This window comes from Carcharhinus amblyrhynchos, chromosome 3 (genome assembly GCF_965287045.1).
Source record: "Carcharhinus amblyrhynchos chromosome 3, sCarAmb.v2.hapA, whole genome shotgun sequence".
Taxonomy (NCBI): domain Eukaryota; kingdom Metazoa; phylum Chordata; class Chondrichthyes; order Carcharhiniformes; family Carcharhinidae; genus Carcharhinus; species Carcharhinus amblyrhynchos.
This window is the reverse complement of record NC_137326.1, coordinates 76468521-76572135: the sequence shown is the minus strand read 5'-3', so window position 1 is coordinate 76572135 and position 103615 is coordinate 76468521. Positions and strand designations below refer to the sequence as shown.

Sequence of the window (103615 nt, the reverse complement as noted above, 5' to 3'; positions counted from 1 at the left end):
TCAACACTGTCATCAACACTTCCATCAACACTACCATCAACACTTCCATCAACACTACCATCAACACTACCGTCAACACTTCCATCAACACTGTCATCAACACTTCCATCAACACTGTCATCAACACTGTCATCAACACTACCATCAACACTTCCATCAACACTGTCATCAACACTTCCATCAAGACTACCATCAACACTACCATCAACACTTCCATCAACACTGTCATCAACACTACCATCAACACTGTCATGAAACACTTCCGTCAACACTGTCATCAACACTTCCATTAACACTATAAGCAACAGTTCCATCAACACTGTCATCAACACTACCATCAACACTTCCATTAACACTGTCATCAACACTTCCATCAACACTACCATCAACACTACCATCAACACTTACATCAACAGTGTCATCAACACTTCCATCATCACTACCATCAACACTTCCATCAACACTTCCATCAACACTGTCATCAACACTGCCATCAACACTACCATCAACATTACCATCAACACTTCCATCAACACATCCATCAACACTGTCATCAACACTACCATCAACACTACCATGAACACTCCCATCAACACTACCATCAACACTACCATCAACACTTCCATCAACACTTCCAACAACACTTCCATCATCACTGTCATCAACACTGTCATCAACACTACCATCAACACTGTCATTAACACTTTCATCAACACTGTCATCAACACTTCCATCAACCCTACCATCAACACTTCCATCAACACTTCCATCAACACTTCCATCAGCACTACCATCAACACTTCCATCGACACTGTCATCAACACTGTCATCAACACTAACATCAACACTACCATCAACACTTCCATCAACACTTCCATCAATACTGTCATCAACACTTCCATCAACACTACCATCAACACTGTCATCAACACTTCCATCAACACTGTCATAAACACTTCCATCAACACTGCCAACAACACTGTCATCCACACTTCCATCAACACTGTCATCAACACTGTCATTAACACTACCATCAACACTTCCATCAACACTTCCATCAACACTGTCATCAACACTTCCATCAACACTGTCATCACCACTTCCATCAACACTACCATCAACAGTACCGTCAACACTGCCAACAACACTGTCATCAACACTTCCATCAACACTGTCATCAACACTGTCATCAACATTACCATCAACACTTCCATCAACACTTCCATCAACACTTCCATCAACTCTTCCATCAACACTTCCATCAACACTTCCATCAATACTGTCATCAACACTTCCATCAACACTGTCATCAACACTGTCATAACACTACCATCAACACTTCCATCAACACTTCCATCAACACTTCCATCATCACTGTCATCAACACTGTCATCAACACTACCATCAACACTGTCATTAACACTTTCATCAACACTGTCATCAACACTTCCATCAACACTACCATCAACACTGTCATAACACTACCATCAACACTTCCATCAACACTTCCATCAACACTGTCATCAACACTTCCATCAACACTGTCATCACCACTTCCATCAACACTACCATCAACACTACCGTCAACACTGCCAACAACACTGTCATCAACACTTCCATCAACACTGTCATCAACACTGTCATTAACACTGTCATCACCGCTTCCATCAACACTTCCATCAACACTTCCATCAACTCTTCCATCAACACTTCCATCAACACTTCCATCAACAATTCCATCAACACTTCCATCAACACTTCCATCAACTCTTCCATCAACACTTCCATCAACACTTCCATCAACACTTCCATCAACTCTTCCATCAACACTTCCATCAACACTTCCATCAACACTGTCATTAACACTACCATCAACACTTCCATCAACACTTCCATCAACACTGTCATCAACACTGTCATTAACACTACCATCAACACTTCCACCAACACTTCAATCAACACTTCCATCAACTCTTCCATCAACACTTCCATCAACACTTCCATCAACACTGTCATCAACACTTCCATCAACACTACCATCAACACTTCCATCAACACTATCATCAACACTGTCATTAACACTACCATCAACACTTCCATCAACACTACCATCAACACTGTCATCAACACTTCCATCAACACTACCATCAACACTACCGTCAACAATTCCATCAACACTTCCATCAACACTGTCATCAACACTTCCATCAACACTGTCATCAACACTTCCATCAACACTACCATCAACACTACCGTCAACAATTCCATCAACACTTCCATCAACACTGTCAACAACACTTCCATCAACACTGTCATCAACACTTCCATCAACATTGCCAACAACACTGTCATCAACACTTCCATCAACACTGTCATCACCACTTCCATCAGCACTACCATCAACACTACCATCAACACTTCCATCAACACTTCCATCAACACTTCCATCAACACTGTCATCAACACTGTCATCAACACTTCCATCAACACTACCGTCAACACTACCGTCAACAATTCCATCAACACTGTCATCAACACTTCCATCAACACTGTCATCAACACTTCCATCAACACTGCCAACAACACTTCCATCAACACTACCATCAACACTGTCATTAACACTACCATCAACACTTCCATCAACACTTCCATCAACACTGTCATTGACACTAACATCAACACTTCCATCAACACTTCCATCAACACTTCCATCAACCTGTCATCAACACTGTCATTAACACTACCATCAACACTTCCATCAACACTTCCATCAACACTACCATCAACACTTCCATCAACACTTCCATCAACACTGTCATCAACACTTCCATCAACACTGCCATCAACACTTCCATCAACACTACCATCAACACTACCGTCAACAATTCCATCAACACTTCCATCAACACTTCCATCAACACTGTCATCAACACTTCCATCAACACTGTCATCAACACTTCCATCAACACTACCATCAACACTACCGTCATCAATTCCATCAACACTTTCATCAACACTGTCATCAACACTTCCATCAACACTGTCATCACCACTTCCATCAGCACTACCATCAACACTACCGTCAACAATTCCATCAACACTTCCATCAACACTGTCATCAACACTTCCATCAACACTGTCATCAACACTGTTATCAACACTTCCATCAACACTGTCATCAACACTGTCCTTAACACTACCATCAACATTTCCATCAACACTTCCATCAACTCTTCCATCAACACTTCCATCAACACTTCCACCAACACTGTCATCAACACTTCCATCAACACTTCCATCAACACTATCATCAACACTGTCATTAACACTACCATCAACACTTCCATCAACGCTTCCATCGACACTTCCATCAACACTGTCATCAACACTTCCATCAACACTGTCATCAACCTTCCATCAACACTACCATCAACACTACCGTCAACACTTCCATCAACACTGTCATCAACACTTCCATCAAGACTACCATCAACACTACCATCAACACTTCCATCAACACTGTCATCAACACTACCATCAACACTGTCATCAACACTTCCGTCAACACTGTCATCAACACTTCCATTAACACTATAAGCAACAGTTCCATCAACACTGTCATCAACACTACCATCAACACTTCCATTAACACTGTCATCAACACTTCCATCAACACTACCATCAACACTACCATCAACACTTCCATCAACACTGTCATCAACACTTCCATCATCACTACCATCAACACTTCCATCAACACTTCCATCAACACTGTCATCAACACTGCCATCAACACTACCATCAACATTAGCATCAACACTTCCATCAACACATCCATCAACACTGTCATCAACACTACCATCAACACTACCATGAACACTTCCATCAACACTACCATCAACACTACCATCAACACTTCCATCAACACTTCCAACAACACTTCCATCATTGCCAACAACACTGTCATCAACACTTCCATCAACACTGTCATCACCCCTGTCAGCAACACTACCATCAACACTATCATCAACACTTCCATCAATACTACCATCAACACTTCCATCAAAACTACCATCAACACTACCATCAACATTATCATCAACACTTCCATCAACACTACCATCAACACTTCCATCAACACTGTCATGAACACTTTCATCAACACTCCCATCAACACTTCCATCAAGACTGTCATCAACACTACCATCAACACTATCATCAACTCTTCCATCAACACTACCATCAACACTATCATCAACACTGTCATCAACACTACCATCAACACTGTCATCAACACTTCCATCAACACTATCATCAACACTTCCATCAACACTGTCATCAACACTTCCATCAACACTGTCATCAACACTATCATCAACACTACCATCAACACTTCCATCAACACTTCCAACAACACTGTCATCAATACTTCCATCAACACTTCCATCAACACTGTCAAGAACACTTCCATCAACACTCCCATCAACACTTCCATCAACACTGTCATCAACACTTCCATCAACACTCCCATCAACACTTCCATCAACACTTCCATCAACACTGTCATCAACACTTCCATCAACACTTCCATCAACACTGTCATCAGCACTTCCATCAACACTTCCATCAACATTTCCATCAACACTGTCATCAACACTTCCATCAACAGAGTCATCAACACTTCCATCAACACTTCTATCAACACTACCATGAACACTGTCATCAGCACTGCCATCAACATTACGATCAACACTGTCATCAACACTGTCATCAACACTGACATCAACACTGACATCAACACTGTCATCAACACTACCATCAACACTGTCATCAACACTTCCATCAACGCTGATATCAACGCTACCATCAACACTACCATCAACACTGACATCAACACTTACATCAACCCTACCGTCAACCCTACCATCAACACTGTCATAAGAACATAAGAAATAGGAGCAGGAGTAGGCAATCTAGCCGCTCGAGCCTGCCCCGCCATTCAATAAGATCATGGCTGATCTGAAGTGGCTCAGTTCCACTTTCCCGCTTTCTCCCCAAAACCCTTAATCCCCTTCCCTACTAAAAACCTATCTACTCGCGTCTTAAATATATTTAGCGAGGTACCCTCCACGACTTCAATGGGCAGGGAATTCCAAAGATTCACCACCCTTTGAGTGAAGAAGTTCCTCCTCAACTCCATTCTAAACTGCCTCCCACATTATCTTGAGGCTGTGCCCTCTAGTCCTGCTGTCCTATCTGAGCGGGAAGGACCTCTCCACCTCTACCCTATCCATTCCCTTCATCACCTTATACATCTCAATAAGATACCCCCTCATCCTTCTAAACTCCAACGAGTACAAGCCCAGTCTATTCAGCCTCTCTTCATAGTTCAACCCCCTCATCTCCGGTATCAGCCTAGTGAACCTCCTCTGCACTCCCTCCAGGGCCAAAATATCCTTGCGCAAGTTCGGTGACCAAAACTGCACACAGTACTCCAGCTGCGGCCTCACCAGTGCCCTGGACAGTTGCAGCAAGACCTCCCTACTTTTATATTCTATCCCCCTCGCTATGAAGGCCAGCATCCCATTTGCCTTCCTGATCACCTGCTGCACCTGTAGGCTGGGTTTTTGCGACTCATGCACAAGGACCCCCAGGTCCCTCTGCACCGTAGCATGCTGCAGCTTTTCGCCCTTTAAATAGCAGTCCCTCCTACTATTATTCCTGCCAAAGTGGATAACCTCACACTTGCCAACATTGTATTCCATCTGCCAGGTCCTCCCCACTCGCTCAGCCTATCCAGATCCCGCTGCAGACTTTCTACACCCTCTGCACAATTTGCTTTTCCACTTATCTTTGTGTCATCAGCAAATTTCAATGCCCTACACTCGGCTCCCTCCTCCAGATCATCTACGTAAATGGTAAATAGCTGAGGCCCGAGCACCAATCCCTGGGGCACTCCACTAGTCACCAACCACCAATCCGAATAGCACCCATTGACACCGACTCTTTGCCTTCTATTTGACAGCCAATCCTCTATCCACGCTAACACCTTACCCCCATTTCCATGCCCCTAACCTTCTGTGTCATCAACACTACCATCAACACTGTCATCAACACTACCATCAACACTGTCGTCAACACTACCATCAACACTACCATCAACACTGTCATCAACACTACCATCAACACTGTCGTCAACACTACCATCAACACTACAATCAACACTTCCATCAACACTGTCATCAACACTTCCACCAACACTGTCATCAACACTACCATCAACACTACGATCAACACTACTATCAACACTGTCATCAACACTTCCATCAACACTGTCATCAACACTTCCATCAACGCTACCATCAACACTACCATCAACACTGTCATCAACACTTCCATCAACACTTCCATCAACACTGTCATCAACACTTCCATCAACACTTCCATCAACACTTCCATCAACACTGTCATCAACACTTCCATCAACACTGTCATCAACACTTCCATCAACACTTCCATCAACACTGTCATCAACACTACTATCAACACTTCCATCAACACTTCCTTCAACACTACCATCAACAATTCCATCAACACTTCCATCAACACTACCATCAACACTTCCAGCAACACTTCCATCAACACTTCCATCAACACTGTCATCAACACTTCCATCAACACTGTCATCAACACTTCCATCAACACTTCCATCAACACTGTCATCAACACTACTATCAACACTTCCATCAACACTGTCATCAACACTTCCATCAACACTTCCATCAACACTGTCATCAACACTACTATCAACACTTCCATCAACACTTCCTTCAATACTACCATCAACAATTCCATCAACACTTCCATCAACACTTCCATCAACTCTTCCATCAACACTTCCATCAACACTTCCTTCAACACTACCATCAACACTTCCATCAACACTTCCATCAACACTGTCATCAACACTATCATCAACACTTCCATCAACACTGTCATCAACACTACTGTCAACACTTCCATCAACACTTCCTTCAACACTACCATCAACAATTCCATCAACACTTCCATCAACACTTCCATCAACACTACCATCAACACTAACATCAACACTTCCATCAACACTGTCATCAACACTTCCATCAACACTGTCATCAACACTTCCATCAACACTTCCATCAACACTTCCATCAACACTTCCATCAACACTGTCATCAACACTTCCATCAACACTGTCATCAACACTTCCATCAACACTTCCATCAACACTGTCATCAACACTACTATCAACGCTTCCATCAACACTTCCTTCAACACTGCCATCAACAATTCCATCAACACTTCCATCAACACTACCATCAACACTTCCAGCAACACTTCCATCAACACTTCCATCAACACTGTCATCAACACTTCCATCAACACTGTCATCAACACTTCCATCAACACTTCCATCAACACTGTCATCAACACTACTATCAACACTTCCATCAACACTGTCATCAACACTTCCATCAACACTGTCATCAACACTACTATCAACACTTCCATCAACACTTCCTTCAACACTACCATCAACAATTCCATCAACACTTCCATCAACACTTCCATCAACTCTTCCATCAACACTTCCATCAACACTTCCTTCAACACTACCATCAACACTTCCATCAACACTTCCATCAACACTGTCATCAACACTATGATCAACACTTCCATCAACACTGTCATCAACACTTCCATCAACACTGTCATCAACACTTCCATCAACACTGTCATCAACACTACTATCAACACTTCCATCAACACTTCCTTCAACACTACCATCAACAATTCCATCAACACTTCCATCAACACTTCCATCAACACTGTCATCAACACTTCCATCAACACTGTCATCAACACTTCCATCAACACTTCCATCAACACTGTCATCAACACTACTATCAACACTTCCATCAACACTTCCTTCAACACTACCATCAACCATTCCATCAACACTTCCATCAACACTTCCATCAACACTACCATCAACACTACCATCAACACTGTCATCAACACTTCCATCAACACTGTCATCAACACTTCCATCAACACCACCATCAACACTGTCATCAACACTTCCATCAACACTTCCATCAACACTGTCATCAACACTTCCATCAACACTATCATCAACACTTCCATCAACACTGTCATCAACACTACCATCAACACTTCCATCAACACTTCCATCAACACTTCCATCAACACTGTCATCAACACTTCCATCAACACTGTCATCAACACTTCCATCAACACTTCCATCAACACTGTCATCAACACTACGATCAACACTTCCATCAACACTGTCATCAACACTTCCATCAACACTGTCATCAACACTACTATCAACACTTCCGTCAACACTTCCTTCAACACTACCATCAACAATTCCATCAACACTTCCATCAACACTTCCATCAACACTGTCATCAACACTGTCAACAACACTTCCATCAACACTGTCAACAACACTTCCATCAACACTGTCAACAACACTGCCAACAACACTTCCATCAACACTGTCAACAACACTTCCAACAACACTTCCATCAACACTGTCAACAACACTTCCATCAACACTGTCAACAACAATGTCAACAACACTTCCATCAACCCTGTCAACAACACTTCCATCAAGACTGTCATCAACACTGTCAACAACACTTCCATCAACACTGTCAACAACACTTCCATCAACAGTGTCATCAACACTGTCAACAACACTTCCATCAACCCTGTCAACAACACTTCCATCAACACTGTCATCAACACTGCTAACAACACTGCCATCAACACTGTCAACAACACTGCCAACAACACTTCCATCAACACTGTCAACAACACTTCCATCAACACTGACATCAACACTGTCAACAACACTTCCATCAACACTGTCAACAACACTTCCATCAACACTGTCATCAACACTGCTAACAACACTGCCATCAACACTGTCAACAACACTGCCAACAACACTTCCATCAACACTGTCAACAACACTTCCATCAACACTGTCAACAACACTTCCATCAACACTGTCATCAACACTGTCAACAACACTTCCATCAACACTGTCAACAACACTTCCATCAACACTGTCATCAACACTTCCATCAACACTGTCATCAACACTGTCAACAACACTTCCATCAACCCTGTCAACAACACTTCCATCAACACTGTCATCAACACTGTCAACAACACTTCCATCAACACTGTCAACAACACTTCCATCAACACTGTCATCAACACTGCTAACAACACTGCCATCAACACTATCAACAACACTGCCAACAACACTTCCATCAACACTGTCAACAACACTTCCATCAACACTGTCATCAACACTGTCAACAACACTTCCATCAACACTGTCAACAACACTTCCATCAACCCTGTCAACAACACTTCCATCAACACTGTCATCAACACTGTCAACAACACTTCCATCAACACTGTCAACAACACTTCCATCAACACTGTCAACAACAATGTCAACAACACTTCCATCAACCCTGTCAACAACACTTCCATCAACACTGTCATCAACACTGTCAACAACACTTCCATCAACACTGTCAACAACACTTCCATCAACACTGTCATCAACACTGTCAACAACACTTCCATCAACACTGTCAACAACACTTCCATCAACACTGTCATCAACACTTCCATCAACACTGTCAACAACACTGTCAACAACACTTCCATCAACCCTGTCAACAACACTTCCATCAACACTGTCATCAACACTGTCAACAACACTTCCATCAACACTGTCATCAACACTGCTAACAACACTGCCATCAACACTGTCAACAACACTGCCAACAACACTTCCATCAACACTGTCAACAACACTTCCATCAACACTGTCATCAACACTGTCAACAACACTTCCATCAACACTGTCAACAACACTTCCATCAACCCTGTCAACAACACTTCCATCAACACTGTCATCAACACTGTCAACAACACTTCCATCACACTGTCAACAACACTTCCATCAACACTGTCATCAACACTGTCAACAACACTTCCATCAACACTGTCAACAACACTTCCATCAACCCTGTCAACAACACTTCCATCAACCCTGTCATCAACACTGCCAACAACACTGCCATCAACACTGTCAACAACACTGCCAACAACACTTCCATCAACACTTCCATCAACACTGTCATCAACACTTCCATCAACACTGTCAACAACACTTCCATCAGCACTGTCATCAACACTTCCATCAACACTTCCAGCAACACTGTCGACAACACTGTCGACAACACTTCCATCAACACTTCCATCAACACTGCCAACAACACTTCCATCAACACTGTCAACAACACTTCCATCAACACTGTCATCAACACTACCATCAACACTGACATCAACACTGTCAACAACACTGCCATCATCATTGACATCAATACTGCCATGAACACTCCCAGCAACACCGCCATCAACACGTCAAACAACTCTGCCAACAACATTTCCATCAACACTGCCATCAACACATTATCAACACTGCCAATAACATTGCCCTCAATACTGCCAACAACACTGTCAGCAACACTGACATCAACACTGCCAGCAACATTGCCACCCACACTGTCACCCACCCTGCCATCAACACTGCCAGAAACACTGTCATCAACACTGCCAGAAACACTGCCAGCAACAATGCCAACAACACTGCCAGCAACAGTGCCAACAACACTGCTGTCAACACTGCCGTCAACATTGCCACCCACACTGCCACTAACACTGCCATCGACATTGCCATCAACTCTGCCATCAACGCTGCCATCAACACTGCCTTCAAGTCTGCCATGAACACTGCTAACAGTGCTGCCATCGAAACTGCCATCAATACTGCTGGCAACACTGCCATTGACACTGCCATCAACACAACCATTAGGACGCCACCCACCATGACATTTCTCAAACGGTGCACTTAGTACCCAGGGACAACATCACTCCTGCCTATTTGCCTTAAGTGAGTTTATTACTGAATGAGAAATAGCTGCTAAATTCCTAAGAAATTGATTCCATTAAGTTATGTGATGTTTTACATTTTGTTACTGTCTTCAGTTATACCGAATGTACATTCTTTTTGTCTTGCATTGGCTTTTATATTCTCATGCTTGTTATTTGTACCTCCAATGTCAATATGGGAGCTGTTGTCCAGGCTTTGTCCACGGAGCCAGCAACCGACCCAATTCACTCAAATGGTGGAAGCATTTGTGGCATGGGTGGGATGATGGTTTAGCACTGCTGCTTCACAGCGCCAGGGACCCAGGTTCAAATACTGTTTGTGGAGTTTGCAATTTTCCCTGTGTCTGCATGGCTTTCCTCCAGGTGTTCCAGTTTCCTCTCGTAGTCTGAAAGATGTGCTGGTTAGGTGCATTGACCCAAACAGGTGCTGGAGAGTGGTGACTAGGGGAATTTCACAGTAACTTCATTGAAGTGTTAATGTAAGCCTTATTTGTGACTAATAAATAAACTTCAAAGGCTGGGATGTAATTGGTACAGGATGGTGCAGGCAGGTGAGTTTATTTAGTGTTTGGTGGGTTTGGGATGGTGAGGGCAGGTTAGTTCATTTTGTGTTTGGTGGGTACAGGATGGTGAGGGCAGGTTAGTTTATTCAGTTTGTGGTGGGTACAGGATGGTGAGGACATGTGAGTTTCTTTAGTGGGTACAGGATGGTAAAGGCAGGTGAGAAAGACTGAGCATGGGATCAATATTGGGTACAACCTACAGGTACCAGAAACCTACAGATGACAGTGGTAATTATTGTTTGTGTAGACTTGATGAGCCAAAGCACCTTTTCTCCACTCTGCAACTCTATGATTCTATGACCAGATCTCTATCTAGAAGTGAATTCATGGCGTGTTTCAGATGGCAACAAGCATCTGCCCCCATGGAAGGCCACAGGAGCCATAAGGAATCAAGGTCAGTTTACCTTGCTGGAACTTGTGAGGGTCCGACTTTAATTGGGAATTAACCAATGGATCTCACCACGGTCACTATTGAGACCATTACAAAACCTAACTGGCTTGTTAATGTTCTTTAATCTGCTCTCCTTACTAGGTCTGACCTCTATTTGATTGCAGTCCCATTCCAACATGGTTCATCTTAATGCCCTCAGAAGTAGCCTGGTAACCATTCAGTTTCAGGACAACTATGGATGGGCAATGTCTTTGTCAGTGATGACCACAGCCCTTGGATGAAAAGATATTGAATTAGGTTCAGTCACATTTCTTTTGACTTTTATGGGAAAGTAAGGGGCAAATGTTCACAGGTCTACATCCACTCACATTCAGTTCTCAACAAACCATACCAAGTTGGCAAAGTTCCCAGCCAGTGGAAATATGCTATCATCACCATTGTGCCAAAGTCAAACCAGCCAATGCTGGGAATGTGCATCCCATTTCACATCAATCATTTTGCCAAATTAGCCAAAAGCTTCATTGTGAACTGGGTGATGAACAGTATGACAAAACATTTAGGCCATCTGCAGTCTGAGATATTTTAAGCCCGTTTCCCACACTTCTGTTTTACTTCTGTTTCATTACATTTCTGCCATTTAATCTCTCAATCCTATCTCAGATCTTCCTTTTCATTCTTCCCCATATGCCCCCTTTCAACACCATTAAACCCCATCATACTTCCTTCATCCTTCAGACCTGAAGAAGAGTCCAATTCAACTCAAAATGTTAGCTGTTTCTCTGTCTCTGTGCTGAGGTAAAGTTGGAAGGGTAGGATCAGTAGGTGGTCCTTGGAGTCGTTTATCCCACATAAGCTGTCCACAGATGGAAACATTTGAGAACCACCAATGCATAATAGCTCACTGTGTTTCACAAAGTGACTCTGTGGAGTGTTCCTGGACAGCAGTTTCTATTCGTCCCTTTGTTTCCCATCCTGGCTGCTTTTTTATACATTGAACAATTGCCGTCATTCGCATTGGGATTCAAGCCCTCCCTCTCCTTTCACTGTTCCTGCTCTGCCTGCAGCACACTTCATGTTGAAATACTCATACCAAAGTTCTGCCCAACCTCCTCCTGTGCATTTTGTCAGTCATTCTGCTAATGCAGTGCCCTCATGGAAGCATTGTCAGTGCTCAGGAACTATTCCACCTTGGTCCTTCTCAAACATTGGTGACAGTAGCTAATCGATTAAAGGTTTGTATCTCCTCTGTGTGATGGAGAAATCACACAGTCCATGATTTCCTTATATATGAATTCACGGTAATTGGCTGCAGTCACGATTTTGATGAATGCTTCCAGCAGCTAAGGGTCTACGTTAGGAGAGTGCAGTCGGAAGATTTATATTTCAGTGTCAATCCCAGTGATCAATAATGGGAGGAATTAACAAAGATAACGGCCTCTTCCCATATTGTCCATGGTCGGATTCAGGATAAAACTGACTGTGCAAAGCACAGGAGCTAATATTGAGACATATATTAAACCAATAGTGCTAGACAGAGCTGAATCATTCCTTTTAACTTAGGTGCATTGTGTACATTCAGGAGCTGAAATCGAATTGCATTCAGGCGATCGGATGGGAATGAAGTGTGTGTGAAAGATGACAAGAAATGGTATTGCTGAGCAGTGTGGCTCTTACAGAGTTAAGTCCTGTAACTTGAAGTAGGTGTGGAATGAGAAGCAGCCTGTTGTTGTCTGGCAGGGCTGAGGCGGGAACCGGAGCATCAGCTTGACAGAAGGTCAGATATTTACACAGGGCAACGCCACAAGAGGCAGAGAGAGAGAGAGAGAGAGAGACAGAGAGAAGCAGAGAGAAACTCTTTACATGTTCAATCCAAGGAGATGGGAGGCAGAATATGCCAGGACAGCACTGTCACCTGAGGCTAAGAGAGCAGGCAATCATCAACAGGACTCGTCATTGCCTCAGAGAGAAGGCTGATTCTCAAAGCAAGGCTCTCTCCAGGTTTCATTGTTAAGAATGATGTGGAAAGTGTACATTTGCCTGAACTGAGTTTGCAACAAGAGTGCCTTTCCAAAGCTCTTCTTTAAGGCAGTGGGACATCAGTTCTCTTTGAATTTTTATCTAAAGACACAATCAAACCCAAGCCCACGATTTGTGATTCGAGACACATGTGAATGTTGCTTCTAGGAAAATAGGAACATCAAAGAAAGATCCTTTTCCTTGGAAGTTTTTTATGAGCTTATTCAAGGACGTAGCTTATGGATTGAAAATAACAACATGTAGAGGAAAATCTTCAAAAGTGAGGTTCAACTGAAAGTGAGTCTTGGGCTGCTCTGTGAACCTGTAAATCCCAGTGTAAAACCAATCTAAAATCTTCGATTCAGAAGCAGCGAAGCAAATCAAACCCATTCTCTTGAGAAAGGAAAAAGCATAAACTCATAATATTTTATTTATGTATATTGTTGTCTTGCTGCAGTCAATAGAGTCAAATGGCGGCCTCACTCGCAGTGCTCCTGACCGTTACCTTGTGTGTCGACTTTGTCTTGTTTAAGTTGGTGCAGTCTGATCGCAGTCTTGTGAAAACCACGGGAAGAAAAGCTCTGCCGGTGGAAAAGGGATTGGAACAAATAATAAATGTGCCAGACAGTCAACAGGTAAGTGAACCCTCAGGTAAGCTAGCCAGCAAGTGAGCCTACAGACAGGTGGGCAAGTGTTCATGTGAATGAATGTACAGGGGGTGAGCGTGTAAGTGGGCGAGCCACAGCAGAGACAGCATGCAGGTCCTGATGTTCTGAAACAGGCTCAATTTTACCTTGCTGCTTTCTTAAAGAATTTGGATTTCTATTTGAATCTTAATATCATCAGAGAATTGCGTTCCCAAGGATTGAGTTACTGACAGCGATGCAACTGAGGTATTCAGGTTGTTTATAGCTGCAATAACAGACACCCTGGGAGTTAAGTTACAGGTTAGAAATAAACAGAGTTTTTATGGTTTCTATATAGATTAACATTTAGAAAGAGTGAGGTACAGGATGGAATCAAATCGAGGACTTCAGATGGTTTATATATAAAATAACAGGCAGCTTGAAAATGAGTTACAGGCTGGAATTTAATCAAGGGACTCGTATGGTTTATATATAAAATAACAGACACCCAGGGAGTCAACTTCAAAGAATATAATCAAATGCTTCATATGGTTTGTATATAAAATAATCGACACCCTTTGAATGAATGACAGGTTGAACTTAAACCAAAAGGTTTATCTGCTTCACTTATGGAATAATGGATATTCAGGAGTAGGTTACCTATCGGAATTAAATCAAGGGGTTTGGTTTATATATAGAATAATGGATATTTGAGAGCAACACATCAAAAAATTCATTTCTGTTGAAACACTTACGTGCACTGGCCCCCAGATTGTTTTGTGTGGTTGCACATTTGTGTGATTTAAAGGGGATGACTTTTGCATAGGATGTGTAGGAGATTCCAGCTTTCTGCACAGCTCTGAAGCCTACTGGAGCTTGTTCAGGAGTGAGTTATAGGCTGGAATCTAATCACGGGATCTGGGATGGTTTATATTTAGAATAATGGATACCCGGGAGTGAGTTACAGAGTGGAATCTAATTGAAGGGTTTGGGTGGTTTATATATAGAATACTGAATACCCAGGGTATTGAATGGAATCTAATTGGGGACTTGAGACAGTTCATGCATAGAATAATGAAAAGCTGGGAGTGAGTTACAAACTGGAATCTAATCAAGGGATTTGAGTTGTTTATATATAGAATACTGAATATCCCGGAGTGAGTTACAAACTGGATGCTAGTCAAAATCTTCCTGAGCTGTTAATTGAGCCCTGCCTTTCTATTTCTCTTGCACTTTTCACTTTTGCTATTGGTCCCACGCTTCTGTTTTCCTCTAGCTCATTTCTTCATTCTACCCTCTCTTTCTACATGTCTGTCTTAATCTCTATCTCTCCTCTCATTTGCAGATCTTGCACTCCTCTTTTAATACTTACACTCCACCAATAATCCTTATGATCCCCCATAGTTTTCTCCTTGACTTTGCTCAGTACCATTTGTCATCTTTGGAAAAAATCCGCAAATGTAGGAAAATGGCATGGGGTGGGGGGGCGTGGGGTGTGATGTTGAGGTGATACTGTGGGATGTGGGGAGAGGGATGATGTTAGGATGGGAGGGATGGTGCTGAAATGGGAGCTGGGAAAAGAGAGGAATTTCAATGGCCAGAACTGAAGGGACTGAAGCAAAGGAAGTTGGCAAAATGAAAGTTACAAGGCAGCAGGAGGAAACAAAAAGATGGGAAGTACTTTCTGATTGAATGTAAGGGATCTTTTAAAAGGAGAATGGAAAGAATGAGTGGAAACTCAATTTGTGAGGGACCATAGTTATCAATGTAATGACCAATGGGGGACCTGTGGCTGAGGTCATGGGGAGGATGAGGCCCCATACTGAGGCTCCGACAGACTGGAGGTAGAAGAAAATGAGACTCTTTGAAACCTACGTGTATAACAATGAACACCCAGCATTGACTCATAGGCTCTAAATGAAGGGATTTGAGTGGTTTAGGTTGAGAATACTTGGCAGTGAGGTTCAGACAGGAAACTAATCATGAAAGAGACAATGAAGATGTGGAGACTGAGACACAAAATCATTGATGTTTGTAAACTGATGAGCTGTTTTGTCTAGTTACTTCACAGAAACCTGCTAGGAATCTTAGCCCACGCTGTTAGAGATGGGATTGTCCAGCCCTTGGTGTTTGTGATAGCTTTGCATGCCAAGAAAGCTTAGTGATGATGAACGTGATACCAAGCTTTGGTCTGATATCACTTGATTGCCAGAGCACGCGATACATTCCAGAATATTCAGAGCACATCATTGCCTGCAGAGATGGAAATACTTCTGGACAGAAGTTAAGGAGATAGATCGAAGAACAAAGAAGAAAAATATAGAAGGGAAGATGGCATTCTCAAGAGTTGTATAGACTGGGAAAGGTGTTTCTATGGAAACATGAGAAGTAATAGTCTGGGAGCCGGGAGCAATACTAAACATAAAGGGACACAAGTTTATAAACTTATTGAAGACTTTGCTTCATCTGGGTGAAATGAAATGTGTAGAAGGTAGACTGTAGGGGGAATACAGCAGCCAATCTACAGGCAGACAACTCCCACTGACAGCAAAATGAAAAAGACCAGGGACAGGATTCCCCCCACCCCAAAGGTATTTTTTTTGGTAGAGGAGATGGTCCATTATGGATGTCAAAGGATTTTCTCTTTGTTCTCACCTTCCGCTCCTGGGAAACTGGGGCAGAGGGTGGGCAGGGGTTGACATTGGCAGGACAGGAAGATCCCACTAACCGGAACAGCCAGAAAACTTCGACCCAGATTTTCTGTTTTTTGCGATGTTGATTGACAGGTAAATATTGGCCAGAACAGTGGGGATAATTCCCCTGGTCTTCTTTGAAAAAATGCCATGGAATCTTTACATCCACCCAAACAGGTAGATGCGACTTAATTTTAATGTTTAATCTGAAAGACTGCAATTGCAGCAATGCTTCACCTACTCAATACCTCACTTGGGTGTCAGCCTAAATTAAGGCCTGGAGTGGGACGTCAACCCAGAACCTTGTGACTCAAAGCTAAGAGTGCTACCTGCTGATAAATAATGGACTAGTTATAGGGAGATACATAAAATGAGTAAGATGGAAACTAAATTCATTCTTAGAGAATATAAATGTTGGAGCAAAAATGAGTTCTAAAAATGTGATAAATCTACAGGGGATAATATAGAAGAAAATTAGAGATTTAAAAGACAGCAAAAGAAAAGAGATTGTAGATAAAGTGTGAGTTCATTACATCAGAGAACACTTTAACCACACCTTGATAAGATAGGCCCTGACTGACTAATTTAATTTCACCTTTTAAGAAAGTCCAAGGCCATGGATCAAAAGGAATATGGTGGATGTTGTAAATATGGATATTTGTCAGTCATGTGATATAAAGGACTTGTTACAAAACCTGGTATTGAAGTGAATGTGGTCATATAGATAGGCAGATGACAGAAGGAGATCAGGCTCCATTATATTCTCTTATCTGTTTAATTTAATAATGGTAACTAAGTCCTCCACCATCAAGATCATCCCGCCATTGACCTGAAACGTAAGTGGACCAGACACACTGAAATCACTTTGAGAGGTAAGGATGCTCCACAGAAAGTGGCTCCATTAAATCATCCCACCACCAAGATGTACATGAGGAGCATGATGGAACGCTCATCACTTCAGTTGTCTCTGATATGAAGAAGCTATCTGGGTGGAACATAGAAATGTAAAGGATTAACAAAGACCAATCTGGCCAACCAGTCAGTCATTGATGCCTTCTTTATTCCACCCACGCTTTAAACAATATTTGGAACATTCCCAGTTTAGTGATGAACCCAACACTGCTATACATTCTGCCTCTTTGGCTTTGTATGAAAAGAGATAAGTATATACCTAAAACAAAGACAGAATTGAAGAAAGTAATTTGTCTTTTATAGATGCCTGGCAGTGAAGTAGTTTACATTATTTTGTGAAAGACTATGGCAATGTGTTTGTACTTAATGACTCCCTTCAATTAAGTCTCCATTAATAAGATTTGATGGACAGAATGTTCTTGAGATGGATGCAGACCGCTTTGCCTTAGATAGGTGAAGTTCATGTTAAGAATGATTGAAGAAGCATAGCAATAATGTCTATGTAAAAACCATTTACAACCATAAAGCATGAGATGGGTGAAGATTATTCAGCTCTTCAAGCCAGTTAATTCCACAGATCTGGTATAACCTGCTATAACCTGCATGGACTCAATTCAATACTTTTAAATCCTTGAGGAAAGATTATGTAAAATTTGCTTTCCTAAATGAATTCACTGTCAGATCAAGTATAAAATTTGAAAATCTGCTTAAGAGAAAGAGTGAGATGCCTTTGCAGATCAGGCACAATATGGGATTAGATATAGAGAAACATTTCTTCTAAAATGTCCCATCAACCACTCCCATGCATATACAACATGGGTGAGGTACAGACAAAAGTTCCCTCTGTAATATACCATCAAATACTTCCATGTCAGGTACAGCACGGGTTAAGTAGAGAGTAAAGCTACTTCTACACTGTCCCAAACAGACACTCCCAGGACAGGTATAGCATAGGATTCGATACAGAGTAAAGCACCCTCTACATTGTCCCATCAAACACTATGTGGAGATGCGGCGTTGGACTGTGGGAAACACAGTATGAAGTCTCTCAACACCAGGTTAAAGTCCAACAGGTTTATTTGTAGCAAACACCACTAGCTTTTGGAACTGACTGTTCTGAAAGCTGTTCCAAAATCTCACTAACTTTCCTGTCTGGAAACAATACACATTTTTTTAACCTGTGCTTAATGCTCTCTCCACTCACATTGTCTGGACCTTTAAGACTTGATTAGCTGTAAAGACACATTCCAAACATTATTCATGTAAATTGAGCTTGTGTCTTTACATGCCCTGTTTGTGATCAGAACTCCTATCCACCTGACGAAGGAATAGCCAGTTCCGAAAGCTAGTGGCGATTGCTACAAATAAACGTGTTGGACTTTAACCTGGTGATGTGAGACATCTAACTGTCAGACACTTCCAGATCAGGTACGGCATAGGTTAGATGCAGAGTAAAGCTCCCTCAACACTGTCCCATCAAACACTCCCAGGGCTGGTACAATATAATTTGTAACAAACAAAGTATTTTAGTTGGTTCAAATTTTGCTTCCAACACACGTCTTGGGAAGTAACACAGCTGGGGAAAAAAAATGTCAACAAGCAGTTAGTTCAGCAATTTGAAATTTGTGGCCTTTCACTGTCAGAAGTGTGCGTTTTAAATACCCACACTAGCTAGAATGTTGTTGACATGTCTCCATTTCTGACATTTAAACCCTGCCCTGATGAACTACTAAAGCATAAAGAAATTGATGGCCGGAGAACATGTGTCACTCTGTCACCTGCCAGTAGAGGGCACACTTCTTTCTACTATAGATTGTGGGGCAGAAGTTGAATCCTCACCAACCTTCCCTAACATCCTGAGCGAGGACTCCTGTTAAAAGTCAAATATATATGTGTACTGAATGGGCTTGAGCAAGCTGCTACCTAATATTACATTCTAATTCATCCAGAAACCTTTCTTGCAAAGTCAGCATATGTTGGGAGGGTGTTAATTACAGAATGGTGCCTCTTAAAGAAGTCTTTGCATTCTTCAGTAGGTCCTTATTAACTACTTGTGACTACCTACATAGAGTAAAGGTACAAGCAAGGAATAATTTCCATGTCTAGGTCATCACACATCCCTGCTCAACACACATTGACCCTGGGTCTGGATCATGTGCCTTCTTACATCACTGTGCGGACAGTCCTACATTAACCTTATATGTGCTAGACCTTTATGCTACACCTCACCCAAAGTCTTTATCCAATGTATATGAAATTCACTGGTTCATTTCCTCCAGCCAGAGTGAATGGGTGAGGTATTAAATGAGCACTTTGCGTCAGTATTCACCAAAGGGAAGGACTGGTAGATAATGAGTCTGGGAAAGGGTGCGTAGATAGTTCGAGTCATGTTGAGATCAAAAAGGAGGTATTGACGTACTTGAGAAACATTAAGGTAGACAAGTCCTCAGGACTGATGGGATATACTCCAGAATATTGAAAGAAGCAAGGGAGGAAATTGCTGGGACCTTGAGAGAAATATTTGTACCCTGACTGGCTGTAGGGGAGGTCCCAGAGAATTGGAGAAAAGCCAATGTTGTTCCTTTGTTTATGAAGGGTAGCAAAGATAATCCAGGTAATTACATGCCGGTAAGCCTGACATCAGTGGCAGGGAAATTATTAGAGAGGATTCTTTGAAACAAGATTTACTCCCACTTGGAAATAACTGGACAAATTAGTGAGAGGCAACATGGTTTTATGAAGGAAAATTCATGCCTCACTAACTTGATTGAGTTTTTCAAGGATGTAATGACGATGATTGATGAGGGTAAGGTAGTGGATGTTGTCTACATGGATTTTAGTAAGGCCTTTGACAAGGTACTTCATGGCAGACTGGTGTAGAAGGTGAAGTCAAATGGGGTCAGAGGTGAGCTGGCAAGATGGACACAGAACTGGCTCGGTCACAGAAGACAGAGGGTAGCAGTGGAAAGGTACATTTCTGAATGGAGAGCTGTGACAAGTGACATTCCTCAGGGATTAGTGCTGGGACCTTTGCTGTTTTTAATATATATAAATGATTTGGAGGAAAATATAATTCTTTGATTAGTAAGTTAGCGGACCACACAAAGGTTGGTGGATTTGTGGATAGCGATGAGGACCATCAAAGGATACAGCAGGATATAGATCAGTTGGAGACTTAGGCGGAGAGATGGCAGGTGGAGTTTAATCTGGACAAACGTGAGGAAGTGCATTTTCGAAGGTCTAACACAGATAGGCTATATACAGTAAATTGCAGAACCCTTAAGAGTACTGATATGCAGAGGGATCTGGGCGTACAGGTACCCATGTCACTGAAAATGGCAACGCAAGTGAAGAAGGTTGTCAAGTAGGCATATGGCATGCTTGTCTTCATCAGCCGGGGTATTGAGTTTAAAAATTGGCATGTCATGTTGCAGCTTTATAGAACCTGAGTTAGGCTGTACTTGGAATATAGTGTTCATTTCTGGTCGCCAGACTATCAGAAAGATGTGGAGGCTTTGGAGAGAGTATAGAAAAGATTCACCAGGATGTTGCCTGGTATGGAGGGCATTAGCTGTGAGGAGAGATTGGAGAAACTTAGTTTGTTCTCACTGGAATGATGGAAATTGAGGGGCGACCTGATATAAGTCTACAAGATTATGAGGGGCGTGGACAGAGTGGATAGTCAAAAGCTTTTCCCCAGGATGGATGAGTCAATTACTAGGCAGCATAGGTCTAAGGTTTGAGGGGCAAGGTTTAAAGGAGATGTACAAGCGCAAGTTTTTTACACAGAGGATGGTAGGTGCCTGGAACTTGCTGCTGGGAGATGTAGTGGAAGCAGGTACAATAATGACTTCTAAGGGGCATCTTGACAAATAGATAAATAGGATGGGAATAGAGGGATTATGGTCCCTGGAAGGGTAGGGGGTTTTAATTCAATTGGGCAGCATGGTTGGTGCAGGCTTGGAGGGCCAAAAGACCAGTTTCTGTGCTGTAATTTTCTTTGTTCTTTTCTGCTTGACATTGTCAGCAGTTTCGTGCTGTTACATTGCTGTTACCACATTATTGTGATTACTGTATTCACGCTATTACAACATCTGCACTGCACCCATCTCCCCACTTCCAGTCCTTGAATTTATGGGTTCAGGCGGTCTACAGGTATTTATAACCCTTCCATATCTCATTTGCCATCTTACTAGAGAGATGGTTTTTTTTAGTTTTAGTTCTTTCTGTCAGCTTGGAGTTTGGACTGGTATTTTGGATATGTTTTAATTCTCTTCTTCCGTTGCTTCATGTTGAACTGCAGTTGGTCTGTTTGGTGGTTGTATTGATCAGTGGTTGCTGCCATTGTAAATCATTTCTTGCAAGGTGAATGAACATTGAATTTGTCTCCTTGGTGCTTCTTTCTCTTTGTCGTTCAACATGTAGGTCATCTCAATGAGGAAGAGTGTTCCATTGGCGAGAAGAAGGTTTAGTGGTACACTTATTTCTGTTAGTTGTTGTTAATGTGGGAGACTGCTACCAGGTTCCAGCATCCCTTGCAGTTATGGCATTCGAGCTGGTAGCTGCTGTGTGTGCAAGTGGTTGTTGCATTGACTAACTGTACAATTATCATGATTAGAGGTAGAGGCTTCTCAGACTGCTGGTCACTCTGTTGTACCATTTCCACTTGAGGCGTTGTTATCTCATGGATAGTAGGCTGGTTTGATAACTATGGGTTTCTGGGACCTGCAATGAGAATAGAACAATCAGTTCTGCAAAATGAGAAGATTTGAAAACTGAAGTCCAAATCTGGCTTAAAGTCAGGAATTGGGATTTAGCAATAGGTTTAGTTCAAATGGTGCTTCTGACACTGGGCTAATGAAGAAATTCTCAGGATTTGCTGCAGCCTAGAACTTTAATTCACCCCTGTAGAATCTATGGACTCTCTGTCCTGAAGCTTGACTTACATGGGACATTCAATAGAACCCTTGCTGCAGCAAATATCTCCGTCTTCTGCTCTCGGGCTCTTTGGAATGTTTTCAGGTGGACTTCTCTCAGCATCTTTAGCTTCTGTTGGAACCTTCTCTTGGGTCAGAATTTTTGTGAAAGTTTTTTTTATTTTTCTTAGCCTTTCAGTATTTCAGTGAGGTTAAGAGCTTCGATCCTAAGCTGCCACTATGCTGGGCGAGTGTCAGTTACAGTATAGTGTCTCTTAAAGAAGCTTTTATTATCTTCTGTATGTTAACAGCACATCTTTATCAACTACCTGTAACTATCTAGATATAGACAGTAAAAGTAGAGGCAAGGATCCCCACATTCAGGTTTTCACACATTTCTGCTCAGTGCAACTAACCCTCGGTCTGGGTCATGTGTCTTTTTGCATCATTCGGTGGGCAGTACCGTCCCCAGTCCCACATTAACCTGCATGTCCCAGACCCTTATACTACATAGATATTGTCCATCTAAAATTCCCTGAGAAGGTGGGAAGAAGTGCCTTTTTCATCCATTGGCATTCCTGTGGTTACGGAGCTGTTAGGAAGGCCATTCCAAAATTTGACCCAGTGACGGTGAAAGATGGGTGGCAATTGTCCAGTTCGAGACAATAAGCGATTTAGATGAGTACCTGGTAGTGGTACATGTATCCTTCTGGGCATTAGTGATCGCATTTATTTGTTTAATTATACAAAGTAGACAGAACAAGTTACTGGCACAACAGACAATAAAAATAGAATCAACCCAAAAGAGCCTAAAATATCTTCAGGACATGTTCTTTGTAGAGTCTGAGAAATTTAGGAAGGAACTGATCTATTGGTGTATTTGTTAGTTATTCAATGCAGCCATCATCAGCAAGGTCAGCATTTGTTATCTATCCTGAAATTTCTCTTAAGGAGATGGTAATTTGCCAATTTTGAACTGCCACCATCCATATAATGAAGATACAGCCAGAGCACTGTTAGGGAGGGAGTTCCATGACTTTGACCCAATGCTAGTGCAGGAAAGGTCATCCAGGATGGTGTATTCCATCACACTTCTTACTTGTGCCTTGTGAATGATGGAAATGCTTTATGAAGTTATCAGATTTGCCACTCTCCATAGGATTCCCAGCTTTTGTAGCCATTATATTTAAGTGACAGGTCTAGTTAGGTTTCTCATCAGTGGTAAGTCCTAGGATGTTGATAGTTTGAGATTGAGTGATGACCATGCAGTTGAACATCAAGCAGAGATGGTTAGATTCTCACTTGTTAGAGATGATCATTGCCTGGTACTTGTGTGGCACAACTGTTACTTTCAAATTGTCAGCCCAGACCTGAATATTGTACAGGTTTTGCCACATTTGGGCAAAGACTGCTTCAGTACCTGAGGAACCATGAATGGTGCTGAACACTATGGAATCATCAGCAAACATCCCCACTTCTGACCATATGATGGAGGGAAGGCCATTGATGTTACAGCTGAAAATGGTTGAGCCATCACTCTTTAATTTTACACCCTAAATTCATCTCTTTAGTCCATGCTTTATCCAAGGCTGAAATAACATCTGGAGTCAAGTGACCCTGGCAGAATCAAAACTGAGCATTGATGAGCAGATTATTGCTGACTAAGTGCCATTTGATGACAATGTCAACAACACCTTCCAACACTTTGCTGATGTTTAGAAGTAAAGTAATGGGATGGTAATTGGCTGGGTTTCATTTGTCTTGTTTCTTGTGTACAGGATGTACCTGAGCAGTTTTTCACATTCTCGGGTGGGTGCCAGTGTCGTAACTGTACTGGAACAGCTTAGGGGCACAGTTAGCTATCTTCAATACTATTGCTGGAAAGTTGTCAGGGTTCATAGCCTTTGTTATATCCTGTGCCTTCAACTGTTTCTTGATATCAGGTGAAGTGAATCGAATTTCCTGCAGACTGTGTTGGGGTTTCAAGTGGCTGCCACAATGAATCATCCACTTGCCACATTGGGCTGAAAATGGTTGCAAACACTTCAGCCTTGTCTTCTGCATTGATGTGCTGGGTTCCCCAATCACTGAGGATGGACATGTTTGTGGAGACACCTCCTCTGGTCAATTGTTTTATTGTCCACTACAGTTTATGACTGGACATGGCAGGACTGCAGAGCTTTGATCTATTTGCTTCTTTTGGGATTGCTTTGTTCTGTCTATGGGACACTGTTTCCAGTGTTTGACACAGATATAATCTTGGGTGTTGTTGCTTTACCAACTTGGTACCTCATTTTTAGGTATGCCTGGTGTCCTTCCTGTTTTGCTTACCTCACTCCTTATTGAACAAGGGCTGATTCCATGCCTTAATAATATTGGTGAACTGAGGGATATATTGGGCAGTAAGGTTACAGATTGTGGTTGAATACAGTTCTGTTGCTGCAGATGGCTCACAGTGCCTCATGCATGTTCAAGTGTTGAGCTTGCCAATGTGTTTTTTTTTAATTAATTTACAGGATGAGGGCATTACTGGCTAGGCCAGTATTTATTGCCCAATCCCTGGTTGCCCTTGAGAAGTTGATGATGAACTGCCTTCTTGAACCACTGCAGCCCCTGAGTGTAGGTACACCCAATGTACTGTTAGGGAATTCCATGATTTTGACTCAGTGGCAGTGAAAGAACGTGACTATATTTCCTAGTGACTTAGAGGCGAACCTCCGGGTGGTGGCGGGCCCACACATCTGCTGCTCTTGTCCTTCCAGATAGTTGTAGTTGTAGGTTTGAAAGGTGCTGCCTAAGCAACCTTGGTGAATTCCTGCAGTGCATCTTGTAGATGGTCCACACGGTTGCTACTGTTCGTCAGTGATGGAGGGATTGAATGTTTGAGGAAGGGTTGTCAATCAGGGAGGCTGCTTTGTCCTGGATGAGTCTTGACAGAGTAGCACTCATCCAGGCAAGTGCAAAGTATTCTATTACATTCCTGACTTGTGCTTTGTAGATAATGGACAAGTTTTGTGGAGTCAGGAAGTGAGTTATTCACTGCAGAATTCCTAGCCTTTGACCTGCTCTTGCAGCCACAGTATTTATATGGATAGTTCAGTTCAGTTTATGGTCAATGGTAACCCCCAGAATGTTGATAGTGGGGGCTTCAGCAATAGTAATGTCATTGAATATCAAGGGGCAATGGTTAAATCCCCTTTTGCTGGAGGTGGTTATTGTCTGGTACTGGTGTGGTGTAAATGTTACTTGCCACTTGTCAAAAAAGCCTGGATATTGTCCACGTCATCCTACATTTGGGCATGGACTCTTTCAAAATCTAGGGAGTCATGAATTCTACTGTGCATGGTGCAGTCATCAGTGAGTATCGTCACTTCTGACCTTATGACGGAGGGAAGGTCATTGATGAAGCAGGTGAAGATTGTTGGTCCTAGGACACTACCCAGAGGAACTCCTGCAGAGATGTCCCGGCACTGAGATGACTGACATTCAACACTCACAACCATCTTCCTTTGTGCCAGGTAGGACTCCAACCAACAGAGAACGTTCCCCCTGATTCCCATTGACTCCAGTTTCATAGGACTCCTTGATGCCATACTTGGTCAAATGCTGCCTGATGTCAAGGGTTGTCACTCTCACCTCACCTCTGAAATTCAGTTTTTTGTCCATATTTGAACTAAGGCTGTAATGAGGTCAGGAGCCCAAAGTGAGTGTCCATGAGTTTTAGAATCAATTTAGAATCATAGAACCCTACAGTGCAGAAAGAGGCCCTTCGGCCCATCGAGTCTGCACTGAACACAATCCCACCCAGGCCCTACCCCCATACCCCTACATATTATACCCACTAATTCCTGTAACGTCTGCAACCCTGGACACTAAGGGGCAATTTCTTAGCGTAGCCAATCAACCTAACTTGCACATCTTTTTGCTGAGTTAGTGCCATTTGACAGTACTGTTGATGATCCCTTCCACCACTTGATGAAGATTGAGAGTGGACTGATGGGGCAGTAATTGGCTGGGTTGGATTTGTCCTGTTTCTTGTATACAGCATACAGCTGGGAAATTTTGTACAGTGCTAGGTAAATGCCAATGTTGTAGCTGTACTCAAACAGCTTGTCAAGAGGAGCACCAAGTTCTGGAGCACAAGCCTTCACGGCTATTGTTGGAATATGGGCAAAGCCCATAGTCTTTTCAGTATCCAGTCAGCCATTTCTTGATATCACATGGAGTGTATTGAATTGGCTGGAGACAGGCACCTGTGATCCTGGGAACCTCTGGAGGAAGCCGAGATGGATCATCCACTCAGCACTTCTAGCTGAAAATTCTTGCAAATGCTTCAGCCTTATCCTTTGCATTGATGTGCTGGGCTCCTCCATCATTGAGGAGTGAGTTGTTTAATTGTCCACCACCATTCACGGCTGGATGTGGCAAGACTACAGAGCTTAGATCTGATCTTTTGGTTGTGTGATCGCTTAGCTCTGTCTACCCCTTGCTGCCAATGCTGTTTGGCAAGAAAGTAGTCCTGTTTGGTAGCTTCACTGGGTTGATAGCTCATTTTTAGGTATGCCTGGTGCTGCTTCTGGCATGCCCTCCTGCACTCTTTATTGAACCAGGGTTGATCCCCTGGTTTGGTGGTAATGGTAAAGTGGGGGATATATCAGATCATGAGGTTACAGATCGTGCTGAAGTACAGTTCCGCTGCTGCTGAGGCACGTCATAGATGCCGTCATGAGTTGCTCAATGTGTTCAAAGTCTATCCCATTTAGCATGGTGGTAGAGTCACACAACAAGATGGAAGGTATCCTCAATGTGAAGCTGGGACTTTGTCTCCACATAAACTGTGTGGTGGTCACACTTACCAAAACTCTGTCATGGACAGATGTATCTGCAGCAGGCAGGTTGGTGAGGATGAGGTCAAATACAATTTTCCCTCTTGTTGGTTTCCTCGCCACCTGCTGAAGTCCCAGTCATGCAGATATGTCCTTTAGGACCTGGCCAGCTTGGTCTATGGTGGTGCTACCGAGCAATGGGTGTAAACGTGTAAATGGGTGATGTTCACTACCTAGAAATCAAGTGTCAAATGTGAATTTAATTTAGACCAATTGTTGCCTTGTTATTCAATCTAACTAGGAGGTGCACTAAATTTGGCTCAGTGGTGGTGAGGCAGGGCAGAAATTGGTCAAATTCCCAAGTTCCAGTTGTGAGTGAGTGACCTCCATTTGGAAAAGACAAATGGAGATGCTAGAGTCCAGTTTGGTGGCAATTCCATTCCAATTCCTCCCTCACTCAGTATTGAGGCTCACACTCTGGCACTCACTTCTTAACAGCACTGTGGATGTATCTACATCACACAGAAACCTAGAACAGTACAGGCCCTTTGGCCCTCAATGTTGTGACAAGCTACGTCCAATCTCAAGATCAAGCTATCCCCTCTCTATAATTCTGGTGTACTCCATGTGCCTATCCAATAGCTGCTTGAAAGTTCCTAAAGTGTCCAACTCCACTATCACAGCAGCAGTCTATTCCACACCCCAACCACTTTCTGAGTAAAGAATCTACCTCTGACATCCCTTCTATATCTCCTGCCATGAACCTTATAGTTATGCCCCCTAGTAACAGCTACATCCACCCGAGGAAATAGTCTCTGCACCTCCACTCTATCAATCCCTCTCATCATCTTATAAACCTCTATTAAGTCGCCTCTCATCCTCCTCCACTCCAAAGAGAAAAGCCCCAGCTCCCTCAGGCTTTCCTCATAAGACCTATCCTCCAAACCAGGCAGCATCCTGGTAAATTACCTCTGCACTCTCTCCAATGCTTCCACATCCTTCTTATAGGGAGGTGACCAAAACTGAACACAATATTCCAAATGTGGTCTCATCAACATCCGGTATAGTTGCAGCATAACCCCATGGCTCTTAAACTCAAACCTCCTGTTAATAAACGCTAACATACTATAAACCTTCTTCACGACTCTATCCACTTGAGTGGCAATCTTCAGAAATTTGTGGATATGAACCCCAAGATCTCCCTGTTCCTCCACATTCCTTAGAACCCTGTCATTGACCATGTAATCTGCATTCAAGTTTGTCCTACCAAAATGAATCACCTCGCACTTATCAGGGTTAAACTCTATCTGCCACTTTTGGCCCAGCTCTGCATCCTATCAATGTCTCTTTGCAGCCTGCAAGAGCCCTCCATCTCATCCACTACTCCACCAATCTTGGTGTTGTCAGCAAATTTACGAACCCACCCTTCAGCCCCCTCCTCCAAGTCATTGATTAAAAATCACAAATAGCAGAGGACCCAGCACTGACTCCTGTGGTACACCAATGGTAACTGGTCTCCAGTCTTAAAATTTTCCCTTCACCACCACCCTCTGTCTTCTATGATACAGCCAGTTACTTATCCAATTGGCCAAATTTCCTTCTATCCCACACCTCCTTATCTTCTTCATGATCCTGCCATGGGGAACCTTATCAAACGTCTTACTAAAATCCATATAAATGACATCAACTGCTCTACCTTCGTCCACACACTTAGTTACCTCCTCAAAGAATTCAATCAAATTTGTGAGGCAGGACTTACCCCTCATGAAACTGTGCTGACTATCCCAGATTAAACTGAATCTTTCCAAATGGTCATAAATCCTATCTCAGGACCCTTTCCATTAACTTACCGACCACCAAAGTAAGACTAACTGGCCTATAATTACCAGGGTCATTCCTATTTCCTTTCTTGAAAAGAGGAACATTTGCCACTCTCCAGTCCTCTGGCACTATTCCTGTGGACAGTGAGGACCCAAAGATCAAAGCTAAAGGCTCCGCAATCTCATCCCTTGCCTCCCAAAGTATCCTAGGATATACCATATCTGGCCCAGGGGACTTATCCACCCTCAGGTTTTTCAAAATTGCTAATACATCTTCCCTCAGAACATCTACTCCTCCATTCTATCAGCTTGTATCACGCACTCCTCCTCAAAAACATGGCCTCTCTCCTTTGTGAACACCGAAGAAAAGTATTCATTCAACACGTCGCCTATCTCTTCTGACTCCATGCACAAGTTCCCACTACTATCTTTAACTGGCCCTAACCTCACTCTGGTCATTCTTTTATTTCTCACACAAGAGTAAAAAGCCTTGGGGTTTTCTTTTATCCGACCAGCCAAGGACTTCTCATGCACCCTCCTAGCTCTCTTGAGCCCTTTCTTTAACTCATTCCTAGCTACCTTGTAACACTCAAGCGACCCAACTGAACCTTGTTTTTTCATCCTTACATACTCCTCCTTTTTCCTCTTGACAAGACATTCAACCTTCTTTGTGAACCATGGCTCCCTCACTCAGACATTTCCTCCCTGCCTGCCAGGGACATACCTATCAAGGACACGCAGTATTTGTCCCTTGAACAAGCTCCACTTTTCATTTGTGCCCATACCTGACAGTTTCTGCTCCCATCTTATGCTCCCTAATTCTTGCCTAATCGCATCATAATTACCCCTGCCCCAATTGCAAACCTTGCCTTGCAGTGTGACCCTATCCCTCTCCATTGCAATAATGAAGGACACCGAGTTGTGGTCACTATCTCCAAAGTGCTCTCCCACAAACAAATCTAACTCTTGGCCTGGTTCATTACCCAGTACCAAGTCCAATGTGGCCCCACCTCTTGTCGGCTTATCAACATATTGTGTCAGGAAACAATATGTGTTAATCAGGGGTAAGGAACCAATCACATAGGGGTTCAAGAAGGTGGATCACTACCATCTTCTCAAGGGTAATTTGGGATGGGCAGCAAATGCTGACATTGCCAGTAATGCCCACATACCATGAAAAAATGAACAAAATGGCATTTACACTACAGCCCCCAGGGAGCTGAGCCCCAGCATAACTTAGCACCATCCAAACAGGGAGATTGGAGAAAAAAGAGGCAGAAAAGAGGTTGTGAAGATGTGACTGCTAGATAGAGACATTTGCTGACTAATGTAGTGACTGAAGTCATGATACGAAGTCATCAATCACAACTTCAGTAATGATTGATGTTCTCTAACTGGCTAATGTAATGACAGATGTTCAGCTCCTGATTAGTCTAATTGCCTGTCTCTTGCATCTGATTCTAGCAATAACCAATCTCTGCAGCCTGGCGCTATCCACATCACTGTGCCGAGTGATGCCCTGTAATTGCTTTACTGAATGATAGATTGAATTGCAGTAATTACCAAACTCTTGTATCCAATTGCTGCAATGACTGATCAGACCCACAGACATAAACCAATTCAGATTCCTGTCATGACTGAGGCCCAGTCAATGGCTTCTGATCTCTTCTAATATATAAGTGTAAGAGACCATCCACAGCCCAATGAGTAGACCGGTCCTCTGCCCCGATTAATGAATGGTCTATCCCCCTCCCCCAATTAATGAATGATCTGATCCCTAGATTAATGAATAGTCTGGTCCCTTATCGCTGATTAATGAATGGTCTGGTTCCTTACCTCTGATTAATGAATGGTCTGGTCTGTTACCCCTGATTAATGAATGGTCTGGTCTGTTACCCCTGATTAATGAATGGTCTGGTCTGTTACCCCAATTAATGAATGGTCTGGTCTGTTACCCCAATTAATGAATGGTCTGGTCCCCAGATTAATGAATGGTCTGGTCCCTTACCCCTGATTAATGAATGGTCTGGTCTGTTACCCCAATTAATGAATGGTCTGGTCCCTTACCCCTGATTAATGAATGGTCTGGTCCCTTACCCCCCAATACCCCTGATTAATGAATGGCCTAGTCTGATACCCCTGATTAATGAATGGTCTGGTCCCCAGATTAATGAATGGTCTGGTCCCTTACCCCTGATTAATGAATGGTCTGGTCCGTTACTTCTGATTAATGAATGGTCTGGTCTGTTACCCCAGATTAATGAATGGTCTGGTTTGTTACCCCTGATTAATGAATAGCTGTACTAGACCAATGTGGCTTTGGAAGTGACTAGATTTAATACACAGATCTTCAGCAAGCGTTTGTAATTTTTTGTGTTTAAAGTTTTGCTTAATTGATCTGCTTACACCTTTAATGTCTCTCGGTATTGTAAAATCCTGGATCCTGTTCCCTTTCAGCACTCACTTTTCCAATCCAATCTGTCAAGCAACCCTCTTAATCTACAATTCTGGTCCTAGCATTCTCTTTATTTTTCTTTACTGAACCCTCTCTAATCTTTCAGTGTCTATTTGAAGGGCGAGTGCCTAAAACTGCACGTAGCAATTAACCCGCATGTAGGAACAGATTTCCTGATCCTTTTCTCAGAGCAAAATAGCTTACACACTATAGGAATGCAACAAAAATAAATGCAACTGCTGGCTGGATATTTCCTTCTATTGATTTTAATAGAGCAAAATTCATAGTCCGTTGTCCACTTCTTACATGTGCACATTAAATGGGAATAAGTTTACAGGTACTTACTTCAGTTGATCCAGAAGCTCCAGGTTCCCATCTCAGCTCCAGCATATCACTGGAGGTATTCCACAACGAGATACTCACACCTCTTTCATCTTTAGCCTCTTCATCAATGAACTTCCTTCCACGGTAAGGTCAGGATTGCGACTGATGATTTCATAGTATTCAGCATAACTCACCCTATAACAAAGCAGCCCAGTCTACTGTACGACCTGGATAACGTTCACACATGAACTGTCAAGTGTCCTCCACCAGCATTATCATCACCAAGTTCAACATTACTAACATCGCTGGGGAGATCCTTGTTGACTAGATGATTTACTGGGTCAACCATATCAAATCCAAGACCTTGACAGAGACTGGAGTGATCAGTTTGCAAGTCTGTCACCAGGGGCTTATAGAGTGAGGGGACACCACTCCACATCAAGTGTGGCCGGCCAGGTTTTTCTCCCACTCTGACCCCCACCAATCATTTGCAGCTTGACACAATCAACCTGTTTGACCGTGCTGTGAATACATCTTTCTTGGTCACCAATTCCTGGGGTGGAATTTGAACCTGGAATTACTGGCTCACCTCTTGATCCCATCAGCTGGCCTTCTAGCATCCACAACATTCAATTAAATTTGCTTTGACGAATGTAGCTACAATAACACACAAGGCATTTAACATCATTGTTTGCAAAATTGGTCCCATGGCTATTTCATTCTTATCCATCTCCTCCATCATTGGTACTCGCAGCTGTGCTACATATATATATATAGGATGTATTGCAGCAAAGTTACACTGAAAAGACTTCCCTCCCCTAGGACTTTAGCCCTGAGAAGGGACAAAAGCAGCAAATGCCATGGCAACACTATCAAATATAAATTCCCCTCCAAGGCATGCCTTCCAATTTAGACATTTCTTAATGTTCCCTCATCACTGCTGGATCAAAGTCCTGGAATTTACTGCCTAACACCATTGTGGAGAAACCATCACCACAAGACCTGCAGCAGTTCAAGGTTACCAACTGTGATTAAATGTATTTTTGGAGGTTTTTTCACATGACTTCCTCCAACACACCAGTAATTAAATGGCCAACACATCCAATCCTGTGATGTACTGCCTTCCTAGGCCAAACAAAAAGACTCATTGCTCAATTAGATGACCCTTGACTGACAACCAAACACTCTCTTCTCCCAGTTTCAACATTTTTATATCTGCTAAAGAGTAATGTTCAAAAAAGATGACAGAGCAAACAAACTTCTTTAATATCCTAATGATTTTTCCCCAGGCTTGCACACCAAAGTTCTGGAGATTAACCTTCAATTCCTGGAGACTCCAGGCCAATCCCGGTGGGTTGGCAACCCTAGTTCAAGGAGATGGACCACTGTTACCTCTTTGGCCAACCAGAGATGGACAATGGTTGCAGCTTTGCCAACATCACCCTCATCCTACTTAAGAAACTCGTATTACGCTTTCAGTGAACTTACTTCTTCATTAAAATAGCAGGCAGTGGAATTGCATTGGAATATGTCAAGTAATTATACATCAATACCTCTTGACCATTGTTGCTAGAGTGGACTGATTAGGTCATTTAAAAAATAACAGGACAAATATTTAATTAAGAACAAGACCAGAGGTTCTGGTCTCATTACGGTCAGAGGTTGAATATTCTGATGGATATTATCGTTCCTCTCTCCCATTGGGAACACTGGAATATCATATGAGAGGAACATTACACGTTTGAGTTGAGTCAGTCAGTTTGTGATGTTGGGTCAAAATCTGCGAACTTGGGCAGTTCTCAATGGAGCTAATGGCATGTTCAGAAGTACTGCTGTGGAATTAGACGGTGTCTTAAGATGATGAAAATGTACATGAAATAGCGAGAGGTGCAGACTTGTTGGGCCAAAGGTTAGTTTTCAGTACAAACTGGAGTCCTGTCATGACACTTGCTATTCATAGTAACATAAATGTTATTGCACTGATACAGGAATTTGCTCATTATAGTATTGGTTACCAGAATTCCATCCCATGTACCACAAATAGTTCCAGTAAATGTTCCGATTTAATTGTGGTTTAAAGATTCCTGAATCTCGGCGGTCTTTGCCACTCAATTGTACCCAACTGGAAATGTTACCAGTCAGAATAATATTAGTATCAATTCAAAGAAGCTCTAAGTTTATTTAAGGCAATGAAATGCTCTTGAATTACATATTGGTAGGAAGAACATAGAGAGATAACATAAAATAAAGATGTTACAGGTTGCAAGGGCAGAGGTACCTGGATGTATATATACCTAAGTCATTGAAAGTGGCAGGACAGGTTGACAGTGTAGTTAATAAAGTATACAGTGTCCCAGTGTCTACTGTACCCTAATAAATAGGGTACAGAGTAAGACTAAGGAATTAAATTGAACTTATGTAAGGCAGCCTTAGCTGGAGCATGGCATCCAGTTCTTGGAGACACGCTTTAGGATGGATGTGAAGGCATTGAGAAGGTTGGAGAAAATATTCGTGAGAATGGTTCTTGAGAAATGTTAGGATTGGAGAAAACAAGGCTAAGAAGAGACTTATTAGAGGTATTCAAAATCATGAGGGGGCTGGACAGAATAAAGAGGAAGGAACTATTACCACTTGTGAAAGAATTAAGAATGGAGAGGGCACAGAATTAAAGTAATTGGTAAAACATGCAAATGAGACATAAGGACAAACGTTTTTATGTGATGAGTAGTTAGGGTCTGGAATGCACTGCCTGAGAGTGTGGTGAAGACAGCTTCAACCGAAGTATTCCAAGGGGAATCAGACTGTTATCGGAACAGTAAGAATGTTCAGGGTTACAAGGGGAAGCAAGAGAATGGCACTAGGTGCTCATTCTCATTGGGGAGCGGGTGCAGTATTAATGGACTAAATTCTGAAAACATTGATGTTCCCAATTGGTGGAAGCTGTCATTCAGATGTACCAAAACATGGGGAAAGATAATGGCACATCAATGCTGGAGGATACATTGGAGCTGGGGTCTGGAATATTATTGGGACAGCTTGGAGGGAACTTTATATCGAGCCTGTGCCAAATCTGAGCCAAAAGCTTTTGATGGGGCAGTACAGCAAGAGTTTTACTCCTTATCTAACCCAATCTGTCACTGCACTTAAGAGGGTTTTGTTGGGACAATGTGGGGGAGTTTGACTCTATTTGCCTGATTAGAGTATTTCATGGTGCAGTGCAAGAAGATTTATCCTGTAGGCGTGACCAATGGGTTAGTATAGAGGAAGCTTTACTCCCTGTGTAAACCATGCTGTATTTACAAGAGAAAGTTTGATGAGAAAGTGTAGCAGAAACTTTATTATGTATCTCACAAATACATTATGTAAGCTGGGAGTGTTTGATGTTGCATTTCTCTTAGTTTTCACAGTCAGTAGCTTTGCCATTGAATTGAAGAATTGCTCTCATTATGTTCAATATTTACCTGGATTTAAGAACTAGGTTGAAGTAATGGCTCCCTTTCTATCTTCTTAACCTCCTCCCTGTGTTCCAGGTAAACTATAATCAAAACATGCTGTGGCAGATAGAGATCAAAGGAGTTATTCGTCCTATCCAAATCTGCCTTGAAGACTCACTATCATATGTAAGATTTGATCTCTTGATATGTATGGAGATCTTTGTTCTTAAGTTCTGAGGGTTTGTGTACATTACTGTACAACACGATTTTGGGCAAACAGATTGCAGACCATTCAGGTTAACCCATTCATAGAATCCTCAACTATCCATCACATCAAATTTTAAGTAGGATGGCAGAAGAAAATCCACGCTTAAGATGTATAATAAGGGAATATTATTTATCCAGCTTGGGAACCGAATGTAAATTTGGCTGCTAAAGGTTGGCAAGACAGATAATTACAGAGGGATTTGAGTAAATTAAACGGATAAAATCGCAAAATGGATTTCAGTATGAGATACAATAAAGAACAAAGAACAATGCAGCACAGGAACAGGTCCTTTGGCCTACCAAGCCTGCACTGACACATGATGCCTTTCTAAACTTTTGACTCTACATGAGTCTGTATCCCTCTTTTCCCTGCCCATTCATGTATTTGTCAAGGTGCCTCTTAAATGTTGCTATTGTATCTGCTTTTATCACCTCCTCTGGCAGTGCTTTCCAGGCACTTATCACCATCCTCTGTATAAAAAACTAGCCCCTCTCACATCTCCTTTAAACTTTCCCCCTTTTACCTTAAACCTATGTCCCTTAGTAATTGGCATTTCTACCCTGGGGATAGAATAATGTAGAACATAGAAACAAAAAAGATAGGCCATTCAGCCCCTCAAATCTGTTCTGTTAGATTAAATTAAAACTAGATCATTGATTCTATAGTAAATCAATCAATCTCAGTTTTGACTTTTTCAGTCAACAGCATTTTGGGAGAGAGACAGTTCCAGGATTTCACTATCTTTTGTGTGACATTACTCTAAAAGACCCAACTCTGATTATAAGATGATGTTCCCTTGTTTTCTTTTTATTCTTTCATATGGGTGCTGCTGGCTGAGCCAGCATTTATTGCCCATCCCTAATTGTCCTCCAGGAGGCATTTAAGAGTCAACTACATCACTGTGGATCTGGAGTCACATGTAGGCCAGACCAGGTGAGGATGGCAAAGTTCCTTCCCATAGGGCATCAATGAACTTCTGGGGTTTTTAGGACAATCGACAATGTTTTCATAGTGATTAGATTTTTAATTCCAGATATTTATTAAATTCAAATTTCACCATATGCCATGGTGGAATTCAAATCCAGGTCCCCAGAAGATTACCCTGGGTTTCTGGAATACTGGTCCAGTGACAATACCGCTATGCCACCACCTTCCCGTAGTTCTGCACTATTCCTGCCAAAGGAAATAGTTTATCTATAACCATGAAATTATTCAATTTTTTTAAACACTTCAATTAAATCACCCCTTAATCTTCCATATATTAGGGAAGATAAGCTCCTCCTTTGAAACTTGCCCTTATAATTTAATGCCTTTAGCATTGATCTAATTCTGGTGAATCCTCACATCACATATACTGCAGTGGTTCAAGAAGACAGGTCACCACTACTTCCTCAAGGATAATTAGGGATGGACAATAAATTCTGGCCTAGTCAGCGATACCCACATCCCAAGAATGAATGAAAAATATCTGCATTGCATCTTTTCCCAGATTCCTCCTGAGATGCAGTTTCCAGACTCACTTCCACAGAACTCCATAACACTGTAGGAACTATTGTGTAATTTCCAATTCTTTTTATTCCAATTAGCCTTTCAAATTTTTTTTGTATATGTTCACTAGTTTTTAATCATTTTTGCATTTGGACAGGTCTGCTGTTCCGGAGTTCCTGCTACTCGTCATTTCAAAAATACGCTGGCCTACCTTTCTAAAGTGTTTCTTCAGTAGATCACACTTTCCCACACTAAGCACCATCTAGAGCAATACTATCCATTCACTTAATCTATCAATGTTCCTTCACAATACTTTGCATCGTCTGCCTTGTTTATATGCTACCTAACATAGCGACTGGGATTCTTCAATCTCGTCCACAGCTGGGATTCTCTGGTCCCACTGCTGTGAATGAAGATTTGGCTGAGTGCCAAATTTTCCATTCTCATTGGGAGCAGTAGAGGGGTGAACAATGTTGCAGAATCCTGGCCAGTGTCAGCAGCAAACCTGGGTGAATTACTCTCTATTCCACTGGAGGATGAGAGATGTGACGTGGTACAATGGTGGTTCACACTGCCATAAGGGCAACAGCACATTATGGATGTTTCAGCTGGTACCCCAGACTAAAAACTTCAGCTTCAAACAATATTGACTTCAGGTAGGATAATGGTGAGAGAAACACTTCAGTACCTTGTGTTATGAAATAGAAAGTTGGCCTCAGCACCACACAGAAGTGATTTTGTTCCCTTCTATCTAACGGGTGCTGTACATGTACAGAAGCTTGTAATGAGACACACATAAACCATACAGTGCTATACAGGAATGAATCACTCCTTTTTACCCACAGTGTACTTTTCATGTACAGAAGCTGACACTGGACACATAAACCATGCAGCACTATACAGGAGTGAATCATTCCCTTTTTATCCAATGTCTTCTGCTCCTGTTAATCATGCAGAATTGGACATTTTTCAGTTGGCTGCAGAAAAGGCGAACACAAAGTCATTAAATCAATATGCTTCCTTTTGAATAAACCCTGTTGATAATATTAATGGCTTTCTGATACATTTCACTCACTAGAGCCTAAGGAATATGTACGTTTGTCTTTCTTAGGTTTGCAAGACTTTGGAAAATTGCATCCTAAATATATCTTAGCTCTTTCTGCTGTGCCTATAATAATTTTGCCAGTGGCCTAATTTATTACATTTATAAAATGAAATGGAATATTTTACCTTAGACATTTCCATTGGAGGATTACATTGCTGTTATTGTATTCAATGAATTGGTGCCCCTCGGCACTGGCGCCAGTCTGTTTACCTAACCGCATAGCTCGGATAGCACTGCAGGGGAAAATAAGATTACACTCGTCTGAAGCAAAATAAATTATTCACACATCAGAAAATCAGCAGTTTCCATTAACCCCCTCAAAAGTTGGCAACCCTAGGTTCCAACAATATATACCCAGGCTGGTATTGACATAAATTGGCAATGCCAGGCAGAGATCTGGTCCCACTCTCCTTTTGAGAGATTGGAAAGTCAGATATAATGTCCCACACAGGTCAGGTGAAGGGGTGTATTTTGTCCCTTTCTCCTTCAAGAAAGGCTAAAGGATGATCTGCTGCTCACAACAACCCAATTCCTTTTGCCAGGTGGATCCCAGAACCAGAGGAGTGGGAGCTGAATTAGACAATGAGGCCCTCACCATTAACTACCCATTAATATTTGGATTTTTGACAAAAATACTTAACACAATAAATATCACATATATGTTTTATAAAGCCCAATAATGTGCAGCTGGATAATCCTAGCCATCTAAAGCTACTGAGCTTACTGCAAGGAAGTTGGAGCAAAAAAGAAAATCTTGCTATAACAGAACTGGGCATTGGTGAGACCACACCTCAAGTAATGTATACAATTTTGATGTCCTTATATAAGGAGGGATATACTCACATTGAATGCAGTTCATAGAAGATCCACTAGATTGATTCTCGGGATGAAGAGTTCGTCTTATGAGGAAAGTTTGGGCAGGTAGGGCCTATAATCATTAGAATTTAGAAGAATAAGAGGTGATCTTATTGAAACGTACAAGTTTCTGGGTGGGTTTGATAGGCTAGATGTTGAGAGAATGTCACCCTTCATGAGTGTTCTAAAACTAAGGGGCAGAGTTTCAGTATAAGAGAGTCTCTTATTTCAAATGGAGACGAGGAGGACTTTCCACTCTGGGGGTCATTAACCTTTGGAATTCTCCTCCATAGAGGCTGACGGAGGCTGAGTCAATGAATTCATTCAAGGCTGAGTTAGGCAGAATTTCAAGCTGTAAGAGATATCAAGGATTACGAAGAACAGACAGAAAAGTGGAGATAAGACCCCAATCAGGGCAGTCGTGATCTTATTGCATGGTGGAGCAAGTTCATGTGGTTAAATGACCTAGTCTCATGCCTATTTCTTATTTCTTATGTTTTTTATGACTGGTGTCTTATGGGCTGCGAAAATGTTATACTTTTTCAAGAACAATTGAAAATGAGTATTATTATTTTATAATGTATTGGAGTATGAAACACTTTGATATGGGAGTAGTTAAAGCCGCAATCGCTGTCTCTTCTTATGTAAAAGCAGATCATTTTCAAGAGACGACAGGGGTAAGGGAAAAACAGGGCAGTGGGATTAAATTTGGGTTATTCTGATAAAGAGCCAAAATAATCATGGCCTCCTTCTGTGTTTAAACCTCTGTTGTTTTCTGGTTCTGTGTTCTACATTTCTGAACATCCTAATATCTGAGGTAAAAGCAAATTTCTGCAGATACTGGAATCTGAAACTAAAAGAGAAAATGCTGGAAAATCTAAGCAAGTCTGGCAGCATCTGTAAGGAGAGAAAAGAGCAAATTTTTTGAGTCCATCTGGACTCAAAACGTCAGCTCTTTTCTCTCCTTACAGATGCTGCCAGACCTGTTGAGATTTTCCAGCATGTTCTCTTTCGGCTGTTGTCTGAAGTTCTATATTTCTGTGGTTCTGTGATGCATAGCGGGTAGGTCGTGCCTTACTAACCTTATTGAGTTTTTTGAAAAAGTGACCAAAGAGGTGGATGGGGGTAAGGCAGTTGACGTGGTATATATGGATTTTAGTAAGGCGTTTGATAAGGTTCACCATGGTAGGCTTCTGCAGAAAATGCAGATGTATGGGATTGAGGGTAATCTAGGAAATTGGATCAGGAACTGGCTAGCAGATAGGAGACAGAGGGTGGTGGTTGATGGTAAATATTCGTCACGGAGTTCGGTTACGAGTGGTGTGCCTCAGGGATCTGTTTTGGGGCCACTGCTGTTTGTAATTTTTATTAATGATCTGGATGAGGGTATAGTTGGGTGGATTAGTAAATTTGCTGATGACACCAAAGTCGGAGGTGTGGTAGATTGTGAGGAAGGGTGTCATAGTTTGCAGGAAGACTTGGACAGGTTGCAGAGCTGGGCCGAGAGGTGGCGGATGGAGTTTAATGCGGAGAAGTGTGAGGTAATTCACTTTGGTAGGAATAACAGATGTGTTGAGTATAGGGCTAACAGGAGGACTTTGAATAGTGTGGATGAACAGAGGGATCTAGGTGTATGTGTACATAGATCCCTGAAAGTTGGGAATCAAGTTGATAGGGTTGTTAAGAAGGCATACGGTGTCTTGGCGTTTATTGGTAGGGGGATTGAATTTAGGAGTCGCAGCGTCATGTTGCAACTGTACACAACTCTGGTGCGGCCGCACTTGGAGTACTGTGTGCAGTTCTGGTCCCCACATTACAGGAAGGATGTGGAGGCTTTGGAGAGGGTGCAGAGGAGGTTTACCAGGATGTTGCCTGGTATGGAGGGGAGGTCCTATGAGGAGAGACTGAGGGATTTGGGGTTGTTTTCGCTGGAAAGAAGGCGGCTAAGAGGGGATCTTATTGAAACATATAAGATGATTAGAGGTTTAGATAGGGTGGATAGTGATAGCCTTTTTCCTCGGATGGAGAAAGCTAGCACGAGGGGGCATGGCTTTAAATTAAGGGGGGGTAGTTATAGGACGGATGAGAGGGGTAGGTTCTTTACCCAGAGGGTGGTGAGGGATTGGAATGCCCTGCCTGCTGCGATTGTAAATGCGCCTAGTTTGGGGGCGTTTAAGAGATCCGTGGATAGGTTTATGGACGAAAAGGGATTGGTTTAGGTTAGTGGGTCATTGTTTTTTAACTGGTCAGCGCAACATCGTGGGCCGAAGGGCCTGTTCTGCGCTGTAATGTTCTATGCTCTATGTTCTATAGTTATGTGCTTCTGCCCTTCTGTTGTTCTAGAATACATGTTTCTGTTGTTCCACGTTAAGTTAAAGATGCCACATTAAAAGTTATTGTAAAAAATAAAAGCGCATGGTGTAGGGGGTAACATACTGGCATGGATAGAAGACTGGCTAGCTAACAGAAACAGAGTTGGCAAAAAAAGGATCTTTTTCTAGTTGGTTGGCAAAAATGTAATGAGTGTGTGCCACAGGGATCAGTGCTGGGACCTCAACAATTTACAACTTATATAAATCACTTGAATGATGGGACCAAAGGTATGGTTACTAAAGACTGATAGGTAGGAAAATGAGATGTGAAGGGGGCATGAGAAGGCTACAAAGGGACATGGACAGGTTAAATAAGCGGTCAAAGATCTGACAAATTGAATATAATGTGGGAAAATTGAAATTGCCCATTTTGGCAGGAGGAATGAAAAAGAAGTATATTATCTAAATGAGAGATTGCCGAACTCTGGAGTGCAGAGGGATCTAAATGTTTCACTTCATGAATCACATAAGGTTAGTCACAGGTATAGTAAATATGAATCATAAAAGGTCAGTCGCAGGTACAATAAATAATTAGGAAAGCTGATAGAATGTTATCATTTAGTGTGAGGGGAATCAAAGACAAAAATAAGGAGGTTATGCTTCAGTTATATAATGTATTGGTGAAGGAACATCTGGTCTCCTAATTTGAGGAATGATGTAAATGCATTGGAAGCAGTTCAGAGAAGGTATTTTAGACCAGTACCTGAAATGGGTGGGCTGTCTTACACAGAATATGCTTTTATCCACTGGAGTTTCGATTTGATTGAAACATATAAGATCCTGAAGGGAGTTGTTGATGGTTGTGGACAGGATGTTTCTTTGTAGAAAAATCTAGAACGTGGGGTTACTGTTTAAAAATAAGGGGACAGAAAGGAGGCAAATTTATTTTCTCTCAGAGAATTGTGAGTGTTTGGAATTCTTTTCCTCAAAAGACAGAGTCCTTAAATAGATTATGGATAAGCAAGAGGGTGAAAGGTTATGGGGGTAGGTGGGACTGTAGAGTTGGGGTTAGTTAGATCTATCATGATCTTATTAAATGACAGAGCAGGCTCCAGGGGCCAAGTGGCTTACTCTAATTCCTTTGTTTGTACATACACAAATGGGTCTAGTTCTGTGTTTCTGGGTTTCATGTATCTGTGAGAGAATAGGGTTTAACATAGAAGGAAACTTCATTTCATTGTTAATATATTGATTTAATTGGGTACCTTTCCTGATGTCTGTGGCTCAGTGCATCTGTACAATGAACCATTATATAAATAACCACTTTATTGTTATTACATTTTCATTACAATCTGAGCTTTCCAATAGGCAGAAAGGACTTTCTTCATTGTATTACTGGCCTGAAGATGTCCTCCCTGGCAGCAAGGAGTTATCAGAGTCAAGCCTCATCCAACATGCCTGCTTAAAGACTGTCCAGCATCATCAGGATGAAGCTTAAGAAAGGACTATTACCCCCAAAGGAATAGTACCCCTATCTACACTAAGGCCAGAATGATATGGCTGTTCACGTCAGTAGAGTTTTTCCACCCCTCTGCAGTGGACAGAGATTTGGCTGGGCGCCAAATTCTCCGACCTCGCTGCAGCCAGAGCCTGGCATGAAGGGCCGGTAATCGTGCCCAAGGAGTGTGGAGATCAATTGTCGTATCTTTATCATCAGTACTGGTGAGCTGAACTCACTCGATGTTGACTGGGTCACAGAATTTAGGATCACTCTTGCCTGTTTGTCTCAGTACCAAACTAGATAATGCACCTACCAACTGAGAGCTCTGCAGTCCTTCAGTTCTGACCCCTTATGCATTCCAGTTTCCTTTGCTGCACCATTGACAGCCACGGTATCATCTGCTTCATCCCTAACTGTGGAATTCCCTCCCTAAATTTTTCTGTCCCTCTCACCCTCCCTCCTCCTTTAAGTCACTCTTCAAAAACTATCTTTTTGACCAAGCTTTTGGTCACCTCTCCCAATATCTCCATCTGTGGCACAGCACCAAGTCTGTTGAATAGTGTTCCTCTGCAGCATCTTGGGATACAATACAATGTTAAATGCAGCTTGTTATTGTTGTGCATGTGAAATAATTTAGTCTTACGTACATGAAGCCTTGAATGAAACACACTTGTTATGATGATGGCATGCAGTGGTCATGTGCCAATGTGCTTTACCAAGTCGCAATTTAATGAGGGTTTCAGGCCCCATTGCCGACATTAATGACTTTACATTCCAAACTGTGTCAATAACATGTGATGTTGGACCTAGTTCTTCTCTTAGCGGCTTACATGTCAGCACTGTCAGATGGTACAGGTGGCAACTCTGGATGGACATAACCCTAGAGGCTTCTGCACATGACTTCATAGAATAGAATCATAGAATTCCGACAGTGCAGAAGGAGGCCATTCAGCTCATCGAGTCTGTACCGACTATAATCCCACCCAGGCTCCATCCCGTTGATCCCATGCATTAACCCTGCTAATCCCCCTGACATTAAGGGTCAATTTAGCATGGTCAATCCACCGATTGTGAGGAGGAGTGTGAGGCTGAAGGAGTGTGAGGCTGAAGGAGTGTGAGGCTGAAGGAGTGTGAGGCTGAAAGAGTGTGAAGCTGGAAGAGTGTGAGGCTGGAGGAGTGTGAGGCTGGAGCAGTAGGAGTTTTGGGGAGTGTGAGGCTTGAGGAGTGTGAGGTTTGGGTGTGGGAGGCTTGGGGAGTGTAAGGATTGGGGAGTGTGAGGCTGGGAAGTGTAGGGTTTGGAGAGTGTGAGGTTTGGAAAATGTGAGGTTCAGGGAGTGTGAGGTTCAGGGATTGTGAGGTTTGGGGAGTGTGAGGTATAGGGAGTATGAGGAATGGGGAGTGTTGGGTTTGGGGAGTTTGAAGTTTGGAGAACGTGGGGTTTGGGGAGTGTGAGGTTCGGGGAGTGTGATGTTCAGGATGTGTGAAGCTGGGGGCGTGAGAGGTTTGGGGGAGAGAGGTTTGGGGGAAAGAGAGGTTTGGTGGGGGAGAGAGGTTTGGGGGGGAGAGAGGTTTGGTGGGGGACAGAGGGTTGAGGAGTGTGAGGATTGGGGAGTGTGAGGGTCAGGGAATGTGAGGATGGGGGAGTGTGAGGTTCAGGGAGAGTGAGGTTCGGGGAGTGGGAGGTTCATGGTGTGTGATTTTTTTGGGGGGTGTGAGGTTCGGCGAGTGTGAGGTTTGGGGATTGTGAGGGTCAGGGGAGTGCGAGGTTTGGGGGGGGTGTGAGGTTCAGGGTGTTGAGATTCAGGGAGTGTGAGGCTGAGGGAATGTGAGGTTTGGGGAGTGTGAAGTTCAGGGGGTGTGAGGTTTGCAGAGTGATGTTTCGGGAGTGAGAGATTCGGGGAGTATGAGGTTTGGGGAGTGTGAGATTCGGTGTGGTGTGAGGTTTGGGGAATGTTGGGTTTGGAAACTGTGATGTTTGGGGAGTGTGGGGTTTGGGAAGTGTGAGATTCAGGGGTGAGTCTGGGGGAGTGAGAGGCTTGGGGGAGTGTGAGGTTCAGCGGGTGTGAGGCTTGGAGAGTCTGAGGTTTGGGAGGTTAGGGTTAGTGTGGAGTGTGTGGTTTGGGGATTGTGAGATGTGGGGAGTGTGAGGCTCAAGGGGTGTGAGGTTTGCGGAGTGATGTTTCGGGAGTGTGAGGTTCGGGGGGTATGAGGTTTGGAGAGTGTGAGTCTGGGGGAGTGTGAGGTTTGGAGAGTGTGAGTCTGGGGGAGTGTGAGGTTTGAGGAGTGTGAAGTTCAGGGTTTGTGAGGTTCGGGGAGTGTGAGGTTTAAAGACTGTGAGGGTCAAAGAGTGTGAGGGTCAAAGAATGTGAGGGTCAAAGAATGTGAAGGTTGGGGAGTGTGAGGGTCGGGGAGTGTGAGGGTCGGGGAGTGTGAGAGTTGGGGAGTGTGAGGGTCGGGGAGTGTGAGGGTCGGGGAGTATGAGGGTTGGGGAGTGTGAGGATTTGAGAGCGCTCAGTTTGAACAATCCGAGAATGACATCACTGGAAAGCGGTAGGCAGATTGGTTGGTTTGTAACCGATATTAGGGATTATCTTTAAATAGCTAAAATTGAAATAACTAAACAAGATAACAGTCAGGGAACAAAACTAAGAATATAAAGGAGTAAAGAAAAAGTGAATTTAAGAGCAGGTGGTTAGAAGACTATAAGAAATTACAGAGTGCGAGTTTACATCTCCTGAGGGAATCTAAACATCTGTTTGGGTGAGTACAGTTGAGTAGGTATTTACTATTACAATTGGTTATAACTGTTAAGGTATCATTCTGTAATTCATTGTTTGTAAGAAACATATTCTATAATCACAAAGAGTGGAGAAGATGGTCTCTGGTTTATATTATTTGGAATTCAAAGGATTAATTTAAAGAAGGCCACTTTCTCAATGGCTTCTATGATGGCGATAAATACTTGTCAGCCAGCTATTCCCCATGTTTCACAACTGAATTAAAAAAACGTTAGACATGGCAAGAGAGCGCTAAGCTGTGGTTTGCTCTTCTTGCTCCATGTGGGAGACCAGGAATATTTCCCGTTCCCAGGACCAGCATCACTGCAGGAAGTGTCTCCAGCTATAGCTCCTGGAAGCCCGAGTTTCAGAGTTGGAGTGATGTTTGGGGATGCTGTGGAGCATTCGCAAAGCAGAGAGTATCATGGAGAGCACATATGGAGAGATGGTCACTCCACAGGCTCAGATTCCATAGGCATGAAGGGAATGGATGACTACCAAGCAGAGGAAGAGGGCTAGGCAGGCAGTGCAGGAATTTCCTGTGACCATTTCCCTGCAAAACAAATATACTGCTTTGGATACTGTTGAGGGGAATGGCTTCTCATGAGATAACAGCAGCAGCTAAACTCAGCACCGCAGTTGGTTCTGCTGCACAGGGGAGGAGTAAGAGGAGGAGAAATGCAATAGTTATAGGAGATTCAATTTTGAGGGGAATAGATATACGTTTCGGTAGCTGCAAAAGAGACCCCAAGACAGTACGTTGCCTCCCTGGTGCTAGTGTCAAGGATGTGGCTGCAGGACATTCTGAAGGGGAGAGGGGTGAACAGCTAATTTTCATGGTACATATTGGTACAAACAGCATAGGTGAAAAAAGGTACGAGGTCCTAAATGCAGAATACAGGAGCTAGGAAGCAAGTTGAAAAGTATGACCTCAAAGGTAGTTGTCTCAGAATTACTACTTGTACTATGTGCTAATCAGAATAGAAACAGAAGGATAAATAGGATGAATACAAGGCTGAAAATATGCTGTGAGGGGCAAGATTTCCGATGCCTGGGGCAATGGATCTGGTTCTGGGGGAGGTGGAACCTGTACACATTGGATAGGTTGCACCTGAGCAGGACCAGGATCTTTGGGTGGGTACTTGCTTGAGTGGTTGGGGAGGGTATAAACTGATATGGCAGGCGGAAAAAACAGTAGTAACAGGACAAGGAACGTTAAAAGGACCAGCCTTTAAGTTTTGTACCTGAACACTCGGAGCATTCGAAATAAAATGGCTGAATTAGTTGAAAAAGGTAAATGTAAAAGGGTATGATATAGTTGGGATTATGGACACATGGCTCAAAGGTGACCAAGAATGGGAACCAAATATTGAGGGCCAGTGTTTATGAAGGACAGACAGAAAGGAAAAGATTATGGAGTTGCATTGTTGATTAAAGAAGATATTGATACAATATTGAGGAAATATATTAGCACAGGTGATATGGAATCCGTATAGTTCGAGTTAAGGAACACCAAGGGGCAAAAAAATTTATGGAGTTGGTATACAGACTACCAAACTGTACTGGGAATGTTGGGAATAGCATTAGACAGGAATGTCTGTGAATTTGAGTGATGTCCATCTGCATATAGATTGGGTGAGTCAAATTATTTACAGTACAATAGAGGAGGAATTTCTAGAGTGTACACAGGATGGTTTTCTGGAACAATACGTTGAGGAACCAATAAGGGAACAGGCCATCTTGAACTGGGTAATGTGTAATGAGAAAGGATTAGTTGGTAATCTAATTGTGAGAGAACCTTTGCGGGTGAATGATCATAATATGATAGCATTCTTGATCAAGTGAGATAGTGAGATAGCAGTGGTCAGCGCGTAACGTCCTTGGGGCCCTGAGAGAAAAGGAGACGGCGGATCCTGTCGGATGGTTCCCTGAGCAGACTGTCAGTGTCATCTGGCGGAACGCCTCATCACCAGAACTGACAAACAAGCACCAAGATCTGGCTTGGCTGGTGGTGGGAAGGGCACTCCCCGTCAGATCCTTTATGCACGCTCGAGGTCTCAACATCACCGTACGCTGCCCTCGAAGCAGCTGCAGGGTTGATGAGACGGTCGCACCGATCCTTGTGGAATGTGCCTTTGCAAAGAAGGTCTGGAGTGAGATGCAGTGGTATTTGTCGAGCTTCGTCCTGAGCAGCTCAGTGACACAGGACTCTGTGCTCTACCGGCTGTTTCCGGGGGCGCACACCGAGACAAATATCAACTGCTACTGGGGGGTCATCAACTCGGTGAAGGACGCACTTTGGTCCACCTGAAACTTTCTGATCTTCCAGCTGAAAGAACTGTCCTCGACCGAGTGTTGCAGACTGGCACATTCCAAGGTCTAGGACTACGTGCTAAGGGATGCGCTGAAGCTTGGGGCAGCCACCGCAAAGGCACAATGGGGAAAGGCCACACTATAAGGCCTTTTAACGGAGGCAGACCGAGGGCCCGGGAACTGCAGAATACCCTCGACCTGCGTAACTGTATGCCAATCTGAGCAATACAGCACACAGTAATTTATTGAGGCATGTATATAGTTTTTAAGTATTGAAATGTAATCATTGTAATTAGTTCAAGTCTGTAAATATTGAGGCATGGTTATAGTTTTAAGTATTGAAATGTAATCATTGTAATTTGTACAGATCTGTAAAAATGTCTTGAATCTGCATTGTTTGCAGTTCAAAGCCCTGTACAGTTGCAATAGTTTATTTGAGATTTTTATGAATATAGTATATTTTTGGAAAAAAAAAGTGAGATAGTTGATTCTAAAATCAGGGTCCTGAATCTCAATAAAAGTCATTATGATTGTAAGAGGCACGACTCGGCTATGAGGGACTGGGAAACATTACTGAAAAGAAGGACAGTGGACAGGCAATGGCAGGCATTCAAGGAATGAATAGGTGAACTCCAAAAGTTGTTTATTCCTATTTGGGTGCAAGAGTGGAAAGGGAACTGTGACAAAATCATGGCTTACAAGGGAAATTAGAGATAGTGTTAAATTCAAAGAAGAAATGTACAAATTGGCAAGAAAAGGCAATAGAGGAGTGGGAGCAGTTTAAAATTCAGCAAAGGCGGACCAAGGGATTGTTTAAGAAGTGGGAAATAGAATATGATAAAGCTAGCAGGGGAAAAAAACTGACTGCAGAAGTTTCTATAGGTATGTACAGAGAAGAAAATTGACAAAAACTAATATAGATCCCTTACAGTCAGAAATGGGGGAATCTATAACGGGAAACTAAATTTGTTCTTTGCTTCTGTATTTACAAAGAAAGACATGAATAATGCACCGAAAGTTCTGAGAAACACAAGTTTTAGTGAGAAGTTGAAGGAAATCAGTATTAGTAGAAAAATGGTTTGGGGGAAATTAATGGGATTGCAGGCAGATAAATCTCCAGGCCCTGATAATCTTCATCACAGGGTACTGAAGGAAATGGCCCTGGAATAGTAGATTGATTGGTAATCATTTTACAAAATTCTTTGGGATGGTTCCTACAGATTGGAGGGTAGCTACTGTAAGACCACAATTCAAAAAGGGAGGTAGAGAGAAAACAGGGAACTATAGACCAGTGAGCCTAACGTCAGAAGTAAGGAAGTTGCTAGAGTCCATAATCAAGGATTTTATAGTGCAATATTTGGAATGTTGTGGTATTAGCAGACAAAGTCAGCATTGATTTACAAAAGGGAACTTCTGCTTGACAAATCTACTGATATTCTATGAGGATGCAACTGGTAGAGTTGACCAGGGAGAACCGAGGGACGTGGTTTATTTAGACTTTCAGAAGGCTTTCAAGAAGGTTTCACGTTGAAGATTACTATGTAAAGTTAAAGCACATGAGATTGCAGGTAGTGTCTTGAGATGGATAGAAAGCTCGTCAGTAGATAGGAGCAAAGAGTTGGAATAAATGGGTCTTTTTTCCAATTGGCAGCTAGTGACTAGTGGGGTTCCACAGAGATCTGTGCCAGGACTCCAATTGTTCACATTATATATTAATGAATTGGACAAGGGAACTAAATGTAATATCTCCAAATTTGCAGATGATACAAAGTTGGGTGGGAGGACGAGCTGTGAGAAGAATGCAGAGATGCTTCAATGTGATTTGGGCAAGCTGAGTAAGTGGGCATCTGCATGGCAAATGTGGTATAATGTGAACAAATGTGAGGTTATCCACTTCGGTAGGAAAAATAGGAAGGCAGATTATTTGAATGGGTGAAAACTGAGAGAAGTGGATACTCAGCAAGACCCAGGTGCCTTCATGCATCAATCGCTGAAAGTAAATGCGCAGGTACAGTAGGCAGTAAAAAAGACCAATGGTATGTTGGCCTTGCTAGTGATGCTCCCATCTCATGAAATAATTTTTTAGAAAGATAATTCATTGGCCAATTGGGTGATATTTGATTCTCAGTCAAATGACCTTTTCTTCCCTTTGTCAATTATTTTATGACTAAAAGCAAAAGTGTGTAAAGCAAATAGAAAAAATCATTTTTTAGACATTCCTATGTTTATTCTCCTGGGTTGCACACAATAGTGTAATTGGGATTAATCTGTAATTCCAAGAGACTCTCAGCCAATTCTGAAGCATTGGCATTCCCACCAGGGAATTGAGAAATAGACACCAGTCCAATCATCTTCGCGTTTTACACCAAGAGACCAAGAAAGGGAAAGGGGAAGAAACAACCTTGAATAGGATAGGGTCAAGAAATTGGCTGTGCTCACCTGCTGAGGAAGGAAGGTGGAGTGATGTAGATGAAACTTACAGTGGTTCATGGACCCTAATATTTACTGAGATGAGCATTCTGGTTCCGGGGGAGACAACATGGACAGGAAAGCCAAGAGTACTGCTTCCTCGCTCGTCCGGGGATTAACTCTGTACGGTGTGTTTACTTTTTGTTCCCAGGTTTTCCGCCTGTCAGCTAGTTTAATTAATTGACTTGGCTAACTGTTGGGCATGACTGAGGCACAAGTGGATTTAGTGTAGATGGAGGCAGTGAATAGTGATAAATACAAGGAGTATCAGGAGCTTAAGTGAATTTTGGCGATCAGAGATTATGGAGATGGGGATCGGAGAGATCATGACAGGGCAAGTGATCATGGGGGTCTGAGATTTTTGGATGGGGTTGCTGGTTTTCCAGGGTAGTTTGTTATTGAAATACTCTTGCTGGTCCTGGCCCACAAACTGTGCTGTAAATGCATTTATGTTATGGATCCAGCATTTCTCACTTTTTTTCCTGTTGGGTTTCTCATAACTAGGGGAACAATGAATTCTCAATGACTGAGGAGGCAAGTGATTTCCCATTGAATCCACCACATGCTGCCAGAAAATACGCAGTGGGGGTACGTAGTCAGCAGGACCAGAAAATCCCATTGGTGTCAACAACCTCGCACCTTGTTAAAATGGAAGTTCAACAACAGACCTGATTCCTTGAGAGATTTAATCACCCTTCCTTCATCCTACCTCCATTAAAACTGGAATTAGGCAAGTTCCAAGACGATTTGGAATCAGGGTTGAAATTCTAACTCCCTGACTCGCTCCAAATCCACCCAATTAGGGAGAGTTACAACTACCCTCTTGGTGGCTGATCATGGAGCAGCAAAGATAGGGTATTGGGGAAGCCTGAAATCTTGAACCATCCCATACAAAAACATAAGGAAGATGACTTGAATGCATAGGAGAGCTTGTAAGGGGGAAAAAAGAGGCAAAAATAGTTTCAGCAATTCAGCTAATGTGATGGACAAGGAACCAAGTAGAAAAAAAGTCCTGAAATGTAACTATAAATTCAGTTGTGGTTACTAAAGATGTCCCAGAGATGACTCATGTTATAGACAGCAGTCTGATGGACAAGAGATCTCATACTGGTATGTTGTGGTGAGTGAAAAATGAAGATGCTGTGATACCACAGTGCTATAAACACATGAAATACTCTGGCTATTCCTTGAGCCACCAGAATCATTTGCACAATAGAGGTATAGGTATTTACATCTTGACCTCAATGGCATGGAATTGTGCACCTCAGTGAATTCTCAATGACATGTATTGATGTGGGTCAGAAAAGAAAGGTTTGCATTTAGATAGCACCTTTCACAATCTCTGGGCATCCAAAGGTGTTTTATAGCCAATGAAGTATGTTATTGAAGAATAATCACTGTTGTAAGATCTTGAAATATGACAGTCAATTTGCACACAGCAATAAGAAATTAACTGGACAATTTGTTTTGGTGCTGATGGTTGAGGGATAAATGCTGGCCTGGACACCAGGAAAATATTAATATAATTCTCCAAAATGCTGCCATGGTTAACAGGCAGTTTAACATCACATTGGAAAGTCAGCACCTATAATAGTGCAAAATCCCTTCAGCCCAATGCTAAGTATCAGCCAGGATTCTGTTCTTATTTGGATCAAGCCTTGAACCTACAATCTTGTGACTCAGAGGGCAAGAGAGTTACCTCAGCTGACACAGAGATCACGGTAACAAGACCACAGGTGCAATTTCCCCAAAATTGCACAGAGTGCTGGATCAGGTGAGAAAAGCTGTGTGAAACTCATCAGCTTCCAGACCCCTTTTCTCTCCTGATTTAACCGCATTCAGTATGTAATTTCAAAGTGCTAGTGAGGGTCACACAAGCAGCTCGGAGGCGGGGTCTAAAGTACTAGCAACACTGGGATTCTGAGATCAGTGTGTACTTTTTAAAGTACTATGTGATCTGATGACCATGGGAAAGAAACTCAGATGGAAACCTATTGAAATCAAGTGGCAGTTTTGGCATTTTGGTGCACTACAAAAAAAAGGGACAATTGCTTTTTGAGTTGCAGAGGGACAAATAAAGCAATCTCTGCTGTGGGGAGAAGCAATACAGCTACTGCCGTGGGGACATGGAGCGATTGCTTTGTGTTAACAACCAAGCAGGATGAGAGTGAGAGCTCCTTCTCCATTTGAATAGAAAGAGACAGAAGAGAGGGGAATTTTGGAGACTTGAGAAACAAAAGTTTGCCAAGGTGGACCTTGCTGGTGATGGTCACTCAAACTGAGTGGAAAAACTCTGAAGGACACTGGAGGTTTTGACATAGTGCGGCAGGGAGACATGAACCTATTGGAAAGCTGGGGGTAACTTTCGACGTTTTATTGTAATAATAAACATCTGCCAAAAGCACAGTGTTCAGCAAAATAGGCTGTAGGATGTATTTCAATTTTGTTAGTGAGCTAAGGCGGAAGTACCTTTTCTTTAGTTGAGTACTTTAGTTGCCTGTTAAGTAATGTTTGCCTATGTTGACTTCAGTTTGTTATAGTAAAAGTCTGAAAATGGGAAATCTTGTTCTTCAGTCATTTCCCGTAGTCCATGGAAAATTCACCTCTTTGGAAATACTATCAGTCTGTATGGGGATCATAACAGTTGGCCAAATTGGGAAAAGCAAAGTCCGACCTGCTTGTGCTGTGGCTGACTGAGAAATGAGGCAGGACACCAGAAGAACTCAGGGGATCTTTGCTTCCATCTGATGGACGACACGGACTGACATTATTATTGTTAGGCATCAGAGCCAAAGTATTATTATTCACTTAATGTAGCCACAAAGAATTTGGACTGGGTGATCTCGCTAATTATCTTGTCAAAATCAAAATTCTAAATAAATGTAGTGCTTTTGACGACAATACCCTCCATTTATACTGTGTCTTTGACATGGTGTCTGAACAGGGACCAAGGGATTGACAGACACTGAGCTGGAGGTTAGAGAAACATGCTATTTCTATCTAAAGATATTTGGGCTTGGGCTTGGGGGGGGCGGGGGGGGGGGGGTGTCGGGTGGGGGGAGGGGAGAGAAATTCCACAGTAGATGCCTACTTAGAAGGGCGCCTGTTCAGGAGAGAAGAATAACGTATTCAGACATTTTGAGTGCAGATGATTTCATTTCATACATAACGGTGATTCTCAAGTTAAGGACTGAAAAAGAGTATTGTATGAAAGAAATGCTGAAAGTGATATGTGAAAGAGTTAGTGTAAGCAAACATCCAAACTGTTCCAAAAGTGCGTGCCAATTTACAAACCCACCCTCGAAGCATCATGCCCTTTACTGTATTTGCAATAGTGAGGCTGTTGGCTTTGACCAGGCAGACACAGTCCAGCTGCTCCAGAATGAGTGGCAAAATCTCACCAGTTCCAACACTCTCCATTTTCCACAGATTGTCAGCAATTCTTCTTACTAAATCTCCCTGTGCTTTCCTATTGCTCGTTTTTACAACAATTTTTTTTTAGGAATAACTGAAATATGAGCAGCAATGAAGAACAAAGGCCACAAAAAAGATGATGCATTCATTGTGTAAACACGATCATTGTTGAGATTGGCTAAGACATTGATTGCTGTGTCAAAGCTGGGATCTTCCATTGTTCCGTTCACCTCTTTCTGCATTGAATTTATCCATCTGTGCTTATTAAAATTCATCAGCAAATGTATCAAAAGTTTCAGGAAGTGTAGATTCTTCGCTACTCTCATAATTATAGTCATTTAGTTTTTACAGTGGGACTTGTCTCAATGCCAATCTTTTATTTACATCCCCAATCTTTAAAATCTCAGCAGAGAGGGACTGGTGGGACAGTGGGTCAGACACTGTCCTTTCACACTCTGGGACTGAGTGGGACAGTGGGTCAGACACTGTCCTTTCACACTCTGGGATAGAGTGGGACAGTGGGTCAGACACTGTCCTTTCACACTCTGGGACTGGGTGGGACACTGGGTCAGACACTGTCCTTTCACACTCTGGACAGAGTGGGACAGTGGGTCAGACACTGTCCTTTCACACTCTGGGACTGGGTGGGACAGTGGGTCAGACACTGTCCTTTCACACTCTGGACAGAGTGGGACAGTGGGTCAGACACTGTCCTTTCACACTCTGGGGCTGGGTGGGACAGTGGGTCAGACACTGTCCTTTCACACTCTGGGGCTGGATGGTACAGTGGGTCAGATACTGTCCTTTCACACTCTGGGATAGAGTGGGACAGTGGGTCAGACACTGTCCTTTCACACTCTGGGACTGGGTGGGACAGTGGGTCAGACACTGTCCTTTCACACTCTGGGACTGAGTGGGACAGTGGGTCAGACACTGTCCTTTCACACTCTGGGGCTGGGTGGGACAGTGGGTCAGACACTGTCCTTTCACACTCTGGACAGAGTGGGACAGTGGGTCAGACACTGTCCTTTCACACTCTGGGACTGGGTGGGACAGTGGGTCAGACACTGTCCTTTCACACTCTGGGACTGAGTGGGACAGTGGGTCAGACACTGTCCTTTCACACTCTGGGGCTGGGTGGGACAGTGGGTCAGACACTGTCCTTTCACACTCTGGGACTGAGTGGGACAGTGGGTCAGACACTGTCCTTTCACACTCTGGGACTGAGTGGGACAGTGGGTCAGACACTGTCCTTTCACACTCTGGGACTGGGTGGGACAGTGGGTCAGACACTGTCCTTTCACACTCTGGACAGAGTGGGACAGTGGGTCAGACACTGTCCATTCACACTCTGGGACTGGGTGGGACAGTGGGTCAGACACTGTCCTTTCACACTCTGGGTCTGGGTGGGACGGAGAGTCAGACAGTGACCTTTCACACTCTGGGACTGGGTGGGACGGTGGGTCAGACACTGTCCTTTCACACTCTGGGACTGGGTGGGACAGTGGGTCAGACATTGTCCTTTCACACTCTGGGACTGGGTGTGACAGTGGGTCAGACACTGTCCTTTCACACTCTGGGACTGAGTGGGACAGTGGGTCAGTCACTGTCCTTTCACACTCTGGGACTGGGTGGGACAGTGGGTCAGACACTGACCTTTCACACTCTGGGACTGGGTGGGACAGTGGGTCAGGCACTGTCCTTTCACACTCTGGGACTGAGTGGGACAGTGGGTCAGACAATGTCCTTTCACACTCTGGGGCTGGGTGGGACAGTGGGTCAGACACTGTCCTTTCACACTCTGGGATTGGGTGGGACAGTGGGTCAGACACTGTCCTTTCACACTCTGGGGCTGGGTGGGACAGTGGGTCAGACACTGTCCTTTCACACTCTGGACAGAGTGGGACAGTGGGTCAGACACTGTCCTTTCACACTCTGGGGCTGGGTGGGACAGTGGGTCAGACACTGTCCTTTCACACTCTGGGACTGGGTGGGACAGTGGGTCAGACACTGTCCTTTCACACTCTGGGACGGGGTGGGACAGTGGGTCAGACACTGTCCTTTCACACTCTGGACAGAGTGGGACAGTGGGTCAGACACTGTCCTTTCACACTCTGGGGCTGAGTGGGACAGTGGGTCAGACAGTGTCCTTTCACACTCTGGGATTGGGTGGGACAGTGGGTCAGACACTGTCCTTTCACACTCTGGGGCTGGGTGGGACAGTGGGTCAGACACTGTCCTTTCACACTCTGGACAGAGTGGGACAGTGGGTCAGACACTGTCCTTTCACACTCTGGGACTGGGTGGGACAGTGGGTCAGACACTGTCCTTTCACACTCTGGACAGAGTGGGACAGTGGGTCAGACACTGTCCTTTCACACTCTGGGGCTGGGTGGGACAGTGGGTCAGACACTGTCCTTTCACACTCTGGGACTGAGTGGGACAGTGGGTCAGACAGTGTCCTTTCACACTCTGGGATTGGGTGGGACAGTGGGTCAGACACTGTCCTTTCACACTCTGGGGCTGGGTGGGATAGTGGGTCAGACACTGTTCTTTCACACTCTAGGGCTGGGTGGGACAGTGGGTCAGACACTGTACTTTCACACTCTGGGACTGGGTGGGACAGTGGGTCAGACACTGTCCTTTCACACTCTGGGACTGGGTGGGACAGTGGGTCAGACACTGTCCTTTCACACTCTGGACAGAGTGGGACAGTGGGTCAGACACTGTCCTTTCACACTCTGGGGCTGGGTGGGACAGTGGGTCAGACACTGTCCTTTCACACTCTGGGACTGAGTGGGACAGTGGGTCAGTCACTGTCCTTTCACACTCTGGGACTGGGTGGGACAGTGGGTCAGACACTGACCTTTCACAATCTGGGACTGGGTGGGACAGTGGGTCAGACACTGTCCTTTCACACTCTGGGACTGGGTGGGACAGTGGGTCAGACACTGACCTTTCACACTCTGGGACTGAGTGGGACAGTGGGTCAGACACTGTCCTTTCACACTCTGGGACTGGGTGCGACAGTGGGTCAGACACTGTCCTTTTACACTCTGGGACTGGGTGGGACAGTGGGTCAGACACTGTCCTTTCACACTCTGGGACTGAGTGGGACAGTGGGTCAGACACTGTCCTTTCACACTCTGGGGCTGGGTGGGACAGTGGGTCAGACACTGTCCTTTCACACTCTGGAGAGAGTGGGACAGTGGGTCAGACACTGTCCTTTCACACTCTGGGGCTGGGTGGGACAGTGGGTCAGACACTGTCCTTTCACACTCTGGACAGAGTGGGACAGTGGGTCAGACACTGTCCTTTCACACTCTGGGGCTGGGTGGGACAGTGGGTCAGACACTGTCCTTTCACACTCTGGGACTGGGTGGGACAGTGGGTCAGACACTGTCCTTTCACACTCTGGGACTGGGTGGGACAGTGGGTCAGACACTGTCCTTTCACACTCTGGGACTGAGTGGGACAGTGGGTCAGACACTGTCCTTTCACACTCTGGGACTGGGTGGGACAGTGGGTCAGACACTGTCCTTTCACACTCTGGACAGAGTGGGACAGTGGGTCAGACACTGTCCTTTCACACTCTGGGATAGAGTGGGACAGTGGGTCAGACACTGTCCTTTCACACTCTGGGACTGGGTGGACAGTGGGTCAGACACTGTCCTTTCACACTCTGGGACTGGGTGGGATAGTGGGTCAGACACTGTCCTTTCATACTCTGGGACTGAGTGGGATAGTGGGTCAGACACTGTCCTTTCACACTCTGGGGCTGGGTGGGACAGTGGGTCAGACACTGTCCTTTCACACTCTGGGACTGGGTGGGACGGTGAGTCAGACACTGACCTTTCACACTCTGGGACTGGGTGTGACAGTGGGTCAGACACTGTCCTTTCACACTCTGGGACTGGGTGGGACAGTGGGTCAGACACTGACCTTTCACACTCTGGGACTGAGTGGGACAGTGGGTCAGACACTGTCCCTTCACACTCTGGGACTGGGTGCGACAGTGGGTCAGACACTGTCCTTTCACACTCTGGGGCTGGGTGGGACAGTGGGTCAGACACTGTCCTTTCACACTCTGGGACTGGGTGGGACAGTGGGTCAGACACTGTCCTTTCACACTCTGGGATTGGGTGGGACGGTGGGTCAGACACTGTCCTTTCACACTCTGGGACTGAGTGGGACAGTGGGTCAGACACTGTCCTTTCACACTCTGGGATTGGGTGGGACAGTGGGTCAGACACTGTCCTTTCACACTCTGGGACTGGGTGGGACAGTGGGTCAGACACTGTCCTTTCACACTCTGGGACTGAGTGGGACAGTGGGTCAGACACTGTCCTTTCACACTCTGGGGCTGGGTGGGACAGTGGGTCAGACACTGTCCTTTCACACTCTGGACAGAGTGGGACAGTGGGTCAGACACTGTCCTTTCACACTCTGGGACTGGGTGGGACAGTGGGTCAGACACTGTCCTTTCACACTCTGGACAGAGTGGGACAGTGGGTCAGACACTGTCCTTTCACACTCTGGGGCTGGGTGGGACAGTGGGTCAGACACTGTCCTTTCACACTCTGGGACTGGGTGGGACAGTGGGTCAGTCACTGTCCTTTCACACTCTGGGACTGGGTGGGACAGTGGGTCAGACACTGTCCTTTCACACTCTGGACAGAGTGGGACAGTGGGTCAGACACTGTCCTTTCACACTCTGGGACTGGGTGGGACAGTGGGTCAGACACTGTCCTTTCACACTCTGGGACTGGGTGCGACAGTGGGTCAGACACTGTCCTTTCACACTCTGCGACTGGGTGGGACAGTGGGTCAGACACTGTCCTTTCACACTCTGGGACTGAGTGGGACAGTGGGTCAGACACTGTCCTTTCACACTCTGGGGCTGGGTGGGACAGTGGGTCAGACACTGTCCTTTCACACTCTGGGACTGGGTGGGACAGTGGGTCAGACACTGTCCTTTCACACTCTGGACAGAGTGGGACAGTGGGTCAGACACTGTCCTTTCACACTCTGGGACTGGGTGGGACAGTGGGTCAGACACTGTCCTTTCACACTCTGGACAGAGTGGGACAGTGGGTCAGACACTGTCCTTTCACACTCTGGGGCTGGGTGGGACAGTGGGTCAGACACTGTCCTTTCACACTCTGGGACTGGGTGGGACAGTGGGTCAGACACTGTCCTTTCACACTCTGGGACTGGGTGGGACAGTGGGTCAGACACTGTCCTTTCACACTCTGGACAGAGTTGGACAGTGGGTCAGACACTGTCCTTTCACACTCTGGGACTGGGTGGGACAGTGGGTCAGACACTGTCCTTTCACACTCTGGGACTGAGTGGGACAGTGGGTCAGACACTGTCCTTTCACACTCTGGGACTGGGTGGGACAGTGGGTCAGACACTGTCCTTTCACATTCTGGGACTGGGTGGGACAGTGGGTCAGACACTATTCTTTCACACTCTGGGACCGGGTGGGACAGTGGGTCAGACACTGTCCTTTCACACTCTGGGATTGGGTGGGACAGTGGGTCAGACACTGTTCTTTCACACTCTGGGGCTGGGTGGGACAGTGGGTAACATGCTACCCTTCTTTCTGGAATTGCATAATGCTGTGGCTCAGATGTCATATTTCAAACCTGAGTCTAAAGTCAACACTGTCCTAGATTTATAGAATGAAAGTCTTTGCTAGTTCTACAAGTCCATCTGAATCATTATTATTCCAATTATCCAGCACCAAATTTTCAGTCTTTGCAAGTGCCCTGGATTGATTGTATAGATATGTTATTGTTTGAATCAGAGACAGCATTATCTTTATGTAGCCTTAGTTTATCAGGCAGGAGAATTCCTGGTGGAATTTCCTTGTCACCTGACCTATCAGGTGTATGGTCCAGTATGGAGGGAGCTTTACTCTGCATTCAACATTTCATAGAATCATAGAAACCCTACAGTGCAGAAAGAGGCCATTTGACCCATCGAGTGTGCACCGACCACAATCCCACCCAGGCCCCACCCCCATATCCCTACGTATTTACCTGCTAATCCCTCTAACCTACGCATCGCAGGACTCTAAGGGGCATTTTAGCATGGCCAATCAACCTAATCCACACATCTTTTGTCAGTGGGAGGGAACCGGAGCACCCGGAGGAAACCCACCGAGCCTAATCACGCTGCAATGTGTGTGGTTAACATAGTTCCAGTTCCAGTTTGCAGAATTAATATATTAAAGAAATAAAACTCAACTTCTACTGGGAACATTGCCCAATGTTACCTGAATTAGTTCATTCGCAGCTCATTTAATGCTTTTGCAGTCCATGCCAAATGATGACTGTGTTCCATAACTCAGTCCCTTTCTCAGGATTTGGATTCCAAGCCTTATTTATCACCTTTTCTTTGGCAGCTACCAGATACGCCTGTGGACCCACACGATAGCTGGCTTCTGTTTGTAGAACACTCCGAGAAGGGAGTCAATGACAGGAGGAGGAATAAAGGAAGAGGACGGAAATCACAGGTAATTATAATGTGGCGATGAATGAGGTGTTGATTTGACATTGTGCCAGGTACACTTAGCATATCAAAGTTAGTGTGTGAATAACTTGCTTGAAATTCATAAAACTTGCAGTTCTGTCGATAATTTAGTCTGAACATGGAACATGAATAAAAGAAAGATTGGGTGTCATCATCAAAGTGGGTGGGTTGGCTGATGTGTGAAAGAAGGAGGCCTCCCTGTTTGTCAAAGAAGTCTTGTTCCTTTAGGAGGATAATGTCACAGCAGAACATGTGAGTGAATGCTATTGATTCAAACATGCCTAGGGGAAATCCAACGTATTAGACAGCGCCAGATTCAAGCAACAAGAATAACTTGCACCCCAAGATCTGTGTATCTACATTCTCAGAGTTTGTGTATCAACACTCCTGGCCCTATGTATCCAAACCCTGAATTTGTGTATCTTCATTCCTGGATTTGTGTATTTACAAGCATACAGAATTGGTGAATTAGGTGCTGGAGTAGGCCACTCAGCCCCTCGTGCATGCTCAGCCATTCAATTACATCATACCTGATCTGATTTTAATCCCAACTGACATTCATGCCTGCTCCCATAAACTTTCACTTCCTTGCTTATCGTTAATATATTTAGCTCTGTATTTAAAATATTCAAAGATTCTATTCCACAACCTTTTGAGGAAGGGATTTCCAAAGACTTGCGACCCTCTGAGAGCAAAAAAATTCTCCTCATCTCTTAGATGGGCGACCACTTGTTTTTAAACTGTGACCACGAGTTCTAGGTTCTCCCACAAGAGGAAATATCCTCTCCATATCCATCCTGTCAAGATCCCTCAGGATCTTATATGTTTCAATCAAATTGCTTCTTACTATTCTAAACTCCAGCAGATGCAGGCCTAGCCTGTCCAACCTTTCCTCATAAGACAACTCTCATATTCCAGGTATTAGTCTAGTAAACCTTCTCCGATCTACTTCCAACACATCCCTCCTTAAATATGGAGATCAATACTATAAAAAAGCTCCAGGGCAGGAATGTTCCATCGTTCACACCCCGCCGCTGCTGCAAGCGAGGTTGTAGAATTTGGCACTCCACCAAATCTCCATTCACAGCAGTGGGACCAGAGAATCCACTGGCGAGTATGGCTGGAAAATTCCAACTCAGATATGATTTCATATTGCTGTGTACAACTGAAGCATAATTTCTCTACTTTTGTATTCAATTCACTTTGCAATAAACAATAACATAATATTAGTTTTCCTAATTGCTGTACCTACATACTAACCTTTTGTGATTCACGCACTAGGACACCCTGATCCCCCTCCACCTCAGAGATCGGCAATCTCTCAGAATTTATTATTCTTCTTATCAAAATGGAAAATTTCACATTTTCCCACATTTTGTGCCATTTGACAGACTTTTGCCCACTCCCTTGAACTATCGATGCTCCTTTATTGCCTCCTTATGCCCTCTTGACAACTTACTCTCTGACCTACAATTTAGTCTTTTACAAAGCATTTGGATAGTTACATTGATAAGATGGGTATAGAGGGATATAGGCCAAATGTGGGCAATTGGGATTAGCTTAGGGGTTTAAAAGAAAAGGTGGCATGGACAAGTTGGGCCGAAGGGCCTGTTTCCATGCTGTAAACCTCTATGACTCTACCTTTGTATCATCATAAAATTAGCAACCATACTTTCAGTCCATTTACCCAAGTAATATATATAAATTGTAAAACATTGAGGCCTCAGCACTGATTGCTGTGGCACATTGCTCATTACATCTTATCAACCAGAAAATGACCCATTTGTACCAACTCTATTTTTCCTCTTAGCCAGCCAATTTTCTAGCCATGCCAATATGTTAGCCCTGTACCATGAACTTTCATTTTCCCCAGTGACCTTTGAAGAGCATATATTTCTCAGAGAGCTGAGAGTGGAGGAGTTTACAGGGATAGGGAAAGATGAAGCCATGGAGGGATTTGAAAGCAGAGATGAGAATTTTATCATTAGGACAGTGTTCGAGTAGGAGCCTTAGGGGGTTAATGAGTACAGAGGTGATGGGGAAGGAGACTTTGTGCATGTTAAGATAAAGGCAGCAGAATTTTGGCATGGCTCATCCTACAGCTTAGGATGCAGTTTCCTGGGTAAGGAATTCAATAATCCCTTGGGGTACCAAGAGGGATCAAGTGATTGGACTTTCAAACAAATGTTGAAACAAGTGCCCTAACCCTCTCTAAACTTGGTTTCTCCAGCTTTGACCTTTGGAGTATTTCCTTTCATGCTATCAGTAAGGACAGAGCCCTCAGCTTACTAATGCCTTCAGAAAATATAGAATGATATATATATATCTGATAACCTGCACTGAAAAAGTGTTTTTAACATAAAAGTAATGCCTCAAGGTGCTTCACAAATGGAAAGTCAGCATCAAACCATGGGATAGAAATTAAGAAAGGTTCCTGAAATTCTGATGAGGAAGATGGAGCTTAAGATGACTTTTAAAAATGGTGCATGAAGTGGAAAGACAGTTTAGGGGTTGAGCGTCAGTGGAGCCAAGGCAGCTGAGGACTCTGCACTTAATGATGGTATATGATAACGACCGGGTAATCTGCTTCAGTGATGCCGGTTAATGTGAATTAATCCAGTAACTTGCTTCAATTGCAACAACCAGATCAGCTATAAAGATGATTGAGAGCTGGCGATATATTCCTGAAAGGAAGCATTGAAAGAAATATAGCAGAGGGCAAATGAAAACCGTGCTGGGACCAGAGTCCTGGCGAATCGTGTAAAGAGGACTGTAGACAGGGCTTTAAACTAATTAGGGGGGGGAGGGTGCGAGGGTAGGTGACATTACGAGGCCTAAAGTTAAGGAGAGGGTACAGGTAAGGGAAGAGGCCGAGGATGTCGCAATAATAAAGGGAGTAGGGGGCGTGAGTATGGTTGGTGGCGTACCGGCAAATAGGGTTCATGTGAAGGCTGGGATGAAGGCACTTTATCTGAATGCACGAAGCATTCGGAATAAAGTGGATGAGCTGGTGGCGCAGATCAGCACAAACGGATATGATCTGGTGGCCATTACAGAGACGTGGCTGCAAGGTGACAGGGACTGGGAGCTGAATGTCCAGGGGTATCAAGTGTTTAGGAAGGATAGGCGGGAGGAAAAAGTGGGGGGCGTAGCTCTGCTGATTAAGGATAGCATCAGGGTGGTAGCAAGGGATGATATTGGAGCCAAAGAGCAGAAAGTGGAATCGTTGTGGGTGGAGATTAGGAACAGCAAAGGGAAGAAGACGCTGGTGGGTGTCGTCTATAGGCCCCCGAATAATGATCTGGAGGTGGGGCGGGCTGTTAACGCGCAAATAAGTGCAGCGTGCAGGAATGGGACAGCCGTAATTATGGGGGATTTCAATCTGCATATTGATTGGTCGACCCATGTTGGACGCGGTGGGCTCGAGGAGGAGTTCTTGGAATGCTGCCGGGATAGTTTCCTTGAACAGTGTGTGTTGGAGCCGACGAGGGAGCGAGCTATCTTGGATCTGGTATTATGTAATGAGGCAGGTAGAATTAGGGACCTTGCGGTGAAGGATCCTCTTGGGGAGAGTGATCTTTGTATGGTGGAGTTTCTGGTGCAGATGGAGGAGGAGAAAGTGGGTTCCCGGACACGCGTCCTTTGTTTGAACAGAGGGGAGTACGGTAGGATGAGAGAAGAATTGGCGAATGTTGACTGGGGGAGCGCGTTGGAAGGTAGGTCTGCTGAGGAGCAGTGGAGGATCTTTAAGGAGATCTTTCTTGGTGCTCAGCAGAAATTTATTCCGATGGTCAAAAAGGAACGTAGGAGGAGAGATAATCAGCCGTGGATAACGAAGGAGGTGAAGGAAAGTGTTAAATTAAAAGCGGAGGCGTTTAGAGTAGCTAAGAGTAGTGGGCGAGAAGAGGATTGGGAGAGGTTTAAATGTCAACAAAGATTGACAAAGAATTTGATAAAGAAGGGTAGCAGAAGCTATGAAGCTGGGCTAGCACTTAATATAAAAAAGGATAGCAAGAGTTTTTATAAATATATAAAAAGGAAGAGGCTGGCTAGGGTGAACGTTGGACCCTTAGAGGATGAGAAGGGGGACTTAGTGGTAGGGGATGGGGAAATGGCTGAGGTCTTGAATAACTTCTTTGTTTCGGTCTTCACGGAGGAGGATGAGAATAATTTGCTGGGTGTTAGAGATGGAAAGGTGGTAGGACTGGAGGGTCTCAATGATATTATTGTTACTAGAGAGGCGGTGCTCGACAGACTGGAGGGACTGATTGTGGACAAGTCCCCAGGACCGGATGGAATGCATCCGAGGGTTCTGAAAGAAATGGCAGAGGTGATAGTGGATGCCTTGGTGGTTATTTTCCAAACGTCGCTGGATTCCGGGGAAGTGCCGGAAAATTGGAAAACGCCTAATGTTACGCCGTTATTTAAGAAGGGTGCCAGGCAAAAGGCAGGGAATTATAGGCCGGTTAGTTTAACATCTGTTGTAGGTAAAATGTTAGAATCCGTCATCAAGGAGGAAATAGCGAGGCATCTTGAGGGGAATTGCTTGATAGAGCAGATGCAGCATGGTTTCGTTAAGGGGAAGTCGTATCTGACAAATTTACTGGAGTTCTATGAGGATGTGTCTAGGGCGGTGGATAGAGGAGAGCTGGTGGATGTGGTCTTTCTAGATTTTCAGGAGGCGTTCGACAAGGTACCTCACAAGAGGTTATTGCAGAAGGTCACGGGATATGGAGTTGCAGGTAGGGTGTTAGCGTGGATAGAGGATTGGTTGTCAAATAGGAGGCAGAGAGTGGGGGTCAATGGGTGTTATTCGGATTGACGGATGGTGACTAGTGGAGTGCCCCGGGGGTCGGTGCTGGGGCCTCAGCTATTTACCATTTATATAGATGATCTGGAGGAGGGAACCAAGTGCATGGTGTCGAAATTTGCTGATGACACCAAGATTGGTGGAACGGCAAATTGCGCAGAGGGTGTAGAGAATCTACAGAAGGATCTAGATAAGCTGGGCGAATGGGCCAGGAACTGGCAAATGGAATTTAATGTTGGCAAGTGCGAGGTGGTCCACTTTGGTAGGAATAATGGTAGGAAGGATTATTACTTACGTGGCGAAAAACTGCAGCAGGCGACGGTGCAGAGGGACCTCGGGGTCCTTGTGCATGAGTCGCAAAAACCCAGCCTGCAGGTGCAGCAGGTGGTCAAGAAGGCGAATGGGATGCTGGTCTTCATAGCGAGGGGGATTGAATATAAAAGTAGGGAGGTCTTGCTGCGGCTGTATAGGGCATTGGTGAGGCCGCAGCTGGAGTACTGTGTGCCGTTTTGGGCGCCATACTTACGCAAGGATATTTTGGCCTTGGAGGGAGTGCAGAGGAGGTTTACTAGGCTGATGCCGGAGTTGAGGGGGTTGAGCTATGAGGAGAGGCTGAATAAGCTAGGCTTGTACTCGTTAGAGTTTAGAAGAATGAGGGGAGATCTCATTGAGACATATAAGATGATGAATGGGATGGATAGGATAGAGGTGGAGAGACTCTTCCCGCTCAGAAAGGACAGTAGGACTAGGGGGCACAGCCTCAAGATAAAGGGGGGGCGGTTTAGAACGGAGTTGAGGAAGAACTTCTTCACTCAAAGGGTGGTAAATCTCTGGAATTCTCTGCCCGTTGAAGTGGTGGAGGCTGCCTTGCTAAATATTTTTAAGACGCGGGTTGATGGGTTTTTGATAAGAGAGGGGATTAAGGGTTATGGGGAGAGGGCGGGAATGTGGAACTGAGCCATGACAGATCAGCCATGATCTTATTGAATGGCGGGGCAGGCTCGAAGGGCTAGATGGCCTACTCCTGCTCCTATTTCTTATGTTCTTATGTTCTTAAAATACTCTGTACCGATTCATGCATGTAACTAGTAATTACAATGCTCCCAGTCAGTTCTTCAATATTATTCATAATAATCCTTCAGCATATTATTTTCCAATAATTTATAGAAACCTGTAAAACTGGGCTTCATCCTAACCAAGGCCCTAAGGCTTCAGTTGTTTCCCACCCTAAGTTTTGTGCAAAGTCAGTGATAACCCAAGAGAAACATGTCTAATTTCAGCCATCTGAGGTTTCTGGTAGTCTCACATCAAAATCTCAGAAGAACAGAAGCCCTGAAGAACCTCCAGATCAAAATAAGTCCTCCCTGACATTGTGATGGTAGACTAAGGGGAACCAGTAGATGTACTACATTTGGATACCGAAAGGTATTTGAAATGACACCACACAAATAAGTAATGCTCACAGTTCTGGTGATAATATATTAGCATGGATAAAAGATTGGTTAGTGGGCAGAAAGAGAGTTAGGAATGAATAGGGCTTTTTCAAGCCTTATAACCTTATAACTAGGGAAATGCACAAGGATTAGTACTAAGCTTCAACTATTTACAGTCTATACTAATGGACAGAGAAAGAGAGAAATATATCCAGGTTTGCTGATGATATAAAGCTGGGTGGAATTTAAGCTGTGACGAGGAAACAAAGAGCTGCAAAGAGATATAGGCAGATTAAGTGAGTAAGAAACAAGGTGGCAGATGGCATATAATGTGGGATAGTATGAGGCTATCCACTTTTGTACTAAAAATAGACAAGCAGAATATGTTTCAAGAGGCATGAAACTGCTAAATGATCGTGTCTGGAGAGACTTGGCTGACAAGCAACTCAGAATGCTAGCAATTTGGAGAGCAAATTGCATTTTAGGCTTTATTGCAAGGGATTGCAGTGCAAAAATAAGACAGGCTTACTTCAGTTGTATAGAGTTTTGATGAGGCTGCACCTGGAGCACTGTGTGCAGTTTTAGTCTCCATCTTTAAGAAATGATATACTCACCTTGAAGGCAGTATAGTGAAGGCTCCCTAAAAATAGTTCCTGAGATAAGACTGTTGTTTTGTGCTGTGAGGCTGAGTAAATTGGGTCTATTCTCTCTGGAGTTAAGAAGAATGAGGGGTGATCACATTAAAATACACAAGATTTTGAAGGGGTTTGGCAGGGTGGACACAGAGATTGTTTCCCCTGGCTGGAGAATCTAAAACATAGGAGTGCAGCCTCAGGTTAAGGGGCTGATCATTTAGGAGTGAAATGAGGAAGATTTTCTTCATTCTTTGCCGCAGAGGTCTCTGAAAGCTCCTCATTGAGCACATTCAAGGCTGAGATAGACAGAATTTTAGTCTCTCAGGGAACCAAGGGATATGGGGCTTGGGCTAAAATTGAAGTTAAGGCAGATGTTCAGACATGATCTTATTGACAGAGTAGACTCACAGGCTGTATGGCCTATCTCTGCTTTTATTTCTTATGTTTTTGTGTTCACGCATCTGTGTCACTAGTTTGAGAATTGCATTGTTCCTGAGAGCTGATGTAATCCAGAGGATGGTATATTAAAAGGTCAGTGATTCAATCTACATCTGTAGCGTTGCTTCAAACTGAGTAATTGCCCTTTCCCTTTGTACTTTTCAGCACGGTCTTCCAGGGCTGCCAGGCCCCCCAGGACCCCCAGGACCCCCTGGGGCTATTGTCACACAGGAAGTGCTACTGAAAGAGTTCAAAGAAATGCTTAAAGGTAAAGCCATGTGATGCTTTAATAATTCAAATTGTAATTGAAATAAATACTCATATTTAAAACAAGTGGGATTGTTTCCTGATTTATTTCTTCGCGATGAATCACCACTTCCATAACATTGCCCATTTCTTCCCTTGCCGCAGTCCACCTTCTCCTAATACCCTCATCCATGCCTTTGTCACATCCAGATTCAGCGGGCCGGATTCTCCCCAAAAAATTCTAAGTGTTGAATTGATGGGAAAAATGTGTAAGTCATGATTGTTTTTTCAGTGGGAGTTCAGACTTGGATCTCCCACACTCTGTGCACTGCAGAGGTCACAATCGTGAACATCATTAAAAGCTCAGGGGGTAGGGTGGGACCTATTCACACCTGAGTCTGACAGTTCCAGACTTCTGCATATTTGCAGTGGCCCCGAACTGTCAGACTGCAGCTTGCTGGTCAGCTCAATCGCTGGCCAATCTGGGACCTTTGCAGTGCGGCCCCTCTAGCCCCATCCCCCACGGCCCGATCACAGCCCTTTCGTGGCCCACACAAGCATTCTTGGGCCAGGCCTGCCGCCTCAGAGCACCACAATCTCCAGCACCCCGCCCCCGACCCAGCAATGATGATCCCCCCCCTCAACCCGCAGAAACCCCCCGACCACTCCCAGGAAGCAGACCCCCTCCCCATGGGAGGCAACCACACCCCCAGGAGGAAGATTCCCCCTCCCCTCTCAGCTTGCCCCAATCACTGCCCTCCCTCCAGCCCGAACTGATCCTATCTGCAGAGTGGCAGTGGACCCCCCCACCCCCATCAATCTCCTCCCAGGCCCCACCCACAAAGAGCCCCTTGGGCATGGGCACTTTGGCCCTCGTCCAGTGCCAGGGGTACAGGCTGGCACTGCCAGGGTACCCATGCCCAGGGGGACAAACACCCCCGCTGTCCAACCCCCTGAGAAGCCCTGATTTCCCCCCTTCACTCCTACAAGTTCCCTGAACACAGGGAGCTAGTCTAAATCTTGCCAGAGTGAAATATTCCTAGCAAGGTGGGAGATGCTATCGGGCCCAGAGAATTCAATTCAGGCCTGATAATGATATTTAAAATAGATTTAAAATAGATTTAAATCATTTACCTTGTCTTCCTGCCAGTTTCCAGCGTGGTTCCAACTGCGCCTGCTCTGCGGCTGTGGGAATACCGCAAAATGGCTGACACGCACATCTCTCAACACAACATGCCAAAAAACATACACATCGGGATGGGAGAATCGGGCCCAACAACTCCAATGCTCTCTAACATTCTATAAACTTAGGCTCATCCAAAACTCTGCTGCCCATATCCTAACCATCCCATTCAGTCATTACCCTATGGAGCTACATTGACTCCCCATCCAGCAAAGTCTCGCTTTAGAAATTCTTATCCACATTTTGAAATGCTTCATTGTTTTCCTCAATTTGAAATCCTCCATACATCTGTACTTCAACTCTCTAAAATGACTGTGGTTCTCCATTTTTGGTCTCTGGTGCCCAAGTTTCGTTGCTCCAATATTGGTAGCCAAGCCTTCTGCCCTAAACTTTAGAATTCTCCATGACTCTAGCTCTCCTTCTTCCTTAGAATCTGCTTTTTGACCATGTTTCTAGTCATCTCCCTAGGTGTCTCAGTGACAAATTTTGTTTGATTTCTCTCCTGTGAAGTAGCTTGGAATGTTTTACTACGCCAAAGGTACTATATAAATGGAAGTTGCTCTTGTACTAGACAGTGGGAGAGTTAATAATGAATATAAATGGGACCATAACAAACACAGGGAGATGATAATGGCCAGACTTCTCTGATGTTGTTTGATCCACCACTGCTGCCAGCGAAAATGGAGAATTAGGCACGCAGCCAAATCTCCATTCACAGCAGCGGGACTGAAGAATCCCAGCCACGGATGAAGTCAGAGAATTCTGACCAATCTCTAAAATAAATGGGACTTCAATAGACCTTGAAGGAGACAATATTTAAAATAAAGAAACTGCAATAGACTCTGAGCAGATTCATTAAAATTAATGGGACCGAAACAGAAACTACAGGGAGCGATAAATAAAACTATCACTGAGTGACAGAATGTTTCAAGGATACAAGGGTGACACACAGGTTGAGAGAGATAACTAAAGTTAGCAGAACTGCAGGGGAAATTGAAGCACAGATTAAAATTAATGGGACTGCAATAGAGATTGAGTGAAATTATATCAAACATAAATGAAGCTATATTAAAGATTGATGATAATGAAAATGAATAGGATTATCCCCAACAGTGGCCTATGTCTTATGAAGACTGATTAACACCTTCTTAATGTTTTAAAACAATATCAATGCATATAAAACCCAAATCTTATTTGCAGTTTCACTGTATAATTAAAGATGCATATTTATACTCTTAGATAAATCTGCGGGACCTGAGGAGGTATATAAGGCTAGGGAGGAAATTGCAGGTCCCCTAGCCAAGATATTTGAACCATCGATAGTCATGGGTGAGTTGCCTGAAGATTGGAGAGTGGCAAATGTTGTGCCTTTGTTTAAAAAGGGCTGCAGGGAAAAGCCTGGGAACTACAGGCCAGTGAGCCTCACATCTGTGGTGCGTAAATTGTTGGAAGGTATTTTGAGAGATAGGATCTACAGGCATTAGAGATGCAAGGACTGATTAGGGACATTCAGCATGGCTTTGTGAGTGAAAAATCATGTCTCAAAAATTTAATTTACTTTTTTGAAGGGGTAACCAAGAAGGTAGATGAGGGCAGTGCAGTTGATTTGTCTACATGGACTTTAGCAAGGCCTTTGACAAGGTACTGCACGGTAGGTTGTTGCACAAAGTTAAATCTCATGGGATCCAGGGTGAGGTATCTAAATGGATACATAATTGGCTTCTTGACAGAAGCCAGAGGGTGATTGTAGAGAGTTGTTTTTCAAATTGGAGTCCTGTGGCCAGCGGTATGCCTCAGGGATCAGTGCTGGGTCCACTGTTATTTGTCATTTATATTAAGAATTTGGATGAGAACATAGGGAGCATGGTTAGCAAGTTTGCAGATGACACCATGATTGGTGGCAATAGTGGACAGTGAAGAAGGTTATCTCCAATTGCAGCAGGTCTTTGATCAATTGGGCCAGTGGGCTGACAAATGGCAGATGGAGTTTAATTTAGACAAATGCAAGGTAATGCATTTTGGTAGTTTGAACCAGGGCAGAACTTGCTTAGTTAATGGTAGGGCGTTGGGGAGAGTTACAGAACAAAGAGATCTAGGAGTGCCTGTTCATAGCTTCTTGAAAGTGGAGTCACAGGTGGACAGAGTGGTGAAGAAAGCATTCGGTATGCTTGGTTTCATCGGTCAGAACATTGAATACAGGGATTGGGACGTCTTGTTAAAGTTGTGCAAAACATTGGTAAGGCCACACTTGGAATACTGTGTGCAATTCTGGCCACCTTATTAAAGAAAGGGTATTATTATGCCAGAAAGAATGCAGAAAAGATTTACTAGGTTACTACCGGAACTTGATGGATTGAGTTATAAGGACAGACTGAATAGACTGGGACTTTTTCTCTGGAGCGTAGGAGGCTGAGGGTTGACCTTATAGAGATCTATAAAATAATAAGGGGCACAGACAAGATACATAGTCAATATCTTTTCCCAAAGGTAGGGAGTCTAAAACTAGAGAGTATAGGTTTAAGGTGAGAGGAGAGAGATACAGAAGTGTCCAGAGGGGCAATTTTTTCATACAGAGGGTGGTGAGTGGCTGGAAGAAGCTGCCGGAGGTAGTAGTAGAGGTGGGTACAATTCTATCTTTTAAAAAGCATTTAGATAGTTACATGGGTACGATGGGTATAGAGGGATATGAGCCAAATGCGGGCAATTGGGATCAGTATAGGGCTTTTAAAAAAAAAAGTGCGGCATGGACAAGTTGGGCCAAAGGGCCTGTTTCCATGCTGTAAACATCTATGGCTCTATGAATCTATGATCAATGTATTTGCATCTCCTAGGTCATTGAATTGTAGAAAGTTTAGAGACCACTAAGCCCATCGTGTCTGCATGGCCAAAAAATACACCATCCAGGTTAACCCCATGGGGCAGCACTGCTGTCTCAGAGATCCAGGGACTCGGGTTCAATTCCCAGCTTGGTTGTCTATGCAGAGTCTGCATGTTCTCCCAATGTCTGTGTGGGTTTCGTCCAGGTACACTAATTTCCTCCCACAATCCGAAAGACGTGCTGGTTGGGTGCATTGGCTATGCTAAATTCTCCCTCAGTTAACCTGAACAGGCTCCAGAGTGCGGCAACTAGGAGATGTTCATTGCGGTATTAATGTAAGTGATTTGCAACACTAATAAATGCGTTTTTTTTTAAAAAGCAGCATTTGGTCTGTAGTCCTGTAGGTAATGGCACTTGCAATGCACAACCAGACACCTTTTAAATGAGGATTCCTGATTTTATTACCCTTTCAGGCAGTGAGTTCTACAACTCTACCCCCTCTGAGTGAAAACATCTTTCCTGCTACCAATCACTTTAATTCTATGCATCCCTCCCCCCACCCCTCCTACATCACTGATGTCCCAGTTAAGGTAACTGGACCTTCACATCTGTTCCATCCAGGCCCCCACAATTCAATACATTATCAAGTCTCACCCAGCCTCTTCTGTTCCAAAGAGAACAACCCCAGCCTTTCTAATCTTTGCTCACAGCTGCATTTTTCCAATCTGGCAAGATCCTTGCAAATCTCTTCTATACCCTCTTGAGTGCAATTACATCCTTTCTGTAATGAGATTACCTGAACTACCACACGTCACTCCAGTTATGGCCTAACTAATGATTTATACAATTCCAGCATAACCTTCCTGCTCTTACATTCTAGTCCTCGGCTCATGTGCTCTCTTAGCCATCTTATCAACCTTCCCTGCTTCTTTCAGGAATCACTTCGGTCACTTCAATGTCCTTCACTTCCTCTACACCTCTCAGTATCCTCCCATTTATTATGTATTCCTTTGCCTTCATTAACCTCCCCAAATATATCACCTCCTGATTGAATTCCATTTGTCACTTTTCTGCCCACTTGACCAGTCCATAGATATTTTCCAGCAGTCTACGGCTATTCTCCTTTTCAGTTTGCCTGTCTGACTTTCTGAGTGTTTGCAGCATTTTCTGTCTTTGTTTCACATTTATCTATGTTAAACTGTATCTGGTGACACCACAAGCAAGTCAACTTCTGTCATCTCTTACTCAAGACTAGACATCCTCCAGTTTGGCAGCATCAGTACATTTTAATATTTGTCTCTCAATGCCCATGGCCTATGTGCATATGTAGAGCAGTTCCATTAATTCTTAACAATTCAGTCATGAGATATTGATGTCATTGGCTAGGCCAGCATTTACTACCCATCCCTAATTGTTGCAGACCATGTGATGTAGTTAAATCCACACTGCTGTTAGGAGGGAGTTCCAGGATTTTGACCCAGTAACAGTGAAGGAAAGGCAATTTATTTCCAAGTCGAGATGGTGAGTGATTTGGAGAACCTCTGGATGGTTAACAGTTATGATAATGAATTGGGGTGTGTATCATGAAGTAACAGTGAGATCAGAAATCATGTGCAAGAGATTAAGTAGCATGTTGAAACAGTCTGTAAAGGAGAGAAAAGTACTTACCTAGAAACCTGTCTTATATTATAGTGTAAATAAAAGTGTTCTTGAAGAAAGCTGACAGAGTTAGTTCTAAGTAAGGGAAACCTTCCCAATACAGGTCAGGCCACAAGTTACTCAAAGAGAGAGTCAAATACTATTTAATGTGGAAATCAAACCACAAACCAGGGTGCATAATAGCTCAACTTAAATATCACAGGAAAACCCCCAACATGAATGAACAGACTAGATAAATTATTCTGCTATATCCAACTTTTGGTTGACTTTCTTTCTGCAGAAGTGGTTGAAGAAAGAAATAGGATCACGTTGCAAGAACAATGCCAGGAATGTACAAGAATTCAGGATAGTCTTGCCTTTCCCCCGCTATTACCCAGGGAGATGGGTCCATATCATAGGCTGGAGGCAGCCTTCCATTGCAAGCTGAAGGACGACCTTGTGATGAACAGAAGGAGTATAAGGGAGCTGCAGAACTTTCATATTGTGAGTGGCTTTTCAACCTACATGATTAGCATGACTGTACTTTCCTACACTAATGTTAGTGAGCAATAAGAGCATATATACACATAAATATAAATAATGTCTTGCATTAGTAGAATAATCCAAAGATTAATAGAATAGTCCAAAGATGTGCAGGTTAAGTGGATTGGCCATGCTAAATTGTCCCTTAGTGCCCCAAGATGTGTAGGTTAGATAGATTAGCCAGGGTATAAATGTGGGGTTAAAGGGATAGGGTGGGGAGAGACTCTGGGTAAGATACTCTGTCAGAGAGTTGATGCAGACTCGATGGGCTAAATAGCCTCATCTGCACTGCAGGGATTCTGTGAATTGATGAAGGAAAACTGGATGGTTCCATATTTCTTTAATCCAACATTATGGTGTTGGGGCAAGAGTTGCATCCACCTACTTCACACCAGCAGCATCTAGATCCATTATTCTGGATCAGGGTCAGCAAACATGGAGGTCTGGCACCCATTTCACAATAGAAACCTGGTTCTGTGGGTCCTACTACATTTGCTGAGTTGCAGCAGATCCTCCTACAAACATCGAGAGAGCTGAGAGGCTGCTTAAATTGGATGAAGACTTCCAGAGAAAATGTAGCCAAGGTTTCTGTGGGCCCCACTGAGACCGAACCTGAAATGGTATTGAGGTAGAGGGAAAAGAGATCAACGCCTTTGTTATTCCCAAGAGGACTCAAACTCTGGAATTACAGGTGCAATTTCCAAATATTTGAGAAGGGCACAAAACTGGGGATTGCAGTCAATACTGGGGAAGACTGACAAAATGCAAGATGTTAGCCAACCTGTAGAATGAATATCAACATGGGTAAGTGTAATGTAGTATTGTGATAGGAAGAATAAGGAGACATCATAACTCATGGACACTAAGAGCTTAAATAAGGTAAAGATACAAAAGTATCTAAAATTACAGATTCATTAATTATTTAAAGTAGCCACATAGGTGAACAAGACCACAAAAAGCAAACAATGCCCTTGGGTCGATTTCTCAAGGAACAGAAAAGTAGGTTGGCGTGTAATCAAGTTCTGTGAAATGTTGTGAAAAGCGTTATAAGATTCAATATAAAAAGGATGCAAAAACATTGGAGAATGTGCAGACAAGTTTTTCAATTTTGATACCAGAGTAAGAGGATGTAACTGTCAGAAAGTGCTGAACAGGCTAAGATTTCTTTCTCTTGAAAAGAGAAGGCTGAGAGGTGACTTGATAGACATTTTTTAAGTTATGAAGGGTGCAACAGCTTAGACATAACAATATATTTCTGCTTGTGGGGGAAAATTAAATTCACAACAATAAATATAAAGTTGTTACTCATAAATCCAATTGCGAATTAAGGAGAAATGTATTTGCTCAGAGAGTATTTAGAATGTGGAGCGGCACAGTGGTTAGCACCACTGCCTCACAGTGCTAGGGACCCAGGTTGTGTCGAGTTTGCATGTTTTCCCGGTGAGTGCTGCTTTTCTCCCACCATTCAAAGATGTGTGAGTTAGGTTGATTGGCAATGCTAAATCGACCATAGAGTTAGGGGGATTAGCAGGATAAATGTGTGGGGTTATGGGAATATGGCCTGGGTGGGATTATGGTTTGGTACAGACTTTATGGATAAACATATGGATGATATTAGAATAGTGTAGGTTAGATGGGTTTTAGATTGGTTTCACAGGTTGGCGCAACATTAAGGGCTGAAGGGCTTGTACTGTGCTATAATGTTCTATGTTCTATGTTGGGCCAAATGGCTGCCTTCTGTACTGTAGGGATTCTATGACAGCTTGCTATCTTATGAAATAGTTAAAGGAATTAATGTAGATGTATTTAAGGGGAAACTAGGTAAATGAAGGAGAAAGGAATGGGCAGTTACATTGATGAAGTTAGGTGAAGGGCAGGAGGAGACTTTCTGGAGCATAAATAGGAGGCATGACTGAAGGGTTAGTTTCTGTGCTGTGAAACGGGCAGATTAAATGTGATCTCTTACTGCCCGTGATCCTCATGTTTTACTTGGAAAGAGGTGTGTCTTTCTTACCCTTGGAGTTGGTATCATAATTAGGTAATTCAGCAGTTAGCTTTTGCGAGTTTTCAAAAAAAGTAACTTATTCTCATCCACTTAACCTAATTAAATGTACCCCTAATTAAACACACACACATATAAAGATTGGCTGGATACAGATAAAGGTTACAGTTATTCTAGTCTCTAATTTGCAATTTCCTGTCTCCCGTGTGGCAGGCCACTGGTCTTTTGAAAGGATTTGATGCCTTGAAATTGAAATGAGGGTTTTAAAAAGTGAAGGGCATCACAGCAGGAAGTTTCTTGTAGTCGAATAGCTAAGAGGTAGGTTCTCAGGTGGACTTTGAAGCTGGAACAGATTAAATACTTTGGCTGCTTGACGTCTTGCAGTTGTTTCTGAGTCTGGTTCACAGACCGGCTGGACTGATGGCTCTAATTTGATTTATGATTGTCACATGTATTAGAATACAGTGAAAAGCATTGTTTCTTACGTACCATACAGCCAAAGCATACCATTCATAGAAAAGGAAAGGAGATAGCGAAGAATATAGTGTTATAGTCATAGCTAGGGTGTAGAGAAAGACCAGCTTAATGCAAAGTAGGTCCATTCAAAAGTCTGACAGCAGCAAGGAAGAAGTTGTTCTTGACTTGGTTGGTACGTGTCCTCAGACTTTTGACCTTTTTCCTGATGGAAGAAGGTGGAAGAGAGTATGACTGGAGTGCGTGGAGTCCTTAATTATGCTGACTTCTTTTCTGAGGCAGGAGAGGTGTAAACAGTGTCAATGGATGGGAGGCTGGTTTAAGTGATGTACTGGGCTTCATTCACAATCCTTTGTAGTTTCTTGCGGTCTTGGGCAGAGCAGAAGCCATACCAAGCTGTGATACAACCAGAAAGAATGCTTTCTATGGTGCATCTGGTGGCTTCAGTAGTTCTCTGTTCTTATCTGATCTTTTAACAAACCAAGAGAACATAGCAGTCTACCCATGTGACTTTTCACAATTCAAAGTCTTTTCCATATAAGATGTGCTGTTCATGTTGATTTCACGTGCTGTTGGTGAACAGCTTTGTGGTTTGAGACAATCAGTGTCTTTGTTTTAGAATGATCCATTCAAGATAGATTCACACCCATATGATTGGTTTCAGGGCAGGTCATCGACTCACATCAGCCTGGACTATTCTCTTTGTTCACTCTTGAGACAGGGGAGAGATTCTAATCCACAAAAAAGTCAAGTGACCCTCTTGCTATATCACTATATATCGAGTTTTGTAAATAAAAAAAAAGTTGAAGTTTAGAATATGACATGCTGTCATATTAGGCACAGCAGCTGTAAATTCTATGCAATAATTCAGTGTAATATAAGGTCCTCTTCTCCTCACCATCAAGTTTGATGATTTCCTGCCCATAACCCTCGAATTAGCAGCAGATGGTATCAGGGGTATGTAAGAGAGTGAAGGGTTCCCATTTCCTCATTGACACATGATAGATGGCCAACAGTAGTCCTGGGACGATAAAGCTGAAGGGTGAGCATGGCAGTAGACCTTGCTCCCTGATCCTCCATTCTGTTTCTGCCGTTTGACCTCCACTTCTGGGACAAGACCTTCATCTCAATTCAACCCTGGTTGATGGAACAAAGGTCCTGTTCTAATTGCTGTAAGAATTCAAAGTGAAAGCATCCTAGTTACATTAGATCTACAATTTCTGTTAGTGATATTAGCAAAAGCTTACAGACAGTGTGACACTCCGCAGATGGACAGTGGTGTGAACCCTTTGATGCAAAGTGGTTTAATGCCTTTGTTAAAGTTGCATTTAATTAGAGGGGAATGTGAACAATGTACCTGGGATATTAATCCTCAAGGTTGGAATTATTGTTGAAGAAGCATTGAAAAGGAGTCCCAGTCTGAGTTACTGAATAAGTTTGTTTCCTTTCAGCCTGAGAAAGATGGCGTATTCCTGCGAGGATTCGGTCTGAACCTGACCAGTGGCCAATATGTCGCCCCAGTGGCAGGATTTTACCAGTTCTCAGCCAACCTCCATATCGGTAAGAAGATCAGAAAAGCAATTGGTTGCGTGGGAATAAAGAAACAGCTGGGTGTCTGTCTGGAAGGACTGAGTGAATTTATTCAAGAAATGCTGCTTTAGTGATGCCATTTATTGAAATCTTACATAGCTCTGATAAGAACAGTCAAAATGTCTCCATTTTTATCAGACTGTGATAGATAAGAGTTTATTTTCCCTTTGAAATTTCTCATCTGCTCAAACAAATATAGAGCTGGTTTGTTGCCATACTAAAATTGGTGTTTCTTTTTACCTGTGTTTTATCGTAATGCAGAATTGATATCTGTGTTTGAGATTGCCAATGGAAAGGCAAATCACCCTACAAAGCAATGGCACAGCATCAATAAAATGATATAGGGGTAAACAATAGGAAATCTGTGTGCGCTAGGGAAAAACAAAGATAGAAACTGCTTTCCTGGTGGTAGTTCCTCATTTTGATGTTTGTGGTGATATCTTTTGCTCTGTTTCTCTAGGTTTGATGTTTTTACTGATGTATTTTTCTCCATCTCTTGGAATGGTGAATGTTTGATGCCTCTAACTTGTTCTTACAGCCTGAGGTATTAAACACTCCAACACTCCTTGGTGTGCAGTGGATTTGCTGCAATAAACACTTGACATGATGTGTTTGATTCTCTAACTCTTCAGTTCAGTTTTTTGTCTTACTTGACTTGTTGACTGATGCTATAACAATTTCTCAGTTCAAAAGACTTTGGTCTTTTGGCTAGGATTGAGCATTGGATCAAGACCAAGATGGGATAAAGTGCTTATCTTGTCAACTTGGATCTTGTTTGTATCTCTTTTGGGGACCATGAATTCGATTCAATTAGACTTTGAATTTGGTTTTTGGAGCAAGAAAGGAATGGATTTGGGTCCACCCAGTCCACTCTGAACATTGGCTTTGTAACTTTCAAAATGGAGTAAAAACATTTTTTTTAATTCTCAGTTCGGAACCTTTTTTTGATGCTTGATGTATTTGATGTTTTACTTCTTCCAGTAGGGGCCATCTCTTCTCGTTCTAATAGGAAAGTGACTCACTGTATATTTTGCAATATATATTGCTTTACAGAGAGAACACCTTTAACTGATAGGAGAATATGTTCTCAGTTGTTTAAAATATGTGTCAAATTTGAGTTATTCCTTCATTCTGCCAAGATTTTACCTTTGTTGTCCAAGAAAGGAAGTTTCTCCACTCATTTTCAGTCACACTAGAAAATGGTTAGTAAAATGTTGAACCATCCAGGTATATGTTGTTTGAAGATATTTGATTATTGATGGAAAATTCACCAACCGGTTTCTTTTCTCGTAGAATCATAAAGCAAAGGAGACCATTGGCCCATCATTCCCAGAAAAAGCTTTAATCCCCTGTGCTTTCCTCATAGCAATCAGGCAAAGTTTCCTTTTCAAATATATATCAAATTCCCTTCTGCATTTGATTATTGATTTCATTGCCCTTTCAGGCAATCCAGATCACAACTCACTGCATAAAAATATTTCCCTCATCTTTAATCTGTATCTTTTATCAGTTATCCTAAATCTGTTTCCTCTGCTTAGTAAAAGTCCTGCCAGTTTTCTCCATACTTGCTTTCTGAAAATCCATCAGAATTTTGGACACCTCTGTTAAATCCCTCCCAATCTTCTCTGCTGTAAGGAGACCAATCCCAAATTCTCCAGAGTTACCACCATGGCAGATGGTGAAATTTAAATTCAATACAATTCTGGAATTAAAAGTCCAATGATGACCATGAAACCATTGTGAATTATCAATGGTAAAAACACATCTGGTTCACAAATGGCTCTTTAAGGAAGGAAATCTGTCATCCTTACCTGGTCTCATCTACATGTGACTTCAAACCCATAGCAATGTGGTTGGCTTTTAAAATGCCTTCTGAAATGGCCTAGCAAGCCACTCAGTTCAAGGGCAAATAGGGATGGACAATAAATGCTGGCCAGCCAGTGCCGCCCATGTCCCTTGACCAAATAAAAAAATACATAAACAGAAAAGGCTTGATATCCAGATCAGGCAGCATTTGTGGAACACAACAGAGCTAAGATTCCAGATTTCTTACCTTAGAATATGAGGACATTAAAAGAAAGGCATTAAAAATTGCAATTGAAGGTTTTAACAAAGTCATTTTTACCACGAGGTTACCATCTACAGCTAGCCAAAGTCAGACAAAACCAAGGGAAAATGATATCAAATCAGAAACTGCTGGAAACACTTGGCAGGTCAGGCAGCATCTTTGGAGATTAACAGAGTAGGTCAGTGACCCTTCATCAGAGCTGAGGAAAGTTAGAAAAGTAATAGAGCCAGTAGGAAGGAGGTGTGGGGGGCAAGAAAAACAAAAGGGAAAATCTGTGATAGGGTGGTGGGCAGATGAGATTAAATGAAAAAAGGTTTAATAGTAAAAAAAGTCAAAGAGACAAGTGACAGCCTGTGTACAGTAATGAAACAAAAGCTGTGCTGAGGTGAGGTGTGAATGGCTGTGTAGCAGCTGTCTGAAAGCAACGTGAAGGATAAAGAAAGTTATGAGACAAGATTGACCCAGCAATAAAAAAAACACATAGAAGATGGAAGCAGATGATCTAAAATTGTTGAATGTGATGTTGGCCAGGATTCTCCCAGTCCACTGCGCTGTTCAAGTAGCCAGGAGACAATTTCCGGCGTTGGGCTGATTGCACAGAAAGAAAGAGCCTAGGAGGCTCGTGATGGGCCGAACTCCAAATGTGAATGCTGCTAGAGTCCCCTGCAGGGGGGTTCAGACTGGCCATGGAGGGGGGGGAGGGAGATCAGGGCAGGCCATGGGGTGGAGGGAGATCGGGGTGGGCCATTGGGGGGGACAGAGATCGGAGCGGGCCATGGGGGAGACTGGCAATTGGGGCTGGCCCAGAAAGGGCATGGGGGGGTGGGGGGGGCCTCGATATAGACATAGACATAGAACAGTACAGCACAGTACAGGCCCTTCGGCCCTCGACGTTGTGCCAAGCTTTTTCCGAAAACAAGATCAAGCTATCCTACTCCCTAACACTCTGGTGTGCTCCATGTGCCTATCCAATAACCGCTTGAAAGTTCCTAAAGTGTCCGACTCCACTATCACAGCAGGCACTCCATTCCACACCCCAACCACTCTCTGAGTAAAGAACCTATCTCAGACATCCCTCCTATATCTCCCACCATGAACCTTATACTAATGCCCCCTAGTAACAGCTACATCCACTTAAGGAAATAGTCTCTGATATCCAGTCATCATTATTATTCGTCACTTCCCCTACACATAATGGCAAGGGAAAACCTGACTGAGAACAGCGGCTGGGTTTCCAGTTACACACTGCCAAGTCTTCACCCCGCTACAGTTCAAATGAAATAGTCTATCACTAACATTTTCACATTTGTTGTTTGCAATTCAGCTAAGATAGGGAATGTGGTTGTTAGTGGTAATGTCACTGGACTACAGAGGCTCAGGCTAATTCTGACATCCCATAGGAGCTGGTGGAATTTAAATTTAATTAATAAATTTGGATTAAAAAGAAACCTAGTCCCCAGTCTAATGATGATCACAAAATCATTATCATAAAACCTCATCTGGTGTCCTTTAGGGAAAACAATTTGCCATCCTTACCTGGTCAGGTAAATTGTGACTCCAGCTCCACAATAATGTGGTTGGCTCTTAAAATGTCCTCTGAAGTGGCTGTGTGAGACACTCAGTGGTATCAAACTGCTACAAAGTTTAGAGGAATGAAACAGCTCTAACTAGCTGAAATTACACTGCCAAACCCATCCCCACAAAGTCCTTCTTACCAACATCTGGAGGTTTGTGCCAAAACTGTGAGAGCTGTCACACAGACTAGTCAAGCATAGTCATCCTGATGGAATTGTACCTTACAATGTCCAAAACACCATCATCAACATCCTTGGGTTTGTCCTGTCTCACCAGAGGTGGTAGTACAGTGGTATATAGTCAGGAGGGAGTTACCCTGGGTGTTTGGAGTATCACCATGGTACTGCTCCATCAGCAGTGCAAGAGGTTACAAGGGTCACTTCATTCCCATACAGATCCGACATTGCTGCTGTGGGTGGCACTGTACTGGAAATCCTTGATCAGAGTTGAAAATCTTTATGCTTTCTTTGATAGCAATGCATTTCCTCTTTCCTTCAGAACACAGAGAGCAACAGAGAAGAAGGCACAGCAGACCTCACGATAACATTCGGATCCTCATCTGCATTGAATCTCTCTGTCAGCACAATGCGTAAGTGATGATAATCCACTGTTGCCATGGAACCATTAAACACAATCCTGTAGCAGAACAATAAGCAAGTCCAACCAGATCTACATCTTAGTTTCTGAATTTTGAATTTACCAGCAAAACTGTGAGGTGAATTAAGAAGTCTGATTAGGAAAGATTCGCATTGTCAGGGACAGGAATTGAGGGATATGGGGAGAGGGGTAAATGAGTAGATCCCAGGAAAAATGGATGGCCTTGTTAGCCTTATTCTTTTATGTTCCTGTAAAATCTTAGCTTGTGTTCTGTTCTGATTCTGTCCACTTTTCAGTATTGGACTTAAGGGGGGATGGGGGTAAAATTGATCTGGAATCTATTAATCTCAAGTTTTGAGATATTGAATCGATTTAGACTCAGTAGCATGTTGTGTGAGAAGTCCAGCTGCTCACTACCCTTTTATGTGAAGAAGTGCTTTCTGGCCATCCTTGAACAGTTTAACACTGCCTCTTATTACCCCAGTTCTGGATTGTCCCATCAAACAAAATTGTTTTCATTACCTATCCAATCAAATCCTTTAATCATTTTAATCACTCAATTAAATCACCCTTAATCTTCGATAATCCACTGTCTATAAGCCTAGTCAATGCAACCTGAGCTCTCAATTTAATCTTTTTAACCCAGTATCATTCTGGTAAATCTGTGCTCCACCTTCTTTCTGCAATATGGTGCCCAAAACTCAATGCAATACTTTGATACAGTCTAACCATTGCTCCAAACACTGCAGCATAACTTCTCTTCTTTTTAATTCTAGCTTCCTGAGATGAAGATCCACATTCCATGAGTTTTCTTTACTGTTTGTACATATTTTCTAATGTTAATGGTTCTTGTCTATGCACTTCCCAACAATTCATGACTTTTAGCCATTAATATATATCTATTAAGAATATATTCAACTTTATTGGGTCCGAAGTGGATTATCTCATATTTCCCCATAGAATCTTAGAATCCCTACAGTGCAGAAGGAGGCCATTCAGCCCATCAAGTCTGCACCAATCACAATCCCACTCAAACCCTGTGCCCATGACCCCACTTATTTACCCTACTAACCTCCTGACACTATGGGGCAATTTAGCATGGGCAATCAACGTAACCTACACATCTTTGCGCTGTAGGAGAAAACTGGAGCACCCAGAGGAAACCCATGCAGACACAGGGAGAATGTGCAAACTCCACACAGACGGTCACCCAAGCCAGGGTGACTTGGGTCCCTGGCACTGTGAGGCAGCAGTGCTAACCACTGTGCCACCCTGCCACCCCTTATTTGTCACAGTTTATCCACTCTCTTAATCTGTAGGTGTCTCTTCACAACTTTCTGCTCCATCAGAATGTGCCACTAAACAGAGTCAAGAGCAAATTGAGATATATGGCTTTCTATTTCTTCACCTAACTTAGTGATACACATAGCGAAAAGCTAAAGATCCAGTACATGTTCCTAGCAGACATAACTGCCAGTTGGACTCTACGCTGCCTCTTACCTTCAAACCAATTTCCTACCAGTATCAAAATGTTGGACCCAATTTTAACCCGTTCAAAATTCACTTGCGCAAACTTAAATTTGAGAATAGTCATTGTTTTCAATTCCATGTGCTTTCATTTATACAGACAGTCTCGTGTGGAATCTTACTGAGTGCCTTGTGAAGATGCATTTAAAAATTATCTGCAGATGCTCCTTTATCTACCATATTCGTGATGTCTTTGAAAAATTCAACTGGGTTGGTACTGTGGTGAGAATTATAGTTTATATCTTACTCACAGAGTACCTACCCTGGGAACATTTGATGGGATTTTGGTTTTTATGCTTTTTGTGGAATATGGGTGTTGCAATAGGGTCAGCATTTGTTGCCCATCCCTAATTGCCCTTGAACTCAGTGCCTCACTACAACATTTCAGAGACATTGCTATGAGTTTAGAATCAAAATGGGCTAGACCAGCCTGGGCCTCTGGTTACTTATCCAGTAGCATCACAACTACACCACCCTCTCCCCTTATTCAGTAACCAAGATGTAGCTGAGATTATTTGCTATGATACTATAGTTTAACTCCATATTTAACCTGTCTTGCACAATATTTTGAATCCAATTGATACTGTAGTTGAAATGGCAGTGTTTGTAAGGGCAAGTTAGGTGTATATTTGCCATGTTGTTAATCTGTTTTGTACCTGATTTGGAAGTCATTAATGTTTACAGTGGACAACCTGAACTAGAAAGAGTTTCATTATCCTGACTCTCCTTACCCTGACTGAGCACAATATTTACAGAAATAGTTCTATTCTGTTCTGTGTGACAGCTTCCCTGAACCTGGGCAGGAAGAGCAGCCCACATTCCCTGTGTTTGTGCTTAAATGATCTGAATGAGATCTATTTACAGGATCTGCAGTTACTGTGGACAGATTATAATCTCTGTATCTTCCTCTCAACCCTTTCACTGTCTGCAACAAAAATTCAAACAAAGCTCATTCCTGTCTGGGTGTAAAAACAGACTCTCTTTCACTGGCAGTGATTGGCCTTCCAGTCTTTTGCTGCTCTTATCCCTGATGCACATCACTGATGTTGTTCTGTCCGGACAAGCAGCAACTGGAAGAGAAAGAATGAGTCGTGAAACAGACTCTTGTCTTGTGCTAAGCAAAGCATATTTCTTTATATATACAGCACACACCTGACACCCAGGTTATGGATGACAAGTCAATCCCGTCTTTGGTTGCTTGCATCTCACTATGTTTCTATAGCTCTTAGGGCCACAGGAGTCAAGAGACATGGGGGGGAAGGGAGATGCAGATATTGAATTCGATGATTAGCCATGATCAAAAAGAATGGTGGAGCACGTTCAAGGGGCTGAATGGCCTACTCCTGCTTCTAATTTCTGTATGTTTCACTGTCAGGCACTGTCGCAACTTTCTACACTGACATTTGAACACACACCATCTGAGTTTTGAGTTCGGGGCCATCATCCAAATAAGAGCATAAGACATAAGAGCAGAATTAGGCTACTCAGCCCATCAAGTCTGCTCCACTATTCAATCATGGCTTGATATTTTTCTCATCCTCATTTTTCCCCATAACCCCTGATCTCCTATTTAATCAAGAAGCTATCTATCTCTGTCTTAAAGACACTCAATGACCTGGCCTCCACAGCCTTCTGCAGCAAAAAGTTCCACAGATTCACCACTCTCTGGCTGAAGAAATTCCTCCTTATCTGTGTTTCAAAGGATCATCCCTTTAGCCTGAGGTTACGTCCCCTGGTTCTAGTCTCTCCCACTAGTGGGAACATCCTCTCCATGTCCACTCTATCCAGGCCTCACAGTATCCTGTAAGTTTCAATAAGATTGCCCCTCATTCTTCTAAACTCCAACAAGTACAGACTCAGAATCCCCAACCACTCCTCATACGACAAGCTCTTCATTCCAGGGACCATTCATGTGAATGCAGCAACAATAACTGGAGTTTGTATAGCCCCTTTAATCTGGTTAAATGACCCCACTGGCCCGATTTTCTGGCCTTCCAGTTGTGTGTTTTCCAGCAATAGAGGTGGCTTGCCATTGACCACCGATGGCATCTTCTGGTCCTGCCTATTTCTGTGGTTTTTTGTGTAGCTCACTGTCCCACCTCCAAGGAACCTGCCTCTGGTGGGGGGATAGAGTAGTGGGGAGTGGTTGCCTTCAGCAGGACCAGAGGATCCCACCAATGGGATAGGCCAGAAAATCCCATCCTAAGTGCAAAGAATAAAAAACAGTACAGCACAGGAACAGGCCCTTTAACTCACCAAATCTGTGCCGACACAGATACCTCTCTAACATAGTCTTGCCTCTACGTGGTCCATATACCTCTATTCCTTGCCTATTTATGTATCTATCCAGATGCCTCTTGAATTTTGTTATAGAATCGGCCTTCACCACCACCTCCAGCAGTGCGTTCCAGGCATTCACCACCCTCTTTGTGAAAAACTTGCCCCTTACATCTCTTTTAAACTTTTACCCCTCTCACTTTCAACCTATGCCCCCAAGTAATTGACCCTTTGACCATGGGAAAAGACTCTAACTATCCACTCTATTTCAGCCTGTCATAATTATAAACCTCTATCAGGTCCCCTGCTTATCCTCCGACACTGCAATGAAAACAATCCAAGTTTGTTCGATCTTTCTTCATAGTCCATACTCCAGTGGTTTGCAGGAATTGTTTCACACTTGACCCCAAGCAAGACAAGGAGTTGTTAGGATAAGAAAACAAAAGTTTTGTCAAAGAGATTTTTAGTGCATCTTAAATGAGGCAAGCAAGGTAAAGATGTTGACCAGGATTCTCCCAAAAAAATTCCAAGTGCTGAATTTGCATAAAAACTGGAGTGAGTCCTGTTGGTGCAAACTTTACACCCCCAATCGTTGGCCTCCTGGATGACTCCCAGTGTTCCCCCACCGTGCCAGTCCCAATCTCCATGAGCCACCACTCTCTCCCAGCAGTCCTCATCCCCACCCCCAACTGCTCCGATCTCCCCAACCCCCTCCCCCAACAGTCCTGAATACCCTCCGACAGCCCCACCCCAATGGCCAGCCCCGATCAGCCCCTTCCCTCCTTCTGCCACGGATCCCAACTGCAGACTGGCAACGGTACACCCCCCACCCCTACCGATCTCCTCCATAGGCCCTGCCTATCTGGCCCCATCCCTCTGGCCTCACCCCCTTGCCACTGCCCAGTGGACAATGCCAAGGTGCCCCTTGGGTATTGCCAGTTTGCCCCTTGGACAGTGCCAGGGGGCTGGGTTGGCACTGCCAGGCTGTCAAGGCCCAGGGGCACCCCTCCATGTAACTCCAGTAACTCCCAGCAGGGCCTTAATGGCCTCTCTTCACTCCAGCAGGGTCTAGGCACCTGTTCTCTGTCAGGGGGGAGCTGTTGTAAACACCACTGGTGTGGACTACTCCTGGCGGTGGGGGAGACACTGATTGACCTGGAGACTTCAGTCCTGGGCCCACTAATGATATTAAAATCAGAACGTAAATATAGAACTCTGCTCTGCAGCAATCTGAGCTGATAATGCCAGGTATCCTAGCCCAGGAAATGCGAGAAAGTCATGGCGCCCAGCGGGAAACCCATTAAATGGCCTCCGCTGATATTTCCCAATCCACCCCATTGCTAGAGCAGTGCAGCGGGCTGGGAGATTCCTATATGGAATTTCATACCATATATCTGAATTACAGACATACAATACTGCATTACAACCTTCCAGTATCACTACATTGCAAATCAATATTAGAACCATACCATGGTACTGTATAAAAATTTCACAATAATAATGAATACAAAAATGCAATGGTGCTACATTCTAAGCGTATTGCTTTATAATAAATATATATTACTCCCATAAAACATTATTACTTTATAACTACTCTTCACTCTTTTACTACCAAACAAACACTATATTACAATGGAACTTTATTGCAAACCATCAAAAATGCAACTTAGTATTACCACATAATGCTCATATAATTGCAACTATAAAACATTGTGCATACTGTACAAAGAGGGTAAATAGGTGTGCTTCATTCCTGTCTCTTATTGTGCAGCTTGAGTGCATTTTAGTGTTGGCTCTGCTGCAGGTACAGTACATACTGTGTGTCTATCCTAGTGTGCACAATGTTCTCCCATTACACATAGAAAGTAAAGGGGTTTAGAGTTCTAAACTGAAAAAAAAACAATGTTTGAAAGATTTTACTCCAAGATGGAGCAGGGAAAATGGAATTTGACAGAAACATTTGAAAAGGAAGAATATGAAAGTTGTAGGGAAAGGCTCGGGACTAGGGTACATAACTCCCAAATGAAGAGTTAACATTGGCAGATCTACACCTTCCTTCTGGAATTTGTGTTTTACAGCAAGGATTGGTGTTAAGTACACCCAGTCACTATCAGGGACATTACATTGCAGTTTTAAATTTATAGTTTAAAAGGCAAGCCCCAGCCAGGAATGCCATAGAGCAGTGGGTACTATACCACTCATGCAACCCTGCTCATTGTGCAATTTCACTCACTATAGGAAAGCAAGATTTTCGTGGGGAAAACTGGAGAGAATCCAAACAGGATAAGGGACAAACAGGCTGAACTAATTGGTTACATATAGTCTTTCAAAATCATTACAAATAACATAGAACAATCTTTCTGCCTTTCCTACAGCTCCCTGGAAACAGTTTCTGGCTTGGATAGCAACAGTCATATATTCACCATGTTTGTCAGTGGTGCCCTCTATCTGCAGGTAAGAGTGCAGTGCTTTTTATTTAATGTCAGATTAACTATAGTCCCTGCTTGTGTCACATGTGGTCAGAGTATAATTCACCCCTGTTGGCTACATACAGATTGTATTTTGTAGTGGCAGCTCCTGTGCCAGTATAATTCCCTGAGGATAAGGGGGACTTATCTTTGGTACAATATGATGATTGTGCTTTAACAGCATATTTAAGATAGTTGACGGCCTGGAAACTGAATCCATGCCAAAGGAATATTGAAAGATCCAAATCTGTGTGTGACATGTGCGTGCTTTTTCCACTCTGGGATGGGGTATCCTATAGCCGCCCCATGACATCCATATGAAACAGGTATGAGCATGTTAGGGACCGAGCACTTATTTCAGACCCTTTCCTAAAATTAAGAGGTGTCGAGGTACAACATGCTGCCTGCTGCAGATCATTCCCTCAGGCACAAACCAGACAAAACAAACATCCTTAAAGGAACTGCAAGTGGCTGCCAACAAAAAGGTGATTAAAACAAAGTGATCTTATCAGAACACGCAGCAAGAAGAAACAGGAGTGTTGCAATCACGTAATCTCCATATCACCATCTCCCCATTTTCCACCCATCATAATCTCAACCCATCCCAATCTCATCCCAAATTCCAGCCATCCCACTTTGTACCCATCCTGATCCCCCCCTCACTCTCTGATTCTTTCCCCCCCTCACTCTCTGATTCTTTCCCCCCCTCACTCTCTGATTCTTTCCCCCCCTCACTCTCTGATTCTTTCCCCCCCTCACTCTCTGATTCTTTCCCCCCCTCACTCTCTGATTCTTTCCCCCCCTCACTCTCTGATTCTTTCCCCCCCTCACTCTCTGATTCTTTCCCCCCCTCACTCTCTGATTCTTTCCCCCCCTCACTCTCTGATTCTTTCCCCCCCTCACTCTCTGATTCTTTCCCCCCCTCACTCTCTGATTCTTTCCCCCCCTCACTCTCTGATTCTTTCCCCCCCTCACTCTCTGATTCTTTCCCCCCCTCACTCTCTGATTCTTTCCCCCCCTCACTCTCTGATTCTTTCCCCCCCTCACTCTCTGATTCTTTCCCCCCCTCACTCTCTGATTCTTTCCCCCCCTCACTCTCTGATTCTTTCCCCCCCTCACTCTCTGATTCTTTCCCCCCCTCACTCTCTGATTCTTTCCCCCCCTCACTCTCTGATTCTTTCCCCCCCTCACTCTCTGATTCTTTCCCCCCCTCACTCTCTGATTCTTTCCCCCCCTCACTCTCTGATTCTTTCCCCCCCTCACTCTCTGATTCTTTCCCCCCCTCACTCTCTGATTCTTTCCCCCCCTCACTCTCTGATTCTTTCCCCCCCTCACTCTCTGATTCTTTCCCCCCCTCACTCTCTGATTCTTTCCCCCCCTCACTCTCTGATTCTTTCCCCCCCTCACTCTCTGATTCTTTCCCCCCCTCACTCTCTGATTCTTTCCCCCCCTCACTCTCTGATTCTTTCCCCCCCTCACTCTCTGATTCTTTCCCCCCCTCACTCTCTGATTCTTTCCCCCCCTCACTCTCTGATTCTTTCCCCCCCTCACTCTCTGATTCTTTCCCCCCCTCACTCTCTGATTCTTTCCCCCCCTCACTCTCTGATTCTTTCCCCCCCTCACTCTCTGATTCTTTCCCCCCCTCACTCTCTGATTCTTTCCCCCCCTCACTCTCTGATTCTTTCCCCCCCTCACTCTCTGATTCTTTCCCCCCCTCACTCTCTGATTCTTTCCCCCCCTCACTCTCTGATTCTTTCCCCCCCTCACTCTCTGATTCTTTCCCCCCCTCACTCTCTGATTCTTTCCCCCCCTCACTCTCTGATTCTTTCCCCCCCTCACTCTCTGATTCTTTCCCCCCTCACTCTCTGATTCTTTCCCCCCCTCACTCTCTGATTCTTTCCCCCCCTCACTCTCTGATTCTTTCCCCCCCTCACTCTCTGATTCTTTCCCCCCCTCACTCTCTGATTCTTTCCCCCCCTCACTCTCTGATTCTTTCCCCCCCTCACTCTCTGATTCTTTCCCCCCCTCACTCTCTGATTCTTTCCCCCCCTCACTCTCTGATTCTTTCCCCCCCTCACTCTCTGATTCTTTCCCCCCCTCACTCTCTGATTCTTTCCCCCCCTCACTCTCTGATTCTTTCCCCCCCTCACTCTCTGATTCTTTCCCCCCCTCACTCTCTGATTCTTTCCCCCCCTCACTCTCTGATTCTTTCCCCCCCTCACTCTCTGATTCTTTCCCCCCCTCACTCTCTGATTCTTTCCCCCCCTCACTCTCTGATTCTTTCCCCCCCTCACTCTCTGATTCTTTCCCCCCCTCACTCTCTGATTCTTTCCCCCCCTCACTCTCTGATTCTTTCCCCCCCTCACTCTCTGATTCTTTCCCCCCCTCACTCTCTGATTCTTTCCCCCCCTCACTCTCTGATTCTTTCCCCCCCTCACTCTCTGATTCTTTCCCCCCCTCACTCTCTGATTCTTTCCCCCCCTCACTCTCTGATTCTTTCCCCCCCTCACTCTCTGATTCTTTCCCCCCCTCACTCTCTGATTCTTTCCCCCCCTCACTCTCTGATTCTTTCCCCCCCTCACTCTCTGATTCTTTCCCCCCCTCACTCTCTGATTCTTTCCCCCCCTCACTCTCTGATTCTTTCCCCCCCTCACTCTCTGATTCTTTCCCCCCCTCACTCTCTGATTCTTGCCCCCCCTCACTCTCTGATTCTTGCCCCCCCTCACTCTGATTTCCCCCCCCCACTCTGATTTCCCCCCCCCACACCAATCTCCTTTTTCTAAAATCAACTACTTGTGGTCACACACTCACCTTCAACCTTCTCTCTTTCAATCTGAACCTCTCTTATCTTCCTTATTTTAGTGCTGCTACTTTAGTGCTCCCTGACTTTTCCTCTTTTGTTCCATCAAAATTCCACATTCCCACCGCCTTCCTCCAACCTGTATCCTTGCTACTGAACCCGTGCCTCATCTCTGACTCTAACTCTAACTTCCTCTTTGAACCACAGAAATCTGCATCTCTCTTTTTTCCTTAGATTTCCCGTGTATAAGCATTAGAAAACACTGCATCCTGATTTACCTCAACTCTACTCCTATACCTGTGCTCTGCACAACTGTCATATATTCATTCACAGAAAAATTCAAAGCCACATATACCTATGCAAAAATGTATGCACAGATCCATGTACCCACATGCACGCACCACGTTCACACACATGTACAGAAACAGACATTCACAACATCATACATGTATACGTGTACACACAAAGCAAGAACAAAGGGTTGAGGTTAATGACAAATCGTCACACTGGCAGAAGGTGTGAAGTGTTATCCCTCAGGAATTAGAGCCAGGCCCATTATTTACATAAATGACCCTGGGAATTGGACGTGCAACATCAATATTTCACACAAATTGGTGAGCATAGTTAATACGGAGAGGACTACGATAATAGTTCAGTCTCATTTAGAATATTGTGTACAATTCTGGTCACTACACTACCAGAAGGATGTGAATGCTTTGGAGAGGGTACAGACGAAGTTTACCAGGATGCTGCCTGGTTTGGAGGGTATGAACTATGAGGAGAGGTTGGATAAACTCAGTTTGTTCTCACTGACACGATAGAGGTTGAGAGGTGACCTGATAGTGATTTACAAGATTATGAGTAGCATGGACAAAGTGGATAGTCGGATGCTCTTTCCTAGGGTAGAAAAGTCAAGTACTAGGGAACATAGATTAAAGGTGCGTGGGGGAAAGTTTAGGGCAGATGTGCAAGGCACACTTTTACACAGAGTGGTGAATGTTCGGAACACACTGCCCAGGGAGGTGGTGGAAGCAGGTATGAAAGCAGCATTTAAGGGGCAACTAGACAAATACATGAATAGAATAGGAATGAAAGGATATGGACTCCATAAGTGCAGGTGGTTTGAGTTTAGGCAGGCAATATGATTGGCACAGGCTTGGACGGTTGAAGGCTCTGTTCCTTTGCTGTTATTTGTCCTTTGTTTTAATATGATAGAAACATGTGTGTAAATGAAAGATGAATGTACGTGTGAAGCAGTACATTTTTGTTGCAGGCACAAGGAGACCACATATTATTTGGAAAATAAACGTCTAAGTCATTTAGCAGAGGACAGAAGTTGATGGTATAGATTCACAAATCATGAAAATGAGCAGCTCAGTTTATAAAGGCCATAAAAATGCAACCAAGTTAATTTCTATAGAAGTAAAAGGCAGAGAAGTTATGTTAAATTTGCGTACAACATTGATTCGACTACACTCAGTACTCTGCGCAATTTCAGGCTCTATAACATGGAAAAGATATTGTGGCACTAGCGAGGCACCAATATGATTTACAAAGATGATATCAGAGGTTAAAATGATTTGGAAAAATTGAACAGGCTGGGACATTTTTCTCTAGAATAGAGAAGGCTGAAGGTGACTTAAAAGAAGTCTTTAAAATTAAGAAAGGGTTTAATCGCACAGATGTAGACATATTTCCATTTGTGGAAATGTGCCAGCATTGACCAGTTTTGCCATAGAGTTTTTTTTTGGTGTTGTATTTAATACATTCATGTGCAGCATGTACACGTACGCATACCTGTGCAGACACAAGTAAACACCCATACAGGCACACATTTACATGCACGTGCACCTGTATAAATAGTAAAATGGTCAGCTCATAGTTTAAGATGTTGTAATTATCCCGTCAGTGGAACTGTGAAGATCCTTTGTTTCATTTCTTATCTTTGCAGCCAGCGTCTGACAGCTATGCTCAATGTCATGCTGAAGACTTAATCCTCTTTCTGAGGCAATTTTCAAAAAGCAAAGAAAACACTGTTTGCATTATTTGTGTTTTGCTGTGGTTACCACCTGTGTTGCTAGCTGGCCTCACACTCTGGCTATTTCTATCCAAGACACAAGGCCTTTGATTCTCTCAAACACTTCCACTCTTTGATTCTATTCCTGATGTACCCAGGCCTCCTGATGGCCCTGTACCTTGACACATAAAGGAAAGGGATTCATCTACATTGGTGCAGAGATTGTCTGCAGTATCATTGTGGAACTCTGGTACATCACCTTAGTCTGAACATACATCTCCAGACCAGGACACTCGAGAAAGAGGCTCTTTATTTAAAATATTTTTAACTAGTTACTTGGAATGTGAGAATTTAAAGCCACATTCTCATTACAATACACAAAGAATCAAAGTGAATATATTGTTAACTTGGATATAAATCTATATTAGTTAAGTTAAAGTGAATGAAATAACTTATAACATGGGGTGTAAAATGCATTGTCCTTTCACATACTCTGGGACTTGGGGGGGACAGTGGGTCAGACACTGTCCTTTCACACTCTGGGACTGGGTGGGACAGTGGGTCAGACACTGTCCTTTCACACTCTGGGACTGGGTGGGACAGTGGGTCAGACCTGTCCTTTCAGGTAGACAGAGGGGAACCAGCGGATGTGGTGTTTTTAGATTTTCAAAAGGCGTTTGATAAGAACATAAGAACATAAGAAATAGGAGCAGGAGTAGGCCATCTAGCCCTTCAAGCCTGCCCCGCCATTCAATAAGATCATGGCTGATCTGTCGTGGCTCAGTTCCACTTTCCCGCCCTCTCCCCATAACCCTTAATCCCCTCTCTTATCAAAAACCCATCAACCCGCGTCTTAAAAATATTTAGCGAGGCAGCCTCCACCACTTCAACGGGCAGAGAATTCCAGAGATTCACCACCCTTTGAGTGAAGAAGTTCCTCCTCAACTCCATTCTAAACCGTCCCCCCTTTATCTTGAGGCTGTGCCCCCTAGTCCTACTATCCTTTCTGAGCGGGAAGAGTCTCTCCACCTCTATCCTATCCATCCCATTCATCATCTTGTACGTCTCAATGAGATCTCCCCTCATTCTTCTAAACTCTAACGAGTACAAGCCTAGTTTATTCAGCCTCTCCTCATAGCTCAACCCCCTCAACTCCGGCGTCAGCCTAGTAAACATCCTCTGCACTCCCTCCAAGGCCAAAATATCCTTGCGTAAGTACGGCGCCCAAAACGGCACACAGTACTCCAGCTGCGGCCTCACCAATGCCCTATACAGCTGCAGCAAGACCTCCCTACTTTTATATTCAATCCCCCTCGCTATGAAGGCCAGCATCCCATTCGCCTTCCTGACCACCTGCTGCACCTGCAAGCTGGGTTTTTGCGACTCATGCACAAGGACCCCGAGGTCCCTCTGCAACGTCACCTGCTGCAGTTTTTCGCCACGTAAGTAATAATCCTTCCTACCATTATTCCTACCAAAGTGGACCACCTCGCACTTGCCAACATTAAATTCCATTTGCCAGTTCCTGGCCCATTCGCCCAGCCTATCTAGATCCTTCTGCAGACTCTCCACACCCTCCGCACAATTTGCCGTTCCACCAATCTTGGTGTCATCAGCAAATTTCGACACCCTACACTCGGTTCCCTCCTCCAGATCATCTATATAAATGGTAAATAGCTGAGGCCCCAGCACCGACCCCTGGGGCGCTCCACTAGTCACCATCCGCCAATCCGAATAACACCCATTGACCCCCACTCTCTGCCTCCTATTTGACAACCAATCCTCTATCCACGCTAACACCCTACCCCCAACTCCATGTCCCCTGACCTTCTGCAATAACCTCCTGTGAGGTACCTTGTCAAACGCCTTCTGAAAATCAAGAAAGACCACATCCACCGGCTCTCCTCTATCCACCGCCCTAGACACATCCTCATAGAACTCCAGTAAATTTGTCAGACACGACTTCCCTTTAACGAAACCGTGCTGCGTCTGCTCTATCAAGCAATTCCCCTCGAGATGCCTCGCTATTTCCTCCTTGATGACGGATTCTAACATTTTACCTACAACAGATGTTAAACTAACCGGCCTATAATTCCCTGCCTTTTGCCTGGCACCCTTCTTAAACAACGTGCCGCACAAAAGGTTGCTACAGAAGGTTAGGGTGCATGGAGTTGGGGGTAAGGTGTTAGCGTGGATAGAGGATTGGCTGTTTAATAGGAGGCAGAGAGTTGGTATCAATGGGTGCTATTCTGGTTGGTGGTTGGTGACTAGTGGAGTGCCGCAGGGATCGGTGCTGGGGCCTCAACTGTTTACCATTTATATAGATGATCTGGAGGAGGGGGCTGAGTGTAGGGTGACGAAATTTGCTGATGACACAAAGATGAGTGGAAAAGCAAATTGTGCGGAGGGTGTGGAAAGTCCGCAGAGGGATCTGGATAGGCTGAGCGAGTGGGCGGGGACCTGGCAGATGGAGTACAATGTTAGCAAGTGTAAGCTTATCCACTTTGGCAGAAATAATAGTAGGGGGGATTACTATTTAAAGGGCAAAAAGCTGCAGCATGCTATGGTGCAGAGGGACCTGGGGGTCCTTGTGCATGAGTCGCAAAAACCCAGTCTGCAGGTGCAGCAGGTGATCAAGAAGACGAATGGGATGCTGGCCTTTATAGCGAGGGGGATAGAATATAAAAGCAGGAAGGTCTTGCTGCAACTGTACAGGGCACTGATGAGGCCGCAGCAGGAGTACTGTGTGCAGTTTTGGTCGCCGCACTTGCACAAGGATATTTTGGCCTTGGAGGGAGTGCAGAGGAGGTTCACTGGGCTGATACCGGAGATGAGGGGGTTGGACTGTGAAGAGAGACTAAAGAGACTGGGTCTGTACTCGTTGGAGTTTAGAAGGATGAGGGGAGATCTTATAGAGACGTATAAGATAATGAAAGGGATGGATAGGGTAGAGAGATTCTTCCCGCTCAGAGGACAGCAGGACTAGAGGGCACAGCCTCAAGATAAGGGGGGGTGCAGTTTAAAACGGAGTTGAGGAGGAACTTCTTCACTCAAAGGGTGGTGAATCTCTGGAATTCTCTGCCTGTTGAAGTGGTGGAGGCGACCTCGCTAAATATATTTAAGTCACGGGTAGATAGGTTTTTGACAGACAAGGGAATTAAGGGTTATGGGGAGAAAGCGGGAAAGTGGAACTGATCCACTTCAGATCAGCCATGATCTTATTGAATGGTGGGGCAGGCTCGAAGGGCTAGATGGCCTACTCCTGCTCCTATTTCTTATGATCTTATGTTCATACTCTGGGACTGGGTGGGACAGTGAGTCAGATATTGTCCTTTCTCACTCTGGGATTGGGTGGGACAGTAGGCCTGACACTGTCCTTTCACACTCACAGCTTGAAAGTTCTTCTATGCCCATAACAATATTATACCAGCTAATAGTATGTTCAGTCCTTTACAGCAGGTATGGGCTGAGCAACTGTACCCTACCAGACGCAAGTGTTTCTTCAGCACCAAACTCTTATTTTGACTCTAGGGGACAGTCTGAAGTAGGGTTTAAACCCTGAACTTTCTGACTCACAAGTCTGTTAAGCCAAAGGATCACTCTGCCAAAACTAATTGAGGAAGAGTCTCTCCTGGTGGCTGTCATGGACATAATTGGAATCTTTACACTCAGCAAAATATCCATTGGCCACACAGTTACCAGGACCTTAGATGGCTCTGTCAGCTGCCAAACCCAAGCTTCATGTTAAAGGTGTAAATATTGCAAAAAAAAGAAAGAAAACCATGCACAAGTGACTTTTCTGTATTTTCTCTTTAAAAAACCCAAAGTTAAGTAAGGTACAGATTCGCAGACCTCCAGTGCCTAACCTATGCAGCCATGCTTTCTGGGGGAAACTAAGACAACCTATTTGTCCACATGGAAAAATACAGCCAAAATAATCCTGCTATCCTTTGTCATCCAGGGGTCACACTCAGAAGTGGATGGAGTTAAAATACCAATCAAATATGATGTAGTTTTATCAAGGGACTCCTTCAAGGATTGAATGGGCTAACCCTGTTCCTACTTTTCCACCACCTAACTGAACTGAATTCCAGAAAATTTTCCTATGCAGACATTAAAGTAAAATCTGTCCACGTATAACACCATATACAAATGTTAGAAGGAGGGACAATGTTTTGTTTCATGGTAGTAACTGATGCATTGACTTTCCTGACCTTTCAATGGGAGAATAAACTGAGGTCATGAATCTGCTGTTACCACATTAATGACAACATTACATAGCCTTCAACTTATTCCAATTAAATTCTATTCGTGTGCATTTGAACTATCCTTTTATCATTTTCCCCTCGTTGTAAATCATGGGGGGTGTTTTTAAAGCATGTATTGAAAGAAATAGCACAAATAAATAACAGGAACAGGTTAAATCTAATGATAGAGGGAGGTCTGCCCAGGTCTGGATGGTATAACAGAGTCTCTGAGCAGAGACTGATAGCCAAGTTCCGCACACATGAGGACAGCCTCGACTGGGATCTTGGGTTCATGCCACACTATTTGTAACCCCCATGGCTTGCCTGGGCTTATTGTCCTGTCTGGAGACAATACACATCTCTTTAACCTATGCTTAATGCTATCTCCACTCACATTATCGGCACCTTTAAGACGTGGTTAGCTGTAAAGACTCGCATTCTAATCAGTATTCTGTAAACTGACTGTGTGCCTTTATATGCCCTGTTTGTGATCAGAACTCTCCACTCACCTGACAAAGGAACTGCGCTCTGAAAGCTAGTGGCGTTTGCTACCAAATAAACCTGTTTGACCTGGTGTTGGTATAACTTTAACCTGTGAGTTTAATTAGTTTATTCAGAACATCCCCTTTGTACATTAAATGCATTTATCTCATTACTTATCTCTTCATTCTTTGTCAGGTCAACCTCTTCTATTTCCCTTGCAAATACCGCAGTAAAATAATAACTTGGCATTTCTGCCATTTCTCTATTGTTACCTGCTTATTCCTTAATGGTCCTATTCTCATCAAAGTTTTCCTTTTTTATTGATGTGCCTATGAAATATTTTATTATTTTGTCTTGTGCTCCTTGACAATTTAATGCATAGTTCCTCTTTACCTTCCTAACTGTTCTTTGACTTCCTTCCTAATCTCTTGATATTCTCATATTATACATTCCTCTGCTGTCTACATTCTTAGTATATGTCTCTTTCCTGGCTCTTAATTCTTCCTTTATTTCTTAGCTCATCCATGGCATCCCACTAAAGTTTCATTTGTTCTTTCCTTTTAGTGAAATATATATTTTCTACAGCAAGTTGAATACTGTTGTGAATATATCATTGTTTCCAATAATTTTGCCTATTTTATTTTTCCAAGGTCTAATCTCAGCCTCTGAAAGGGGACTTTTCTCCAATATATTAATTTGGTCTTGATCATACTTATGTCCTGCTCTCTCATCATGTTAAAGCACATTACATCATTGTTACTATGGTCTGAATGCTCCCCAATGTTTATTTCTATCTGCTCCAGTCCATTTTCATTATTCGATCTAATGCTGAATCGTCACTTGTTGGATTTTTTACATATTGGAGTAGCCCACCGGACACCACGGCAGTGGTCACCAGATACCCTAGCAATGCCAATTGGGCACTGCCAGTGTGCCATGGGCAGTGCCAAGGGGGTGGGGCCTGAGTGGAGGCTAAACTCGGGGGGACTATGATGGAAGGGACTATGAGGGAGTATTCATGCAGGGATGGATCATGCAAGGGGTCATGATGGGATGGGCATGTCAGGGGTGAGGTGGGGGAACTGGGATGACATGGTGGCACAGTGGTTAGCACAGCTGCTTCACAGCACCAGGGACCCAGGTTCAATTTCCAGCTTGGGACACTGTCTGTGTGGAGTACTTCCCGTGTCTGCATGGATTTCCTCCATATTTTGAAAGACATGCTGGTTAGGTGCATTGACCCGAATAGGCGCCGGACTGTGGCGACTAGGGAAATTTTCACAGTAACTTCATTACAGTGTTAATGTAAGCCTCACTTTGACTAATAAATAAATAACCTCTGAATAAACTTTATAAACCATCAGGAGAGCACTGATGTCCCAATGTCGGTGGCCCATGTTGGGGAGGGGTGGGGAAGCATGCCACTAATGGGTCAGTGATGTCTGTGGGGAGAGGGAAGAGGTCCCCAGTGCACTGTATGATCAGGATACCCTTGTGAAACAGCACCTGAGCACTCTGAAGGTGGGCTCACCAGCGTGTTTAGGACCTCCCCATCCCCCAGTATCAGTGCAAAACTCCCAACTCTTCAAAAAAGTGACTGAGTGTGGGAGGATTGCAGTGTGGAGTGTGTCTGAGAGACGAGGTGGATTGCTTTGTTACTCTCATCATTGTGGTAGCAGGAGAATTCCGCCCACTATCGTAATGTGGGGAACGTAGCAGCCAATTTGCGCACAGCAAGTTTCCACTCTAAACAATGTGATTATGACCATTTAGTCAAGTTGTTTCAGAGATAAATATTGACCAAAACACTTGGAATAAGACCTTTGTATTTACATTCTTCTGAGACTGCAGATAAGGGACTGAATTTTCTGCTCCTGTTCTTTTTGGGCAGGTTGGTGACAGTAGTGAAAAATATTGTGAGAGGGCCACATTGTGTTTTTTGTCAGCAGGAAGTCTTGATGTGTTTACCCCGTTCCCTGCCAGTGACGCAATGGGAATCCTGACGTTGAACACCATTATAATAAATTTGAATCTCACTATCAGGCCTCTATACCAGATCATCCCCTCCCCCACCACGCCCCCCCCTCCCCCCCCCCCCAGATAATCCATTCACATCGGTAGCACTCCAGCATGAATTATGACTGCTCACCTGCGGAATATACCTGTAGACCCCCAGAGGAATTCAGATGAATGCATCATTCAAAGGGGAGAGGGTCATAACCGGGCAGTACCCAAGCACTTCCCCCAGGCAGTGCTCCATGACAGTGACAGGGGCAATACTGGGAGCAGTGCCAGGAGGTTTAATGGGGAGAGGGGTTCCATTTTAATTCTTGCGCATTGGGACAGTGTTTAAAAATGACACCCTGATCTTTAAGAACATAAGATCATAAGAAATAGGAGCAGGAGTAGGCCAAAAAGCCCTTCCAGCCGGCCCCACCATTCAATAAGATCATGGCTGATCTGAAGTGGATCAGTTCCACTTTCCCACTTTCTCCCCATAACCCTTTACAAAAAGTCCAACTTGCCACAGTAACATTGTAGGACTTGCCATGTGACGATTTTTGCACTAATAATATGATGGAGAACGCTGCCTTTTTCTTTTGTTGCACTCTGCAAGAAAAGGTAAAATTCCACCCAATGTCTCAGCTTTACATCAAAACAGTGCTGCACCTCCAACAGTGCAGCATTCCCTCGGCACTGCACAGGAGTGTCATCCTGGATTTTGTGTTTATGTCTTTAGAGCTGTAACCTTTTAATTCAGAGGCAAGCTGACACCTAATAAGTATCTTTTTCAAAGAAATCTATATTCCTACAAACAATACCAGAGGATAGATTCATTGTCCTGGAGTAGTTATTCAACAACAATTTGCTTAACAGAAATCCTGCAAGCAGCCACTGGAAATGATATGTGATGCACTGTCCTTCAATGGCTGCAGTTATGCTGTACCAGCTTGGGCTTTTGTGTCAGTGCTGACGCTGTTTGTTGTTAGTAATCTGTAATGATGTGTGAAAGAAAGGGTAGAATGTATTTAAGTAAGATTTCAATCAGCACAGTATTTAGTCCTGTGATTTGATCAGACTGTGATCTAGTGCCTCCCCACATTCCATCATTATTAGATAGGACAGTCTTTCGATACCATAAGATAACTTGCCCTGTGACTGAGCAGCATTGTACAAAATCACAAAGAAGGAAATGCAACCAGTATGCAACGTTAAACTTTCTGCACTTGAGTTTAAGAATGTTTTGTTGCTCGAACTCTGGCTTAACACCGATTATGTTGAATCTCCACCATGTCTCTGAGGGGAAACCCATCTGCCAAAGTTATGGAGACCAGGAGAATGTCAGTGAACTCCATTGGCCATTGTTAATGGAACAGTTTGGCTTCGAACCCACCTGACTGGGACTGCTCGGGCATCCATTTTACATCCAGTTTTACTCTTCACTGGAATTCTAGAATAAAATCAGATGGAATGATAAAATCAGAAGGTTCAATTCTGACATGAACACGGCCCATTCGTGCTGGGTTAGGTTAGAATCATAGAATCCATTCAGTACAGAAGGAGGTCATTCGGCCTATCCAGTCTATACTGACCACATCCCAACCAGACCCTTTTCCCATAATCCCACACATTTACCCTGCTAATCCCCCGATACTAGTATCAATTTACCATGGCCAATCAACCTAACTCACACATCTTTCGATTGTGGGAGGAAACTGGAGCATCCGGAGGAAACCCACAAAGACATGGGGAGAAAGTGCAAACTCCACACAGACAGTCACCCCAGGCTGGGACTTAGCCTGCGGCTATAACTTTGACATGCACTGGTTCCTCCTTTAATATGTGATTATCCATTGTGCGGTACAGTTGTACATGCACAGCACTGGACACTGTAACAAAGCTGATCATAGCAGATCCTACAGCAATGTGATTGACTCTTAAAATACCCTCAGGGATGGGCAAGCCACTGACACCCACATCCCATGAACGAACAAAAAAAATTCAGAGCTTAATAAATGTCTGCATGCGGTTGTTAAATTACATTCAACTTGTGTTGAGATGTATCTCCTACAATTTCAGCCTGCTGGAAATCTAATATATGGAATGGTGATACATCTGCAACATGCGTCCTCTTCAGCTGGGAGTGTAAACTGACTGAATGGAGTTCCTGGTCTTAATAATACTATTCTCTCCACAGGCCGTGCAGTACATCTCCGTCTTTGTCGACAACAGATCTGGTTTCGCTGTTACCATTCAAAGCGGCTCGGATTTCACAGGCATCTTCTTGGGCACGTAGAAGCAACCAGTGGATCGGATCCGACCTGCTCGATTCCCTTATCTCTCCTCCTCCTCCTCCTCTCCCAGACTCCTCTTGCCACTCCATCCCCTGCACACACCGCATCAACCATGAATTTATTCCTGCGGTTGCGAGGGCCAATAATACAGAGCACTCCAGGACAACAAAGACACTTACCAGAAGTTACAGATCTCTGGGGTTGTCCTGGAGAAGTCTTCCTTTTCATGTATTTTAATGACATTATTTTCCCTGAGTGCATGTTGACTTGTCGGGAGCAGAACAGCAATGGGCTTTCAAATCTCTTAGTGACATCAGGATACAGTTTAGGACTCAAAATTTGCTTGTGTCTTTAAAATAAGGAGCTGCATTTTTGCAAAGCTGG

The 103615-nt window shown here is 43.7% G+C and overlaps 1 protein-coding gene across 1 annotated transcript; it reads left to right on the top strand.

Moving 5' to 3' along the window:
- The first annotated feature begins 14489 nt into the window (after positions 1-14489).
- On the top strand, positions 14490-103283 carry LOC145341409 (erythroferrone-like). The gene is made up of 8 exons (XM_080186348.1): positions 14490-14654; positions 60940-61050; positions 68549-68651; positions 74570-74772; positions 78739-78847; positions 83019-83109; positions 89297-89375; positions 103135-103283. Exons 1-8 carry the CDS (start codon positions 14490-14492, stop codon positions 103231-103233), a joined length of 960 nt encoding a protein of 319 aa, XP_080042474.1. The 3' UTR covers positions 103234-103283.
- Positions 103284-103615: the final 332 nt, after the last annotated feature.

What these genes read in the sequence shown, in the direction of transcription:
- LOC145341409 (XM_080186348.1), top strand. Translation starts at nt 14,490, where the DNA reads ATGGCGGCCTCACTCGCAGTGCTCCTGACCGTTACCTTGTGTGTCGAC. An exon ending in ATGTGCCAGACAGTCAACAG is followed by an intron (nt 14,655 to 60,939) that starts GTAAGTGAACCC and finishes TTTCTTTGGCAG; the next exon opens with CTACCAGATACGCCTGTGGA. An exon ending in GAAGAGGACGGAAATCACAG is followed by an intron (nt 61,051 to 68,548) that starts GTAATTATAATG and finishes TGTACTTTTCAG; the next exon opens with CACGGTCTTCCAGGGCTGCC.